Source organism: Akanthomyces muscarius, chromosome 6, assembly GCF_028009165.1.
Source record: "Akanthomyces muscarius strain Ve6 chromosome 6, whole genome shotgun sequence".
In the NCBI taxonomy this organism is placed as follows: domain Eukaryota; kingdom Fungi; phylum Ascomycota; class Sordariomycetes; order Hypocreales; family Cordycipitaceae; genus Akanthomyces; species Akanthomyces muscarius.
In genome coordinates, this window is record NC_079246.1 from 544,594 (window position 1) to 646,056 (window position 101,463).

General features: G+C 53.9%; 27 protein-coding genes across 28 annotated transcripts; 13 read left to right on the plus strand and 14 right to left on the minus strand.

The window, feature by feature from the left end:
- Positions 1-443: 443 nt before the first annotated feature.
- LMH87_000205 (uncharacterized protein) lies at positions 444-1,583 on the plus strand (the record flags this gene model as incomplete). Its single annotated transcript, XM_056198073.1, has 1 exon — positions 444-1,583. One exon carries the CDS (start codon positions 444-446, stop codon positions 1,581-1,583), a length of 1,140 nt encoding a protein of 379 aa, XP_056055058.1.
- A 4,743-nt stretch (positions 1,584-6,326) lies between these two features.
- LMH87_000206 (uncharacterized protein) lies at positions 6,327-7,713 on the minus strand (the record flags this gene model as incomplete). Its single annotated transcript, XM_056198074.1, has 5 exons — positions 6,327-6,358; positions 6,427-6,476; positions 7,040-7,248; positions 7,441-7,510; positions 7,655-7,713. The coding sequence occupies 5 exons, from the start codon at positions 7,711-7,713 to the stop codon at positions 6,327-6,329; spliced, it is 420 nt and encodes a 139-aa protein (XP_056055059.1).
- A 1,514-nt stretch (positions 7,714-9,227) lies between these two features.
- On the plus strand, positions 9,228-12,887 carry LMH87_000207 (uncharacterized protein; the record flags this gene model as incomplete). 2 transcript variants are annotated; one of them, XM_056198077.1, is made up of 1 exon in its annotated part: positions 9,228-12,887. In XM_056198077.1, one exon carries the CDS (start codon positions 9,228-9,230, stop codon positions 12,885-12,887), a length of 3,660 nt encoding a protein of 1,219 aa, XP_056055060.1. The 2 variants fall into 2 exon arrangements, with proteins under 2 accessions (XP_056055060.1, XP_056055061.1); XM_056198076.1 differs by having other exon boundaries at positions 10,035-12,887.
- A 526-nt stretch (positions 12,888-13,413) lies between these two features.
- Positions 13,414-14,709, minus strand: LMH87_000208 (uncharacterized protein; the record flags this gene model as incomplete). Its single annotated transcript, XM_056198078.1, has 3 exons — positions 13,414-14,186; positions 14,245-14,371; positions 14,476-14,709. 3 exons carry the CDS (start codon positions 14,707-14,709, stop codon positions 13,414-13,416), a joined length of 1,134 nt encoding a protein of 377 aa, XP_056055062.1.
- Positions 14,710-15,320: 611 nt separating this feature from the next.
- On the minus strand, positions 15,321-16,826 carry LMH87_000209 (uncharacterized protein; the record flags this gene model as incomplete). The annotated part of the gene is made up of 3 exons (XM_056198079.1): positions 15,321-15,528; positions 15,593-16,027; positions 16,102-16,826. 3 exons carry the CDS (start codon positions 16,824-16,826, stop codon positions 15,321-15,323), a joined length of 1,368 nt encoding a protein of 455 aa, XP_056055063.1.
- Positions 16,827-18,178: 1,352 nt separating this feature from the next.
- Positions 18,179-20,260, minus strand: LMH87_000210 (uncharacterized protein; the record flags this gene model as incomplete). The annotated part of the gene is made up of 6 exons (XM_056198080.1): positions 18,179-18,870; positions 18,936-19,070; positions 19,126-19,515; positions 19,614-19,810; positions 19,908-19,978; positions 20,084-20,260. The coding sequence occupies 6 exons, from the start codon at positions 20,258-20,260 to the stop codon at positions 18,179-18,181; spliced, it is 1,662 nt and encodes a 553-aa protein (XP_056055064.1).
- A 727-nt stretch (positions 20,261-20,987) lies between these two features.
- LMH87_000211 (uncharacterized protein) lies at positions 20,988-22,367 on the plus strand (the record flags this gene model as incomplete). Its single annotated transcript, XM_056198081.1, has 3 exons — positions 20,988-21,278; positions 21,349-21,725; positions 21,803-22,367. The coding sequence occupies 3 exons, from the start codon at positions 20,988-20,990 to the stop codon at positions 22,365-22,367; spliced, it is 1,233 nt and encodes a 410-aa protein (XP_056055065.1).
- A 1,867-nt stretch (positions 22,368-24,234) lies between these two features.
- LMH87_000212 (uncharacterized protein) lies at positions 24,235-25,874 on the plus strand (the record flags this gene model as incomplete). Its single annotated transcript, XM_056198082.1, has 4 exons — positions 24,235-24,331; positions 24,388-24,873; positions 24,931-25,175; positions 25,230-25,874. 4 exons carry the CDS (start codon positions 24,235-24,237, stop codon positions 25,872-25,874), a joined length of 1,473 nt encoding a protein of 490 aa, XP_056055066.1.
- Positions 25,875-25,963: 89 nt separating this feature from the next.
- On the minus strand, positions 25,964-26,677 carry LMH87_000213 (uncharacterized protein; the record flags this gene model as incomplete). The annotated part of the gene is made up of 5 exons (XM_056198083.1): positions 25,964-26,023; positions 26,086-26,279; positions 26,339-26,381; positions 26,438-26,616; positions 26,671-26,677. The coding sequence occupies 5 exons, from the start codon at positions 26,675-26,677 to the stop codon at positions 25,964-25,966; spliced, it is 483 nt and encodes a 160-aa protein (XP_056055067.1).
- A 983-nt stretch (positions 26,678-27,660) lies between these two features.
- Positions 27,661-29,713, plus strand: LMH87_000214 (uncharacterized protein; the record flags this gene model as incomplete). The annotated part of the gene is made up of 3 exons (XM_056198084.1): positions 27,661-27,915; positions 28,001-29,586; positions 29,653-29,713. 3 exons carry the CDS (start codon positions 27,661-27,663, stop codon positions 29,711-29,713), a joined length of 1,902 nt encoding a protein of 633 aa, XP_056055068.1.
- A 5,035-nt stretch (positions 29,714-34,748) lies between these two features.
- Positions 34,749-35,713, plus strand: LMH87_000215 (uncharacterized protein; the record flags this gene model as incomplete). The annotated part of the gene is made up of 2 exons (XM_056198085.1): positions 34,749-35,191; positions 35,311-35,713. 2 exons carry the CDS (start codon positions 34,749-34,751, stop codon positions 35,711-35,713), a joined length of 846 nt encoding a protein of 281 aa, XP_056055069.1.
- Positions 35,714-37,745: 2,032 nt separating this feature from the next.
- On the minus strand, positions 37,746-39,761 carry LMH87_000216 (uncharacterized protein; the record flags this gene model as incomplete). The annotated part of the gene is made up of 1 exon (XM_056198086.1): positions 37,746-39,761. The coding sequence occupies one exon, from the start codon at positions 39,759-39,761 to the stop codon at positions 37,746-37,748; it is 2,016 nt and encodes a 671-aa protein (XP_056055070.1).
- A 476-nt stretch (positions 39,762-40,237) lies between these two features.
- On the plus strand, positions 40,238-41,973 carry LMH87_000217 (uncharacterized protein; the record flags this gene model as incomplete). Its single annotated transcript, XM_056198089.1, has 3 exons — positions 40,238-40,294; positions 40,349-40,822; positions 40,882-41,973. 3 exons carry the CDS (start codon positions 40,238-40,240, stop codon positions 41,971-41,973), a joined length of 1,623 nt encoding a protein of 540 aa, XP_056055071.1.
- A 300-nt stretch (positions 41,974-42,273) lies between these two features.
- Positions 42,274-47,066, minus strand: LMH87_000218 (uncharacterized protein; the record flags this gene model as incomplete). The annotated part of the gene is made up of 10 exons (XM_056198090.1): positions 42,274-42,871; positions 42,936-43,028; positions 43,090-44,005; positions 44,063-44,404; positions 44,460-44,622; positions 44,689-45,398; positions 45,452-45,685; positions 45,740-46,019; positions 46,072-46,292; positions 46,346-47,066. The coding sequence occupies 10 exons, from the start codon at positions 47,064-47,066 to the stop codon at positions 42,274-42,276; spliced, it is 4,278 nt and encodes a 1,425-aa protein (XP_056055072.1).
- Positions 47,067-48,963: 1,897 nt separating this feature from the next.
- LMH87_000219 (uncharacterized protein) lies at positions 48,964-49,899 on the plus strand (the record flags this gene model as incomplete). Its single annotated transcript, XM_056198091.1, has 3 exons — positions 48,964-49,065; positions 49,714-49,727; positions 49,806-49,899. The coding sequence occupies 3 exons, from the start codon at positions 48,964-48,966 to the stop codon at positions 49,897-49,899; spliced, it is 210 nt and encodes a 69-aa protein (XP_056055073.1).
- A 211-nt stretch (positions 49,900-50,110) lies between these two features.
- LMH87_000220 (uncharacterized protein) lies at positions 50,111-51,748 on the plus strand (the record flags this gene model as incomplete). Its single annotated transcript, XM_056198092.1, has 3 exons — positions 50,111-50,531; positions 50,645-51,181; positions 51,321-51,748. 3 exons carry the CDS (start codon positions 50,111-50,113, stop codon positions 51,746-51,748), a joined length of 1,386 nt encoding a protein of 461 aa, XP_056055074.1.
- A 942-nt stretch (positions 51,749-52,690) lies between these two features.
- On the minus strand, positions 52,691-53,822 carry LMH87_000221 (uncharacterized protein; the record flags this gene model as incomplete). Its single annotated transcript, XM_056198093.1, has 2 exons — positions 52,691-53,582; positions 53,638-53,822. The coding sequence occupies 2 exons, from the start codon at positions 53,820-53,822 to the stop codon at positions 52,691-52,693; spliced, it is 1,077 nt and encodes a 358-aa protein (XP_056055075.1).
- A 1,327-nt stretch (positions 53,823-55,149) lies between these two features.
- On the minus strand, positions 55,150-55,681 carry LMH87_000222 (uncharacterized protein; the record flags this gene model as incomplete). Its single annotated transcript, XM_056198094.1, has 2 exons — positions 55,150-55,623; positions 55,679-55,681. 2 exons carry the CDS (start codon positions 55,679-55,681, stop codon positions 55,150-55,152), a joined length of 477 nt encoding a protein of 158 aa, XP_056055076.1.
- A 1,344-nt stretch (positions 55,682-57,025) lies between these two features.
- On the plus strand, positions 57,026-57,346 carry LMH87_000223 (uncharacterized protein; the record flags this gene model as incomplete). Its single annotated transcript, XM_056198095.1, has 2 exons — positions 57,026-57,140; positions 57,195-57,346. 2 exons carry the CDS (start codon positions 57,026-57,028, stop codon positions 57,344-57,346), a joined length of 267 nt encoding a protein of 88 aa, XP_056055077.1.
- Positions 57,347-58,038: 692 nt separating this feature from the next.
- Positions 58,039-66,168, minus strand: LMH87_000224 (uncharacterized protein; the record flags this gene model as incomplete). Its single annotated transcript, XM_056198096.1, has 1 exon — positions 58,039-66,168. The coding sequence occupies one exon, from the start codon at positions 66,166-66,168 to the stop codon at positions 58,039-58,041; it is 8,130 nt and encodes a 2,709-aa protein (XP_056055078.1).
- A 737-nt stretch (positions 66,169-66,905) lies between these two features.
- On the plus strand, positions 66,906-77,744 carry LMH87_000225 (uncharacterized protein; the record flags this gene model as incomplete). Its single annotated transcript, XM_056198097.1, has 3 exons — positions 66,906-71,325; positions 71,764-76,980; positions 77,668-77,744. 3 exons carry the CDS (start codon positions 66,906-66,908, stop codon positions 77,742-77,744), a joined length of 9,714 nt encoding a protein of 3,237 aa, XP_056055079.1.
- Positions 77,745-78,041: 297 nt separating this feature from the next.
- LMH87_000226 (uncharacterized protein) lies at positions 78,042-78,648 on the minus strand (the record flags this gene model as incomplete). Its single annotated transcript, XM_056198098.1, has 4 exons — positions 78,042-78,114; positions 78,176-78,365; positions 78,426-78,515; positions 78,570-78,648. The coding sequence occupies 4 exons, from the start codon at positions 78,646-78,648 to the stop codon at positions 78,042-78,044; spliced, it is 432 nt and encodes a 143-aa protein (XP_056055080.1).
- A 1,611-nt stretch (positions 78,649-80,259) lies between these two features.
- Positions 80,260-82,575, minus strand: LMH87_000227 (uncharacterized protein; the record flags this gene model as incomplete). The annotated part of the gene is made up of 5 exons (XM_056198100.1): positions 80,260-80,884; positions 80,935-81,775; positions 81,829-82,214; positions 82,265-82,481; positions 82,536-82,575. 5 exons carry the CDS (start codon positions 82,573-82,575, stop codon positions 80,260-80,262), a joined length of 2,109 nt encoding a protein of 702 aa, XP_056055081.1.
- Positions 82,576-84,501: 1,926 nt separating this feature from the next.
- LMH87_000228 (uncharacterized protein) lies at positions 84,502-88,575 on the plus strand (the record flags this gene model as incomplete). Its single annotated transcript, XM_056198101.1, has 1 exon — positions 84,502-88,575. One exon carries the CDS (start codon positions 84,502-84,504, stop codon positions 88,573-88,575), a length of 4,074 nt encoding a protein of 1,357 aa, XP_056055082.1.
- A 420-nt stretch (positions 88,576-88,995) lies between these two features.
- LMH87_000229 (uncharacterized protein) lies at positions 88,996-89,901 on the minus strand (the record flags this gene model as incomplete). Its single annotated transcript, XM_056198102.1, has 3 exons — positions 88,996-89,491; positions 89,555-89,651; positions 89,721-89,901. The coding sequence occupies 3 exons, from the start codon at positions 89,899-89,901 to the stop codon at positions 88,996-88,998; spliced, it is 774 nt and encodes a 257-aa protein (XP_056055083.1).
- A 1,844-nt stretch (positions 89,902-91,745) lies between these two features.
- Positions 91,746-93,955, plus strand: LMH87_000230 (uncharacterized protein; the record flags this gene model as incomplete). Its single annotated transcript, XM_056198103.1, has 5 exons — positions 91,746-92,615; positions 92,669-92,901; positions 92,984-93,532; positions 93,599-93,724; positions 93,793-93,955. 5 exons carry the CDS (start codon positions 91,746-91,748, stop codon positions 93,953-93,955), a joined length of 1,941 nt encoding a protein of 646 aa, XP_056055084.1.
- An 892-nt stretch (positions 93,956-94,847) lies between these two features.
- Positions 94,848-97,730, minus strand: LMH87_000231 (uncharacterized protein; the record flags this gene model as incomplete). Its single annotated transcript, XM_056198104.1, has 3 exons — positions 94,848-95,562; positions 95,619-97,486; positions 97,548-97,730. 3 exons carry the CDS (start codon positions 97,728-97,730, stop codon positions 94,848-94,850), a joined length of 2,766 nt encoding a protein of 921 aa, XP_056055085.1.
- Between the last annotated feature and the right edge of the window lie 3,733 nt (positions 97,731-101,463).

Genomic DNA, 101,463 nt, shown 5'->3' on the forward strand with positions numbered 1-101,463 from the left:
CAGCATCACACCAGAGCCCTGCCCGGCCCTGAGCTTCCCCCGTCACTGTCACATCCGCATGCTTCCTTCACGTCATCAATTTATTCCTGCATGTTTCTCACTTCTCACGCAGTCACACCCACCTTCTCCTCCTCTGCGAGCCTCTTTGTCTGCACAGCTTCATCCGCCAGCTTCATCCGTTGATTCCCAAACTTCAGCCTCTCGTACATCCCCGATTTTTTGCTTGCGCCCGCCTCCGTCATCCTGGCGATCTGACATTGTGGCTCCACCTCGTCACGGACACGCCAGACCTTGTGATCCCGACAACGTCCTGCTTCGCCCGGCTTGTCCTACCTCCCATTTCTCCTGAACAATAAAAAAAACATCGTCCTCGCTTCCCTACCATACTTCCTCTCCGACACGCTGCAACCACACTTTTGATCCGCCCGTTTGTCCCGCCCATCATGAGTCTTGCCGACGCCGAGCCCATCACTAGCGGCGAGAGGCTAGCACAGCTCGACATTGCAGACGACAGCAGCCGTGGCACCTCGACACCCCGTGCAGCTGCTGCCGACGCCGCCGCCGCCGCCGCCAACCCTGCTGCTGCGTCTCATCAGGGCGACGACGACAAGACGGCCTCCAAGGGCAAGAAGCGCGCCCTTTTTGGCTTTGGCAGAAAGAAGCAGTCTCCGCCCGCGGCGGACTCGCCGACGGACACCAAGCCTCCGTTGCTCACAAAGGATTCCTCCAAGCTGTCTGGCGCCACGCCCGGCACGACGCACTCGACGCAGAGCTCCCGCGACTACCCATTTCCCTCCTCGCCCACCCGTGCGCTGTCTACCTCGCCTCGCCTCTCGTCTCCCGCGGGCTCGCAAATATTTGAGCGAGATGTCCAAGACGGTACCGTTCTCATGCCCAACTCGCCAGCTATCCCTACCCACATTCAGACGGAAAACTACATCCCCCCCGTGCTCGACGATGCCTCCGAGGCCATCACCAACAATAAGCTCGACCCCGATACGGTGGAGATTGTCACGCACTCGTCGCATCAGCCGGCATCTGTCACTGTTACGGGTGCGCCCAACAGCCCCAGTGACCAGCAGTCCTCCACAGAATGGGCGGCCGAGCTGGCGTCGTTTGCCGATCGCATTGGTGTCCCTGGCGAGACTGCTTCCAATTACGGATCACTAGAATCGGCAGATGTTCGGAGGTTGTCCTTTATCTCTTTCGCCGACGTGGTGCAATCTGAGCATAGTGCTGGGCTGGGAAGCCCGATGTCTCGGGAGAATATAAGCCTGGCGGGCTTGACATCTTTACCCCCCTCTGCGTTGAACCGATCTCCTTCACCCATTCGCTCGCCAGTCTCGAGCCAGGGCTTCGGAACCTCGCCGCCAACCAGCAACCCCGGCAGCATGAAGGGCGTCGAGATGAGCCCGCCGCGCAAGCTCATGGGCAGCCCCAAGAGCGCCCAGCATTCTCTCGCCGCGCCGAGCGACCTCAATATTGAAACCATGCGACAGGCTCTTCGACGAACAGGAAGCACAGATCTGGCCAGCGCCCGCAGCATGCCAGTGAGCCCCATTGACGGACCTGGCTCTCGCTGAGCACGAACACGCGACATACATATATTTGGCCACGAAGCCTACTCTACTTGAACGCTTTATTTGCAATAGCTTGGAGTTTTGAGGAGAAATTTCTTTGCGGCAGAGATTTGCTGGCACGCGCCGTCACGGAATATCTGGGCTTGCTGTCTGCGACATTCTTTATACATTTGTTCATTCTGCCATGTTGCTTGGCGTCCCCTTGCAAACACTCCAAATCTCACAAAAGGCATGATCAAGGCAGACAATCGCCATCTGCTCAAACCTTACCATTGTATCCCACTTATGGATATATGCTACTCTTTCCTTATAGTTGCCGTCACTGGAGGAGTCTGACGCCATGCGGGACATGCCGTTTCTCCTTTGTCTATTTGGCTTAGCCTTTTTCTTTTCTGTTTTCTTTTGATTTTTTGATATTGTCGAGGGATTGTCGAATTTGCAGCATAGGGTCGGGTCGGAGTGGTTCAGGGTCAAATCTGGCACAGCAACAAGTACATAATAATGAAATCCTCTGGAATACCTGCTCAAGGCAAACATGCTGTCGGTATTGCGCGTGAGGACGGAGATATTTGCACCTGTCAACGCACTCCCGTGCAAGACCTTTTTTTTTCCCCGGAGTCTCGGCGTCCGGGTTTGGTCTGCACCCCGTGGCTGGACAAGGGCTCGTGAGGTGACGCCTCACGCATCGATGTCGCTGAGGCTATAAATAGAAAGGCTTCATTATGTGCTGAGACATTTTTAAATGATGGAAAGGGATATTTTAGCGTCTGTGCAAAGTTGGAGGCCTTGCTACGACGGAGGTATTGTATACATGGTCACTACCATGTTTTCTGAAATTCGTCAACTCCACTCGGAGAGGTGGGATCGGCTCGGATACTCGCTAGAAACTTGTGCTTTATCGGTGGATTTTATTTTTGAACTCTGACGAGACCGGGCAAAAAAGGAAAAGGAAAGTCCTAGACGAAGAAGATTTTCTAAAAATAACAGAGTCTTGGTGTTAAAAGGGGCGCGGTGGCCGAGCAGGCACAAGGTCTCAGGTGCATCGCCACGAGCCAATACCGTAATGTCCGCAGGGGCAAGGGGGGTGGCCGACAGACAACTGTGTGCAAGGTGTCGATTTATTGGTATACTGAAAAGTCGCGTTTTGTTTCTTTCCTTTTTTTTTGCTGCTTTTTTTTAACTCGTTTCTAAAAACAAAATTGCCTTCGGGTCTAGAGGGCAGCCGCCGCGCGCATAGTGCTGAAGAAAAATGCCCCTTCGAATGACCATTTTCCTGCTCTGCTAGTTGGCTTCTTGAGAATGCAGCCAGTGAATTGAAGAAAATAATACGCTGTAGATGGGATTTTCTTTGTTTGAAAGCGAAAGATGGAACATAAACGTGATCCGTGGAAAAGTTGCTACAAATTGTCTTGCAATTTCTTCTTGGGCAAGAAACAGATGAACACTCACACGTTAGCCTAGACGCATCCGTGGGCCTCGGCGGTTTCAGGACTTGACATGCGTATGTGGAAGTTGTCTGAATGAATCTGATTGACTAGCAGTCTGCGTCTCGTTCAGCGGAGATATCCAGGAAGCTATCTATAGATGAATGTCAAACTGTATGGCAACCAGATCTATCAACTAGGCGACCAGATAACAATGTATCTGAGCAATTAGATCTATGGCTATTAGTTAGATGAGACTCTTTTGCTTCTGTGCCCAAATATTTCCCTGCCAATCCCAGCCGTAGGCACTTCAAACATGTTTTGTCAGACAAGCATCTAATGGGGATGCAACTCACTGCTTGCTGTTGAACGAAATCAAAAAATGGTTCAACGTAACCTCGATATTCTGTGAGGCCCGCTGATCCTACGCTCAACCCTCATATGTGAGATATATGGAAGGGTCATTGTATGACCTCGAGGTACCGTTGATGCACCGCAATACCTGATAATCTATTAAAGATGGATATAAAATAAGGAAGAAAAAGGACATACCTTAAATGTGATCGCGCTCGCTGCTATATGCACACGGCGCACGCGTAATAGATTAGAAGGGTGCCGCTTGCGATGGGTGGTGGTTAGACGTTTGTCCCAGGGTGATGTTTGATGAATAGAGTATCCAGGATATACGAGGTACCATTGATGCACCGCAATACCTAATAATCCATTAAAAAATAGATACAAAATAAGGAAGAAAGAGGGCATACCTTGAAAGTGGTCTCGCTCGCCGCTTCATGCACACGGCGCACGCGTAATAGATTAGAAGGGTGCCGCAGGAGCCCCGAGTACCAGGGGCGTCGAAAATTGTTAAAAGAATGCTCCGTCGCGATAAGACGTCTTGAGCCGGCCAGGGATAGGTAGGTAGCCCCGGAGTTCTTCAATGGAGCAACTCCGGCAGCTTTTCTACTAACTTCCCTGCCTTCGCTATCGCCATCACCGAGTCCTTGAGCGCGCTGAACAAATCCTCCAAGCTAACCAGGCATGGCCAGACAACTCCATCGACGAAGTTGCCCAGAAAGGATTGTCTCCTGGAGCCGGGAGGGCGCTCGGGCGAGAGGCGGAGGTGGCGGGTAGCGTGCTGCAAGACGATCACGACCGGAGCGAAAATAACGTATATTAAGAAGGAACTGAGGCACATCGATTAGCGGACAGAAAGGTTACTTACAAGTTGTCCAAACGTACTGCATCTTAGGATAGGTGAAGAGGAGGGGGGTTGAGGACCACGCTGCAAAACTCAGAGCGTTGCCATATCATCTTGCAAACAAGTTGGGAAGGTACGATTAAGCAGTCCTGTCGCGCAGCCACGCTAATGCTCTGGCTAGACGCGCTCGACACACCTAATTCACACGAAAAATAACTTTTCTGATACCTTGTCTTTAAATACGGTGTACCCTCGACCTTGTGAAGTAGAGGAGTGATGCCAATGCAATGGTGATTGAAACAGACCTTTGCCCACCTTCCGAACCCAGCACATAACCGACCGACTCATCCACTATTTTATGAACACTCTACGTCAAAACCCAGCGCCATACTTGAGAGAGAAGAAGTAGATGGACTGAAAAGAATTCGTCAAGCTCGCGTAGACTGGGCTGCAGAACCACCTCTTCGAAGCCCCCCAGTGCGAGCGCAGCTCTTTCAGACCAGGTCCGCGGGTGCAACGACAGCCGAACAAGTCGCAGAAGATGTCGCCATAGCTGGAGGCTTGTTGTCAGGCGAATTTACAAATCAAAAGCAGTACTAGTAATAGTACAAGTCAGTGTCCTTGTGCGCTCTAGTGGTGGACATGAAAGAATGCGATGGGAGGAAAAGGATGAGAGCGTAAAAGAGGCATGATGGCTACATACCTCGGCTGGGGCTGGTATCGCTGTGCGACACGCGGAGCGAATAAGAAACATGTATATAGATGAATCACATATACAGCAATGCACCTGCGAGTATGTGCAGTGTATACGCCGTGAGGGACAAGCAGCGGCAGTGAGCCAAGTGCTCCCCCCAGCGGAAGGGTGACGAGGTGAAGTGCCCAAGGCAGGTTCATCGTGCTATGAAACACCATGATGTGCAGTGCCCACAGTAGACCCAGACGTAGTCTTTTTCCGTCTACATCCTGAGAAAAGGTGAATCTCGGTGGCTCCTCCGTGTCTGCTGTCGGTGGTGGCAACGACCAGGCCTCGCCCGCCATAGCGGCGGCCAGATGGGAGGCTGTCGTGTACTGTGCAAACGCCGCGGGGATGGTGATGCAGGCAATCACACAAGCATGTGTGAGAAATGAGAGTGGTAATTCGATGATGGTGTATATAACAGACATTTTTCTGCTTTGGACAAGTATTTCCCTCGGCCGTTTGCGATTTTTTGCTTCTCTTTGGGGCCTCGCGACAAGGTCATAAACGATGAAAGATAGTCTTGGTGTTGGGTGGCCGGGATGGAGCAGTAAGATGCGGAAAAGGAAACGGAAAGGACAGAAAACTAGGAATCCTTTTTATGAACCGAAAAAGTACAACTTTCTAAGCCCCAGATTTGACTTTGAATAGGAAAACAGCCGGGGTAGAAGGCTTGCGCCGCGCAAAAGCTAGATGACCACAATTGTCCAAGGCAGACCTCAAAAAGGACAAAAGTCCAGACGTCAAATTAAGGGTAGCTTTTCTTGGCTTCTTTATAGTCTTTTTTCTTATTCGGTTCTTCCTTTTCATTTATTTCAAAAAAAAAATTCGTCTGTTCCCTTTCTTACGAGACTCAGAATAATGGATTGGGGAGCCCAAAATTAAGCAAAACTCGCCGCTCTACGCCTCTATTATACAGCTCGATGGCGTACATAGACGCGCGCAGTGGCGCACACGACAACCTCCCGACAACAAGCCGCAAAACTTACATGTTAGGACGCAAAATGCTAACCAGTCACTGCATCGACATGGAAACAATGCAGAATCTTCCTTGAAGAATCAGCAGACTATAGAAAGCAGCCCGCTGCGTCCTTGTACTTGATACTTTCTCTCCCAATACTGATCAATTCTCTTATCTTGAGCCTACTTCAGTGGTCACAAATAACACAACCTGTCCAACATGTTCAACTCATATGGCGTGGATGGCGTGGCTTCATGACGGTGCCAGCAGGCGACGCGGTCATGTTAACATCCTTAGCACGTGTTTCGGAACGAGTTCTGTAATTTGGCGCTTTAACCCCCGCGCGGAGTCGCAGAGCACGGCTGACTACTGCACGACGGCCCACCATACAATCCATTTATATGTTTCTGATTTTTTGTGTGCCCTTTCACCAAGTTTGATGATGGGTGGCTTCCGCCGCTAAATCTAACATGTTAGTGTAGGGTACGTCTTAGTGAGCATGCCTCATCGCCGGAGCTTGGCCGTACTGGGGTATTTGTTGGTGGTGTTTCGGTCAAGACCGTGGGGCGCCAAGTGCCTGGTGTAAAGTACTGTAAGAGGCTAACTTGGCAAACATATTGAATTGCTTTTTCGAGATGGCATTGAAGAAACTGCACGTTTCGTATAATTGCTTTTTGTGGTGGTCGAGCCCCTGGCATCCTGTCTCGGAGTTAAGCATGAGTCGTCAAACAATCACTCTGGCTGGCTCCATGAGTCAAGTTTTGTGGCGTGTGTCTGTGCAACTGCCGGATCGACCACACAGGATGATGTACGCAGCCTCGTCATCATGTGGCGGGCATCAATTGAGGAATCATCTTTCATCCGCTCATTCTCAAAATAATGCGCCGATGATCGTCGTCTGCAGGAGCCGAGGGCCCAGGGGAGCGGACATTGCTACGGGCGGGCAAGCTGTTGCGGCGCTTCGGGCAGACAAATTGGGACAAGGCAACGCCAAAAGAGGACTTGGCTTGGAGTCAGTTGACATGAGAATGCGACGCTGCATGGTCAAGGTGGGAAGGGGGAGAAGAATCAAGTTAGGCGCTAGTGTGTTGAGGCTGGTGCGGTGTGATGCAATCTCGCAAGCTTGTTAGCGAAGCCTACACGGAGTAGAAGCAAGTGGTGCGAGCAGGGGCGGAGAGTTCTCCGTAGCCATAGGAGAAGATGGAAAGATGGACGAGGCCAGGTTGGTCTAGTTTCCGTGGCCCATCCAGAATTGCAGTGTGTGTGGGATCCGTTGGCTCGGGTCGAGGGGAGAAGACGGTGAGGGAGAGGAGATGGGACGAATGGGTCAAGTACTGGTTAGCGATGAACTATAATTTGTATGCTATTGCACTGAGCCATTGCTCTGGTAATTGCTGGAGGTGAGTACTGGTAATAATAGGCGGTGGGTGTCTGAGGGATGGCCGATGGGCGTATGCAAGACATGGGCAGGGGCTCGAGCATGAGAGCCGGGGCCTATTGGGGTCCAGGCGACGGGAGAATGGTGAGCGAGGACGACGGACGACATGGAAAGACGGGCCGGGCCACGGTGTCTTGGTCGGAGGGATCGTGTCATGGTGGTGATGATGGAAACTGGGTTGGTTAGTTAGCTTCAAGAGAGAGACGGCGTTTGCCGTCGGGTGGCAGATGGGCCGGCGCAGACAGATTGTCGTGGGCCGAGTGCGGAGGGGATGCGGCAGATGGATGCAAGCACTGTAGATGTATATATATCCGTACCTTCTATCCGTACGGATACTTAGCAGTAAAGGAAAGGGATGGGCGGATAAATGGTACATTGGCGGAAGATTGATGATGGGGCTTGTCATGGATGATGGGCGCCATGTTCCAGCCTCTCTGCCTCTTTGCTCGGGGGGGGAGGCAAGGAGGCCCAGAGGCTGAGGGTTTAGTACCAGCACAGGCGTAGGCCAGGCCTGAGGCCTGAGGCTTGAACCCACTCGACTCAGCCACCAAGAGCGCCATTGCCGCATCCGTCCATCCGCTGAAGCAGGTTGGCAGGGTCCGACGCAGCTGGCTGGCCTTCTGTACCGCTTCTGTCACTTGTTCTTTTTTCTCGCCTCCCCGCCCAAGCCGCGTCCCTGCTGCGAACCGTGCTCGTGCCCTGAATTCGTTCCATTCCAGTCGGGTTTTAATTGGTTTTGGCTTGAATTATATCCCAGGATCGTCTCTAGCCCTGTCTGTACTGCCTCTTGGAGCTTCGTGTTGCAATTAGTACTCCTGAACCCGTATTTGGTCAATGCTGTGCGTTCCTGTCGTCCAACTCGTCGCGCCGGTTCTGCTGTGATGCCATCCTCAGACACAGGCTGCAGCAAGGCACCTGTCTAGCCTCATGGCATCATAATGATACCAAAAGATACCTCGGACGCCTCATAACAGTTAGTAACCTCCAGCTGCTATACATCTCGAGCTAGGCTCCAGCTGGCTGGCCTCTATTTACCTTGGGCTAGTCAGCCACAAACCACTGCCCACCAGTTCCCCGCTCGCCTTCTCAGCCTTTCCACAATCCCACCTGGGCCTGGGCCGGCCTGTCTGCTGCACTGCACTGCACCTCTACCACCACCACCTAGCTACCTAGGTACCAGCACCACTTCTACCCACCACGCCGCCGGGCCTCTTGCTTCTGGCTTCTTGCTTCCTGCTTCCGCCTGCTCTTTGCCTTTTCAAAGCCAACGATGCTCTTGCTTCTCGCCTGCTGACGAGCATCCTCGACTTGACCGCGACGATACCTTCCGCTCTGCTGCAATTTCACCAACCTGCGAAGCTTCTCGCCTCTGCCACCTGGCTGCAGCTGCTTCCCACCCCCTCCGCCGAACAACCCCACGCCGCCGCATCGCCGTTTTTGCTCGCCCACCCTAATATTCACGCCGCGACCGCCGACACCACCACTGCCACGCTTTTCAACGTCTACTTCGTCGACTTGTCCGTCTACCGCCGCCGCCTCCGCCTGGAGAACGACTTTTATAAACGACCTTCCCGGCTTTCGCAAATCTCCGGACCTGCAGGCAGATACTCCCCCGCCTGCATCTGCCCACGCACAATAGTCGTGCCGTCTGCCTTGGCCACCGAACAACACAAGATTCAGCAAAATTCTCGCTGTCTAGTCTAGTCCTTGCTGATAGTTCAAACGTCTATCTCGCCCCGACCCTCCCGCCGCGAATTCACCTACTCCGTTGGCCGGCGCTTCCACGACGCCGAATTCGACCCCGCCTCCACCACTATACCCCTCCCACAGCTCAGCATTCAAGCTTGATGGCTTGACCTTTGTCATGGCATGAACTCTTTGAACCTTATTATGGAAGGACAGACAGCTCAGCCCGCTGCTACCAGTAGTGACGGGCAGCAAAACCAGACGCTGCAGCACCCGGACTCGCCTGCCACCACAGACACAGACTTCATTCGCGATGCCATCGATGGGACGTCTGCCGCCCCTCTAACATCGCCCTTTAGATCCAATGCCGCCCCAGGGACGGGCCCTCGAGCTTCCACACCAGAGCTCGCAGATAGCCTAATTAGTGGAACGGGGTCCTTGAACCTTGATGCCACACCTGTCCCTCGAAATTCCACCGCCGCCCCCGGCTCACCGCGAGATATCCCCGGCGGCACCGGGAGACGCAGAGGCATTGTCTTCAATGATTCCTTTACTGATCCATCCGAATTGCAATCATCCTCTCCAGTCGCCGCGAGGAGCTCTCCTGCCCAAGCTCGCCCTCGCACCCGCACCCTGGACGGCGCCCTCATGGCCCAGCGAGCCAGCCTCAACTCTTCAGACCAAAGAAACCGCGTCGGCAGCATTAGTTCGTCCATGCCTGCTGCTCAAATATTCCCGGACGAGCAAAAAGAGTCTTCCGTCCTCGCCTCTGCATCTGAATCTCGCTCGTACGCTACTCCAGCTCTACCCCAACGCTCTATAGACACGCCCTCCACCCCGTCTTCCAGCAGGGATAAAAAGGCCAGGCAGCGTCTGCTTAAACACCGTCAAAGCTCTCGTCCTAGCTCGCCCGTCATGTTTTCGGCCCCTTCTGTCGACTCCATGTGCGTGCCCGTCGCCGCAGAGGACCCAAACAACCTAGTTTCGCTGATGAAGACGTTGTGTGGTCGCATGCGCGGAGAAGTTGAGTACCAGTCCGAGCCAGGTGGCGCATGGTATTCTGGTGTTGCCTACATCGATGAGGAGGCGGGTAGTCTCATGTTCGACACTAATCAAGGCGGCTCTTTTCATATACCCATTGTCGAGGACTTGCGAGGCTGTACCGTTGTCCCCGCTGAATATACCCAGGGCGAGAGACAGTGTATCGAGTTAACCACATCTACCCCCACGCACATGCTTCTTCTTCCCGCTGTCCACGAAGATCTAGAGCTATGGCTTGCTGCTCTGCTCAGCTGGCAGCAACTGCGGCCCAGCCCCATCAAATTTGCGAATGGCAAGCCTGGGAGTCCCACGGCGCCTTTTCGACCCGATTTGCGCCCTTTCGGCAAGTTACCCGACGAGAGCAAGCCAAGAAACATTATCAAAATCGACAAGTTGATGCTTTGGGACAAGGGCGTTGCGCCAAACCCAAGAGCCGCCTTTCAACGCTCCTCAACAAGAGACGTCTGGTCGCCTTCAGCAGCCTGGCGCCGGGTATCGTGCATCTTGCATGATACCGGCGAGCTGACCCTCATGCTCGAAACGGATTCCATTGTCTTATCTCACATCGATTTGACGCAGCTCTCAAGGCATGCTATACAGCAGCTCGACCGAACCGTGCTTGACGAGGAATTTTGTATCGCAATATTCCCCACATACGCCCCAAAGGCTTCGCGCGTCTCAGTCTTCCGTCCTGTATACTTGGCTCTGGATAGTCGAATACATTTCGAGGTTTGGTTTGTCCTGCTACGTGCCTATGCCATCCCGGACTTGTTCCATCTCGGCGACACGGAAGACGATGAACTTATCAATATTCCGGATACGGAATACGAGACTGAGGGTGAGGTATTCCGTATGGGAAAGGTAGTTTCGGTTCGAATAACGGAAGCAAAAATCAAAGCTCGACCGACTGGACTGGAATACATTTTGCCCGAGAAGTCGCACAAGATAGAGCAGGACCCATTGATCGGCAATTACTTGGCGGAAGTCATCCTCGATGGCGAAGTACGAGCACGCACAACCACGAAATCCATGACCAAAAACCCGTTCTGGCGCGAAGACTGCGAATTCACAGATCTGGCACCCTCGGTTCAGGAATTATCCGTTGTTCTGAAGCGTATCGAAGGCATGGATGGCAGCAGAGGCGGTTTCCCTCAAGAGCTGATATGTGGGACTGTCCACATTGCTCTTGATCAACTTGAGCGCGGCCAATCACACGAAGACTGGCTACAGATCAGAGACGAGAAGCAGCAAGTCATTGGCTCCATGTTAATCAGGCTCTCTCACGACGAGCACGTGGCTTTGCTGACCAAAGAATATGACGCGTTGTCCGAAACATTGCATCGCTTCCCGACCGGCCTCACTGCTCTCATTTCTGCTGCGCTTCCTGGACAGCTCAAGCAATTGTCCGAAATATTTCTCAACATCTTCCAGGCTTCAGGCGCTGCGTCTGAATGGCTGCTAGCGCTCGTCGAAGACGAAATCGACGGCCCAGGTAGCCAGACATCGATGAAAAAGTACAGATTCAGCAGCAGGCTCAAGTCGAACGAATCAATGGAATCGCCCAGTGACCGTGAGCTGATTGTTCGCGACATGAGCAAGTCGCTAGCCGGCGAGGCGAACCTTTTGTTCCGTGGCAACACTCTTCTAACACAATCGCTCGAGTTTCACATGCGACGCTTGGGCAAAGAATATTTGGAAGAGGCTCTGCGAGAAAAGGTCTTCGAGATTAACGAACTAAATCCAGACTGTGAAGTCGACCCCAGCAAGCTCAACGGAGCTGATCTTGACCAACATTGGTCTCAGCTCATTCGCATCACGTCTGGCATTTGGCAGTGCATCGCCCAAACGGCGAACCGCATCCCGCCTGAACTTCGACATGTTCTCAAATACATTCGCGGAGTCGCTGAAGACCGCTTCGGAGAGTTTAAACGTTCCGCTACTTACACGGCGGTATCTGGTTTCTTGTTTCTACGCTTCATCTGCCCCGCGATTCTGGCGCCGAAGCTGTGTGGTCTACTACGAGACTTTCCTCGCGCCAGAGCACAGCGTACCCTTACACTGGTAGCAAAGACGTTGCAAAAGTTGTCAAACCTGGGAACCTTTGGCAAGCGCGAAGAGTACATGGAGCCGATGAACCGGTTTCTCACATCGCATCGATCGGTATTTCGCGAGTACATCGACCAAGTCTGCAGTATCCCATCGGACCGCAGCGTCGTTGCTCCTCCTGCCAACTACAGCACGCCAAACACGATTTCCGGACGGCTTACCCCTACATCGAGAGAAGGCCTTGGTAGCCTCCCGTATCTTATTGACGCACCTCAGAGTTTTGCTAGCTTGGTCAAGTTGTGGACAAGCGCTCGGCCAAACGATCTCAAGACAGAACAAGCCGACGGTGAACTGCTCATTTTCAACGAGCTGTGCATGAGCCTGCAAAAGCGAGTCGACGCCTGCATGGCCAAGGTTGGCCGCTTGCGCGCTGCCGAAGCCGCCGCACGTGGAACACCCTCGCGCCTCGCCGAAACGCTTGAGCAAGCTGCCCTCGCCGAGCCGCTCCGCTCGCCCTACAGCGCCGCGTACACCGCCATGTGCCACGATGTCGACCAGATGCTCAGTGGCTCTGGCAGCGACGACGGAGGTAGCAGCCGTCGCCGTAGCAAGGACCTACGCCGCGGGCGCGACGGGCACGACGCGCGCAAAGCCAGCGGCTTCTCCTCGCGCGGCACGCCCAAGAACCGGAATGGCAAAGTCGGCCGCACGTTGCTGAGCGGTATCATGAAGATCGGCGGCCGCGCCGAGAGCCCCGATTTTAAAAATCGACAATGACGCGGACACTTTTGTTTGATCACTAACCTCGTCCTTCACTATATATATTCCGGCGAGGAGTTTTGTTTTACTTGAGAGGCCTTTTCATATCTGTCTTCTTTTCTTTCCTTTCCTTTTATGCCGGACAGGACGGCGGAAAATATCCAGGGAGGGAGGCCAATTGTCTTTTACGCACATACACACATATATATCAATCGGACGAAAAGTAACAGGTGATTTTATATGATATGACTCACTCTCTCTTTTTTTTTTGGATGTGGGCGGAAAAGAAAAGAAATGTTTTCCGTATATACAAAACACAAAAACCCTGAATCACTTCACAATCTCTCACTACTTTCGTTTGTGTCTTGCCATTTGGATTATGCTTCGTCTAGAGCAAGCAACACGGAAGCAAGTCCCGAGGGAAACAAGCAAGCGTAAGATTCAGCTCATCTCTACAAAGCATACATTTTGCAATTTCTTTTTAGTAATGTGATATGGCTCTGAGCAACGCCTCCGTACAATCATACATGGGGGGAAAACCCGCCTATTGGAAAAACTTCTTATACGCCGCCTTTTCCTTGGTAGCGCGCGCCGCCGCCTTGTTCTTGACAGACTTGAGCTCGCTGGCAATCAGAGCGTCGTTGGGCGCCAGCTTCTGCGCCTCCTCGAGGTCCTTGATGGCCGCCTCCTCGTCCTTGAGGCGTACGTTGGCGACGCCGCGGCGGTAGAGGGCCTTGGCGCGATCCGCCTCCTTGGCGCCGGCGGCCGCGGCGAGCGCCGCCGTGGCGCTGCGCGCGCACTCGGCCCAGCTCTCGAGCTTCATGCTGAGCAGGGCGCTGTTGTTGTTGAGCGAGAAGCGGAGGGCGTCGAGGGCGGGCTTGGTGGCGGCGGGCTCGTCGTCGAGGTCCGGGTCCTCGTTGAGGTACCGCAGGCCCTTTTCGTACTTGTCCAGGCCGAGCTGCAGGTCACCCGCCTTGAAGGCCTTGTTGCCAAAGTCCTTGCAGGCGGCGGCGACCTCGAGGATCTTGGCGGCGGGCAGCGGCTGCTGCTCGGCGGGGAAGTCGTCGGGGAAGTCCTCGTAGGGGTCGCCGGTGACGTCGGGCTTCTTGACGTCGGCGGCGAGGGCCTCGTCACCCGTGAGCTCGCCGCAGTCGGCGATGAGGGCCTCCTTGTCGGGCTTGTCGCCGGACGTGGTGCGCAGGTTCTCAATCTGGCGCACGAGGGACTTGCCGCTCAGGACCTCGCCAAAGACGACGTGCTTGCTGTCGAGGTGGGGGGTGGGGACGGTCGTGATGAAGAACTGCGAACCGTTTGTGTCTTTTCATGCGTGGTTAGGGAGCATGTCGAAGATTGGAGAGAGGTGTCGTGTGCTTACTGGGACCAGAGTTGGCCATGGACAGAAGGAAAGGACGATCGTGCTTCTTGGGGAAGGCCTCGTCGTCGAACTTGGCGCCGTAGATGGACTCGCCACCGGTGCCATTGCCCTCGGTGAAGTCACCGCCCTGGAGAAGAGAAGCATGTGTGGTTAGCAACGGAGCCGAGGCCGGTAGTGCATGTGCACGAGTGCGCCGTTTGCGTGAGCGCTGCGCCCGGGCCAGAGGCTTACCTGGATCATGAACTGCTTGATGACGCGGTGGAAGATGGAGCCCTTGTAGTGAAGCGGCTTGCCTGACTTGCCCTGGCCCTTCTCGCCGGTGCAGAGGGCGCGGAAGTTTTCGGCCGTCTTGGGCACGAGGTCCGAGTAGAGCTCCATGGCGACGCGGCCGGCAGGCTTGCCGCCAATGGAAATGTCAAAGTAGACGCGGGGCCGGGTGGCCTTGTCAGCAGTCTCGGAAGCCATTATGAAGCTTTGGGGGAGATTTGGGGATTTGTCGGACGTCTGTGGTGCTCGTGTCGAGGTTCAGTTGAGCTTGCGAAGCTGAGAAGCGCCCAGCCAGAGCTTATGCGTAGCGCGGGGTCGAGCGGGGTGTGTTGCAACGGGCAAGGAACAGCTGTCTTGGGTGGCCTGCGTCGCTGATTCTGGCAGTTCTCTCAACGAAGCCAATGCAGAAGACAGTGGAATGTCTAGATACGAATGGGGTATAAAGAAGAGGTAGCGTAAACTCTGAGTTGGTAAAGATCAAGTTGGAAACTGGCGAAGCGCTGGACTTTGTTGCTGCGTTGGTAGTGGGGGCGTGCGCAAGAACAGGGTGGAATCTCGACGAACTCTTGACCCGCCGGCAGCCTCACTCTATCCAAAACGCATTCTATTTATTTACTCTGTGACAAGCGCTTAAATGTCAATAAAACTACCCATGTGATGCTTTTCGCTCATTAAAATATATATACAAAAATGCGACCAGCGCGCATCAACGGTCAATGCATGGGCCACGCTAGCATATGTACAGCTTCCACCATGGATGATTCTTGCTGTCACGTCACCTTTCGGAACCTGCCGTCCAAGTGCTTCAGCTAAGCTTTACACGAGAAAGGCGAAGGGATTTGGCCGTTTGCATAGGCGTCCACGAGCTGGCGAATCGTGACGTACAGACCAGCGACGCAGATGAAGGCACCGATCAGAACGGTAACGGCGCACAGCAGAAACTGGCCCCATTGGCGACGCCATTCGCGGAAACCAGCGCCGTCGTGGTACGAATCGTGAAGCCAAAACATGCCGGCACTATCATCCATTCAAATTAGTAACTGAAACAAAATCCAACGCGACAATGCAGAGCAGCACTTACACGCCATAGGTGAACCAAGCGGCAAACAGCGAAGCAGCGAGACCGACTAGGTAGTTGAAGATGGGCACGCCAGTGGCAAGGAGGAAAGCCAGCGCGTTGCACAAAATAATGAGGACAACCCAGGTGCCCCATCCAAGAATAGTATGGCTGTGCAGATGGTTGGACTTGCGGAAGATGCGCACAAAGATGACCTTGGCGGCCGTGTGCGCATAAAGGGCAGCGGCGAGCAGCAGGTTCGGGATGGCGATACCATACGAGACCTTGGCCCAGTACGGCGACAGCGAGGAAAATGACGGCGACAAGACTGCGCTTCCGAGGTATCCGTATGTAACGGCCGCGAAGATGACGTAGTAGATGGTTGTAAAGGTCTGCAGGCAGTAAGCCGAGCGCATCGCGTACTTGGGCTCTTTCATCTCCGAGATGAGAACAAAGAACCTAGAAAGAAAAAGCAAAAGGTCAGTATGGTGTAATACCGGAGATGGAACCGAACAAGATTGATTAGTACGTACATGAAGTGGCCAGCAAAGGAGAATACGGGGTTTGTGATGGACGCAAAGGCAGAGTAGAAGTTGGACGTGACAGCCGCCTCGACGGAGCGACCAACGACAGGCTCCTTTCCAGCAGCAACCATGGCCACCAGACCAGCGATGAGAATGCTGAGAACGCTCAGGATGGAAACGTATCCGAGGCCGTGGAAAGTGCGCGGCAGGGAGACGACCAGCGAGGCAATGGTGAAGATGGCCGTGTAGATGAGGTTGCACAGCTTGCTGTCGCTGAGCGTCGCGAGCGCAATCTGACCCGCGAGCAGCTGGCTGCCGGTCGCAAAGATGGCAAAGGCAAAGGTGCCAAAGGCCATGATCTCGCGGCCGACGGGCCCAAACATGATGTAGCCGGCGTCGGCCATGGTGTGCACCTCGGGGTGGCGCAGCTTGAACTGGACCAGCAGCCACGAGGTGTAGGTCGCAAAGACGCCGAGGAAGATGATGATGATGATGCCGGGCACCATGCCGACGACGGCAAAGGCCGACGGCAGCGAGAGCATGCCATTGGACACAATCTCGGCAATCATGAGGATGGCGACGAGCTGCCACGACAGCCGCTTGTACTTGATGTCATGGTGCTCCTCGGAGCCAAAGACGTCATGCGCGCTCTCGCTACCGCCGCTGCTGCTGTGGTTGTCATCATACAGCGTGGCATTGTGCCCGTTGTGCGGCTTCTTTTCGGTGACGGTCATGGTTTCTTGTTTTTCTTTGGTGAGCGAGCAGAGAAATTTTTGGGGCCTAACAAATGGCGAGACGTTCTGTCGACCGCTTTTCGTTATTTGTGGCTTGAGGCTGTTTCTGCTTCTGGAAGGAATAGAAGCAAACGCCAATGTCTCACTGGAGCCGCTTTTTTTCTGTGCTGAAGAAAAAAAAGGACAGACCAGACGAGACCAAAAAAAAGAAGTGCGGAGGCGAGATTAAAAGAGAGACACAACAAGGTTTTTGCATGAGCCGACCACGCTCGTCGACAGCGAATGGGCAGGGGAAGGAAAAAGGAACCCGGCCACGCTTGGCACACGCATATTAAACACAATGGAGACTGGAATTTCTGCATGGCCACGTTTTTAGGTCCCCATGCCGATGTAACCTTTGTCCGACCCGGCTGCCTCGTTCTCCCTCTCGCCATGCTCCCTCGGCCGTCCCAGCCCGCTTCGCCCGCGTTCAAGATTGGCGATGGGGTCGCGCGATGGAGAGCTGGAGAGGTCCCCTCGAGCTAGACAGGATACGACGGGGACATTTTCGGGGCTTGTAATGAATCCGCTCCACCACCGCGCAGGTTCTTTTTATCTAATGGGCAAGCATCGCCGACGCCTGAGTGCAGAGCCTGGACCATGGAGCCCTCCGTTCCCGCCTTCTAGCGTGGTTTTATATTCGGGGCGACTCGTCTTGATAGGCATGAATGCCTTCCTTGTCCAGAAACTAGTTACATCGATAGTGCTGGGCGTCGCCCACCCGAAAAAAGAGGGACTTTTTGGCAATTCTTCAGGGGCAAAGGCTGAAAGGGCCATGCGCAAGTTGCCAAGACTCCAATGGTGGGATGAAAAAGAGATTTTTTGTAACATTCGTTTTTGCCACGAATAATTAGAGTTGCCACTAGTTACCCGGTTTCAGCGCAAAAACGGCCAACGCGGTTAATAAACGGTAACTATGTTTTAAGCTCTGCGACGGGAAAAGACAATGTGGTGTGGATTTTTCAGCCACGCCTTGTCATGAACCCGCGGGAGACCGCCTGCCGCCGTCAAACCCTTGGGTGTGGCAGCGTGCTAGTCATGCCGTAAAACGCCATTGTGGATGGCGGTTTTAAATAGCCCGCTGTAGAATTGGATCTGGGAGTTTCGTGAGAGTTGACTTGTCGAGCGTCGAGACAAGAGGCCCAGGGATCGCGGTTGCGGCCCGAACAACGCCATCCCGCCGACCATTGCCGCTTTTTTTTTTCTTTTGCTGGATAATCGTACGGGGCCAAGGGCTTGGCCTCGGGTCACACAAGATGTATTGTTTTAGAGTGAACCATTAATCATGCCAAATTGTTCCCACATGAGTCTATTTACAGGGTCCTTGATTGCTGACTGCCGCGGCTCAAATCTGGCGCGTCCCCTGGCTTCTGTACAAACTTGACGGGGCCTTCATATACATGCCGGCTCCATATAAAGTAATATGCCATGGCCCATATCACGACCATGGTGAAGATGACGGACGACCAGTTCATCGACTGGGCGTCGAGCGTCGGCAGCGGCACCGCGGGGAAAAAGGCGATGATGAAGACGAGCGAGAGGTAGCAGATGGCGATGATGTTGACCGGCAGGGCCCAGGCGCCGAGGGAGAACTTGGCCGGCGGGAGGGCCTCGGGGCCGCCCTGGCACCGGCGCCACGCGAAGCAGCCGATGCAGACAATGTACGAGACCATGAGCGTGCCGGAGCCCAGGGACACGAGGCTGTTGAATGCGACGGTGCTGCCGATATTGATCAGGGATAGCAGTATCGAAATCACCGTCGACAGAACGACGGCGTTGACAGGGACGCCTAGCGTGGGATGGACCTGCGAGAGCCAGCCCGAGCAGGGGAGGCCCTTGTCGCGGCCAAATGCAAACATCTGCCGAGAGGCAGAGGCCATGATGGTCACGCAGGAAAACGTGTTCATGAGCAGGACGACCGACGTCAGAAAATTAGTGGCGGGGTACGACTTGGTCACGTTAAAAATGACTTGAATAAATGGATATCCAGTCTTGGTTTTAAGCACTGGTCGCCGTAGTTGTTAGTCTTGTTCTCTGTGCATAACAAAAGCTTGCGAACATTGTGCTTACCTTGTTCGAGATCGCCGATGCAGTAGCAAAAAGTAATGGCTGTAAGCCAGCCCATCAAGCCATTGAGGTTGATGGACCACATCATGCTTTGTGGTAGCGTCCGTGCCGCATCCTGCACCTCTTCCGCCATGTGCACTGCTTTCATGTTAGAAAACTAGTTCTGCCAAGCATGATGGCAACATCAACGTACCAGATGCATCTGCGCCGAGCAGGGGCAAGACGCTGGTAATGAGACCAATCAAGGTTGACAGTCCCGTGTTATTCCAGCCGCCGTCGTGGAACTCGGTCCATACGATTCTGCTGGGCGTCCGCGGCGAGAGAACCCACAGCGGCACCAACATGCAGAAGAAGCCAAAGATGTGAACGACGAGAATCGCACCTTCGACCAGATTGAGCCGCGACGCCAACAGCGTGTTGAAGAACAACGCAAAGACGATAATGGCAATGACAAACATGGTGCCATGCCAGCGCTCAAACACGTAGTTGTCGTAGTTGAGCGCCAGCAGGCCCTGGATCTCGGTGCCCGCCTGAAAGGCAATCGAGGTGACGAGCGTCTGCCAGCCAAGCACGCCCAGCCAGCCTAGTTGAGGGTTGTTCAGCATATCAGTTTCGTCGTGCGGGCGTCGCCACAGGGCTGCTGCCGCCGCTGGGGAAATCTAGATCGGGCGCGACACGTACCGACAACGTAGCTCAGGACGGCCTGGTAGCCGGGCGGCGCAAACTCGGACACCCAGTGGTATTGGCCGCCGGTGGTGGGCGCCACAGACGCCATCTCAGCCATGGACGCATACACGGCGTTGAAGCCCGCCCACGCAATGAGCCATGTGTAGATGAGGCCGGCCGAGCCGCCGTTTGTGAGAGCAAGCGACGCGGTGCTAGAGTGAGGGCGAACAGAAAAAGGCGTGTCAGGTCATGTTTTTTTAATGATGCGCACGCGCATGTCTGGGCTATAATGGAGGGTCACCGACGTACCTGAGGAGTGACTCCCATGAGCACATGAGAATGGCGCAAAACCCCAACACGGTAAGGGACTTGAAGTTCCGCTATTTACTCGCAAGAAAAACATTGAAATTAGCGAACATGTATTTCATGGGATGTGCCGCACAAAGGCTGGTGAAGCAGCGCGGGCAGGCGGCAGCAAAACTCACCCTCATCTCCTGAATCTTGCCCATGCGGGCCATGTCGCGTTTGTCGTTCTCGTTGCCATACTTGACGAGGTCCTGACGCGCCTGCTCGTCCTCGTCGTCAATCATTTCAAACGTCCGCCGCTCTGCTGCGGATCCCATCTTGATTCCGACAAGGCCGCCGCTTCCATCGGCCGACATTTACGGAAGAAGAAGACCGACTGAAAGGCAAGATGGAAGAGGTGTGAAGATGTTTCCTTTTTTTGCCCAGTGGTCCGTCCCCGCTAGCTCTCTCACTGCCGAGACGTAGAGGGGAGAAAAAGGTTGTGCCAGAGAGAGCCACACGCAGCCTGGAACCTGGCCAATCGACGACGGCACTCGACGGGCATCAACGACTCCTCCTCCCTGCATCGGTGGAGATGGGGGCGAGTCAAGGTTCATGACAGCTAGTTTCATCAGCTCGAGCAGGGTCTGTCTCCGCAAGTGAGCTAATCAGCCCCTAATTATCTCTAGCTTTTTTTTCCCTTGTGCTGGCCTTTTTCTCACCTCGACCGAGCTAGTCAACTAACTAGTACCGTTCCGCGTCCAGCCGGTTGACCAGAAAGTTTTAGCAAGGTAGCACACATCGGATGGAACGGTTGCACCAGGCCTTCTCAAACTAGATTCGTACTAGTTACTACACAAGTCCCCTTCTCCCACGCGCGCACCTGAAGGCCAGCTCTGTGGCTCTAGGCCGCTTGAACATCCCGCTCCGTTCTCTTTCTCGCAGCAACAACCAAAACTAGGCCACGCTCCTGGCCAGAGCCTTTCTTCATGGCCGCCTCAGTACCGTCCATAAATTTTCTCTGACCCTCTCCTTTGCTTTTTTCGAAAGGAAAAAAAATTTCACAAACAAAAATCGCCAAGATCCGCGCGCGGGGCTTTGGTCATGGCTCGCCGACAGGCTGTCGAGCAGCTACCGGCCTTTGCCACGATTGACCACGATGACCGCCGCGGCGCCCTCTGGATCGCCGCCATCCTCAGCCTCATCTTTGTCGCCATGACGTTTGGCGCGCGGCTGTACGTGCGCAAGCACATGCTCGGTCGGGACGACTTTGCGAGCATGGCCGCCGTCGCCCTGGCCCTCGCGCAGTACGCCTCGCTCTTTGCGGGCATGCCCTCGGGGCTGGGCACCTCGAAGCTGTCGGTGACGCAGGGAAACGAGCGCAAGAATGGCTCGGTACGTTTTTGAATGAAACGGGTGCAAACATGTCAAACCGTACACTGTGCAGACTAACACGGCAGAAAAGCTACTTCTCACATCGCAAGCCGTCTTTATATGCGGCATCTACATGGCCAAGTTTGCCGTGCTGCTGGCCACGGAGCGTCTGCTCGCCGCCAGCATGAAGACGGTGCGGAGGATATGCATACTGATCCGCGCCACGCTGGGCGCCGCCGCACTCGCCTCGATCCTCCTCATCACCATCCGCTGCTCCACGAACGGACTACTATCACCGAAAAGCCAACGACAGTGCAGCGGCCTCGGCCAGCGCTGGGTCATCATCTCGATCCTCGACGGGGTCACCGAGCTGGCCATCCTCTGCGTCTTCTATGGCCTGGTCTGGTCACTACAAATGCGGCTGGCGCGCAAATGGATGCTGACCATTCTGCTTGGTCTGAGAATACTGTAAGGAACAAGAAGAAAACCTGCGTCTTCAACCCCGTCGCCTTCTACAAATAAGCTAACAATCGATGCCCGTTCAGTTGCCCTGTATTTACCGGCATCTACACGTCCGCGATCAAATCATACTCGAGAAGCGCCAACCCAGAGGTGCAAGTCATGTCGCCGCTGGTCTGGCAGCAGGTGGCGCTGGGCTACTCGCTCATCGCGGCGCTGCTCATTGCGCTGATACCCTTCCTGCGGAGCTTCCACACGGGCATGGTCATGAATGTGCAAAACATGGGCAGCGGCGGCGGCGAATGGGGCAGCTCGGCGCGCTCCCGCGACAACGGCTACCGCCTCAAGAACCTGTCCAGGAACAACGGCAGCAGGCTGGGGAGCAGCAAGCCGCGCAGCGTGCCCCTCTCCGAGACGGAGGTGACGCGCTCGACATCGCGCTCGGGGGACGCGCCGTCGGCGTCGTGGCGCAGCAAGAGCCGTTCGGAGGACGGCGGCTCGATGGACGAGCAGCAGCAGCAGCAGCAGCAGCAGGGCCCGGACCCCCTTGTCATACAAAAGACGGTCGACTGGTCCGTGCAGTATGAGGAAGGCGAGGCTGGGGGTCTACAGCACCCTGGCTTGCCCGGGTACTTGCATCAGCAGAACTAAAAGTGCGGCGTTGGGAAATGATGTCTCACTGCCGCCATCAGAACGTTGCGCCTCGGGGCGGCCGGTTCTGCCCTTGGGAACGCGTTTTGAAAAAGGGCGAACTTGTTTGTTGGATACGCGATACCAGAGAATTACGAAGCCCACAGAAGGCGAGGAGGGCTGGTGGTGAATTATACAATGAAATATCATGAGCATAGCGAATACAATATAGACTCTTTTTTTTCCCCAAGCCCTGCCAACTTCTGACGCGGGCAAGACATTCAGAAGGTGCCGGTTTATCATTCGAAAGTGCGCATCGATCCAATCACAAATGCGAGCTTCCCATCGGCAATCAGACATTGTGTCTGAAGCTTTGACAAGGACCCATTTCCGCAGATGCCACGATTGACTCTCAACGGCCTAGTTTTGCCGATGCTGAGGGGAAATGCAACACTACGGCGCAGGGATCGTAATTCGTCTCAATCAAAAAGCTGCCGAAGCGAAAAGCATTGGCCAGCAGCCGAGCGGAAGAGTTTCCGCTTGTCTCACAGACAGAAAGAGTAGGATCGGCCATTTTGGCACGAGCCAGTGTCTCGCCATGGAAGAAAAAAAGCAAAGAACCCAGTTGGCGTCGCCCATCTTTGTTTCCTGCTGGGGGACGCACCAAGTAAGAGTGTCCGCGCTGCAGACGAAGTGTCCAAGGCAGCACCCCTTGCACCCAGTCGCCTCGGCGCCCCGACCATTTTCACTTTTCGAAATGAAGCCGCACTTTTCATTCTGCTCGAATCATGTCTCCAGATGCGTACTGTTGCCACCAACGGACCAGGGCGAGGAAGAGTTGCGCGCCACCGATTCGCCACTGGCCAGATCCAATCTGTACGTGGCTCGTCCCGTCGTTCGGTAGTCAACGCACGGGCGGGCTGTTTGTGCGGCCCGAAACTCAATCTCGCACATGCTGATTACAAGCAAAAAAATATCAAATCGGGTAATTGACGAATTACAAGTCCTTCAGAGCGAAGGACCTTGGGTGATGGAGCTACTAAGTACTGGGTGACATCTCTACCTAGTCGAGCTGCAGCCTCTGCCACACCATGTCCAGCTCAGCTGCGCCATTGGATGATAAGTGACCGACTTCTGCCATCAAGCAAAAATATTATGAACCCACTGTTTACAGTGTCGGTGCAGATAAAGCGACAGTGACGCTCAATTTATAGCTACAAGTTCAGTCATGTACATTTCCCCGCCCCATCTGTCAGTGGCAACACCTGCTCGTTTCCACGCGGGCGACGTTCGCCTTCCACAGCCAACAACTCACACCGTGAACTCCTCCAAGCCATTACTAAAAATCGCACACCGCGTTCACAGTCCTGCACGTTCTTCCACGCTTGCCAAGGTGCGTGTGACTTTGTTGGCGACGCACCCAGCCAATGGCATCCTGCCGCCCAACCATGTGGAGCGCAGCCTTGCAAGGCCTCTGGCATAGATCAACCGCGGCCTGCGCCAGCATCTGATTGTGCCGACGTTTGTCTGCCAGTGAATCTATCACGGGGAGTCTTCAATTCCTGGAATTGCTGGAGGAGTCATTGGGGCCCCGGAAAGCCAAGTCTGGCTGCATATGTTAGGTTGTAGAGCAGAAGAACCCTACCTGCCGCAGCCGTTGCAGCATGTTATATTAAGCTTGCCCAGGCTGTGAGATGACGCCAATTTCTTGAGGAAATACAATTCACTATAAACACATGTCATGTTCTGTTGCTGTTGTTCAAGCGCAGCTTCTTTCGTATTACGTTGCCATGCAAGCTAATAGTGTAGAGAGCTGTTCGACTAACACCGCGAGACTTTCGCGGTTTCAGAAACAGCAAGGCTCCATATAATTGCCTATCTCATCACCATGTTGTCGATTGATCTCATCCTGACTGTTATGCTCCTGCTTGGGGCAGCGCCAACGTCTGTGGCGCAAAGCGTATACTATAAAGTCGACACCTCTGGTGAGTAGAACGCACAGCGCATGTCCAAAGACGGCCAATCCTAAGCCTCATTCAAGATGAGATTCGCGAAAGCTCGAGAACTCTCGCATACGACTTGATGTCCATTTACAAGGGCAATCAATCTGGTCAAGTACCCGGCATGCTCCCCGGCCCTCCGGCATCCGGCACGGGTGATTATTACTGGTGGGAAGGAGGCGCCATGATGGGAGCATACATTGACTACTGGCATCTAACCGGCGACCCCAGCTACAACAATGTCGTCACCCAGGGTATGCTCTTTCAAGCCGGGGACAACAACGACTACCAGCCACGCAACCAAACCATCGGTCTGGGAAACGACGACCAGGGATTCTGGGCCATGTCCGCCATGCTCGCCGCCGAGACGCGTTTCCCCAACCCGCCGGAGGATGCGCCGCAATGGCTGGCTCTAGCGCAGGCTGTGTGGAATACGCAGGCAGAGCCCAGTCGATGGGATGACACTTGCGGCGGCGGACTGCGCTGGCAGCGTCAGTTCTTCAACAACGGCTACAACTACAAGAACGGTACATATCTGACTCTCGACTGAAAAATGCGACTTGTAGGTGCTGACAGGGGTGCAGCCATCGCGAACGGCGTCTTCTTTAACCTCGGCGCTCGCCTTGCGCGTTACACAGGCAACGACACTTATGCGCAGCGCGCCGAGCAGACGTGGGACTGGCTCTGGAGCGTCGGCTACATTGACAACCAAGACTGGCACGTCTACGACGGCGGCCACGTCGAGCACAACTGCACTGATATCAACCGGCTCAGGATGTCGTATAATCCGGCGGTTTTAGTCCAGGGCGCCGCATTCATGTACAACCACGTACGTCCAAGACTACCGTCGAAAGCATGTTTCAACAGATGCTGACACTGGCAGACGAACGGAGACGAGAAATGGAAGTATCGCGTAAGCACCATGCTAGACTCGTTCTTCAAGCAGTTCTTCAGAGACAACGTCATATTCGAGACCGACTGCGAGACCCGCGACCCGCCATGCACCACCGACATGCTGTCATTCAAGGGCTACTGTCTACGCTGGCTCGCCGTCGTTACGCAAGTCGCGCCGTTTACGCGCGACGCCATCCTTCCCGTGTTGAAAGCCTCGGCACGCGCCGCCGTGCAGCAGTGCACGGGGGAGCCGACCGGCCGACGCTGCGGCTTCTACTGGACCGGCGGCCGGTTTGTTGATCCCAAGGTGGACAACACGACGGGGGCCGGCGAGGCCATGGACGCGCTCGCGGCGGTGTCGAGCCTGCTCATCGACAAGGCGGAGGCGCCTGTGAGAGCCGACAGGGGCACCTCCAAGGGCGACCCGAACGCAGGGCTGCCAGGGGCCACGGCGGGGACGAGACGATTGAAGAGGATAACGGGGGCGGATATGTTTGGTGCGAGTATAGTGACGGTGCTGTATGCGATGGGGCCGATGCTTTTGTTTCTTTGGATCTGCGTGGATGAAACGCGAGATGCTGACAAAAAGAAGGACGTCGAGGTTCAGCAGATCACGAACAGTAAAGTTCCGTAGTCGCTCCGATCTATACCCAGTATGTATGATGTTCTTGTGATATCCAGAATGAGGTCTATGTTATTTTTTCCTTTACCGTGGCTTCTTCGTCATTCCTTTTTACCGTTCTCTTGTGCTACTTTGCCGCCGACGTTGAGTTCCAGGGTAACCTAGCATCGACTGTCAGTATTTCGACACCTTGGAAGACTGTGGGCAGCGAATCGTAACCTACTGGTCCATCGTTTACCAGAGCAACCTCCATCATGGCTTGGAATCTGCCGTCCTTGACGCGGTCTGCTTGGTAGCCAGCTTGTACCTTTTGCACAAAGAGCTGGTAGAGTCGCCGCGCCTCTTCCGGGTTAGCGGCGCCATGAAAGTCTGGTTTGGTGCCCTTTGTCGTCTTGGCGAGCAGTGTGAATTGCGATACTAGATGCATCATTAGCTCAACGGTGGAGCTTGTTGACAGGGGATATGATTGTTACTACCACAGAGCACCTCGCCGCCAATATCCGTCACATTCTTCTTCCACTTGCAGCAGCGCGTTAGTGTACAGTCACACTCGACACAAGCTGCGGGGAACATACCCGGCCGCCCGCCTCGTCGTCCCAGAGCTTCATGCGTAGCACCTTGTTTGCCATGGACTCCATTTCTTTCTCGGTGTCGCCTGGTGCGACGGCCGCAAAGACGAGAACGCCGCGGCCAATGGACGACACGAGCTCCTTTTCCACCGTTACGGAGCCCGAGAGCACCCTCTGCAATATTGCTGTGGTGACACGTCAGCATAGGCAATAGACAGCGTCTGAGCGCGGGTTTGTACCTTTCATTGTTTGGGCTGTGGGTGGGCGACGTGGCGGTGAACCAGACCACCAATGGAGCTTTGCGATCTGTTGAGTCGAAAGTGAGCAGAAAACAAATCAACGAAAGCAGGTCGGCCAATGAAATAAAGACTGCCAATGCTGGCCAAATTGGGCGTCTGGTGTGACTGAACCAAATCCAAGGAATGTAGCCGAGAGCGTAGCCAAATTCGCTTCCAGGGCCATGTGTTAGTGCGACACAGGGCACGCCCACTGAAATGGCTACCTGGACTGGCACTGGCTGCTGGCAAGAGCCGCGAGGTGGTTCTCGCTCTCCCTCTGCTCCAGTGGCTCGAGGCGCCAAACGCGTTGGTGTGGTTAGTCATGTGAGCTGCTGCGTACCGTGCTAACAGCTAGCCTTCTGGTCCAAGTACTCGTCGATAGAGGCAATGGGTACTGTAGCGAGGGATAGTTTCCACATCGCCGCATTGACCCAGATTGATAGGAATTCGATATCAGCAGTAGCGCGAGCCTCGTCAAAAAGCAACAATGTCATTGAATATTCCATTCGTCCTTGTACAATCCACCTACCCGCTTCGGCGCATCGCAGTTGCACCCTCGCTGCCACACGGTACAAGTACGCCGCTAGTCCCGTTGCAGCTTGGTACATGCTAAGGCCTTGCCATCACAGCTCCATCTCACAATCTCTCCATTGCCGCCGACCGTCAGCCCAAAGAACCATCTACAGAAGCATCATTGGTCCAACAATCAACGGCTGCTACGCTCATTGTGCTGCGCACACTACCGCGGGCATCTATCTTTAGTCACGCGGCGTGTGACGACCCCTCGCTCACCCGCCCGACAGGTCTTCCGACCGGTCCTTTGCACACGTGTGCAGAGCACCATTCTTTCTGCATCCCTCGCTCGCCCTGGAGGCACAACACTAGCCACCAAACACCCGTACCGTCCCGCACACTGAGCCTCCCGCGTCGGCACGCGCCAGCATCCTCATCATGGCGGCCCGAAAACTGCAACAAGAAGTCGACAAGTGCTTCAAAAAGGTGGCGGAAGGTGTCGCCGAGTTCGAATCTATCTATGATAAGATTGAGCTGTCAAATAACCCAGCCCAAAAGGAGAAGCTTGAGGACAACCTGAAGCGCGAAATCAAGAAGCTGCAGCGACTTCGCGATCAAATCAAGACATGGGCTGCCAGCAATGACATCAAGGACAAGGCACCGTTGCTGGAACACCGCAAATTGATAGAAACCGTATGTTGCCATACCTCCCTCATTGACCTCGCGAGCAAGCAGGCATCATCACTAGGGCAAATCAACTGACATTTTTACTCTCTAGCAAATGGAAAAATTCAAGGCGGTAGAAAAGGCCATGAAGACGAAAGCGTACTCGAAAGAAGGGTTATCAGCGGCCGCGAAACTGGACCCCAAGGAGCAAGCCAAGGTCGAAGCAGGCGAGTTCTTAAGCAGCCAGGTTGACGAGTTGGAACAACAAATCGAGACGTTAGAGGCCGAGAGCGAGCAAATACAAGCGACCATGAAGAAGGGCAAGAACCAGGGTGCCAAGGCGGATCGCATCGCCGAGATTGAGCGCGTAATAGAACGGCACAAGTGGCATCAGGGTAAGCTGGAGCTAATTAGGCGGTCCCTGGAAAACGGCGGCGTCGAGACGGATCAGGTTACCGACCTCGAGGAGAGCATTCGCTACTACGTGTCCGACGGTATGAACGAAGACTTCATGGAGGACGACGAAATGTACGACGAGCTGAACCTGGAGGACGACGAGGGTGTCTTTGGTATGGGCGCAGACGGCGAGAGAGGGTCGTCGCAAGACAACCAATCGATACAGGATGAGCCTGAACCTATACCCGAACCCGCGCCCGCGCCGAAACCGCCCCGGAAAGTGGTCAAAGAAAACGAAGCGTCATCCTCGCGTAAAGGATCCGCCCAAGCGAAATCACCCCTACCGGCCCTCGCTACGCTGCATACGCCGTTGTCGACCATCAGCAATGGTTCAACTCCTAGCATGAAGCCCGCAACGATACCGACAAGAGCGCCTGGTGAAACGTTAAAGTACGCCTCTGCGGCGGCGGCGGCTGCGGCTGCCGACAAGGCCAACATGGGGATATCACCACTACCTCCACCCCCTGGCAGCGCTGGCATTTCGACACTTCCTTTGGGGCAATCGGCGTCCAACTCGCCCGCTGCTACTGCTGCGCAACCCGCGCAGCCGACACCGATACAAGCACCAGCGACAGTGGCCACGCCAGCTCCAGAAGAGCCCGCGCCTGAGCCAGCAGCTGCAATTGCGCCGCCTGCGCCTGCCCCCACGACGACCCGCGGGTCTAAGAAATCCAAAGCTGCTGGCAAGCAGCCCGCTGCTGCCGCCGAGTCGAAGGACGCTCCCGTGACTAATGGCGCGACCCCTAACGGCGTCAAGTCTAAGACGCTGGCGCACGTCCCCGAGGAAGAGAGCATATACCACCTACCCGCATCTCTTCAAGACCTAGTTGAGTCGTACGAGACGGCAAGAAAGCATCCGCCGTCGCAGTCGGCTCCCTCGACGCTGCGTCTGATGGATGCCAGCCATGTCAACTGCCCAGACCTGCTCGATGCCGACGTGCCACGCAGTTACCGACCAGAGAACCCCGTGCCGCAGGGCGCCTCAAGCTTCCCGCGGACGCCGCTCCCGATCTTTGAGGATCCGCGACTGTATCAGCGCATCGATCCCGATACGCTGTTTTATGTATTTTACTACAAGCAGGGCACCGCGCAGCAGTACCTGGCGGCCAAGGCGCTCAAGGACCAGAGCTGGCGCTTCCACAAGCAGTACCAGACGTGGTTCCAACGCCACGAGGAGCCTAAGAGCATCACCGAGGAGTATGAGCAAGGAACCTACAGGTTCTTTGACTACGAGAGCACATGGTAAGTGCTGACATGATTTACTGATACGCTTTTAAAAGTCGTTGATTGTCTAACTGTGGCTTGCAGGATGAACCGTAGAAAGGCCGACTTCAAGTTTGCCTACAAGTTCCTCGAGGACGAGGTCTAGGAAAACGAGGTCTGAGGGCAAAGACATGATGGTGGCCGCCGGGAGAAGAGGAAGGGGAAGGGGTACTGTATATTGTTCAAGGGAATTGTTATATGGGCGTTTTTTTTCGTTTTTTCTTCCTTTTTTCAGACGAATCAGGAAAGCTGCTCACTTCCCATCTCAGGCTGGACTTTTTATCGGTGCATTGGCTTCTCCTCGCACACACTCGGGGCGGTAATCAGGATGGGGGTTTCGTTTTTTGTGTATTTCAGGCAGGTCACTGCCTCTGGATCAGAGGCTCGCTGGAGAGAGGTAATTCTCTTTGCGTATTCTTTTATTTCCCTTTTCGTTGTTTCTGTATTTCTTTGTGTTTTTACTGCCACCCCCAAATGCCGGTTGCATTATTTCGGTCAATGTATACTGGTGTTTAACAGCGCAATAACCCGATGCTGACTTGTGTTTTCGTCACTGGAGCTGTAACATTGAGCAGGTGTGTGTGTGAAGGCGAGTGAATGAAGGAGGATAGAAATGAGGGAATGTAGGTAAGGGGAGTGGAGGGAGAGAAGGTAGATGGCAGCTTGCGGCCGAATACAAAGTTACTAGCACATATTTGGGGCGATGAGGACGTGATCAATATGCAGCCTGCCCCCCTGTGCATGTCCCTCGGAGAGGAATCGTCGGAAAAGTAGAGTGGCAGTTTACGCGGGAAACGCAATACGATGCAGACGAGTGGCCACAAGAGGAAGCTGGCAGACGCAAGGAGGTTCCCCAAAAATACCGCGCACTGTTTGAGGGGGGCACTGGTGGCGCGAACCGAGTCCCCCAGCGTCAGCGCATCACCGATATTCGAATCATGACCGAGGGGGAACACGCAAGCAAAAGTCTAGCACTATAAGCTGGGGCGTTTTGTTCTAGTAGCGGATGATCACTTCAAAAAGACTTAATTCACTCATATCTTGGGGGGGACCACGTGCAAAGCGAGCAAAGTGGCAGGAACAGGCTTTTGTCGCCCTGGTTCTGTGACCCGGGGTTTTTGGCAGGATTCCGATAATGAAAGCCAAGCTTCTAGAAGCTGTGGAACGAAGGAGGGGGGTCTCGATTTGCGGGAATCCAGCCAACGCCAGCCCCGGGGGGGCTTCTAAGCTAAAGCAGTCGATGGACGAATAAGGTGAGAATGGGAGCAACCCCGATATGATGGCGTTGCATATGGGGGGTGTGCGTGTGTGCGTGTGTGGCATTTGCGCCAGAAGAAGCAGGGCGTGTAAACGAACTGGGTGATGATGGCTTTTAAAAAAAACAAGATGCTGACTGCCTTTGTGTAAGTTATGCAGTGTCTGGGGATGTACTCGTGGCCAGGGTCGGTGTCGTGCCTGGGCTGGATGCGATATTTTTGGCCCCTCCAGGTATCGTGCAGGTCTCCCTCCATCGTGGAGTTAGTCTTCTGTCTGAAACCATCCATCATCTATCGGCGCTCACTTCAATGGCCGCCCCGTTGCAATGGGACGGGATGCTTGGCTGCTGACCAGGTTATCGGCCGACAGGGTTCCCCCGGCATGAGTGGTTTTAGGCCACCGACCCATGGAGTGGGTGTCGGCTGCTAACTCGACCTCTGCTCTGGAAGTGAGGCTGGATGATGGATCAAGTTAGGACGAAACTGTGAGGCCGTGTCGGCTGCCGGGGGCAAATCGGCGCCGATAGTCGAGTCACCTTGCAGGTCCCGACGATGGGCAGTGTCGTGACGCCACCCGTCATGGTTCTCATGGTCAAGTCACCGAATGTGTGCGCATAGATGGGTGAAACTGTACACGTGCAATTGTGATGATGTTGCGATTCGCTGGTCAGAATGGGCTTTTTAGAGTTTATGAAAGGCCAGGAATAGAATTGAGGCTGCAAACATACACATACGTTTATAGGTGGTGGGCAGCTGGCAGCGTGGGCAGGTGCTCCCTCGCCAGCTGTCGGCCTCGGCCCCAGCCAAATGGATTGCGCGCTCTGCAAACAAGACGGCGTGGGCGATGATTTCCACCCTCGGCATCAGTTTTGACATTACCTCGACGGAGTTGCATCCTCCATTCCGACCAACCCCAGTTAATACAATTGCCAATAGCTCCATCGCTGTGGGAATCTTTGCCAATGCCCACAGAAGCAACGCAGGCAAGAGTGGCGCACGCAGGTCGTTCACCTACCCTGTAACAAATGCATGTGTACGTGCTGTACGAGGCTGGATGACTGGGATCAAACGGCCAAGACTATGGGGAAAGCGCTAAATACTCTAACTCTGTGCGGCTTGATGGCTGGCCAAGAACCCATTTGCGCGATTTAGAGTCTCGGTACGTTTGTCTGCTAGCCCAATAACAAAGCACTTTGTTTGTCTCGTGGCGACGACCGTCGTTGCGGTGAACCCCAAGACGAGGAGAGACTGGGGGGGCCCTTTGCTAATCTGCCGTTGCCAGCCAGCGCCCCAGCATATGCAGCACATACATCACAGGAAGCCCGTGGGGAAGACAAGAGACGCCATCGGGAGCTCCGAGAAGGAAACGGGGTGCCACCTTGTTTATTATGGAGTTGATGATTGTCCCTCGTTGCCTCGTCCAAACGTTTTTCGACTCGCTCGCTGGCGCGCGCAATGCAGCAAGGATATTGGGACTTTGCCTGAGAGGAGGACCCAAACGGCTCTCTATTCCGGATCCATATCCCCATCAGGTGACGACAAGCCTGGTTGATTGGAGCTGGGGATGGTGGTGGTGTGTGTGTGGCCTCTGCCTGGGGGTGTTGGAAGGGTCAAGGCGTTTTGGAAGCCTGCATGGAAGCTTTTCCCCTTCGACGCCACCGCTCCAACCAGGGCAACAAAGAGGACACAGGTGGCTTGAGGGGGAGAGAAACTCCGCCGTCTGGCGTCTAGCGAGGGCCACTGGCTGGCCCTGGCCTGGATTCGCTGCGCCCGCCAGCCTGCTGTAGGCTCATCGCCAGGCACTCTCGTTTCCAGCCGGGGCCATGCTGGCCACATCCTGTCCAGCCTGTCTCGCAGGCACGCGTGTGGGTTCGCTGCAAGCCAGCCTTGTGGCGGAGCGGAATAGTGGTACTTTCACTATGGAGGTTGTTTTACCAGTACCACCGTCCTGGACCTTCGGCGGCGGTGGCTATACTGTTATGGTGTGCTATGCGTTAATCGAATAGGCGAATCCGGGTGCCTACCACGATTATCTTTAATGCAACCGTAAGGGGGTGCTGACAGCATCACGACGAGCTGCGCATCGAAACTCAAACCCCAGTATGCGCATCACTGACGTACTGAGTACATGCGGATGAATTGTTAGCGCTCGCCCCGAGCCTGCCCAGGTGACCCAAATCAACGCCAGCAGTTGGCACTATCAGCCCGCGTGGAGAGCGAGTCGGCGCAGCGCAGCAATCGGTAATAACGAGACGGACTAGTGCACTCGCCTAGGGTCCACAAACCTCGATTCGCATCATGGCCGACTGTTTCCGACTCCCAAAAGGACCGCCATGGTTGCGATAATTTCCATTCGTTCCGTCATTTTAGAAACCCTTTGGGGGCGCAGCAGCTAGTTCAGCGCGATAGGTCCCGAAGATTTACTGTGCACAGAAAAGATGCACGTAGGGAGTCAGTCGACTGCCTTGTACTGCTAGCCTCTGCCTCTCAGACAACGAAGCAAACCGGTGTGCTGCCTGCCAATTCAATTGCCTGGACAAGCGAGGGTTGGCAGAAGTGGCATACGTAATTATGTTGGCTCTGAAAATAAGAAATTTCCAAAAGAATTGCTGCTGCAGCCGGTATGTGTCGGCAGGTCCTCCTGGCGGCCCTTGCTGTGCTTGCCGCTCAATTGACCGGTGACAAGCTACAGGAACAAGGGAGCGCGGGCCTCTCCAGCCATCGTCCCTGGAGCTTCCACAAGCAAACCCTAGGCCTGGTCGCCAAAAACATGATATTTGGAGATCTACCAGTACTTGTCTGCAGCTTGCACTCCACCTGCGCAACAATGCACACCTTGCTGTTCTCTCCGTCCTGTCTAGCAGCGCCTTGATGCAAGCTACTACCTAGCGTCGCTTTTCGCGTCAACGCATGTCCGCCACCCCCCCTTCGTCAAATTGGGCCTCGACGACCAGAATTGACTGCACTCTGGAAATGATTTGAGCTCCTGTGGGCAATGTTGACTACATGACTTGGGGACGTGACCAGTCTGGTGGTGGCTGAACGAGGCCCATAGTGAGCGAGATCGGATCTCCGCGGCTGATGAGGGTAGTGACGACAGAAGAACAGTTTATGGGTCGTGGCGGGCGGTGCTGCCACAAAGTGCAATCAACACGGTGGTGGTCGCTCGCTCGCTAAAAACCAATGGCAGCCACGGCGGGCTCGTAAATGCAGGGTTCAGTATTCGTTCGCTGGCGTTGGTGCTGGCTGTTCACTGTCCACAGTGAGACCTGCCATTCCGCGAGTCGAAGAATGGTGACAAGTTGGGAATGGCGCCGCAGCAGGGGCCGTCGTGGCCACTGGCTGCTAATCCATCATCACGCACCATCACACACGCCTCCTCCTCCACCACCGACCCTCCCCCCCTTGCCCGCAGCCATTCTCCACACGTATTCCCAATGAGCTCATTTGACATTTGGCTTGTGGGTTGGCTACGGTGGTCCCCAGGGCTGAGGGTCGGTAATCCTTCTAGAAGCCTGCCGGAAATGCAACTACTGTCCGGATTGAAACGGACAGACACCCTTTGGTACTGCCACACTCGATCCTGGCTGTCGGGTGATATAAGTTGTCACCACCCCCCTTTTCTCCTACGAATGTTTACTACACGCTTTTGAACTCAATCTATATCCTGATTACACTTCACATTTTATCCATCACTACTCATCTGCTCCCGCTGGCCGGCCCTTCACTCACCTTGTTTAGTGACAGCGACCTTTTAGCGAATTGATACCCAAGATACCCCAGTTGTTACGACTCTTTTGCTTTCTGCACACCCGTATCGTCCAACCCTTCTTAGGCAATCAAGAAAACAAGAATCACTTCTTGTTTTGCCTCTCCCACCAGTACATGCATCCGTTTCGCCAGAGTCGACCAATCCCAGCCAGGCGCCGCCCTGGCGTTACCTCTCACCATCTATACAGCACCTCTGCTCCGGCTGGCAACATGGCGGCCCAGATCGCCAACCGCAACGACGATTTGTGTGGATTCGAGCAGTCCGACGACTTCTTTGCTCAGGATCCTCGATTCCTGGCCTGCTCGGAGCCTCTTGCCCGCCACATCAGCTCGGATCAGAGCTCCTTTACATCTTCCACACCAGCTTCGCCGATGCTGAGCACAAGCTTCAGCTCCTTCTATACTCTGCAAGCCAGCTCACCGGGTAGCCCCATGTTCCCTCAGCTACAAGACATGCCGGGTGCTGGTGTTGGATCTCCGTACAGCAGCCAGAGCGTCACCACAAGCTGCGAGGGGCACTCCCCGAGAACCGTGTCGGAGGACTTTCCGGGTGAATCGTACGTAGTATTTACTACTCTCCTCTCTTCTTTCCTTTTTTCTTATGTCTCTGCCTCGTTTGGATCTCATAAAAACCGTATTCGACGTAATATGACTAACACGTATCTGTCGCTTCTAGCCCCAAGGGACGCGACTATCCCGTCGTGTGCCTCTTCCCCGGCTGCGACACCAAGCCTTTCAAGCGCCGCGCAGACCTCGACCGCCACTACAAGCACAAGCACGCACCCACCTCGCAAAAAGACTCGTACTTTTGCGACTATCCCAAGTGCGCACGCCGCCGCGACCCTTTTCACCGCCGCGACCACTTCCGCGACCACCTGCGCGAGTTCCACAAGGAGGACATTGAGAAGCGCGGGGGCTCGGTCAACGAGGAGTGGCTCGAAGATCGCAACCTGTCGTCGACCTGGTGGCGATGCGCCAAGTGTCTGGTGCGCAACTACGTCGAGCAGAACGGCTACGAGTGCCCCAAGTGCAAGACGACGTGCCAGGCGAAGCGCAAGGAGCTTCGCATGCGTGATTGACTAGAAGCCGCCGCCGACTGGGAGCCCATTGGATTTTTTTTGTGAAATTTCATGGTTGCTCTCTCCTACATTTCTCTCCTGGCTTTACGACTTTTTTCTGTTTGCGTTTTACACGCTCTCAGTCGGCGGCCACAGCCAACACTGGCAGCGCGAACAGCGATGAGACGGGCCCGGCCCCTTATGCGCTAAAGCCGTCGTCCACGAAGAAGTCTGGACGAAACGGGCGATATGGCGCGACACTCATCAGCCAGCGGCGGTCATTTTGTTAGCGACTGCAGGCCAGTGGAGAAAGCCCACTGGAAGCAACCCGCTAACTAGTGAAAGAAGACGGCGTTGGCAGCTGCGGTGGTCATTCTTCTCTCACAGCGACACCCTTGTCTACGCTACTTGTTGCTTCCTGCCCACGACTTGCATTAGCTTGTGGGCAGGTGAGTGAGTGGCTGCAGTACGACGAGGTTGAGCTCGTCGCCGGGCTGTGGGCGGTAGGTAGGGCAAAACAGCCTACGGGTCAGCCCCGAATATGCTTGCTTCTGCTCCTGCCTCGCGATGGATCTCGGCCGAGCCCACCCACCCGCACAGCCTCACCAGACATTACACGGCGCGCCGTCTCGGTTACCCTTTTGAGCTGCTTCAGCTTCAATCGGGGCTGTGCTTTTGTTTTATGGCTCCTTTTTTGTTTTGACTTTGGGAACCCTGATGATATGGAATTATGCTTGCTCGGAACGCATTCGAGACCTGACTACGAATTAGGTCTTTGGCCTTTTTGGTCGCGTTTGCGATCAGAAAGCAGGGCTACGTCATTGTTCTGGCGACTTTTGGTTAGATCTTGCTATAACGTGTTTATGAACCCTCGGGCGTATACAGAAGCCCCATCCCTTCTGTACCATACATAGATTTTAGGCAATTGATTTTTATCATCATCATGACATGTTTCCTTTATTCTTACCTTGTGACGTCTGCTTGCAAGTTCTGTATTACATTGTATATAACTGCTGAAAAAAAAAAAGGATCAAATGTCGCTGCCTAAAGTTTAATGTGGTGATCGTCTCTCAGCTCAGGCAGCTAGCTATACGAACCAAGTGACCCTTTTCCCTGATCTTTTTGCTTGTGACTATCCCAATTGTCCAATCGATGAAATCAGCGCCCCACGACACTCTCCGAAATCGAAAAGCAAGAAAAGCATTCATGTACAGCTCCAGGCAGACGAATTCTCCACATCGCCATTCGTCCAGATTGAAACCTCTCTCTCCGCGCCACCATCACCCATCCACCCACCCACACACATATCGCCGCATATCAGATTTAATTACTCCTCAACAGGCCAACCCAGCTAGATAGACTAAAAGACGACCACATGACCTTGTTCGCAACCCGGTTTCCCCCCCCATTCCCCACCGAGGGGGGCTACACATCTCCATGGAATTCTTCTAGAAGGAATAGAGTACAGCTGTGGGTGGTGGCGAAGCTTTGGGCTCGTGACTCCACACTTCTGGGGTCTGTTATCGCGGGGAGGCTGTGCCTTTTAGTTTTCCAACTACCATTGACGAACTGTATTTATGCCCGTCTGGTAATCGATGTTCGTAATGACAAGAGAGCTTAGTCTCGGCCTAGACGGGAATAAACAGGCTCATTGCGGCGAAAAGGAACAAAAAAAGCTTGTTTTCCTCTTATTTCCCCCTGTATTCCAAAAGACAAAGGCGCGGTTCCGCTGTCTGAACGCCAAGCACAAACGCCATCCTCAGTGGAGAGAAATTCGAATAGATTGACCCGTAATCTGCTATACTATATTACACATGATGCCATTGTTCAAACCAGTAATCTCATGATGCGCCATCGCAAGAAACCCTCTTCAGGCATGCATAATCCTCATCGTCCTCGCCTGCCGATCCACGCCTCCCCCCCTTCCCTGCTTCGGGGCACTGCTTGACACGACACCACCATCATCCCAGCATCGCAGCTAGTGCAGCCTTGCCGAGTATGCATGTCTCAACCATCTAGGCAGCAGTGAAGCCTTGAAGCAGTAAGATGCCACTTATGGCGTGTATTCAATCGGATCGCCCTGTATGTTGGGCAGTGCTCTGATATCCGGTCGTCCTGCCTCGCGCCGCCTCTTGCGTCGTCGTCTGCTCATCACTCGCGCTGATGGGGCTTTTGGCGCAGGGATGATGCCGCTCTGCTCTGGCACGTTGGCATTGGCCACCGCCACGGTAGCGCTAGCACCGCCGCTGGCCGCCAGCCTGCCCACAAACAGGCTGGGCGGGTGGAACGTCGACTCTGGCTTCAAAGCCATGTGCTGCAACTCCAGAAATGCAGACTGCGATACGTCTTTCAATGTTACAGGGATCGTGGCCACTTCTTCAAGCCCATTCCGTTTCTCGCGGAAATTAACGGGGCCCTCATTGTCACTGTTCGCCCGGGGTTTGTTAGACAAGCTCATGCTGGTAGAAGACGGACCCTCCGCGGAGACGGCCAGTGGCGGTGTTGGCCCACCCGGCGCCGGTGTGGGGTCTTGACCCTGCCGTGTGTCCAGTACCGGAGATGCGTTTTCGAGCCTGCTCGCGATCCGCGTCGGTGCTTCAAGCGCCGATGTCTTGACTCCGAGCTTGCTCCGGCTGTCGCTTTCCTCGCCATTCACGGCGTCGGGGTTGCAATGCACAGCTGCCTCGCCCGTGACAGGGTGACCAGGCCCTAGCACGAACCGTTTCCACATGATGTTCTCATCCTCGTCGCCAAGGTTCGTGGGTGCTGGCTTCGGGCATCTGTAGGGCAGCGCCGACAGCCGGTTGCCCGCATGACTTCCCTCGGCTATCCTGTATACGTCGGGCGTGGTGATGCTGCTTGCGAGAGAGTCGGAGCGTTGGGGTTGCTCCATCTGATAGACGGCTTCTGTTAATTCGCGCGGTGAACGTCGGCATGGCGGTAGCACGAGATTGTGCTCGAAAAGCGACTGGCGATTGGGTGCACTGGGCTGCCTGCGTTCTAGTGGCGAATTGGATATCTTGCTTGAGCTGTCTCCTTCTATAGTCTCGGGTACGACACTCTCTCCAGACTTGCTTTCCGTAACCGCGACGAAGCTGGACGCATTGCTTTGCAGTCGCCGAGGACTCGATTGCTGGACTTCGAACGCGACATCTCCGTTCTTTGTTGAACCTGACAACCGCGTGTAGATGCTTTGAGGCATGCGTCGAATTGGCTGCGGATGAAAATAATGTGTCGCAGGAAGAGCCTTGACCAGAGATTCATCAAATATGGACGGGCTCGTGTGCGACACACTCTGTAGCTGCGTCTCCTGGCCCGTCTTTGTTCTTCCAATCTGTAGGACTCGTTCCACACAGGGAGACTCTGGAACAAAACTACTGAAACTTCTCGATGCAGATGACGAGATGTCGTATAGTGACCCTCGATTGACAACAGGTGTCTCTGGCATTCCATTAACGTTTCCTTTTGAATGCCAGGTCCTGATGCTATGATTACCCGGGCTCCAGCGGTATTCCTGGCTCGCAATTTTGATCACTGCATCTGTGGATATATGATTGCTTGATGTCTCGACAAGTGGCGATTTCAATTTATCATGGGGTATGCGGCGCTGAATCTTTGTCGCTGATCCGGTAGCCTCGGGGTAGCGAATAATCACAGGTTTTTGTAGCTCAACGCCAGACCAGTCACTTTGCCGTAATAACTTGCGTCGCATCGCGTCAATACTCGTGTCATTTTGTTCCGTAAGATTAAGCAGTCTCGTCCCCATCTCTAAGCGTTTGCCATCTTTTGAAAAACCCGTCACCTGCTGAACGGTCTCAGGCACACTTTGTAGTGTCAAGATCTTTCGTCTTGATCCCCTATGCCGCGTTGCATCCTGGACTGGTCCATCTGATCTCTCCGGTAAGTCTTTAAGATAGCTCGGAACAAAATCTTCCGCGTTGTACTTCCGCTTGCGTGACTCTGTGGCTTTTTGGCGCTTGGCCTGGGCGAAATACTGCTTCTGCTTCGTCGCATCTTTGTTGTAGCTTCTCCGTGAATGGCGGGCAAGCTGTCCGTTGCTCCAGTTCATGACCAAAACAGCTTGAGCAGCCAATGAAACCTTTTCAATTCGACACTACTGACTCATTATTTAATTCGGTACAGAATATGTAGATGTAGAAACGGAAAGCAGGAGCTCTGGCGAGGGCTCCAGCCGTTTGCCAGCTGGCAGTCAACAGCCGATGGGGCATCGACGCCGAACACTCGCAGCTACCACGTTCTACGAGCAAATTAAAAAATTACCATTAAGATCACCGCGAGGAACAAGATTCCTACCAATTCAAACCCACCGTTCCAGGTAACCATGGCGCAAGTCTGCATCTTGCGTACAGTGTATACAGTGCAAATATGGGGTACCCGCACCGTATGACATCCCTGAAGCCACATAGCTCAAGCGCACGTTGTCAAGGCTCCAGCCCACCCCAGACCAAGGCAATTGGTACGCATAATATCAACAGCGAACACAGGATCTTCGTTAGTCTCAACTTCAATCGCTTCCATATCAATATGGCGGACGCTGAAGAAAAAGCGCGCCAGGAAAAGATTGCGGCCGCAAAGAAGCGCGTGCGTCTACCCCAGTACCGAATGCCCAGCTCAAGCTTACAATAGCCCTGTTAGGTCGAGCAACGCAAGAAGAAGAAGGACAAGAAGACTTTCGAAACTGTCAAGGACGATACCAAGGATGAGGTTGTCGACGCTGCTGCGGATGCAGCACCCGATGCCACCAGCGAAGATGCCGACAAAGAAAAAGACTCGGCTATCGAGGAGAAGCCCGATGATGGCAAGGCCGACGAATCCGAGCCCACTTCCACACCGTCCCTCGCCGAACAGTCGAAAGCCAGATCTACATCGTTTCGAGCGAGCTCTATCTCGGGCAAGCCTACCTCTCCTGGGCCATTAAGCCCGGATGGTGACACCGCGCCCGACATCTACAGGAAACATGTCGCCAAAATCGAAGAGCTTGAAAGGGAAAACAAGCGTCTCCAGAAAGAATCTTCCGACTCGGAGAAGAGATGGAAGAAGGCAGAGGACGAGCTTGCCGACCTACGAGAAGCCGAAGACAAGAAGGGCTCAGGCGAGACAGAAAAGCTGGTAAGACACCTGCTGGACACTGCTGGACAGCGGTCAGAACTTAGCTAACCGGCGTACAGAAGAGCGAAATTGCTTCTCTGGAGCGCCAAAACTCACAACTGCAGCAGCAAGTGTCGCGCGGCTCCGGCCACGCGCATCGCCAGTCCGTTTCCACCACGTCGCCGCCCCCTGCGTTTCAGGCCGAGCTCGATTCAAAGACATCAACAATTGAATCCATGGAGATTGAGATCTCGAAACTGCGTTCGCAGCTCGAGCGTCACCAGAGCGGAGCCTCCTCAGAGAAGGAGCAGGTCGCCGCGCTGGAAGACAAGGTGGCACGTGCCGAGGCTGCCGCGGGCAAAGCGCAGCGAGAACTCCAAGATGTCAAGAAGAACTTGGAGCGCGCCACCGAGAAGGCGGTTCGGGAAGGCAGCGAGAGATCTAGTGCCGAAACTAAGGCCAGCACGCTGGAGCACGAGCTGACTGCATTGAGGACTACCCATGAGGAGCTCGTAAAGAAGGCCGACGGCTTCGAAAAGAAGGTTGCCACACTAACAACTCTGCACAAGGAGCAAGACTCCCGCTCACAGATGCTGAAGCGTGAAAAGGACAAGGCCGAGGCTGAACTCGCTGAGCTCCGCACGAGAGTCGAGAAGCTCGAGGGCGAAAACACCAAGCTCCGCAGCCGCAAATCTACCGACGGCGGCGGCGGTCTTGACGATGAGGGCATGGACGAGCTCGAAAACGAAGAGCGCCAGCGCCTGGAGAAGAAGATTCGATCCCTGGAGAAGGAGGTCCATGAGTTGCGCAGCGGCGAGTGGATCCAGCGCCGCCGCGACATGGAGGCATCGGGCTTCCAAGACGTTGATCTCTCCGCGCCGTATGGCTCACCCGCACAGCGCAAGAACTCGGCCGGCGGCATCGGCCAGTTTCTCACCAACGGCCTCAATGCGCTCGCCGGCGGTGGGGAAGACGAGGGGCTCCTGGAGGATGACGACGACGAGTTTGACGAAGAGGCGTTCCGCAAGGCGCACGAGGAGGAGCAGATGCGCCGCCTGGAGCGCATCAAGGAGCTGAAGCGTGCGCTAAAGCACTGGGAGGGTTGGAGGCTTGACATTGTGGACTTGCGCCGGGGTGGTGTACATGGTATCGGTGATATATTTGATGTCTAAGGGAAGGATACGTATGGTATGGGATGATGGGTTCTTATTGGTTCATTGTAGGATGAAGACGCTGTTGGTAGCTAATTGCATGATTGTTGACTCACAATTGGCCAGCTCGTTGCTCATGTGAGGGCAGGACCGAGATTGCAGGAGCAAACAGCAAATATTCACGAAAATTACCAGACAGACAAACACACGATAAGCGATAATTGCGTAAGATACATATTGAAGACGAAATGTAAAGCGTCTCAGCCATTGCGTTTGACACATCCACATTCCAAAAAAGAGAACAAGAGCAAAACTGTCAGTCTAGAAATTCCCACCCCAAGCATCTGTCGGACTTGCGGGCCTCAGCTCCATCAGGTGGCCCGACTCGAGCTCCATCACCCTGTCGACAAAGTCGAGCCCCTCCCTCTGGTGCGCAATCGTCAGCACCGTGCAATCGGCCCAGGCCTCGGCCATGAGGGCCTGGGCGCGCGCGTCGGTGCGTGGGTCGAGCGCGCTCGTGGCCTCGTCGACGAGCACGACGCGCGTGCCCAGGCTGCTCTGGTGCAGCAGCGCGCGGGCGAGGCACAGCAGCTGCTTCTGGCCGTGCGACAGGCCCGCGTCGGCGACGTCGCCGTCCAGGCCGCCGTGGCGCTGCAGGTGCGCCCACAGGCCGACGCAGTCGAGCGCGGCCACCATGTCGTCGTCGGACGGGGCGGTGGCGGCGGCGGTGGTGGTGGTGTCGAAGGGGTAGACGTTGAGGCGGATCGTGCCCTTGAGCTCGACGCTGTCCTGCGTCATGGTGGTGACGCGCGAGCGGAGAAGGTGGCGCGGAATCGTCTTGATTTCGCGGCCGTCGATGCTAATCTCGCCGTGGTAGTCCATCAAATGCAACAGAGAGAGCAGCATGGAGCTTTTCCCACTGTTTGCGTTATTCTGTCAGTACTTCTGGCGGGCCACATTTGGAGTAGAATTGGAGTATGTACCTTCCGGTCCGGCCGCTGATGCCGACCTTTTGGCCGTGGGGGATGCTAAACGACGTGTCGTTGAGCGCCGGTCGGACTTCGCCGTTTGGCCCTCTGCAGCGGTCGGTCAGTATTAGCATCAGGATAAGCAATCACGGGTCGTTAAAGAGCATACATATAGCTAGCAGTGACGCCCTTGTAGTCGATCTTGCCACTGGTTGGCCAGTTCTCGGGCAGCGGCTCAGCGTCTGCTGGGTCGTCCTCCACGGGCGTGTCCTTGCAGAACGCCTTGATGCGAGCGAGGCCGCCGAGGCTCGTCTCCAGAGACACCCAGGTGCGTAAGAACCAGGAAGCGGTGGTGCTGAATGAAATCAGGTTCAGCAAGGCCAGGCCGATGGCGCTCTCAGAGGTTGACCCTGGGAAAATAGTCGTGATGCTGACCAGTGTCACAGCGGAGACAAACGTCGTGAAATCAAGGGCAAGTGTCAGCCACTGCTGAACGCAAAATAAAAAGTAAAAAGGTCGCTGCGCGTGGTTGAGGCGCAGAGCAAGCTCTGCGTCAAAATGCTCCTGCCAACCAAGGCCTCGAATGTGGGCAATGCCAGACGTCGTCTCCGTCAAGTGTGTAATCATGGGCGCAGTCGTCTCCAGGTCCAAGTAGCGCAGCTGCCGAGAGGTGCGTAGGTAGTAGTGCTGAATCGCGTAGAGCACGCCACCAAGAAATACCATAATGGGCGGCGTGTACTTCGACCCCGATGAGATGATACCAATGTCGACGAGGACGTTGAAGAACATGGAAGCCGCCGTCATGAGCATGAGGGGCATGCGCTGGGTAATGAGCGAAATGTCCTGGCTGAAGCGGTTGAGGAGAGACCCTGCGTCGGTGTGGCTAATAAAGGATAGCGTCGATCCCATGACAGTCTGCAAGAGTCGCCAGTGCAGCTCGGCCGAGCTCAGTGGGAGTACCTGCTTCAGGAACAGGGCGCCGCCAGCGCACGTAACGATGACTTCCACGAAGCTGATGGCTGCAAAGCCAGCAAAATACCAGTCATTGCCTGCGTCTGCAGTCATCCAGATTCGCAAAAAGATTTCTATCACTGGTCAGCACTCAAAGACGCCACAAAAACAGATGACCCGGCGCATCTTACGAGGCATTCTTTCCATGATGGATGCGATTGCAGTCGCGGAGATCCACAGAACGAAGAGCCAGACGTTGGCCGTGGTGAAGAAGTATCCGTACAGCTTCACATCGCCGTGTCTGCGGTGCCGATCAAGCTCATCAGTCTCGGGTTCAGTTTTGCTCCTCTTGAAGGGAACCGGCACGGATTCTTGCTGTGTCTCAATCCTGGGCACTTCTGTCTGGCTAGCTTCTCGACTAGCACCTGCCAGAGGAGGACGGATCCGATCTCTTCGGGGATACGCCTCGTCCAGGCGAACACGCCCTTGCTCGCTAATCTCGAAGACGAGATCAGCCTCACCGAGGATCTCAGCTGATATCACACCTGTAAGTCATAAATCATTATTCGGGAATCTTGGCAAACTCACGCTTGTTGGTAGTCATGATTGTCGTGCAGTTCCGGCGACGAAGCAGCCCGTTTGGTCCACAAACACGCTGGAAAACTAGCGAGGCCGTGTTTGTATCGAGAGCACTGAGAACGTCGTCTAAGAGAATGATTGAAGTGCAAGCAAAAAGAGAGCGTGCCAAGCCCTATTGTTTTCTTCTAGTTAGCTTCCAAAGGAACAAGAGCACGACACACAAGTGTATGTGACTTACCAATCGCTGCTTCTGCCCACCACTGAGATTGCAACCGTTGCTGCCGGCCATAGTCTGGTCACCATTTGATAGCTCGTCCAAGTCCTTGTCAAGTGCGCAAGCAAAGACGACCTCGTTGTAAAGAAGTTCGTCGAATGGGCAAAGACCAACCACATTGTCTTTGATGGTGGTATTTTGTATCCACGGAGACTGGCTTGCATAAGCAACCCGTTTTGACGCAATTTCAATCGTGCCAGAATCGATACCAAGTTCTCCCAGGAGAGCTTTGAGGAAGGAGGACTTGCCACTACCTACGGAGCCGTGCATCATGGCGAGAGACCTCATCGGTATCCGCAAGGTCACATCCTGGAGAATGTGACCAGAAGCTTCAGAGACGACAGACACATTCCTCATTTCAACAGCGCATCCGCTCGACTGCGGAGCGGCTGAAGTCTTTTCCGACTTTTCGACAGTAACCTCGCCAGGCTCTTGACACTCACGCTGATCACGCATCTCGGGGAGCATGAGAAATTTTTGGACCCGTATCAAGCAGGAGTATCCGTCGGCAAAAAAGGGGAGCGATACGAGCAAGTTATTGAGAGGGGAAACAGCAACAAAAATGGCTGCATAGGCGGCAAAGATTTCCGAAACTGTCATTGGATTCGACACTCGTGTCCAGAATCTAGCGCCTGCCAGGACAGCCACTGGAGTCATGGCTGCACCAAAGCCATCTAGAATTTTTAATCAGTATCGTATCCATGGGAGGGATCGGGAGGCCGCTTACAGACACCATAATTCATAATGCGGAAGTTACGCTCTTTCATCGAGGTGTCGAGCTCATCAACTCGCTTTTCTTGCAGATAGGTAGACATGACTTGCGTTAGCCCCATAGCCTTGATGCTCTTGAGCTGTGCAAGAATATTTGATGTGGCTGCCACGCGCGTTTCAACCTTTTCATTCCAAATTGTTCTGGCGCTGGCCATGTTTTTAGTGACGATATAAGTTCCCAAGGCAGAAACTGTTCAGCCAAGTCAGCAGCCAAACCCTCGCTGCGCCGATTAAGCAAACTCACTCGATGAAGGAATGAACAAGAGGAAGCAAGCGTATCCAACAAATGTGTAAAGAACGTAGACGCCGAGACCCAGCTCAAGAAGCGATGACCAGCTCGAATGCAGGTAGCCTAAGCCATCTTGCAATCCTGCAATATCTGTAGTCAGCAACGTGATGGCAGCCGACTTTTCAAGCACGCCGACGCTCAATCTTTGGACTTTCGCATACAGTGCCATAACAAGCATGCCTCGGACAGAAGTTATGGCTTGAAACTCGAGCCTCTCGAAGACGGATCTCGAGAGCTGTGACAAGTCAACATCGGCCAATCCGTCTGTGGGAGAAAATAGGACCTACCATGAGGCCGCCAAAGATGAAGATGGCGGCACCAATAAGTCCGTCAGTAACACCGTCGGAGGCATCGCTATTACTGACAGTATCGATCACTCGTTGCATGAAGAATGGACGACTGAAGGAAAACCCGATATAGCAGAGCCTCGGCAGAATGGGGAGGAGGAACTGCCAATGCAAGGCACAGAAGCACGCAGTAACCAGGGGTAATTTGGCAGTTTTGTCGGCTTAATCTCGTCAGCGCGATGAAGTAGAAGACGATGCCTGCAGCTAGCCTTACCATTTTTCCATTGTGGGACAAACCTGTCAAAGAGTCTTTGCGAGTCGTATCGGTCACCAATCTCTGGCAGGTCCTCAACATGGATGTTTTTGCGAAACCCAAGACTCAGTAGCGGATTGACCCAAAGCAGTAATGTTCTGTTCCAGAAGCCGACTGTCTCTCCCAGGCCGGGGCGGAGCAGGTTGGAGCGGAAGAGCTGCCGCTTGGGCACCTCCTCGAGCAGCACGAGCACAAGCTTGAGGCCGGCCACTGTCACCTGCAAGCCACCCAGGGCGTCGATGGAGTGTCGCAGGAAATACGAGCGCGCCATGGTGACGTCAAAGACCATGGTCAGGGAGAAGTATACACTCAGGAAAGCAGACGGGCACAGGAAAAAGGTGTGGGCAATGTACAGGATGATGGCGATGCCGAGTGAGGCGACGAGCGACGTGATGGACGCCGCCAGGGCCACGTCGGAGCGCAGCAGGCCCGCGTTATGCCATAGGATGATGCTCGCCAGCTGGATGCCGACAAGCGCAGCGGCAGTCGCGAGCTTGGCCCAGAGCAGACGGCCTGGACGCACCTGGTTGGCGGCGCGGGCCATGGCTCTGAGGTAGACAGGAACGATGAGAATGGCAATGCCTGCCGGCACCATGCCAAGCACGGAGCGCTCAAACAGCAAGGTAAAGTCAAAGTGGTCGGGCAAAACAGGCCCGAATGTGTTGTCCATGGCAGACGGCATTGTGGTGGCGGGGTAGCTGTCAGACTAATAAATACCAACGGCGGTGGTACACTGGCGGTTGGTATATAAGATGAGTTGGGGGCGCGCGCGCTTGGGGCCAATACGATGATGAAGGGGACTGGATGCCCACAGATCGAGACGAGATGGAGAGGCCAGAGAATATTTGCTGATGATGCGAGTGAATCGAACGAGCAGGAATCGCAAGACAGGAGAAGATTAGGCAGAATGCGAAGCAGGCAACAGAAGCAATATTGCGTTGGCCCAACGTCGAGAAAGCATGCATGTCACAACCAACAAGTGGGGCTACGGATTTGGCTTTGGACGGGCACGATTGGACCGCGCGGCGCTGACACTGTGCACTGTACGTAGTATTTTGTTATCGCCAGACGGGCGCAGCTGAGCTGAGAAGCAGGCTGTGAGTGTGTGTGGTGCGGAAGGAGATCTCGGAGCGGACGGGCTGGCTGGCTGGCTTGCAGGGCGTACGTGCCACCAGTGTTGCTGCGTCAGTACGGATAGTTCAACAGGCAATCAGGCTGCGCCGTGTGATATGTGTGTCATTGGGGGTGGAGGGAGCACTGCAAGAGACCATCTGTCGATTGGCTGTGTGCAAGACAGGCTGGTGGAGAGCTACGGATAGTTACAGCTTCGATGTAACGGTGACGCCCAGGGGCATGTGCCGCGCCGGGGGCCTCGCACTGTTGTAGTGCGCGCAATGGCTGAGTTGCCGCGATTTGTTTCGAGCGAGCAACTGGAGCAGCGCGCGGCGTCGGAGCTTTTCGTAGGTAGTTCTGTAGGTAGTTCTGTAGGTAGTCCCGTAGGGCTCTGTGTCTCTTGTGTGTGTCTTTCTCCGTCTTGCAAGGCGGAACCAGCCGATGGACTGGGGTAGCTTGGTGGGGGTTTACTTATCATTATGGAGTAGTTAGTGCCAGGTAACGAAGGTCAAGCTTGTTGCAGAATCGGGTACCAAGGGTCGATGGCGCCCTGCCGAATTGGCAAACGGCATGATTCTGGTTCGGTTTTTTGTAAAGTGAACCTTTTGTCATTGCAGCTTGAAAGCTACCAATCTCTGGCAGCAGCCTCACTGTCGAAATAGCAGGGCCTACTTTGGTCGATAGGACTCGGGCGTTTGTCCAGCATCTTTTTCTCCCCAAGTCTTTGGCATCAAGGAGGGTTAGCCCTAGGATCTCGAATTTGGCCAAGCGGCTTCATCGGGTACAATGTTTCTGTAGGAAGCCTGAAGTTTTTAGACGTATTCGATGCTCGTCTGCGCCCTCTTTGTCACGTTGGCTCGAGAGAGCTGGTGTTTATAGCTGTAGGCTTGCAGGGAATTGGTGGCTGCGGGCGGGGCCGTTGCTCCTTCATTGTAAGCTACCAGTGTCTAGTTATTCGCAGGTAGGATTTTGCGGCCGGGAGAAAGATTGTTCCGGTGCTTTGCTCTGCACCTTGCAGCACTTTGACATGTTTTTTCGACAAGAAGAAGAACGCCAACCATATCATTGTAGACGACAAAACAGTCGTGTCGTTGGATTGGCTGGCTGGCTTGCGGGCCTTGCCATCACGGTCAACATTGTACTTTGAAGGATGGGCGGGCAAGCCAACGTGATCCTGGCCCGTCACTCTAGCACGAACCGCGTTGTCTCTCGTTCAAAATACCCCTGCAAGGAACTAACCTACTCCGTGCCCAGCGGGCCAGCCTGCCAAACCCCTCAATTGATGCAATGCAGAGACCAGGTTAGTTGCGCTAGTTAAGCCGCAGCTTAAAAAGGGCCTTTGCCGTAACTGTGCAAAAGTCCGGTCCGTGCCCTCTGCCGCCGCCGTGTTCCCGATGGTGTAGTGCTGTGCTTGGTACTGGTGGAAGCCAAGAGCTGTCATCGATTGAGTTTAGGCACGTCAGGAAATGGAGCGGAAGACAAGATTTGCGCAAATCGCGGGGGAAAGGCCGCACAAAGACTCGAGCGTTGTACAAATCGCCCATCGTCACCGTGTCTTGCTCCTTGCTGTACGCAGCACCCGCATCGGACATGGGCAGCTGCACCACATCCACCACTTTTTAGCGGCGACCCAATGCCACCCACCTTGCCACCCCAACCCCAAATTCAGCCACCCACACCCCAGAATCCCTCACCTTGGGCGGCCATGGCCGACGTCACTTGAGCCGCCGCCTCTCCTCCCTTGCCCAGCCAGCCCTGTCTCATGTGGTCGTGTGTGTGTGTGTGTGCAGCGCATGATGAAGAGGGAGGGGGGGCGGTTGCAAAGAGAGAGAGAGAGAGAGAGGTAGGGGAACAAGCGTGTAGCGTGTTGACGTCGCGGCGCGCCCCCAACTACTAATATCCGTGTCATGGGCAGTACTCCGTAGACGGATGACACTTTCTCCCTTTTTCATCTTTTTTTAATGTACGACATTCACAAACAAAACAAAAAACCTGTGCACCCCTCGAGACTGTTTTTTTAAGGCAATATTCCCACCAATTTTCGAATCGTCGTCCCGGCTCAGGAACAAGAAAAGCCACTCTGTTTACTTAGCCCGGCCCGCCCGCTCAAACTCCGACCTTCTCCGTTCGGCTCGGCTCAAGCACCTCCAAGCCTGCGGCGCTTTGCTTTGGTTCGCGAAGATACATATACCCACCCGGCTAAACAAGCTTTCCAGAGCTCTCTGTTTGGGTACAATAGCCCCGGAGAACCCACTCCTCCTCATGCAATTCGTGATTCTAGGTAATTGCTAATCGTTTTGTGGTTCAGTCGACCTGCGACCCCCCGTCTTCGGCCTTGTTTCTCTCCGCGGGTGCGCCAGACGCCGTTGCTATTACGCGACGCAAAAAGGCCTGCGCCGTAGCCTATATACTAGCATCACACACACGCACACAACACGCACCACCACCCTTTTCCGCCTTTTCCTGCAAGCCGCGACGTTACCCCGCGTCTTTCCGAGGTTTCAAATTTTTTTTCTGTTTTAATTTGACCAATTCTACTCCGTTCCCCTCCTTCCCCGTGTGTCGTTGCCCCTCATTAAGGATCGGGCCTCTCTTCCCTTTCCCTTCTTCACCATGAGTGCCTCCATCTCCAGACTCCTTCTTACATCCCGCGCCGCCGCCACTTCTCGCTCCTCCTGCACCCTTCGAGCTTCATCCCTGTCCCGTCCTACCTTTGGAGCTCTCCAGACCTACACCCCCGCCGCCTTTCGCACCATGGCCACTTCACAGAAGATCAAGGTCAAGAACCCCGTCGTCGAGCTCGATGGCGACGAGATGACCCGCATCATCTGGCAGAGCATCAAGGACAAGTTCATCCACCCCTACCTCGACATTGATCTCAAGTACTACGATCTCGGCCTCGAGTACCGTGACCAGACCGACGACCAGGTCACCATTGACGCCGCCGAGGCCATCAAGAAGTACTCTGTTGGTGTCAAGTGCGCGACCATTACCCCCGATGAGGCCCGCGTTGAGGAGTTCAAGCTCAAGAAGAGTAAGTTGTCCATGGCCTCTCCCATCGTCTCAACGCTCGGCTCCAGGCATTATTACTTGCCGGAACTCTGCTGCGTTCTGTACTTGACCAAACCAATGCTGACCAACACACAGTGTGGCTCTCCCCCAACGGCACCATCCGCAACGCCCTCGGCGGTACAGTCTTCCGTGAGCCCATCGTCATCCCCCGAATCCCCCGCCTCGTCCCCGGCTGGAAGCAGCCCATCATCATCGGCCGCCACGCCTTTGGCGACCAGTACCGCGCCAAGGACCGCGTCATCCCCGGCCCCGGCAAGCTCTCCATGGTCTACACCCCCGAGGGCGGCAAGCCCGAGGAGCTCGAGGTCTTTGACTTTAAGACGTCGGGCGGCGTCGCCCAGACCCAGTACAACACGGACGAGTCCATCACCGGCTTCGCCCACGCCTCCTTCAAGCTCGCCCTCGACAAGGGCTACCCCCTCTACATGAGCACCAAAAACACCATTCTCAAAAAGTACGACGGCCGCTTCAAGGACATTTTCCAGGAAATCTACGACTCCACTTACAAGCAGGACTTTGAGGCCAAGAAGATTTGGTACGAGCACCGCCTCATTGACGACATGGTTGCCCAGATGATGAAGAGCTCTGGCGGCTACATTATGGCTCTCAAGAGTACGTTGGCCTGCACGGAACTGTCTTTCTTTGTTTTTTGCCTCACTCTTCTTTTCTCATTTTCTGCTTCCACCTAAAATCAAGCCTCCTTTGGTTTACGTCTTTTCGGTTTTAATTGCACTTTGCTAACGCCCCCCAGACTATGACGGTGACGTCCAGTCCGACGTCGTCGCTCAGGGCTTCGGCTCCCTCGGCCTCATGACCTCGGTCCTCATCACCCCTGACGGCAAGACGTTCGAGTCCGAGGCCGCCCACGGCACCGTCACCCGCCACTACCGCGAGCACCAAAAGGGCAACGAGACGTCGACCAACCCCATCGCCTCCATCTTTGCCTGGACCCGCGGCCTCGTCCAGCGCGGCAAGCTCGACGAGACCCCCGACGTCGTCTCCTTCGCCGAGGCCCTCGAGCGCGCCTGCATCGACACCGTCGACGTCGACGGCATCATGACAAAGGACCTCGCCCTCGCCTGCGGCAAGACGGGCCGCGAGGACTACGTCACCACCACCGACTACCTAAACGCCGTCGAGCGCCGCCTCAAGCAGAGCTTCTCCCAGGGCAAGCTGTAAAAATGCCGAAGAGGGAAAAATAAAAATAAAAAGCATCAACTCAAAAGAATATTTTCTATATACATCTAGCCGCGCTGTTTTTTAGCCCTCTTTTTTTATTGGCCCATGAACTTGGTTTGTTGCTACATGCTCACGAAATGGAGCAAACGACGGACGCAATGGTTCTGCCCCTCCGAGGCAGACCCGCAAGAGATCTGCTTCGTCTCCGGCATCGGAAGCACGGCACAGACCCGCGGCATCCGAACGAGAGAGAAAAAACAGCGCATGGTGTTGGAAACATGGTAAAGAGGGACATGTGACGGGATAGGAACGAGATTTATATACCACATAACATTTCAGTCATGTCAGCCCCCCCAAAGACGTGTGGGTTTTTTTTGGGAATATACATTGCATCTTCGCTACTCCCCAGGGAATCCTTGCACAGTGAGGACTCGCTGATTAGTTGTATTTGGAAATTGCATCTTTCATTGAAAATTGACCTGAATTGTAATCGCTGCTAAAAGTACATGAATCTCTTTTTTTCTTATTCCCTCCGTCAAAATATCCAGCTGGTGACGGAAATCTCGTCTGCATCACTGTTCCCGTTGTTTGCGCCCCTTTGTCCATTTTTGTTGTATCCCTGCTCAGCCAGATATCCCTTCTCCTTTGATTGCCTGCCTTGGTGCTTTTTTTTTTTGCTGTCTCGGATGTATACACTGTGTTAGCCGTTCACAGAGACAAGCAAGACAGCTACATTACGCAGCAAAATGTATTTGATCCCATGACCCCAAACGGAAACTCATGTAGCGAAAAGTGAAACCCCCTTTGGAAGAAGAAAAACCCCCGACTTATTCTAGACCAGCATGTATTGTTTGTGCTGCTAGTGTTGTGAATACGTGGATGGGCAGCTTCCTCTATTGCCACGGCGCTTCTCAAACGAAAAAAAGGCAAACAGCGCCGCAGTTACTCGGCAGCCTCCCTCTTCACGCGGCGACCGCTCGGCGTGCCGTCGGCGTCGCTCTTGCGCTTCTTCTTGGCCGGCCTGCTGGCCGAGCCGCCCGGCCTGTATCCGGCGTCGTCTTTTCTCTTGCGCTTGCCGCGACCGACGGGCGTGCCGTGGTCGTGGTCCTCCTCCATGCTAGCGTCCGCGTCGCCGGCCTTGTCGCTCTTTTCCACCGTGGCGGCGGCGGCGGCGGCGGCGACATTGCTCGCGCGAGAGGACACGCCGCTCGCGCGCTTACTCCGGGCGGAGGGCTTGCCGCCGCGTTCGGCGCGTCCGCCGCGGGACTTGCGAGCGCTGGTGCCGTTGCCGTGGCCGCTGGCGGAGGCGGCGGCGGCGGCATCGGCAGCATCACCACCGGCGGTGGCGTCGTCGTGGTGCGCCGCCTCACCGTCCTGGAGGAAGATTTTGGGAGCGTGCTTGCGCAGCCAGTTGGTGACGCTGGTCGGGTTCTTGAGGTGCGGATGCGAGGCGAGGTGGCTGTTGGGGTGGGCGCGGGGCGCGAGCGTCGGGAGGTGGGCGTCGGTGTTGAGGCTGTTGTCCACGGAGAAGATGTAGTCATCGACGTCGTCGGCCGTCAGGAAGCTGGCGGGGTGCGACTCGCCGTCGGCCACGGTCAGGTCCTCAATCAGGGACGCGTGAGCGCCCTTGGCCGCGGCGTAGCTGGTGTGTGGCACCGCCGTCAGGAGCTCCTCGAGCTTCTTCAGGGCGGCGGCTTTTGTCGACGCGTGGTCGCGGTCGATGGCGAGCGTTGGGGCCTTGGCGTCGTCGTTCGGCGGGAGGGCCACGTCTATGCGCTTGTCAAGAGGGATCTGGGCAGAGTTGTTGATGTCGAGGAGGATGTCGAGGAGGCGGCTAGAGACGGTCGGGTCAGCAGTTTATCAGCAGGTAGAGTTGATGCACAACGTACTCATTTTCAACGGCCAGGCGCTTCACCGTCGTTGCCGTCTTTGCTTCTTGCTTGTGCAGCTCTTCGCCGCTTTGCATCTTCCTATCAAACACGATGCGCATCTTTCGGTACTTTTTCTTCCATGACTTGTAGCCGACCGTCTTGCGCTCGGTAGGGCGCTCCAACTTGAATTGTATTTCTTCCATTGCGGATTTGTGATGTGTGGTTTATGCAAAGAATTGGAAGAAAAGCGCAATGGCGGAGAGCAGGCTCTTAGCGTTGAGGACGCGACGCTGCTGAGCGTCAGCAAGACTGTCCTGGTCCTTGGCGTAGCTTCCGGCTGGTTGGGCGCGCGCGCGAACAGCAGTGTTGGAGTTTTGATGATGAAATGCGGCGCGATAATCGAGGTTGAATGAAAAATCTGTAGCGGGAGATGCCAATGCGCGGAAATTTGACGGACGTTGAAGCGGGAGGGAGGATGGAGTTTGATGAAGAAGGCAGGGAGGGATGGGGATGTGACGGAGATGGAGAGGGCGAGAAAAGGGTTTGCTTGAGGCGCCTCTACGGGCTGTGAACAGACACCACCATGTCGAGGCGCGGTGGGTATCGTCGCGCACTCAAACTGCGCTGGCGCCAGACGCACCTACCCTGCAGGGCCGCCATTTTTGCATTTTCTACTTATATATTCATCTTTCGCTGGCGAATGTAAATCGTCATTGAGATTTGAGTGACCAGGCGAGCACGATTAAAGAGAAGGTGTATTAGACTTTTACATTGAACGCAAAATGAGGTTCTTCCTAACGAGCTTATGACAAACAGAACTTCACCTACAAAAGGATACACACCGGAAACTGCGTCCTGCTGTATGATTCACTTTTAGATTGGGCTCTACTGTATGCTGTCTGGGCCAAGTCGTCGAACACACCATGTTGGACCTTGATCTTCTTAGCAAGGTTACGGATCCTGAGAACATTCCATTCGTCAGGCGCGACAGGACTGTTATTCTCTCTGACAACGTTGGGTCAGACGAGACTAAGCTACTGAATGTTGCACTGCGAATGGCAAAGGAAGTCGCTGCACATCCATTGACCGCATAACTTACTGGTATGGCTGAGAGACAGATTGGCGCCGGGCGCGAATATGAAGGAGGTCTTGGACGAGAACCGCCGCCTTTTCAAACGACGCGTCGAATCTCCATGTGGCGAAGACACGGATTTGCGTAGGACTATGCTGAGCGTCTTTGGGAAAGCCCTAGGCGATCAGATCTGGGCTCTACCCGCGCTCCTGTTCTCCCACAATGTCTTGATGGAGAAATCGCCACCCAATCAAGCGTGCATTGTGGATTAATCATGGTCTATTTCTAGCATATGTCATAGTGCTAGGCAACGAAACGGTGCGCCAAGGTACAAATGGAGTCGCTTCACGTCTTCACACACGGCAGGGCAAAGTTTTATGTTGGTAGGTTTTCAAGATGACGAAATTAGTCGTTGGAAGGCACTGTGGGTGAATGAATCATTTATGACATCTTTTTAACTAGGACCGTGCCCAAGTCGCATCACGCAGCGCCTTGACCTGGTCGTGGTTTCTCTGAACCCCTTGCAGCTGCTGTTCAATAGCCATGTAAGTCTGATCAGAGCTGCTCCTGCCCAACTTGCCCAACTTGTCCCTAGCATCTTTGTAGGCTTTCAGGGCGCGGTCCTCGCCACGCTCTACCTCATTGAGAATTGCCTCCTCATCCTTGCCCGTCACCATTGATTTGAGATTGACCCATCCGCGATGGAGATCCCCGGTTGTAGAAGTCGACGTCTCCGGATCGCCTCCAAGACGCCGGACCTCTGTCTGAAGGTCGAGGGCAGCTGTCCCACACTCTTGAGCTCGTTGGACAAAGTATGACTTCAGTTCGGGATTCTTGATGTCCTCCGCAGATGCCTTAAATCCTTTCTCGCCATCTTTTGAGTATTCGATCAAGTCGTTCAACACGTCAATGACGTCTTTATTCGCGTTACCCTTATGTGGATTAGCCACGCTTGCTGGGATTGGCGTCTGTCAAGTAGTAACTTACCATGATGAGTTATGAGTTATCAGGAAATCTTTGATATGATGATTAGTAGAAGCTGTGATGAGTACGATTGACTTGTGAGTGTTCGAGAAAGACCAAAGGCATGCTTTAAGTAATTATTTCTACGTTGGCAGATCATTCTGCAGTGAATACATTTTCCAAGGCCGCGCTCACCACTTCCGTGATCACGTTGCTTCTTTCATCATATTTGTAGCTTTGACGTCACAACATGCGCCAGAACAGGATTGGCAGTAAGTTAAATCTGTTTATTGACCAAGATCAGCGTAAGAGGTCGAGACCTTGCCACATCATGATGCATGATGCAGCTACTTGCGTCACACAGTAGTACAGTGTCTCACTGGTGACAACCAAAAGCAAAGATCATGTACCAGGTGTACGACGAAAATGGGGCATGCTCATAATAATACACCTCAAACTGCATGGCATAACATCTAAAAGATGCCTAGGCCATGGATTTTGCAAATTTATGATCACTGGTGGCATAGTGTCTGCTACTGTGCTTTGGATCTCGTTGCGGTGCGCACGAAGCCAGACATCGCCATGTGTGAGGCCCACAGGTAGATATTACTGCGCACTTACACTACGTTTAACAGGCATACTGTGAGGACTGGTAGTGTTAGGTCAACCACCCGGTCATAGAGACCAAAAAGATGTAGCAATGGTAGCCAACAGGGCCGGATATCCTTGACGTCCACTCTATCATATCTATCAGGTCCGTGACACATACCTACCCATGAATCTACTAATTTTATCATGTATTTCTCCTTACTTTACAGAATAATCCTTTTTCTTGAACTCAATATTAGTTACGTGAGCTTTTTTTAAATTGGGTTCATTTAATGTATTGATTATATTGAATTAACGTTAAGTATTTTCAAGTTAAGAAATAAAGTAGCTCAGAAGTAGGGATATTTTCGTAGCTCTCTATTGTAATAAGCAGCACTGTGATATATACTCTATTGATTCAATTTGGAGTTTGATTCTAGCATAAAGACAAGACTTTCACAAGGGACTCCTGTGCCGCCCCCAAATGGGCGCTGTCGACAACACCGAACACATGCACAGTGCAGCATTTGTTGTTACCTGTCATCTACATGCCACTCAATGCATGCTCATTTTAAATCTCACTCAACAGTGTCCTCTGCTTTAAAGGATGGCGACTGGGCTTCCCGGCTTCCTGGACCTTCCCCCAGAATTGCGCAACAAGGTTTGGCGGGCGGCGCTGCCCACCAACGTTGGGCGGACCCTCTACTTCTGTAGAGACAAGCGCTATTAGTGTTCGCGCAGACGGAAGAGCCCGACCCTATATTTCTCAAGAATATTGCCGAAATGGCCATAGATTTTCAAACAGACTCGCTAGATGACGACAAAGAGTTCTATATACCGCTTATTTTCGTCAAATCGGGAGGCACGCGGCATCACGTTGTCCTGGCTCGACGAGGAGGTATGCATCTAGCTAACGTCAAGAATTATGCATCGCTAAACGCACAGTGACAAGGTATCAAATTTGAGCGGCCGCGGCCTGGGCGATGCCTCTTTAGGCGTCCGTTCGACTGCACATCCGACACGATGTATGTCCATGACGACAAATGGGACGACTTTTATCTGCAGCCGATAGAGCGAATAGACGTGCCTGAGCTTATGGACTAAAGTGTTAATATTAACAGGGAGATTAATAGAAGCACTATCTCTAAGGTGCTTTTTATGCAGGACGACACTGTAGTCGTGGCTACCTGGTTTGTATTCGTGGCTAGATGTCACTGTGATCTTCGTCGTGGTCAGCGCGCTGCTAGACGTCCCGTACGAATCATGCCGGTAGGAGCTGCACGGCACTGACGGTGAGGCGCTTGTCTGGTATAGAAGGACTTCTGATTTCGAAGCTTGGCAGAGAACAGGTAACTTTGTCGACGAGGATTTACATGGAAAGATAGAACAGTTTGCTCGCGATAACTTGGAGGAGCAGCACTCATTCTAGAACTTGCCCACCCTAGAAATCCGCCCTGTCACCATCGTTCGAGCCTAATGACATATATTTCTATTTACTGAGTAAGTTGAAAAGACAGGTGGTCCACCGCCGGCGATACGAATAAGCTTACGCAGTAGTGCACCACTGGCCGTGCTAACCAGGCCACGGCGTCTGGTGATGGGGAAGCTGTCGCCATGCATCACAGTGAACGACATCAACTATTACCTCAGGTTACCATGCGACGTGTATAAATATCAATCTCACATATATTGAATCACTGCTTTTGTACCAATCTGAGCAATGCCGACGTCACCAAAGTAGAAACCATCTCCACCACGAATCCCACATCCCTCAACGAGACCCTCCCTCCCGCACCTCAATTCCAGTACTTGCTAATGAGAATCTTCGCCTCCGCACCCAAGGCACCTGCCGCACCGCCAATCACCGCGCCAGCCGCCGTACCGACAATGGGCAGCACGCTTCCCACAAGAGCACCAACCGCGGCGCCCGCTGCGGCGCCTGCCAAAACACCCGTTCCGTAGCCCGCCAGCTCGGCGCCCTTTGGACCCAGATTCTGCTGCGCCCACTCCGAGCTCTCAACCTTTTTGTCCACCCATCCACCGACCGCGGCACCAGCGGCCGCGCCACCCGCCGCAGCACCGACCGCGACAATGGCGGCGCCGGTCGCCAGCGTCGCTCCTCCGGCGGCCGTGATGGCCGTCGCCTTGGTCCCGACGGCGAAGACGCCGATGCCCGTGACGTTGGCCGCCAGATCCATGCCGGCCTGGGCCTGCTCGCTCTTGCTGATGCCCTTGTGCTCCCCCGTGCCCGTCGCCGCGTGAGCCTGTCCCGACAGTGACATGACGCCAATGAAGACGCCGAGTGGGCCCAGAATCTTGGAGCCGGTGCCGACGTACTTGGACAGCCCGCCTGCGCGCTCAATGACGGCCAGCGTGCCCGACTCGAGGGTCTGCGTCGCCGCCACGATGCCCGGCGAGTCGACGCGCTGAATCAGCGGCTCCAGCTGCCCGGCCTTTTTCATAATGGTCCCGAGCTCGCCTGCGAAATCGGCGAGCCCTTGCTCCGTGGCACCCTCGAGCCCGCGCAGCGTCACGGCGAGGCGCACCTTGCCGTAGTCATCGCTGAGCTGCGCCAGGTTGGTCGTGTGCTTGTTGAGCTGCGTGATGATGCGCGAGGACGCGTCCTTGAGCTTGTCCAGCACCAGCGAGCCGTCTTCCGAGTACTTTGAAAAGTTGAGCAGCTTGTGCTCGTACGCCGTCTTCCACTCCTGCACGATGAAGTCAATGTAGCTGGACCCCTTGACGCCCCCCGTCTTGGCATTGGCGAGGTACGTTTCGAATTTGACCGCCATTTCGCTTCCCTCCGCCAGTGAGCTTTGGAGGAACTTGGCAAAGTCGCCGGCTGCTGCTCGCCCGGCCACGCGGTACTGCTGGATCAGCGCACCGCCGCCTTTGAGGTTGAGGTCCTCCAGGTGGATCTTGTCATTGGCTCGCGCCGCAATATCCTTCCATGCCCAGCCGGCGAATTCGGGAGGCGGATTCGCGTTTGTGCCCGAGGGGTCTGCCAGCATGGTTGGGTTCCCGTGCGCGTACTGATACAGATTCGATCCGTCGGCCGACCCTTTGGGGTCGGCGGAGACGAACCGGCCCAGCCATGGGGCATAGTATCGGACGCCGAAATGGTACAGGCCTATTTCGTCTCGCTCTTTGCCCAAGAACCTATATCGTTTCGGAACTTCTGTTTCTCGAAAGACTGAGCTTACGGATGACACGCCATACGGCGTGAACTCCTCGTACGAGAGAACATTGGCGTTTTCGTCCACCTCCACCGTCGCCGAGCCCTGGAAGTTGCCGAGTTGATAACGGTACAATAATCCGGGAGCCCTGCTGTCTCCCCCCAGCGTACGCTTCTCGACGAGAAGGAGCTGTCGGCCGGATTCGATAATTCGCAGGCTATGCACCTCGACTGAAACATCTCCGCCTCCTGCGTACTTGCGAAATACTTCAAATGCGCCGCCAATATAAATCGTCTCCTTCAGAACCTTGGGCTTCTCGGACTCGGCCTGTCGCTCAATCACCTTTCGCACCCGCTTCCCGGTTGCGTCGTATCGGTAGTAGATGGTTTCTCTGGCTTCCGAGCCCTTGCCGCAAGTTTGCACAGATCTCACCATCCGCTCGCCGTAGTCATACACCGTGCTCGGTAGTCCTGGCATTGACGACATGTTGCCAGGCTCGGCCTCGGAGCCATCGTAATGGTACGTCTCCGTCACATCGCCCACAGAAGTGCGACTCAGCCGGTTGTTCTGCTGGCTGGGAGCAACAAGGCTCTTCTCCTCGTAGTAGTAGCGCCTCGTGTATGACTGCCCATCGGTCAAGTTTGCATGTCTGAGGCTTTGAATATTATTCACGGCGTCGTATACATATTTTTCGACGTAGCGCCCCATTGCCTTGGCATCATTCGGATGGTCAACTCGTCCGTCAGCACTCGGTGTACTGTTGCCGGCGCCATGACGATCCTTCGCCATTTGCATCTGCCCAATGTGCTCTCTCCCGGTCGCTTCGACCAATCTGGCAAGAGAGTCGTACGTAAATGTCTGCATGGCTTCGACTCGGTGGTTGCGGAAGAAAATTGCCTGCGATGCCTTGTCTGTTACGTGGGTTATGTTGCCCAAGGCATCGAAGACGTAGTTCAAGTCTTGTAAGTGCTCTCTGCGCTCTCGACGGCTGGACTTTCGCCTTGGGCGAGCACCGTGATCGCCTTCACTTGAATTGCCGCTTTGCGAGCGGCTGCGTGATCTACTCGGCGACCTCTTTCGTACCCGGATTGTTTCAATGCGACAAACACGAAAGGTGTTTTTATCGTAGTGGAACAAGGTGTGCATGCCATTTCCTTGTTGTATCTTGCTTCGCTGCCCTTTTGCATCATATTCGATATCATCAATCACGCTATCCACAGAAGCTGCATCCTTGACGTTTGTCTCGACTTTTCGAATCAAGCCACGTTCGTTGTAATGATACGAGGTCATTGTGCCATCTGGAAGTATTGTTTTCGTCGGTTTCCCCAAAGCATCATAGGAAACAGTCTCAACAAACCCTTCTTCCTGCAAAGCTAGTTTCTGAGGAGATGACCAGTCGAGGGCAGTTTTGTAGTCGCATGCAAGCTGACGGGTGCTCTCGCCAAGATTTCCCTTGAAGTCGTACTTTGGGGTTCTCGTAGTTCCAGTCTGGTCATACGCGAGTACGATGCGACCGTTGGCGTTGTATAATTCGGGGTCGGTTCGCGTTTCACCGTATTTCGACGCTTCCACCAACGATTCATTTTCGCCGTCGCGGATATGCAGGCCAACGATTCGTCTTTTGCGATCGTACTCGGTCCGGAACCTCTGCCCGCGGGCGTTCCACGTAAGGATGGGGATCCCGCTGACGTCTGGCAGTGTCCATCTTGTTCCATTATCCATGTGCGTCTCACTCATAACCCATCCTCCCATGGCAAATATGTTTGTTGCCGTCTCCCGCCCAAGTGAGTCTTCGAGCTTTACCGGCATTCCTTGCACATCGAGAAACGACGGCTGCCTCAAGACTTGGTCCTTTACCTTGGAGGTAGAAGTTGGCGGTTGCGGGTTTCGGAGTATCTCGAAATTAACACATACTCTTCCCAACGAGTCAAACTTCACACTGCTCGGAGTTTCGGCGAGGGAAGCAGAGTGCATTGCTGCTTCTTTCTCCAATGTCCCGAGTTGGCCATGGCATCGCTGTCCGTACCATGTCGGCATGTAGGCTGCTCGAGGAAGCAGCTTAAAAAAGCCACCAACATCTTCATCAGTAGATGGGTCCTCGATAAGGACCGTGTCAATTTTGTCCCATTGCTCAGAGCCCCAGGGATCATGCTTGACCTTGGACCATGTGTGATCCGGCGACACGACGGCGACGGGCCTAGCGATGGCATCATACAGCATGATGGACGAAGCTCCGTATATGGCCTTGTCTTGAAACCTGTGGCTCCCGCTGAAAAACGGCTCGTATTGTCTCACAGGCTTGTTTTTGTTGTTGAAAATCACCCATGAGCTCGTGAGCCATCGCTGTTGGATCTTGGGCTGTATTGCGAGACCACCCTCCACACCGCTGCTCACGTCTAATGTTAATGGGCCTGACTCGCATTGCGCTTTTACTTGGATGCCGCGACCCAAGCCGTCAGAGTAAGAGACCGTGACGAAAACTCGACTCTGAACACCTTCGGGCAGATCCGATTCGTGTGTTTCGCGGCTTAGCGATGAGACCCAATTCGGCTGCGGCTGTCTACGATGCTTCGTCCGATGATACGCGAAAAAGTCATAGACTGTCCTGGTAGTGGCTTTGCCGAGATATTTATGAGAAAGGCCGGTGGGATTATTGAAAAATTCGCGAGTCTCATCTTCATTCAGCACGGCGTGGACACCATCCAGGGAGTCACCCAAGTTTTCCTCAGGCTTGCCCATGGCAGCGGAAGCGACAACGTTTCCCATAATGTTGAAGAGAGCTTTTGATCGATTTCTGTTTGAGTCCATAACCAGGAATGGAGCCAAAAGGCGGTAGTCATTTCCTGCCTTTGCAAGCGGCAGCGACGGGTCGACATTTCTTTCGCCCGCCGTAACGGTATTCCCATACGGGTCGCGTACTTCTTGAATCAACAAATCGTACTTGTCATAATCGTAAAACACTTCGGCAGGGGCACTGTCTCTATCGAATTGTGGTCTGGAACGTCGAATAGTAAAGAAATGTCGTTTCGCTTCTTCAAGCTCTTCACTCGGACTCGCGTCTCGTTGCGCAGCAAAAAAAGCTTGTCCAGAGGGAGCCCACCATCCTGGTTTCGCATGTATCCTGGAAAAATTGCAATCTTTCTCCAGAGTTTTGATGAGTTCCTCAGAGCGTATCTTGCCTGATGTGACGTAGTGCTGAGCCTGATCGTCTGTGAGACTAAGTTGGAAGTTTTTCCAAGGCAGACTCAGTGACTCCACGACACCAAGTGGCAACGGTCCAGTGAGGTCGTTCTTTCGATAAATCGAGCAACTTTCTTTGAGAAGACGCCTATAGGTAGTAGTACTTGATGGATACGGCCCAGTGAAATTTTCGAATGGGATATCGAAAGCTCCAGATGCCAGTCGTCTCACGATTTGCAAGGCATCATTAAATAGCACCGCTTCTTTTGCACCGCTATGCGCCCTTCTCCTGCAGGCATCAATATTGATGACTTCATAGGATTGGGATTGAGCAGGTAGCGGGAGAATAAAATTCTCTCTTGTTTCGACGCTGTTGGTGAAAGCCGCTGTTGACAGGACGGCATGGCTGCGCATCTGCGCCTTTCTATCCTCCTCGGTCAGACGCTTGTCAGGGTCCGGGTGTCGTCGTCCATAAGAGACAACCATTGATTTCAACTGATTCCCATAAAAATCTGTTTCCAAAACCATAGTGTGCGAGATTCTAGGATCAAACTGCATAATTGACCCAGCGCGATAGCGCTTTCTGTCGTAGGCCATCTCAAGAGACTCTTTGGGGCGCACAAACAGAACAGCATGAGAATTCGGACCGACAGGTTGGCGTAGCTCAAGATGCATATTGGACTCTTGCACAATGTATGGGAAAGCTTGCAGATTGGTGCCATCAATAGCGTAAGATTCCGACCGGAGCACTTGTCCCCGTAAGGCGCGACATGCCTCTCGCCTCTCTTGATGATTCAATGTGTATGGAACCTCGTGTCGTTTCGTAGTGATTGAAAATGGCAGGACCGGGTCTGTGAGCGATGCATAGCTCTGTATCTGGTCATCTCCGGTCCAGTACGGAATGTCGGAGTATCGAGTCACTAGCTTGCCATCGAGATACTCCCCAGTATGGTACCATGTTTTGGTCAAAACTGGTGGCATATTGGACTGCTTGCTGATGTTCGACATTGTGTTGTCTTGCTGTAGATTGGAATACAGCTCCGTGTCCCACGACTCGACCATTCCGAAGCCCCGAAATTCGCGCTCGACGCCGTCAAAATATCCGTCATGGTATGCGTACTTGGTGGTAAATAGACTTTTGCTGACTCTGTCAACAAGCTCTGCTTTTTCCACGCATTGCACTGGAAATGGCAGACGGGCCGTCCATGGGCGCCCGGCGCTTTTGTCTCTGGCATAAAATTGACAGGAACTTTCATACGTGACGCGCGTCTCCCAGCCCAGATTATTGTCAACGCCAACAAGGAGATACGGTTTGCCAGCTTCCATGAGGTCGAGGTACCTGATGTGATGACCAAAGTCTCCGGGGAGAATGGATGACCAGACAAGGCAGCCGGTACCTCGACCAAGCAGGTCGGAAACGCGTACATTTGTTGTCGAATCAATACCAGGAAAGCCTGTGATAGGTATGCCGTCGCTCCAGCCATTTCCAGAGAGGTTGTGGTATATCATTGGCACGTCATTTCCGAGATATACGACATCAGTTGTTCCCGAGCCATCAATATCGCTCAGAAGGAGATAGGTCTGGCTGAATAGATCGGGCCGATCAAAAACCGGCGGGTTCACCATTGCGACTTTGGCACCAAATTCACCGTAGCCCAGGTTTGGCCAGTAGCATATTTCTGAGTTGCGAACCCGAACCAGGTCCGCGAGTCCATCTCCTGTCATGTCAGAAGTATAAATCGCCTCACTGCCGTCCCAAAACAGGAGACGACTAGAATCGGGAGTCTCATCGTCTAGCGGGGACGGCTTGTAAGATGGTGTGTCGAATCCCACATCGCCCAATCCAGCATAAAATCGCAGCTCATTATCATCAATAATGACAATATCGGCGATGCCGTCTCCCGTCAGATCGATGAACTTGAGATTCTTATCCTTCATGTCGAGATTAGGAAACGACTCAAAGGCTCGGAAGGTATCCCAGCCGGAGTTCTCATCCAAATTTCGCTTATAGAAACCTGGTGTGGGTGCATTCATCTGAACAAGGTCGAGCTTTCCACCGCCGTCAAGGTCCATCCATTGTCTTGCATCGCGCCGAGAACCAGCTCCGGGGGACGATGGCAGAGTCTCCGCACGACCAAAATGCCCATTTCCGGAGTTTGGGACATACAGAAGGTTCCCGCCAACGGAAACTACGACGCCAGGCAATCCCTGCCCTTCTAAATCGAGGACTTGGTAGTCTCCACTGAAGCCTGCAGGGAGATTGGCCAAGGAAGACGACTTTAGCGCTTCAGACTGCCTGGCTGGCTGAGCTGCGGAGTAACGGAACTCGAGTGGTGGCATGAACTGTTTCTTGTAGGTGTCACCGCACCTCTGCCAACTTTCCTGGGTAATGGACGTTACTATCGAAGCGACTGCGAGGCCTGTTGACGGATCTTTGCCAATAGCTTCATGGGTGAGGTTGAAAGAAGCAACGAGACAATCTCGTCCGACCGTGGGCTCATCGGGGAAATGATGAAACATTAAAACTCTTTGACAAAGGCGATAAGTCCGGATCTCGAAACCAGCTCGACGCGTTGAGAAAGGATCTGGACGTGGCTGCCATTCCTTGCATTCCTCAACGGAAGGATTTTGACGATCGTGCTCGCCGTAGTCAAAGACAACCTCGAAGAGCCAATTGTTGTTGCTTTTGAACGCTGGATTCAAATTGGAAATGGTATTACCATATTTGATGCGCTTGATGTAACGTGCCGCCGATCGCTCTCGCTCTGATCTTTGCTGCTCATGTGAGCTGGCTGTATCAATGCCGCAAGAATCTTCGACCTTGTACTGATACAGTGTCTCATTTCCTTTGTCGTCATAAGACCGTGTCGGCAGCCATTCAAATATCCGCGAAGGTCGCAGCGGGTCAAATACACGGCTCTCGTCGCAGTCACCATAGATCGTCGTGACATTAGCACCCGTTTTGACCTCCCAATGGCTTTCGTCTGTCTCTTGATTGGATATTCTCAGAATTCTAATTGACCCGTTGTCAATTCTAGGTTGATAGCGGGTAGATTGAAGCAGAGGGTTTCCATCGTAGCGAGAATCAGACACGGGTATAACTGTTCCGTCCGGCTGCACTTCCAGCGAGGGAACGAGATCCTCAGCCCCCGCCAGCATAAACACATCGGACTCATCCTCGTCGCGATATCGTGGCAATCCTTTATCAGTCTTTCGCACAATTGACTGGTTAGATACTTGCCAGCCAAGGCCAAAACTGCCATTGCCGGCTCCGGAATTATACGAGAGACTCAGCGCCACAGAGCTGCCGGCTCTTCCATTACTTGTCTTGATCGGAACAGAAAAATTGCCAGTGCCCGTGGCCGGGCTCACCGAGAACTTTTCTCCAATTCCTTTGATGCCTCCTCCGCCCTTTGGTAGCTGTACAGATGGAAGGGTGAATGGACTCGGCGCCTCACCACTTGATGGATTGCTGCTCTCCCCAGTCTCACGCCCAGAGCCAGTCGAAACTTGACCACTAGCTTGTCCCCTATTGCTGCTATTATCCAATGGCGGATTTAGATAATCCATTTTCGATTGTATCGTAGGAAGCTTGGCTATTGCTGTGTCTCGACTTTGATTGACCAAAGGCAAGGTAAGTACAGGAGTACAAATTCCAAGACAACGCAACTGGCGCACACAATTCACCTGAATAATTATGTGTTATATGTATTAAGCGTGTTCTAGCATTGCACGGCACGTCGTAGGCTCACTAAACGAACGCAACGAAGTCACTGCAGTTTCTGAGCTGAGTTCAAGCCTCTTTTTACGTGGCAGACACAGTCTCGGCAATGGGTCAGCTGCAGCGCCATGGGTCTTCAGCCGTGGATGGTGGCACACATCGCCAAGCATCTCGGCAGTTGCCATCCCGCTTAATCGGTCGGCCTGGAACGGGGCCCATCGAATGGCATAACTCTATTCGAACTGCAAGAGGCGGCCATCAACGCCGCATTATTGCGACCGTGCCACATCGCGAGCGCCCCATCCAGCTTCATTCGACGATGCCTCCTAGGGCTGATGTTTCAAGGGTTCAGCTGCCAGCCACTTATTGGATTTAGACTTTTATTTTTATTTTTTAAATTGCCGTTTCGGACTCATGGCGCAGCCTCCAATACGATGAAAAAGACATGAATGCCGCGTTGCGCGCGCCGCGTCTGCCGTTGTGGTTCTAGCATTTAGTAGCTGCTCTCATCTCCCCTCACCCCGTAAAAACATTCCGTCTCTTCGTCTTGTCTAATCTTCTTGTCCCAATTTTCCAGTTCTTCAAGATGACCAATTCTGAGTTTCTGATTGTGCGAATAATTCCTACGCGCCCTGTAACGGCCTCGGCCTTCAGGGCGGCGCTGAACAAAATCACCATTACGGCTTCAGACAAGACTGTGTTCAACGCCGGCAATGATCGTGCGCTGGGAAAAGCGACTGGGCTGGCTGATCAGCCTATCGATGCGGTGACTCCTATCCCGCCCCTGAAAGTTGTAGCTGGGGAACCACCAACTCTGCAGCCAAGCATCATACAGCACTTCTCCATCAAAAATAACGAGCTTATACCTGAGCTTAGCATGTCATCGACTGCAACAGCCGTGGTTGTTATCAACAGAGCTGGGCTCACTCAACCCGACAAGGAATATCCCACGCCTACATCATACGACGTCAGCTTGACACTGACGCAGGACTCTACGCAGCCGACAGTTGCAAGCCGACAGCAAGTAGTGGACTTTAACGTACAGATTTCCAACGAACATCTTGTAACGGATCAGCTGTCATACATTTCAAGAGCTGCTGAAGTCTATCTATCAATCGATGTTCCTCAAGCCCCCCTTGACCTGGGGACAGCAATTTATGCTGCGGCAGCAGATGGCACACCACCTAGCTTCACTTACATGGTGAAAGCTATCGACAATGTTCTGGGAAAAGACTCCCCGACCGGAGCGACGTCCTTGGAGAACATGAAAGTCTATCTATCAACAGCTCAGGCCCGACAGGTTGCTGCTGAGCTGGTGAATAATCGGCTGCTGGATCCTCCGCCCATTGCCCCATACCCCTCCTGGAACAGTGTTCTGTATCTCGAAAAGAATGATAGAGTATTTTTCGAAGACATGTTCACTGTAGACACTCCCGGAGGGCAAATTGCAAATCAAACAACGGATCAGTCGAGAACCAAATTTGAAGGCGATCGCGCGTCATATTACGCTCTACGGACATCTGACGGTATTCAACTGGCCAACTATGTCTACTCGGCCATTTTTGCCATCTATGCCGAGTTTTACAGTTTTAATGCGCAGCGCGCCGTTATTACTATACCCGTTAAAGCCAATGCGCAACATTCAACGTCCGTCTCGCTGCCGTCCATGCCCCTATCCGGTACAAATGGTGCGGCGCTTGCTCCAAGCTTCACAGTGCCAGCGGCATATTTCTACGCCTTGACCACAACGCACGCTATAACCCAGGATTTCGATACCAGGATGAAGATTCTGCTCACGGCTTCGAGTGATAGCCTTGGAAACTCGCTTGGCCTAGCAATTGATCAAGGAGTTTTGGGTCAGAAGTCGTCGGCGGATGGATTGATCTGGCGCGATAGCTCACTCGAGTCTGTACCGGCGGTTCACATTAACCAACTACAGGCCATCCGCCGCATCGCTGCATTGCAAGCCTCTGTCCGTGATACACTCCCAGAACTGGTTCAACCGGAGGCGAATACTAGTGTCAAGAAGATGATTACAGACTGGCTGCAATTTATCGGAACAGATGCAGATTTGCCGCAAAAAGTCTGGTATCGGCCAGAAAATGCAAAAGACTACCTGACTGTCATTCTCGAAGTTATTGTACCAGGAGATGAGACTTTGATTTCCACAATTTTGACCGACCTACGCCTGCCGCCGGAGTCGGGGACCGGCCTCGGACTCGTGATTCAAAACGTCACCGACCTCTCCAACGTTACGGAAACGCAGTGGCTCGAATTTTTCCAGCGCCATGATGGACTTCTACCAAGGAAATATCTTTTAGGTGATCTGAAAGGTCGCGTACATACACTCGTTCAGGATGTAACCAAGGTCTTGTTCACGTCGCCTGCACCACAGTCTCTCGGAGACTTGCCACCTCAGCTAGCGATTCCGACACTTGCAGGCACGCTTGACAAAGATGTCTTGGTCAACTTCCTGAATCAATCCAACTTCAGCCTTACAGATGACCTGGACGACACAAAACTTACTCAGTACAAAGCTCAGGCGCTGCAAATCTTCAAAAGCGAGCAGATTGCCTCCTTTGTCACATCCGCTGTCCAGGAGCTGTGGACACTATATCGCATGACGGACTTGACTGGCATTAGCAAGGAGCTAAGGTTCTCTTACATGGAAGCATTGCATGCAAGAGGTTTCACAAGCGTCGAAAAAGTGAAATTGGTTGGATCTACACAATTTCCCCTCGCAATGGCTGGCACTGTCGCGTTTCCTCGAGCCGGTGATATTTTTACCAAGGCAGACGCGCTACAATCTGACTCGGGAAACACTGACCCGGAGCCGGGGTACACATTCAGCCCAGTCAACTCGGGGGACTTGACAAATTGCGAGCCGCCGTGCCACTTGTCGCCATTTGGTCCTTTCCAGTACCTGAAGCAGCTGCTTGGGCTGCCCTGCGGCGCACAAACTGTCGGTGACGTTCTCGCCACACGACGGGGGCCATTGTCAAATCTCATGGTCAATGCTAGCAACATGGATACTCAATTGCCAGTAGTGGATCTTGTCAATGAGAATCTGGAGTCCTTGGTGTCGAATCTGACTGCAAATACGGGGGCGATCTACAATACCGACAACGCTGGTCTTACAAGCATAGATGTGCAAAGTATAGAACCACTTGTCATACCAGCTGGCCTCACCGAGGATGGCATTCTCAAAGCGCTTCCCCAGCATTCGTCGCCGCATCTTCCACAGGATCAGCCTGTTGTTTATACTGCACTCGCATCCTCAGTGGCGGGGCCGGATCTTCCATATTCGCAGAGCTTGGACATCTCACGAAATTACTTGAGCACTCTTGGAACGTCGCGCTTTGACGTTATGCGACTTTTCCATCGCGACACGACTGAATTTGCGCCAGATGCCTCCAAAGAGCCAGCAGAGTTCCAAAGGTTCCTGTGGCGTCTCCCAGTTCGATATGATATTGCACTCGAGTACCTTGGCGTATCTCCTGAGGAGGCTTCATCCGTGTATGGTGGCAACATGACAAGCGCCCTGGCCATGGAGCTCCTCGGTATGTCTCTGCGTGGCAATGAGGAATCTTCCACTCGTCTTCTTCAAGTCTCGGATTTTATTTCCCAAGCTGGTATCACATATTGCGAATTCCTCGAGTTACAAAAGTGCGGTTTTGTTCAGTTCAACGCTGGAGAGGTGTACAAAGATTACCCGGAATGCCTGCCCTGCTGCGATGAGGATGTCGTCATTTCGTTTCCCGGAGAGCGTTCCCAAGCAGGAGAGTTACTGAAGCTTTTGATCTTCATCCGTCTTTGGAAGAACCTCAGGCGACCCTGTGGGGCGACGGTGACAATGAATGTTCTGGCAGATATCTGCAAAATGCTGAAGCTGTTTACCGACACAAACGTGAATCCAGACTTTCTGCGACAGTTTGCATCCTTACTCATGCTGCATAATTTCTGGTGTCTCCCTTGGGCAGAGGAACAGGCCACTGCGTCGCAGATTGACCAACCAGACGCGAGAACCACGCTTTTGTCCATCTGGTCCGGAAACGGCACTGACACGGACGGCTTTCAATGGGCCGTGGAAGCAATTTTCTCCGGAATCGAAAAGCACGCTGTGCAACACTACAAGTGTCCAAAGCGATTTGCTTCCTGGAAAAAGCTCATCGCCAGTAATCTTGACGCTTTAGCAGAGCTTGCAGGCTTCGTGGAGAGCAAGTGGTACTCTACACCAACTTGTACTATCCGCTTTGTTGAGATTCTGACAAAACTATACGCGTCCAATTTCACCGTTGGTGAAATACTGTTTCTCTTTACCACGAGGAAGCACTTGCGCGCTGATGACCCGTTCCCTTTCACCGGGGATGATGAATCCCTCGATGACCCCTTTAATGTTCCCGAAGATGACGAAAATCATGGCCTCTGGGCTCTGCGACGTAAGCTTCTCGAAGTTGAAGTGTGCAATGCGGACGCCGAGTGCTGGTCGTGGTACAAGATCGAGTCAACCTTGGAGGAGCTTGGGTACCGCCCACAAGAAGAATTATTCTCGCTGCAGTACTTGGCTGAGCACTTCTTCCCTGAGATACTGGAAGAGTGCGGCGGCGATGTCTCGCGCAAGAGTCGCTACTTTACTACAGCTCTGAGAAACTCGTCTCCGCAGATCTGGTATCCGATCAATCATTGCTCACCATTTTCTTATCAGTCTAATGGGGGGGATCGGGAATTGGCACAGCTCCGTGTCAAACTCCCACTTCGGGACGAGGACGTGCTAAAATTCCTGAGGGAAACGCGCCAGTTGAACGACCAGGAGGCTTCTGCCGTCCAGACACTGTACTGGCAAGCCCGCGCAGCGCTGGCTCCCTTTGCTCTCTTGTTCACAAACTTCAATCATGCTGCGGAATACATGGTCCAAGAGCCTTGTGTCAGAAAGAGATTCAACTTCTTTACTAAAGAGGTCGCGAAATTTAAGAAGCGCTGTAGAGTCATTGCCCGGCATCTTCACGGTGCAGTGAATTCCGCTACAGAATTCGATAGCGCCGAGTGTGAATGTTCGGATGAACCTGAGTGTGATTGTACTGGTATGAAAGCGGCCTGGCGTGTCCTGCTTAGCCTCATTGCCGATGAAAACAAGGCCTTCTCTGCGTGGGAGGACCCTACAGATGCCGGAGCGCCTCCAACAGATTTCCAGTGGGACTTCAAGTTTTCTGGAGGAGCCTTCGCAGCTCTTCTTGGACTTATTGGAACCGGCATTGAAGGAGATTACTTGGGCTCTGATCCATCCATCGTTTGGAAGGAGCTCCGAGGCGGGTTGTCTGCTTGGGACGATGAGTGTAATTATTGGAACACGCCCATTCCAACTGTCCTGCCAGATCTGGCATTGCAACAATCCGATAAGCAATCGTCCTTTGTTTCTTTCAAGAATGGTTTTGCTCTGGATCAAGACACCGGTCGCGTACTCTCTGGTGGTGAGCCTTTCAATGCGATCTGGAAAGGCGAATTGATGGTTGAGAAGGGCGGCTGCTATCATTTCGCCATTTCTTGCAATTGTCGCCATGATGGCGACTCCCATGACCATGAGTCCCATCATGCGCAGGACTCCCATCAGGATAATTGGAGCTACTGCCAATGCGGCTGTGAAGCCAACAAGCAGTGGGCTGTAAAACTCCGTCGTGGCGACAAGAACTGGAATCTTCTCAGCAGAGGACCAAACCCCGAGGGTGTTCCCGAAACCTACTCCAAGCAAATCCCTCTCCGCGCCGGCGCCTACCGGATCACAATTGTCTACCGGCAGCCTGAGCCGGACTTTGACGACGATGATGACTTGAGCAAAATTCACACGGGAGTAAAATTTTCCTACAAAGGACCAGACACGCACGAATGCCTGGAGGAAGTGCCCGTGTCGGCGCTCTACATCCATTGCAAGGACGGTCCTCTTTGGCCCCAAGAGAGCCTCATGGCGGGCAGCACACAGGTGATAAACTCTAGGTATATCCCGACCCTCAGAGATATCAGAAGGACATATCAGCGCGCTTTCAAGTCGGTGCTCTTCGCGCATCGATTTTGCTTGTCGGCATGCATTTCACACTGCGAAGGCGAGTCGGAGCTTGGATACTTGCTTAACAATCAAGAAAGTTTCCAAGGATCGTCATACTACTGGGACACTGAGACGGGGACCTACAAGGTGCATCATGTAGACTTCAACTTTAACTTTTTACCTGTCACAGATGCATATCTCCCTCCCAGTGTGGACGAGGACCAGCGAGTTGAGCCAACTCAAAAACGCCAGACTGCGCTCTTTGACTGGTTTGAGAGAATTTTCGACTATACTGTGCTCCGTTCCGAGGTTAGGAGCATATGCGAGCCGGCGCTCTGGATCTTCTTCCATCACGTTACCTTTGATTCGCCGCAGAAAGTTGACCAGTTGCTCCGGTATCTGGGCATGGAGATCAAACTGGCGCCGTTGGTCTTGGAATACTTTGCACCCCCGCCAGATGGATTATTCAAGATATCCGACTCCCAAAATTTAACTGCCTTGGGCGACGAGAGGTGGGCAACTCGAGTTTGGAAATCGAAGAGGTGGCTCGATCACATCCAGCGCTCTTTCTACGCCCCGATCACAGAACTGGCGCTTTGTCGACCAGCTTTGTGGTCGGCGAGTCCGGACCCGAATGAACCTGTTGATGGGCTAGCTGGTAACATCAACTTGACTCGCTTCGTTCAGAGATCCTGTCTGGGTAAAACGGACGCGGAGACGCGGTTGCGGGAGGTCGTAGGGCTGAGCAACGGCCTTCGTCTTCGCGCTCGCCATGCTCTTCTCCAATTTCTGCGCTTCAACGGGAAGTCTGCAGAGGAAATCTCTGATTATCTTTTGCTGGACGTTTCGGTTGATATCGGCGAGACAACCACTCGTGTCAATGACCTTGTGGTAGCGGCGCAGAGATTTGTACAGAGAGCCATTCTTGGGCTTGAAGCCGAGTTTCCCGTCGATGCCGAAACCCTCAAGACGTGGGAATGCGAGTTTTCAACTTTTGAGAAATGGCAGGCGCGCCAGAGGAGGATCTGGTATTACGAGAATTGGCTGCAGTGGGACGAAGCCAAAAGATTGTCAAAGAGCGAAGGCTACCAGTCACTTGACAAGGCATTCGTCTCCGGCATCACGACTGTCGCTACCTTGGCCGAAAACATGAATTGGGCTGGAACAGGCGCTCTTCCTGCCCAGCCGGGAAGAGAGCCTCTGCCGTCAGCGCATGCATTCGTTTTAGCAGCTCAGCGGCAAGCCCTAGACGAAGGGCTGAGCTTGATGGGTCAACCAGATCGCAGCGCCATGCCAACATGGCTAGCTCCGGTACAGCCAATCAACTCCGCCGGGCCCCCAGAGAGAACCCCAAATCCTCCAAGAGAAACACCCCGACTTACAGCCGGGAGCCCAGACCAAAGTTCAGAGGAGGCAGAAGTCACTCGCACTGGAGATGGTGAAGGCGAACAGAGCACAACAGCCATCACACCCACCTCATTGGACGATACTCTTCCTGGCGCTTCGTCGCTCAAGTCTATACCTCTCTGGGTCCAGGCCGCACTTCGCCTCGGAGTCAGGTTCATTCGTGTGGCGGCGTCTAGTGTCCCAATTGCTCTGCCATACAGCAAGAGGACTGAGCAGCCTCCCCTTTGCTGTGACTGTGGACATCGTCATGAGCCTACAATCGACGAGTACTACTTTTGGCTTGAGGATAACCTCAGGTTTGACCCAACCAACATTGCAGCCTCTCAGAACGCAGACCTGCACGACAATGTGCCTGGTGTGAGCGGCTCGACAGGCAACACCCCGCAGATTGATCCGCGCACCATTCAAGCTGACCCAACATCGGACTGGGATGCTCCTACTGCCGAGTTGCTGCACTGGAAATCCGAACCCCTGGTCCATCTACGGTGGATGAAGGTGCATAGAGGAGTTTTGCAGGACTCACGGCGCTCAACCGAGGGGATTCCCCTTGCCGATGCCGATCTTGATGCGCTGTTTTTGGACCTTCGTGGACGGTCTTTTGACTCTCTGCTATTTAATGTTAAGCGAAATGACACGAGCACAGGTTTTCGTTTTGACATTGCCACTGATACTGCAATCCCCATTCCTGAGCCAGTCCCAAGTCCTCCGCCAGCAGCGTTACCCATCTCGCAAATACTCATCAACAACTTGGCGGCTTTCCCGTATTTTTTGTACTACAAGGGGGGAATGCCACTAGTGCCTGTCGGTACATTTGGCGCCAGCATGGTGATTGCCTCATCGCTGAGAGCAGACTGCCAGTATCAAGCCTCCACATACTGGCTGAAACTGGTGTACGATCCTCTTTCCAGGGACAATACCTGGATGCAATGCCCTACTCTGAGCAGCAGTGCGGGGCAGCGCATACTTGTACTAGATGAAGATGATTCTAAATCTTCGGATCTGTTTTCCAGCACGGCCGCTCTTGTCAAGATTCTCCAAGCAGAAGGCGAGAGCGAGGTTTCTGCTCTCGCCGAGAGGGGACGATTTCCACAAGACAGCACGTGTTGCCGCACAGCCCCGGTCAAGCTGGCCAAGGCTACAGGGCGCGCAGTGACAATGGATTACGTTGAAACATTGATCGCCTGGGCTGACAGCTTCCGCTGTCTGAACTCGCTCGAGGCAGACCAACAAGCCGACACCTTGCTCAGCGTGGCTGCTAGAATACTTGGCAAGAAGCCAAAAGATGTCGCTGCCGTCGATTTGACGAGCGGCAAAATGAATCTCACCGCATTTCAGAGTTCACAGCCTCCACTGAACCCCAAACTTCTGCGCCTCTTTGACGCTGTTGGTGATGGCCTCAGTATGGTCCGTGCTGGAATAAACAAGCGCCGACTCCGCAATGGGGCGCTTGGATGGGATCGTGCAACATGGGGTTCTCACAGACGTTTTGATACTGGGCCTGTATTCCAACCCGCCATGGGAGATCGTGGCTGTGACGGACTGTGCGTCTTTTCCTGCTCGCAGACATATCGGTACAGCTCGATTTTGCCAAAAGCGTTCCAGTGGACCGCTATTGTAAAAGCCACTGGTGCTGCTCTACTCTCTGCCATTGAGAAGGCGGATGCTGAGGCGCTGTCTTCGATTAGGACTGCACAGGAGCGGCAGATGACTGAGCTGGGCTTGGACATTGCCAAGAACCAATACCGGGCTGCAGACTGGGATGTGCAAGCGCTCGACAAGCAAATGCAAGGAGCTTTGACCAGGCTGCAGTATTACCAGAAGCTGATTTCCGACGGGTTGAACTTTAGTGAAATGGGCTATTTATTCGGCACAGAAGCATCCATGGCTAGTCGAACCAGCGCCAACGTCTCTGATGGCGTCGGTCAGGGCATGGCCAGTGTCCCAGACATGTGGGTTGGGGTGGCTGGTGTTGCTGGCAGCCCGTTGCAGTTTCAGCAGATGCCGATGGGTGTCAAGATGGGCACCGGCTTCGCGGCCGCGGCCCGTATCCTCAACACAGTGGGAGACATCTCCAGCTCCAACGCTGGAATGCAGAATACACAAGGCAGCTGGGACAGACGCACACAGGAGTGGCAGCACCAATGCGACGTCATCACCTACGAGATTCAACAGATCAAACGTCAGCGTCTTGCTGCACGTCGACGGTTAGAGGTGTCGCGGAGGGAGCTGGACAACACCGAGAGGAACATTGAGCATCAGGCGGAGGCGCAGGACTTTCTGCGAGACAAGTTTTCAAAGTATGAACTTTACTTGTATCTGCAACAGGAGAACGCCGCGTTGTACAACAAGACTTTTACTGCGGCAGTTGAAGTGGCCAGAGAGGCACAGCAAGCCGCAGCGTACGAGCTCGGCGACCCATCCCTGGACCTGATTCCGTCGGCGGCGTCAGTCTGGGACAGTCTTCATTCTGGTTTGGTAGCGGGCGAAAAGCTAGAGTTGGCGGTTCAATCGCTCGACAGGGCGTACATGAACAAAAATTGCCGCGAGTACGAGTTGGCGAAGCACATCTCGCTGCGGCTGCATTTCCCAGCCAGCTTCGTGATGCTCGCGACGACCGGCTGTTGTGAAGTGGACATTCCGGAGTGGCTGTTTGACCTCGATTATCCTGGTCATTACATGCGTCGCATAAAAACAGTTTCCTTGACCATGCCGTGTCTGGCGGGGCCGTACACGGGTATTCACTGCAAGCTGCAACAATTGCAAAGCTCGATCCGCCAGAGGCCGCAGATGGAAACATGCAGCGACTGCTGTTGCGCTGGCAAGGGCAAGGCTGAGACGCCATCAGGAGCCTGCATCCATGATCCATGTGTAGCAACACGGTACGCCGGGACGGAAGCAATCGCCACGTCGACTGGACAGAACGACTCCGGTCTCTTTGAGGTCAGCTTTGCGGACACGCGCTATCTTCCCTTTGAGTACTCGGGTGCTGTATCGCGGTGGCGTCTCGAACTGCCTCTTGAAAACAACCAGTTCGACTTTGACAGCCTGAGTGATGTCATTATGCACATCAGCTTTACGGCAAGAGAGGGCGGTCCCGAGTTCCAGAGGCAACGCCAAGAAGTTGCACAGAAACACCTACCCGCGGACGGACTGCGGTTCTTTGACATCAGACACGAGATGCAGGAGGCTTGGTCGGTACTGAAGCGTAATGAGAAGTGTGAGGGATGCACGTGGAAAGAAAAGTGTCGGTCAGGGGAGTGTGATTCAAAGTGCGCCTGTGAGTCAAAGCTGAGTGGGCGGGCCCACGGAGACGGCGACGATGGCAGGTCGCATCATGGTCGGGAGCGTGACAGTCATCATAGCAGCGGCGAGGAACATCGAAAACACCCTCATGAGCGAGAATCGGAACGTCGTCAAAGATCCCACCACCAGCAACGCCGTCACAAGAAGCGTAGCTTCGAACTCCAACTCTCGCGCCAGATGTTTCCATATGCCACCGCATGCCACACCATTGTCGTGACTGGCCTTCACATCCTCATCGATATCAAAGACTGCGACGGCGATGCCTTGGAGGTATTCCACATGGTGTACGTGCCGCCGCATAAATCGGCAACCTGCCCCGATACCAAAAAGGTGCCGTTTGTCCGTACGGCACGCGGCCTGTGGCGAGGAAATGTGCAGTTTGCTGCACCCATCGCCGTGCCGGATCTAGGTCCAAGAGAGGCGAGAGGTTTGAGTAAGGGGCTAATCGGTACATTTAATGTGCCGTGTGAGTTGAAGAATGTATGTAAAGCGTGGTTGCTGTGTGATTATGAAGTTGTGAAAAGGGAGGAAGGGTGCTCTTTGCCGGGGCGATGCTAGGTGTCTGCTACCGCACTGGTTACCTAACAAACCCCTAGACTAGGCACTGGGTCTGGAACTCTGGAACTCTACGTAGCTAATTTCTCTGTTATAATTACTGTATCTGTTTACCGTCATTAGCTTCTCCATCCTCTTTTGTCAGGATACGAGGCTCGTAGTGATGGCTACAGGCTGCCTATGTTGATTACAGCGCCAGTTACACCCACAACAGGGTAGAACCGTATGAACCACAACAGCCAGCGGCCCTCGGTCCAAGTGATTGATCGACTCCTGCGTGAATTGGCTAATTAAATTAGCTATCTCGCTGAATTATCCAGCGTTTTTCCACAGCCTCTTAGCTGCAATATTCCTAGCTGTTATGTCTGCATTGTAACAACTTTGTAGCTCCAGCCCTGCCAGTAACACTCTCTTTTACCCTCAGCGGGGCAAAGCAGTACATATCCTAAAGTGCGTATCTGACACTCTGAAATGTGCCATCATTCCGCAAAAGCTAGGATTATATATTGTGAGCGTTCTAGGTCAATTTGATTAACCGTGCCAGTTTTACTTACATGGTGTCACTACCATTATTGGTAAAGGCGAGGACAACTCGGTACTGGCCAGGTGTGCCGCCCGTGTACTCATGCGGGACTCGGGGATGAATTGGATGCTCATACAAAACCCTGTTTTCGCAGACAGCCTGAAAGGTAAGTGCTTCAAAGTTTGAAAAGTAATGAGGGAAAATGTTGCCAGCCTGATTCGCTGTTTTTGGTCAATATTGCTGTCTTTATGATATTTTGAGCTACAGTAGGTCCAACTCACGAGGTGTCGTTGTGCCGGTGAGCATGTACTCGGCCGCTTTTTCGGCACCAGCCTGTATGGCGCTCTTCTCAAATCGAGTGACAACGTTCGCTAGATAGTCTCAGCACGAAAGGTATCAATACTGCGGCTCTGGAAGATATGTACTTTGGCACGACCAGGGATTGTTGATGCTTTCGACTGCGACACCCAGCCCGAAAAAAGTGAATAAAGCTGTCGGCTTCATGCTTAAGTGGACGAATAATTGAGAAGATGTCTGGTTTGCGGCAGTGAAAGTATCAAATGATCTTGCAGGTTCGTAGGGTCTTCGAACCTCCGTCGGAAAAGGACAGAGTGAGTCTGTTATATAACGCAAGACAAGGAGCCCACGCTTCCAGTGGACTGGGAGATTGAGCGATACGAGGACGCAAGAACTGCCGAAGAATTGGGCCATGGAAGAGAAAGCTTACGGTCGCTGCCCAGTCTCCAGCTGAAAGCTGAGGTGAAGCTGCATGCGTATGCACTGGGCGGCTTGCATGGAGGGATGGGATGTAGCCGCACTATCGCTTGCTCGCCATCATACCTGCCTGCCGACTCATTTGCTTCCTTAATAATCTGCTTGCTTAATTGTTGCTTGCTTAATTATTTACTGATTCAATTACCGCAAGATAACTCCACTTTTCATTGTGTTATGTCGGAGCATGTATAGATATGCCCGTTTTGGTTCACCTTTGGCGCTTTTACGGAAGTGAATGGACCTGCAAGAGCCATACACTGACCTCGTACAAAAAGTATCGATCCATCTCAATTTCTTGGTTTTCGCTCGATAATACTCATCACATACTCCTTGAGCTTGCCTTTTCTCCTCTAGAGCCGAAAAGAGCGACCACGGAGGAAGATCGAGGCTTGCACGGCATATGCATTGCAATGCGGGTTCGAGTACCCCTCTTCTTCGAAGCAATAAAGACAAGACTTGCAGAATCCTTGGGATATATGTTCAACTTCCCATCAATTTTCTAGAGCTAGTGTAAGCAAAGATATAACTTGCGGAAGACAGGCAATGCACACTCGGATACGCAAACCTTGGAGTCGCTGCGCAGGACAGTGTGCCGGCATACGTGCAGCCATGATACAACACATATAGACAAATGCGATTCTTGGTCGAATCGCGCCTCAGAATCAATACGCAGACGCGACAAATCGGAGGTGTCGAGAACATGGGACAATTACTCATAGTGGCTTTAGTAGTAATGCCACCAGTCTATGGCGTATCGCTCTTTGCATCGAGAGGAGACCCATACGCAGATGCCCCGAGGCGAGTGTACAGGCCTTGGAGCTGACCTCGATGATATTCCTCGACGAGCTGGCCAGGATCAGGTCTACAAAGGCGTGCGCCACCAGATATGTGCCCTTGGCGTTGACCTCCCACGTCCGCCACCACTAGCGCCTGTCCGAGTCCCCGACAAAGTTGAGTTCTCAAAGATGTCCTGCATTGCTGATGAGGATATCGACGGAGGAGACGTGTCGCTTGACCACCTTCACCGCCGTATCGGCTGCCTGCTCCGACGTCACGTCTAGCGAAACCGTCACCACAATGGGTGGCGGATGCAAGTGGCCATACGAGGCGTGAATCGTTTCTGTGAAATTCTTCTTACGCTGCGGATCAGAGGCAGACATTTTGCGCGCGACACACCTACCAAGGGGGTGTAATGTCTTTCATGAGCGCCCATAGACAAACCCCAGTGACAGTCGCTAAGATAGCTCCGCATTACGTTCAGCAAGCGTGCGACTACGCATCCTGGCTGTGGAACATGGTCAATAGATAACATGTTAGTGGGTGATATTTTCTGCTCTACAATTATTGCGAAAGTTCTTTTCCGAGCCGCTCTAATTCCTCTGAAACAAATTCCCTGGCATTCAGCAGCTCGGTGCTGCCATAAACCACTCGCTTTTTCGTCTTTTCGCCGCCTGCCCTGGCGACCCATTCTTGCAAGTTTCCGTACTCCTCCATGCTGCCACCGCCAACTGTAAACACGACGGCTTCGCTGAAGCCCTGCCGTCTTTGACCAAAGCTTGCGGCCTGTCCAGCATTGGCTTGGCCAGGCATGCCACCAGGCGCATTCCCTCCAGCACGCATGGTGCTGGGAGGCGGCATTGTTCCGCGTGCGTTAGCGGATCGTGGATCAAAGTAAAGGTAGTGCTCCGTCTTGGCAATGGCCGAGGACGAGGCCGTAGCCGGCTCCATGATGGACTCTACAATCTTGGTGATTGTGAGATCTCGGTCGGCGGGAAGAAAGTTCTTAACACCGCTAATCAGAGACTCAAAGTTGGAGGACAGACCCGTCGGCACACCGGTTTCCTTTAAGCGGTCGGTGAGGCGCGAAGAAATAGAAGAGAATCTACCAAACAGATCGGAAGATGCGTTTTGGTTGGAGTTGTTGTTGATCGTCGTAAGCTGCGTCATCTTTGTCGTGGCGCGAACCCTGTGATACGTTAGCTGTGAATTTCGTCCAGCGCTGCATCTGGCACATACTGTCGAACATAGGGCAACGACGAAACATCGGCCCCGGCCTCGGCAAGAGCCTTCTCAAACGACTCAAAGTCGGCTCGAGCTACTTCTTGCTCCGTACTGAGGAACCAGATGACAAACAGTCGTAGTTTATCTGTGGAGTCGTTGCCCTTGTTTTGATCCTTGATGATCTCCATAATCTGAGCCTTGGTCTGTTTCATGACATTTTCTTCGACCTGGAAAAAGTTGTCTAATTGACGATCTTTAATCCCGGACAGAAGCGCCGCTAGAATGTTCATGTGCATGTCAAGGACACCTTTTCGTTCTCTCATTTCAGGCAGAAGCGTGATCGCTGCTTTGAGATGCTGAGCGCTGGCACTGGTATCATTTTGCAGATCCTCCAGACTGGAGACACCAGTCTTTTTCGTAATGGCGGCCGTTTCCTCCTTGTACTTTGTAAGTTCGGCGTCGATATCCTCAGCAACCTGCGGGAAAGGTACAGGTGCATTCTTGGCCCAGAAGAAGTCGCTGGCGTTGAGATCGTAAGCCTTTTTTGAGGTGCCTCTGCTGGGGTTGGACTCGTCGACCGGGGTTTCGATTGTAATGCGGTTGAGCTTCATGTTCAAAACGTCATGGACGAGAGACTGATAGGTCCAGGAGTGCGCGAGCATTGGTATCAAGTCGACATTGCGATCGAGTAGGATGAGAACTGGCCTGGACTGTGGCGTACTCGCTGCTGCTGATCTCGCGTTCGAAAACAGGTTATCTTTGGAGTTGAGTATATGATCGCGAAGCTTTCGGTCGAGTCTCTGTGCCACCATTTCGGCGGCGGCGCCTTTGGGACAGCGGATAATGGGAATAACACCTATGCATGAGCCTCATTAGCTTTGCTTTTCACAAATTATTTCTGGTACTAACCCATGGTGACAATAACGCTGAAAAGTCCGCTGACTATTCTGTCGACAACAGCATCTAATTGTTCGTCGCTCGTCTTGGCGCTGTTCAGCGCCCAGTAAGTGTGCTCCTTTTGCATGCCCAGGCTGAACAAATCTGGTTCGGCAACTATAAAGTTGAGATACTGGTCAAATAACTGCGCGATGTTCTCTGACGTTCCGGCTGTCGCAGTCTGCGTAGCAAATTCTTCGAGGACGACCCGCGGCATGGACGAAAGCAAGTTGATATAGGCAGGGGAATAGAGCCCCTTTTGCAGATCTGCTGTGATGGCTTGCATATTCTGTGGCAAAGGTTCGAGCAAGTAAATAACGGGCACGTCGGGAATTTGGTGGCGAGCGGTTCCAATGTGCCTATCCATGGTTAGCCGGACACTGTGAATTGATGATACGATTCGGCCTACATATGCATGGTAACGCCCATAGAGCGTAGGTCGCTCACTCGCATTACACTGCTAATGACATCTCTTCCAAGGTCATCAAAGACTAGGACTTTCCAGATGGGGTTGCCATCGGCATCAAGAACAGGTGCCACTGGGGCGAGGAGGCCATTCGCCAGGGCCTCTTCACCTTCGCCTGCGTCGACCGTCTCGTTCAAGTTGAGTATCTTCTTTAGCGAAGCTGGATAGTATTAGAGGACTGAGATAAAGCAATACAACAGCATCGCGGACATACCAATCTGGCGATCGCGCAAAGTGTTTCCTTTGGTCGCCATGGTCGACGGCTGGCCTGGGAGAAGCTATGGTGGTCTGGGAATGGAGGGCGAATGTATGCGCGGCAGATATTCAGAGAATAGGAATGGAGTTTTGCCGCGCTAGACAGCCGATAGTTCCATGCGCGGGGCGCTGAGCGACAGAGGTTGATGTTGCCGAGCAAGAGGCCACGATGACAGCTCCGAGTCGGACAAGTTGTTGGAGCTTGGTTAACCCCACCAAAACTGCGCCGTGGCGGTTGAAAGCTACAGCGAAGGCCACGGGGGGAGGTAGGCACTTGGAACAACGACCGAGTGACTTGCCTCGGGCGCTGTAATTGAGTTTTAGTGGGCCAACACGCCGCTGATGCGCTGTAACCTAGCTGCGGCGGACTTCGAATTGTACCGCGAGGTACCTGCCGTGCCTGCCTCAGAGGACGAGCCGCTGCTTGGCACGGTCTACCAGACCAAGGTCTTGATGCCTCACATACAAGGCACAGAACGCCAGCTCCCTTTCTTATTACTTTTCCTGCCCGGCCAAAGCTTCCTAGCGATTACACCTCCCCATCAACCGCGACATCACCAACTAGCCCTCCGGTCGCAATTAGTTCAGCGTCGCGAGGTCCCGCGAGGCTCAAGGCGCCGCAGACCAAACGAATATTGCTGCCGATACTGGCGCTGCGCCCGAAAGTCTATTCTGTCCTTTGCGCTACTGAACCTGCAGCCACGGGCGTTTGTCGGGGCTAATCCTGCGCCGCCTTGATATTGTAAAGCATCACGACAGGCTGTCAGTTTCACAACTTCATCCGCGCAGGCCGCATTACTTGTTAAAATTACACTGCACCGGAGGATCAATTGGGTATGCTCCCCTCTCCCTTCCTGGCTACTGATACTCTTCCCACACCCGCACCCGCACTCGCACCCGATTTCCCAGGCGCCGTTCGCTTGCTACACCTGGTACATAAACCGAAATCATCGATTGTATATTGTGATTCCTGGCCTCCTGTGGATAACCACGGCAAGCTTAAGGCGTTGGCCAATTAAACTAGCAACAAGACCCTTCTGAGCTTGCTCGCGTGTCCCGTGGTTGCGCAACGCTGGCGCGACCTTGATGCGCAAAGTCGAGGTGAACGGTGACGAGAAGGAAACAGGGACCAGCATCGCAATGGCCTCTCTGGCCTAGTATTCTGATATCTGGAAGCTTCTCTCATCTTTGACTTGATGTGCCTCTGGCCGCGCTCTGCAACATGAAGCCCTTGGCATGTGGCAGCGACTGGCCCTGTGGCGGCCGCCATGGTGTGCCTTGCGATAGCTATGAGCTGAGCAGAGCAACAGCACAGGAATCACTCTACACAGTTGGCGTCTGACACGAACTCTTAATCAATCACCGATCTCATCGTGAAATACGATTGCAAGCTCATCAGGCCACTTTACTGTTATCGACTCCAGATGGACGCTGTCAGATCAGCCATTCGAAGTGCAACGGCCCGCGTGGCGCGCAACATCTGCCACGGGAAAATGCAGTCGACCAGCACAACTGCATATATTGCGCGCGCCTCAACTCTCTGCATCTTCACAATTTTTCAACAAGGCTGTTTTTAAAGACTGTTCAAGCTAATCTTTTCTTTCGTCAGATTGTTGTCGCCTCAGGGTTCGTCGCCACTTCAAGCCCTGCGTATCCTCCCTCACCCGATTTGGAATAGCGCGCTTCGTCTCAAGTATCTCTACACGAAATTAAGGCGGGTAAGTACTTATCGTCTTCCATCTGCTGCAGCTCTTTGTTCCACCTGAAATGCTTCATCGCCAAGTTCATCTTGGTCCTTCTCACAACATCGCGTGGTGGACTGCAGTTGCGATGTCGCATGCTGATGACAATTAATAGTAATAGCTCTTGATTCCAGTGCGCTGATGAATTGTTCATGCTGCCATACATAATCCTCCTCGGTTAATATGCAGTCGTGGCCTAATCCCGGCCAGGGTGACGGCAATGAGCAGGATGCATGGCAATCTAATTTTGCCTATGACGACCAGGGAACCGCTTTCGATCCTGACCAGCAATGGGCCCAGCAGCTGACGGGCCAGACGACCGACTTTTCACATCTACACCAGGACCCTGCATCGTTCTTCGACGCGTCTTCTGCATCTGCCAATCCATATGTGCAAGCGCAGTCGCTACACGCTAGTCCTACGAATCAACCTGCGTTTCCGGCACATCAGTACGCACAACAGGGCCAGGATGCCATTGATCCTGCTTTCCATAATGTACATCCAACCCTGTATGCGCATGGAGCCAAGCCCGGTGACAGTGGGCATGTCGATCACTTGGACGAAGGGCGACCGTTTCCTCAGCACAACTATCCTTTCCCTGCTCAAGGAGACGCGTCTTTCCGCCAACAGCCGCAACAGTTTGGCCAATCGCATTTGCAGCAGCCTCAAGTCAGCCGCCAGCCAGAGCAGTTTGGCGTGTTTGCGCAAAATCAGCAGGCAGCAGTTGAGCCCCAGCGTGTCGTCACGCCCCAGGGCGCATTCCGCCAGAGCCCAGCCCTTTCTCAGCCACCCAGCGGTCAACAAGCGCAATATCAAACCGATCCTCACCTGACTTATGCTGCACAAAGGCAGCACTATCAATTGCACGGCGATCAATTAAGCACGCAACAGCCACCGAGACAAGGCTATCAGGATGGCCTGCACACATTTCAAGGACAACCAGCAGTTGTCCAACAGAATGCCATGCAATACGTCCCCAACGCCTATCAGGCCGTTGATGCGACTGAGACCACTATCAAGAGGAACAGGTCTACAAAAGCCTCCGACTCCAGCTCTGAAGGCCCACAAGATTCGACGCCAGAAGCATCAGGAAGAAGGGCCGAGGACATGGATGCTTATCCTGCTCCTGTACCCTCCGCCGAAGACCAAGAGCAGCTCTCCAAGTTCAGCAAGCGCAGCAAATCCGCCCAAGTCAAATATCCATCAATAAATGGCCTGCCGCACCTTGTATTTGATGGCAGCATAAAAATTCCGACCCCCAAGAGTTTCGACAAGCTTGCGCCCCTCGTCACATTACCACCAAGGTCTGGCAAAGCCATGGTCCCGGAACTGGGCTATAGCCTGCCCTGCGAAATCCAAGGAAATTTTACGAGCCAGTACCGTCCAGCCCCCGATCGAGCTGGTCTAAACGAGAGACGCATGGAAGCAAAGGATCTTCTGGATCAATTTGAAGTATCTATGAAAGCTATGGGAAAGCGTCGCCCCAAGTACACGGAGTATCCCCACGCATTCAAAGAGCAGATGAAATCAGACGAGGCTGTCAAAAACAAGGCCGGAAAAAAGGTTAAGAAGCAGCAGGGAGGTGACCAGAATAAGCCTATTCGCCCCGCTGCCCGACCAACAGATCCTGTAGAGGCAGCAAGCTGGGATGCCATTGGTATCGTGCATATTGACCAGTCCGTTGCCCGAACCAGCTCGTTGATCGCGCAGCGAGTGCAGCAAGCTGGCGACTTATTCATTAAGCTGCGAGGCGAAATGAACAAGGCAAAACAAGAGCTAGATCAAATGACCAAGGACAAAAAAACGGAGTCTGAAGTTGCGGCTATGAAAGCTGAGTACGAACAAAGGAAGGAAGCATTCTATCGTGCCTTGGATTCGACAGTCGAGCATGCTGACGACGCTGTCTTGGATAATCTGGGCGGCCACCAGAAACTCATTCTAAGCCTCGTCAATGCTTTAATTTCTTGCATTAAAGCTGCCGATTTCTCCGGCAAGCTGCCAAAGATTGTACTCGAGCTCATATCGCTCTTCCGCATGACAAAGAAAATCATTGACACCACAAACTTTGAGACTGTCCGCAAGCGCTTCGGCGACAAGGGTGACGCAGATGTCAAAGACTTTATTCAGGATATCAATGCCAAAATCAGAAAGGTCATGAAAACTAGCGAACCCGAGACGGCGACTGGCTACACAGGCACATCAGCGGCCAGTAGAGCCAAGGCCGCGGTCAAACCAGCTACCGATGCGACGACAAAGCGAAGCAGAGAGGACGACTCGGACAGCCGAACCACCAAGAAAATTGTTCTTGAGCAACCAGGCAGCTCGCTGCTCAAGAAGCTTGCTCAACCAAAGGCGCAGCCACAAGTTGTTCCGAAGCCTGTTGCAAGCTCTCTTTTGCCCGGCAAAAGCCGGCCGGCCGCCAAACCCGTTGCCAAGTCTGAAGCAACGGCAAGCGCAGGTAGTCCTGCAGCTTCTGGCGACGAGAAGCTAAAGGCCCCTGTCCGTAAAGTATCCGACAGCAAAACCGAGCCAGCAAAGGTGCCAGTACCGAAACCGACACCCTCAGCAGCATCGAGCGCACTTTCTGGTATCGCGTCACTGTTGGACTCTATCAATGCACCAAAGGTCGAAGCTGCCGCAATAGCAAACGCTATAAAAGAAGTCGAGATCGAAGATGACACGGAATCCCCCGCGGCAAAGGCCAAGAGGCTGCGAAAGCTGGAGCGTCGCAAGCTGCGTGTCACGTGGAAGCCAGATCATGAACTTGTGCAAACCAAGGTTTTCACAAAGGACGACAACGAGGATGAAGGACGCGCCATGAACATGATTCGCGATGCAGCCGACGATAAATCAGAAGGCATGATGCTGAAGCAACGCATGGGCATGGATGAAGATGAAGATGAAGAGGATGTTCCCTATCAACCGTGGCTTGGTCCGGTAGAAATGGACCTTTCCGGGCTGTCGGCGGATGTTCGAAGCAAGAACTTTACCACTCGTGGTGGGACTGTTACCTTTTCGACCGACGAGCAGAAACGCATCGCTGAAAGAGAACAGCGAGAGCTTATGGCCATTTACACCGACCCTGGCGATATTCCGCCGACGCCAAAATCACCTCCTCCAGAATCCGCAAGCACTACATCCAGCGTCAAGGTTGGGCAACTGCCAAGCGACGACCCGAAGTTTGCTGAGATCCAGCGACGCTGGGCCGATGCGCAACAGATGGGTGTCGAACAAGCGTTAGTTGCGGCAGTTCAGCGTCTTGATGCCAAGCAAAGTCCCGCCAACAAGCTCGACGCCATTCTCGGGCGTCTTCAGAACAGCAATCCTGCTTCATCTGCTAACCAGCCAGCTCCATCTCCCGCCGCAGCCCAGCAGCGCATTTCGATAGCAGCAAGCAACGTTCCCTTGCTCGTTGGGCTTGCAGCAGAAGAGGGCATTCTCGGATGGCTTCGCTCAGACAAGATTGCGGCGTGGAACGACCCGAACCCTGTTCATGGAGACCTCTCACGGCCACACCGATACGCAGACTCTACCCAAGCAGCAGGCCACGCTGTCGAGACTGTCGCCAAGTCTCTGCAAGGAAAACCTTACCCGGCCAACGCGCCTCCTGACTGGATGCTTCAGTATGAAGACAAGGTCAAAGAGTGGTGGTTCGGTTATAACAAGGAAGCGCCGGCAAGACAGCGCAGAGAAGATGAGAGACGGGCCAGAGCTGCAGCGGAGGCTGGACCAGCGGCTATCGCACAGGGCATGCAAGACTGGTCGTACGCGCCGGAATACGCTCCTTACATGGCGATACTGCAACAGATGAATGGCGGAGCAGTAGCGGCGCCGCCGCCACCACCACCGCCGCCACCGCAGCAGCAGCAGCAGTCACAGTTGGATGACAGCCAGCTGCATTCTATTTTGTCGGCCATCAACCAGGCCCCTCAGCAACCTAACCAACCCGGCGGGGATGCTGCGTACCAGATGATGATGCAAATGGCGCAAGGCCAGGCCTCGCAGCAGCAGGTGACTGGCGGAGACAGAGATCGTGATTGGGACAGAGAAGATGATCAGGATCGGGGACGACCGCGAGACTGGGATCGCGAGCGCGGCCGAAGCGATGGCGGACGAGAGGAGCCGTACCGCAAGAAGAAGGCAACGCTCCCACCACATAAGCCCGCCAACAAGGCTTTGATTGGCACCAAGGCGTGCACGTTCTGGCAGCAGGGCAAATGTGCTCGTGGTGATCAGTGTACATTTCGACACGACTGAGGCATCACATGCTTGGTCATGTACTGTATTCGTGGGGAAGTTGGGCTGGCGTAGAAGAACACCATATCACGGCGTTTGGGCATTTTGAAGCTAGAACCATGCATGGAATGGTCAATGTCGATTGCTTTTTTTGTATTTTTCTCGTTGCTTTATTTTGTACCATGGGATACCAGGAGCCTCAGAGCTGGAACATGTACCATTAGCAAGACCCTTTTTCTACCTGGCTATTTGAAAAGCGCCACTGCTTTACCGGAGATGGCCTCATACGGACTAATATACTGTAGTGTGTGCATCTTCGTTTTAATCATTGTACGCTCATACATGCCTTGTGATTTTAAGTCTGCAGCCTTGCAATTACGGCCCAAATAGCAATGATCATTTTAGAGCTATCGCTAGATTTTAGAATTTTCTTTTTTTGTTTTACTCGGACTTCATCTCTGCGTCTGCCGCGCCGGGTCTGGGCACCAGCCCGCGTAGGCTCAAGTCGTAGACGACGTCCTCGACCCTCTTGACGTCGTACTTTACGGCGTCGGCGCGCTTGCGGAGGATGTCGTTTTTCAGGTTCAGCAGCTGGAAGCCGGCGAAGAGGTCCTTGAGGAACGCGCTGACGGTCAGCGGCAGGGCAAAGTCGCCAAGGGTCACGGCGTTTGTGGCAAGGCGGCCGAGCTCCTGCGTCAGGTCCGTCAGGGCGAGCAGGTACTCCTCGATGGTGAGGTGGAAGGTGTCGCGGTCCTTGACGTTGGTGGGCGCGGCGAAGACGGCGCCGACCTGCTCGAGGGTGAGGAGCTGCCCGATCTCGGCAGGGATAGTAGTGGTAGTGCTGGGGGAGGCGAGAGAGGAGAAGCCGCCGAGCCAGGCTGTGTAGAGGACGGTGCCGATGGCGTTTTGCATAGTGCGCGACCAGCGCGAGTTGTACCTGGCAAGGTCAGTTGGGGGGGGTACATTGGTGAGACGGGAGACGGGAGGGGAGGATGCGTACTTGTAGTAGGGGTGCTTGGAGGCGAGCTCGTTGAGCTCGGCTACGATGACGGCTTCATCCTTGATGGCGGCCTCGAGCTGCGTGACCAATTGAGGATCTGCGGGTGGTGAGGATGGTTAGAGGGAGAAAGGGGAATATAATCAAGGGCAAGATGGAGAGAACTGACAGCTGGCGCGCGGCGTCGAGTGCACCTTTGTGAGCAGGCCCTGGGCGGCGCCGACGGAGCGCTCGAGGCGCTGCAGGATCTGGGTGAGGGCGTCGCGGATGCGCGTCTCCTCCTCGAGCTTTGACTCGAGGCTGGCAAAGATGGAAGGGTCGAGGAGGGATTGCTGCTGCGGCTGCGACATGGTGGGTGATGTTGATGTGGTGTGGTGTGGTGTGGTGTGGTGTGATGTGCGCGGCGGAGTGGCGGCGGCTTGGCGGCTAAGATGGGACGGGACGGGATAAGATGTTGCTAAATGTAAAAGTGGTGGTGGAAAGAGGATCCTAGCAATTGTAGACGAGAAATGTATTGTCAAGGCTGTGGATGTGGCGTTAAAAGCTTGGCTGATGCAGTGTGTGATTTGGCGGTTCCAGCAGAGATTTTAACTAGTCAACTATGTAGGTGGTGAGGTTTTCTGGTCCCGTTTGTGTGGGAGTTGGTGGTGGTTTTCGGGCGGTGCTTGCGAGATGCACCAACACCAAAGCTCTTCTAATTACTCTCGGTGGTTTTTTTAGTAGCCATTCTGAATAGATACCTCTATCAAATCTTTGCTGACTCTAAGAATTCTTACGGATACTTGCGTCAGAATGGCCTTTTCAGCTCCAGCCTCGCAGCTATTACAAACCGCATACATTGATTCATGCGTGAGCGGCTCTCTGCGGCGCCGCCATCCAACACACACCCGTCGACGCCGTGCATATTCAGCCCTTTCTCTCAGCTTGGCTGCGGCCTGCCTGCCTGCATGCATGCACGGCAACTTGCCCTCCGAACTTTTCTGGCTCAAGGCTGCCTGGATACCGGCAAGTTGGGAAGAGACAGCGTGCGGGCGCAGACACGACGGCGGGGGGTGTGAGACATGCCCAAGCAAACTCGCTGAACGCTGTGCAGCACCTGTTCTTCTTCTTCGCTTCACTCTTTTTTTTCTCGTGCATCGACCTGAATCTGACAAACCAACTCTCGTGAATCAACGTGAGATTGTAATTAACAGGAATCTTTTTTTTTTCTTCTGGGAGCATGTTTGATGTGGCCGCTCCGCCGGCCGGTCAATGCAAAAGAACAATACTAACAACACCACCAGACTCACATGGTTCTTGGGGGTCGGTCGGTCAAGCAAACAATCGCAGGCAGCAACTTTGACAGAAAATGCGCTGGAACGGACGGGCTGTGCATTCGTTTCAGTCCCCTTCGCAAGCAGATTGGAGGGTCATGGTCGAATTGTAAAAATAGTCCAGTGCTGCTATTACACTGTGCGAAACGCGGAATCGGGGGGGCCAGAGTTGTAGCTCTCAATCGGTTGCGTGCAACGGGAAAGGCGTAACAACTTAGGAGGGGCAATTAATTAACAGTCAACGTAGGACGCCGGGTCTCCTTGCCAGCTCGCTTTCCGGAATGCACATCTGCTTCCAGATCGTGCCGGAATAGCTCAATCTACCGAACGCCCGCAACTGCAGATCTTGCCCTCGACAACTCAGCCCCCTCTCATGTATTCTATTGACAACGCCATCTTTTATAAAACAGTCCAAATCCATTCCTGTATTCAGTCTCTCGTAGGAGAAAAAATGACCGCGCGCGCTGTACAGAAAGCCACACTGTGAATGCGAGACATCGTCACCACCAACACCACCATCACCGCCATTCACATCGCCGACCAACCAAATCCCACACCACCCCCGCTCGGCTTCTCGCCGTCCCTTTTTCGCCCGAGCACAGAGTGGTTACACAAGACAAGACGATGACCTCGACCAACCAAGCCAACATGTCCTGCAAGCCACCTCATCTAGCTCCAGCCCTCTCTCTCCCATCCCTGCCGCTGGGCCGTGCTGCCAACAAAACAAAATAGCAACTCGCACCAACCACACGGCCCATAGCAAGCCTCCTGGCCCTCCTCCCGTCATCGTCCGATGCCTGCAGTATGCATCGTGACTTGGCAAAAGACCAATAAAGACTTTCCTGTCTCTCCCGCAAGGCTGTAGACTGCATATATGTGGCATGAAGAGAGGGTTGCTGGCGACATCGATTCCACCGACACATGTCCATCCCATCCTGTCCTTACCGCTCTTGTACAACAAGTCTGTACTATATTCGCAGCCGTGTCTCCCTACCCTCCTCCCCCCTTCCATTCTCCTCCCGTCCGTGCACAGCATGCGTCGATGCACATCTCGGAAGAATATGAAGAGACACTCGCTGGCATATCTTGCCCGCGGCGCCTGTCTAGCCGCGCTGGCTCTCGTTGCGCAGGCGCATCCCGCGGCCAACACCGCCATCGTCTCACAACTCACCATCAGCCTCACGCCCAAAGACAACGGTGCGCTCCTCGCTCGCACCGTCCATGAGCTGTCCGACCCCAAACATGCCCGTTACGGGCGGCACCTCGCCCGCGACGCCGCGCTCGACCTGCTCCAGCCCAGCAGCGAGGCGCTCACCGCGGTCAAGACCTGGCTGCGCGACGCCGCCGGCCTACAAGACAGCGACATCCGGCAACGCGGCCAGCTCCTCTACGCCACCGTCTCTGCGAAGCAGTCTGCGTCGCTGCTCAAGAGACGCAAAGACACGAGCAGTCATGGCGACTTGCACGGCGCCTACAGCGTCGCCGAGGAGGCGGTCCGGAAGCACATTCGCGCCATTCATCTTGGGAGCGCCGAGTCCGACGAGGTGCAGAAGCGATGGCACACGCACCGCATCGATCCGTCCCTGCCCATGCCGCCGTCGACAGCACACAGCAAGTACCCCGTTAGTGCCGGCCTCGACGGCTGCGACGCCAAGATTACACCCGCGTGTCTGCGCGAAAAGTACCAGATGAGGGACATACCGGCCGCGACGACCAAGAAGACGATTCTCGGCGTCATGGGCTTTGGAGGAGTACGTAGCACTGCCGCGGAGGAAGGAATTAGACTAACATGCATGGCGACTAGCAAACCGCGCAGCACGCAGACCTGGACCTCTTCCTCCGCGACTTTGACCCCTCCATGGTCGGCGCCAACTTTAGCGAGACGTTTCTCAACGGCGGCGAGAACCCGCAGGGCTCGTACCCGGCGTCAGAGGGCAATCTCGACATTCAGTACGCCGTGGCCCTGGCGGCCGCCAACGTCGACGTCCGGTTCTACTCTGTCGGCGGCCGCAACTTTGACTTTATCCCCGATCTCGAGTCCGTCTCTCCCCCTTTCTTGTCGTCGTCCATCTTTTTACTTTAGACGAGGGCCAGACTAACATGGGAATGCGAAACACAGCCTCCCTAAAAGCAGCAACGGATTCACAGAGCCGTACCTCGCCTTTGCCACCACCCTCGCCGCGCTCCCCGACGACGAGCTGCCCTCGGTCCTCTCCATCTCGTACGGCGTCAACGAGCAGCTCCTCGCGCGCGACTACGCCGAGCACGTGTGCGACATCTTCGGGCAGCTCTCCGCGCGCGGCGTCTCCGTCCTCGCCGCCTCGGGCGACGCCGGGCCCGGCCAGTCGTGCCGGTCCAACGCCGACAACTCCACCGCTACGCGCTTCCTGCCCGCGTTCCCGGCGAGCTGCCCGTACGTCACGGCCGTCGGCGCCACGCGCGGCATCGCCGGCGAGACGGCCATGGAGCTCTCCGGCGGCGGCTTCTCCGAGTACTTCCCGCGGCCGGCGTACCAGCTCGGCGCGGTGGACGCGTACCTGGCAATGCACGGAGGTGAGTGGAAAGGGCTGTACAACCCGAAAGGACGAGGGATCCCGGACGTGGCGGCGCTGGGGAGGAACTATCAGCTGTATTACCACGGCACAGTCGACAGCGCCGACGGAACGAGGTATGTGGTGGAGAGAAGGTGGTCTTTTTGGCGGAAATGTTGATTACTGACGCTGTGGTTAAATAGTGCTTCGACACCAGTCTTGGCCGCCATGATTGCCGTGCTCAACGGCCTCCGCGCAGAAAAGGGAAAGCCGCCGCTGGGCTTCCTCAACACCTGGCTGTACACCATTGGCCGCTTTGGCTTTACCGAGTACGCAGTCACCTTTCCCTGACTCACAGGTACTTCAATCATGGCTGACTTTTTGGTTTGTGATGTAGCATCACGACGGGGAAATCGAGCGGCTGTCCTGGCATTTCCTACGCGGGCCTGCCGTCGCCAAAGGTACCCGGCGCCGGATGGTCTGCGGACCATGGCTGGGATGCCGCCACGGGCTGGGGCACGCCCGTCTTCTCACGTCTTCGGCGCTTGGCTTGCCTATAGAAGAGGGCAGAGGGCATATCTCATGACGACTCCGACGGGGGGGATTTGGAAAGCGGTAATGGAAACCGAGTTCAGAGTTGGGGTACGGGGTACATATGGCTTGATGGTATTGCATAATATGGCAGGCGCACGGGAATAGCATTTACTAGCAGGCTCTTTATAGATGAAATTGATTCCATTTTTTTTAATTGGTTGAATTGAATTGATTTTAATTGCGGCGTCCCAGTAATCAAAATCTGGTGAGTGACCAAACAACGTGCAAAGCGCTGGGCACGCACAAGATCCTGTCCCCAAGGGCAGCCTGTACCCGCTGACCTGATCCAACTTGATACAAAAAATTGTTAAAAACGTAAAATGTAAAGTGCAAAGCGGCCAAGAGGACGGAAAGAAAAAAATGGGTCGAAAAGAGTAGTTACGTGAATGAACAAATAAAACGTGGAATTACCAAACAAAAACAAGATCCAACAGACTGCCGAATTTTCTTGCAGTTACGTTTTGACAAATCCTTTAAACCTTTTCACGCAAAGCGGCCAACTCAAGATTGAAGCATGCACACCGTTGAAACATATTTTGAACTTCCCTCTTTCTTTTTCCAACTTGTCGATTTGATAGAGAGAAATGAACAAGGTTCGTGCGACGTATGGGGGGGTATATTCCAGAAAAGAAACAAAGAAAAAGAAAAAGCAGTGCAAATGCGTGATGCAGGGGGAGGGTTGGACAGGGAAGAGAGAAAAGAAAAGTTGTCAAGTACCAGACTAGCAACACGTCTACCCCATCTAGAAAGGAAAAAAAGAAAGCTTCCATCTCATGACGCAAAATAAAACAAAAAAAGGGGGTTTAAAATACAAAAAGAAAGCTCAGCCTCGGGAGGTTCATCACCCAAAAAAAGACTTTAAACACCGCGGAACATTCTGACAATGAGGAACCACATGGCTCCGATAAACTTAAATGCACTCAGCACCGCGACGCTCCACAGCACAACGGCCATGTAAATGGTGGTGCGCTTCGTGCGCTGCTCCGCCTGCGTCGTCTCGGGCGTCACGTCCTCCAGGCCGGCCGAGCTGAGCACGACGGCCACGACGGCAAAGTTGGTCAGCATCCACACCAGCACGACACCGGTGCGCACACCTCTGTAGTAGTCCATCTGCCTCTCCTGCAGCTGGACGGCCGTGGGCGGCTTCTTGATCTCTTTGAACTTGGTCGCAAAGACCTGCACCTCGCGCTGGTACTGCGCGTTGAGGTCGCCCTCGTCGGGCAGGTCCGTCTTGCCCGCGCCGTCCTTTGTGTTGACCGACGGCAGCTTCTCCACCTTGTCGTCGCCCTTGGTTCCCCACGACACGTCGTGCGTGTTGCAAAAGGCGTAGACGTTGAGCACGTTGGTGTACGTCGGCGTCAGCAGCATGTACTGCAGGAACGAGGTGAACATGTGCCACGGGTCAAACATGATGATGGACGCGATGAGCCAGATGCCAAACGTCGACATGACCGAGACGATGAGCGTAGCAAAGACTTGGTTCGTAAACAGCTGGTCGATGGAAAAGTTGTGCTTGTGCAGGTCGGTAATGATGGCATTGACGGAGATGAAGATGGCGGCAAACATGAGGTAGCTGTGATTTATTAGCAAAACTAAAGTCGGTTCTTGTCATTGGGCAAGGCAACTCACATCATGAGAACGGCCCAGAACCAGACCATCATCGCGTATAGCCTTCCGGAGCCAGCAGGACGGTTACCCATGGACAAGACGAAGCACGTCATAAGCGAGACGCCGTACAACCAGGTAAAGACGATGCTGAGAATCTGGCCGGTCCTACCCAGCAAGTCCTTGGCGCTCAGACTCGACGTCAGAATGCGGAAGACGAGGAAGAAGTTGCCAATGGCAAACCACGCAAAGATCATGTTGATGGTGTTGAAGACAAACTCGATGAAAAAGGCCATCTTGCGCAGCATCGAGTGGTCGGAGCGGAAGAATTCGTAAAAGTGCGCAATGGCGTAGATGGCGGCGAAGAAGGAGCCGTTCAGCCAGCGACGGCGCTGCAAGACCAGCTCGGTGACGGTATCAGGCACGTCGGTCTCGCCAGTCGCCGACTTGACGTACTGCAGGATCCAGTGGCAGTTGCGCTTGGTGACGAGCTCGAAGCAGAGGATGCGGTCCTCGGCAAGGTACATGTTGGACTCGAACAGGCCGGCGCTGCTGCCGCCGTGGAGCGTTTCGCCGAGAAAGTACTTTTCGAGGGGGCCCTGGCCGTTTTTGTCGTTTTGGAGCGCGACGTAGCGGTACGCGGAAAAGGCGCCGGGCAGGACCGAGATGAAGCCAAAGGCCGACTCGAGCGGCTTGTCGAGAATGTTGCTCATCTTGTACTCAAAGTTTTGCGTGGCCACCAGCGGGTTGAGCAGGTTCTTGCCGCCGCGCCCCAGCATGGCCTTGATCTCGCCACAGGCGCCGCCGCACATGGGCTCGAGATCAAAGGCCTTCCAGAGGTGGTAGATGGAGTTGTGGCCGGGGCGCGTGCCGGCGTCAATCAGGACGCAGATATTGGGGTCGAGGACGCGACCAAAGGCCTGGAAGAACCAGCGGTGCGAGTTGATCTTCTTTTGGTTCTTCTCCTTGAGGCAGAAGAGCATCTGCACGGGCTGGCGGCGATGGACGAGGCCGACAATGTCATTCTTGAGAGTGAGGTGCGTCTGCGTTGTGTACTCGTAAATGTGCGCCGTGACGTCTTTGCTGTTGACCTGCTGCTTGGCGATGCCTTCCTGGTAGACGCCGAGACCGGACAGGACGGCCTTGGTCCGCTCGTTGATCTTGGCGCGGCCGTCGGAGACGACGCAGACGACAATCTTCTTCCACGCGTCCTTGCCCCACGTCTTGCTGTTGGGACGGTTACACATGTACTCAATGTTCTTGAAGACGCCCACCATGGTTCTCGCAAAGAGGACGTCGTCTTCGTTGTACATTGTGACGACGATGAAGAGCTCGGTGTGGCGGGGCTTGCTGAACAGCCGCTGGCGAAGGGTAAAGTTTTCGTTGTAAAAGTCGGACGGGTCGCAGGTCGCGGCCGTGTAGCGCATGTGGGTGAACTCGTCGCGCTCGCCGTGTGGATTCTGCTGGAGGAGGACGGGGGGCACCGGGCAATCGAGCACCAGGTTGCCGCGGTAGAGGAGGACCTGCTTCACCGTTTTCCATCTCTTGATCGCAGGGCCGCCAACAAGAGCGGGTTGCGTGGGTACATGCTGCTGCTGCTGCTGTGATGGGTCGTCCTGCAAGAGCCGCTGGTGATCTGACGGCTGCAGCGCCGGGTGGCCCGTGTCGGCGTAGTCGTTTTGCTCATAGCCCTGGTGATTGTATCCTGCCTGGTCGTAGCCCTGGTCGAAGGAGTGGTCGTAGCCGCCGTCATGGAGGCCCGGTTCGTAGGGGGAGTTGTAGTATTGATCGTGATGCGCCTCGGGGTTCACGTTGTAGTCGCCATGGTGCTGCTGGCCGAGGTGGCTGCCGACATGGCTTTGGTCGTACTGTCCGAGGGTGTCGACGGATTGCTTTGCAGGTCTGGGTTAGTATTCGGGGGGTAGCTGGAGGACATGCGCGAGGACGACTTACGGCGGCATGGATGTTGAGCTGGTCTGAGGGCGTGCCGAACCGCTGAGGATGACCGCCCGGTGTGGCAGGCAAATCGTAATGATGTTGCCCGTACGGCTGGTCGTCGAGTTGGTAGCCCTGCTGCAGAGGGTGACCCGGCGAGGGCGTCCTGCGCGGAGGGGGTTGCGCGCGACGAGGATCCATTGGATCGGGTGTTTGCGCAGTCGTCGTTTATAGTTGTTTTCACTGGTGTTGGTCCGGAATAATTTTGTTCAATTATCGTTTGCAGTTATGATGAGCATGTGCTCACACCGAGTCCAAGGCCGCAGAAATTCTGTATCTTTGGAAAATGTGTGCCAGGTGTTGATGTCTATGTGTGGTGCCAGTTGCTGCTGGAGGTAGGGGCCGGTATCTAGAGACAATCTGCCCAGTTGCTAGTTGCTAACTTAGTACTGGTAGGTATTAGGTAGGTAGCCAGCGCATCTGCCCGTTGTGACAGCCTCACGTGATCTTTCTTAGTAGGTTTCAGCCAGAGTACGGATAGTTCTTTGGCGGGCCTGTAATGAAAGATTTAAAAAATCGGTTTACTGGTAAAAGGCTGGCTAATCGGTCAAGAATTCTCGTTGCCAAGCCGCGCACTGGCATGCGTGCCGTGGCTACCATAGGGCAGAAGCTTCCCGGCAACCAGTTGTCAGCTCCCAGAACTGCATCATCATCATCATAACCGACCCCTCCATCCCTCCATCCAACCTCTTCGTATTGCCTTTCTTTCTGCCTTCTGTGCACCGCCCGTTGCTATTATTAGTTGGCTTTCTTAGTCCATCTCGTGGTGGAGATGTTGGTACTTGCTGCTGTGCGCCACACAGCCGTAATAACACTAGCAAAAAAGTACCGCCAGAGTCCACTCATAGCCACCACCAAATACATCATCGCCCCCTTTTTAGGGGTTCCAGCTTAGCAGAGCCGGAGCCGCCCCTGCAGTGCCTCTCGTTTCACAATTCGACAAAGCCGCGTTGCATCTCTGTCAATTGTAACATGCTGTTTCGTCGGCTTCCTGCACCGTCCTGTCTCTGTGACTCGCGTCTTGTCTCGCGGCTCCTGCACTCTTTGTATTTCAGTCTGTGCCCCGATGCCTGAGCAGTTCCAATTGATGCTTAACTACTCTGTATCTGCACTTTCACCAGGAGCTCGTAATCCACCCGATGACGTCGCCATGTCTTTGCTAGTTGCCGCTGGTTCGCAAGCCGCCCACATGTATCCTGTGACCCCCCTTGATTGCAACGCACGCAAATTTCAGGGGCTCAGCCTCTTCGTTCTGTGCCAACCTTGTCACTCTCTCAATTTTTGTCAAAGGAAGTTCCTAACTCCAGTCCAATAACACCTCTTACAGCCGCTGCAGATCTCGGGCTGCCATGACCATTTGTGGCGCGCAATCGCAGCCAACCAGCGACCAGCTACATTCTCCTTTCATGAATATCTTTCTGCAGAAAGAAAAGAACCCTGCAATTCTTTAAAGGCACAGACTCGTGTTGCGCACGGGGATTAGACGGACAACGGATTTCTATTGCCTGGGGAAACTTTATTGTTGCCCCAGCCAATTCAGTTTGCCACCTTAACGCGCCGCTGGTAGTTGCGCTTGCACGTATAAAAACAAAACAAAAATCCATTGCCGCTGCTTGATATTTTAAAAACAGTAAAAAGCTGTGCCGTCGATCAGCCCGAGGCGTTACGTCTATGCATCCACACTGCAATCACAGCACCTACCCTCGGGGCTACCCTAATCTACCTTGTCGAACGATTGGCTTTGTGTGAAATGGTGCATTCTGTGCGGAGTAGCTGGTTCTATTTGTGGCACGACACCCTCTCGTTCGAGCATCAGCAAAGAATTGGCCAATGTGCAATGTTTGAGGGTCGCGCTGCGCTTTGTACGACAGCCCGCTCATGACACCATTCAACAAGATCTGCGTTCCCATCGGAGTGCTTGTTGCGATTTATTCAGATCGTTTCAAAGAAAATCTCCATCGCCACGAATCAACCACAAGAATAGAGATCCTAAACCGAGTTGGCCGCCGACTTTGGCCGACGCAACCGGCTGTCGTAATCGCATCGGCCACCTCTCTCGCGACCCTTGCGTCTACTCTAGTACTTGAATGTTGCACTTATGAACTACCACATTGCGGATCTCGACTCATTGTTTCTTCATCTGCCCATTGGATCAGCTTGCGGCTCTGACGAAATTCGATAAGATATAAGATTCCACTGGTGAATATTCGGTGCGGTGCCGCAAGGTCGTCTCAATGCCAATCTCGCGTCCGCGGTGGAGCCACAAGAATGAAGATCCTAGGCCAAGCTCACAACCGAGTTTGGCTGACGCAACCGGGCTGACGGCTGCATCAAGAAGGATTCTATCCTGGATCTCGACAGGCAGATGATTCAGGGTAGTTTCTCGTGGTTCGGCAGCGATTGCCCCGGGGACTGCCCAGAGAATCATGTCAATCGCAGCATCAGACGGACAAGAAGGTTCCTCGAATAACGCCGCAACCTTGGTCCATTCCAGCTCGCTGCCGCTAGCCTTGCATAGCACGACGTGTTGTAGACTCAAAACAACATATGTCGCTTCCGACGCCACAGGACCATGCAGCTCTCCATTTCTCTTCCAATGACGCCGTATCATCTCAAGGCCCTGCTTAATATCCTGTGCGAGTACAATCCAACATGCTCCGACTTGAAACAAATGTTCGTCGGGTGTTTCGCAGCGCGGAAGGTCTATTATATAGACATATGGTCCACCTCTTGTGATATGTTCAAATCCCAAACGCTCCCTAATGGTGAACTCCGATGTTGAGATCCAAACGGTCGCATATGCCAGTTTCATAAAGGTTGTCGAGTTCATCGTTCTCCTCAGAACATGCCGCCATGCGTGACCAAAGTCACGGAGAATTCGCCCCGAGAATGCTCTTCTCTCTGGGGTTGGGTTTATCTTGGGCTCCCAATAAGGCCCTGACAGGGCGCAGTCTTTTGAATAGGTCCCCGGAGATGGCGGTAGTGTTTGAAAGTCCTCAAGAGTCAGCGAGCCCTGGCGTGCGAGCCTGAGGGGTGCTACTTGAACGGTGTCCTCTTTTGCCAGATAAAGTAATTCAGTGTCTAGATCGAATGTCCATACACCTTGGAAAACACCGCCACGTCTGTCGCCGTATGGATTGACATAATCGTACGCGTCTTCCCACCTTGCAGCAATTCCTAGTCCTAGTGCGGTCGATATAGTAGCTTAGGGAAGGCCAATACAGTTATTTGGTGGAGGTTTCGGTGCAGTATAAAGCAGACAACTCACAAGGGCAGTCCTCTATATCTCGTAGAAGGCGGACAAGCAGTGCAACGAGGTCGGCATCATCTTCTGGTGATCATGGAGAAGCCTTTTCGTAAAGAGGCACCTTAAACATCACATGTCAGTATATAAGACGAGACGTGGGAGCGAATAGCATTACCTTGCGCTATAAATACAAGAAAGGACAAGAGCGACATATTGCGTTGCTAATCAATGTTCACCGAATAGAGAATCCAGGACTAGTCTAAAGATCTCCTATTAGGCTACTTGGCAGGTATCAGTCGGCGGCGCAGAGCGGAATCTTGTGGTCCACTTTTTGATAGAGACTTTGAGTGTCGGTGACAGGTTGATAATAACCCTGATGGAATGATTAATGAGTGCTTCTGATGTTGTCGAATTCTAGTTGTAAGTAATGAGTGTTTGCTGGCCGGGCGGAGGAGGGTCAATTAGCATCTGGACCAATCAGAGGGCGGGCTTGCCCGCCGTACCCAGTGACCGCCAATATAGCCTTCAATATCTACAAATGCACATGTTAAGTCGACGTAATACTAGGCGTGGCTTATTTCTCTACAGAGACAAACATAACTATGAAGTCTTGGAAAACCGAAATTT